This window comes from Colius striatus, chromosome 6, assembly GCF_028858725.1.
Source record: "Colius striatus isolate bColStr4 chromosome 6, bColStr4.1.hap1, whole genome shotgun sequence".
Classification (NCBI taxonomy): Eukaryota; Metazoa; Chordata; class Aves; order Coliiformes; family Coliidae; genus Colius; species Colius striatus.
The window spans coordinates 21,519,850-21,641,745 of record NC_084764.1 but is presented as its reverse complement, the minus strand read 5'-3'; the positions used below and the strand labels follow the sequence as shown (position 1 = coordinate 21,641,745).

Genomic DNA, 121,896 nt, shown 5'->3' with positions numbered 1-121,896 from the left:
TCCTGGGCTTCGCCGGCTGCCGGCCGGACGCCGCGGCCAGGCCGGAGCCGGGGGCCGGGGGCGCGGCGCGGCCGCGGGCCCGGGGGGCCGCGCCGTGGGCAGCTGGCACGGGGCACAGCCTGCCCCCGCCGGCCGGAGTCCCCCCGCCGGCGCGGCCCCTCGCCGCCGCCCTCCACGTGGATCGCGGCTCCGCGGCCGCCGTGGGGAGCCCGAGCGACGGCGAGGGCCGGAGGCAGCGTCCCGACGGCGAGCTGCTCGCGCCCCGCGGCCAGGCGGGTGATGCGGGGCTCGGCCCCGGCCCCGGCCGGAGGCGGCAGGGCAGCGGGCTGAAAGCTCGGGTAGTTCCTCGAGCAAAGGAGCCGAGCGGCAGAGGGAGGATGGCGGGGTAAGTGCTGCGGCCGGAGCGGGCCTTGCCGGGGGTGCGTGGCATGAGCCCCGGGGGTCTCACAGCGCGGGGGGGAGGCGGGCCCCGTGCTGCATCCCGGCGCATCCCTCCTGCACCCCCCGGGCGCGCCCGTGGGACGCCCCGCTGCCTGTGCCGGGGCAGTGCCCGGGGTGATGCGATTCGGGGCGTCCCGGGCTATGCTGCCCTGCGGCTGGCCTTGGCCGTGGCCCCGGGCCCCGGAGCAGAGCAGGAGCCCGCTCGGTGCTCGCACTCGTGCGGCGCGGCCGTCCCGCCCGTGGAGCTGCGCTGCTCTTGCCCACGGGATCCCGGCTGTGGGCATCTGAGCACCCACGTGTGTGGATGTGAGGCGGGCAGGCCCGACGTTGCCGACTGCCTGTGGCGTGAAGATGGGAACTGCTGGGTATGGTGCCCTTCTGCTGGCACACCGTGGGTCAGAGCTCTGGGTGGCATCACTGGAGGTGTTACTCTGCTGCTCCCTGGGGCTGCAGACAGCCCTGTCCGGATACTGTGGCTGAGCGGGGAGGCAGTGTGACTGTGGCATATGGGTGGTGGGAGAGGCTGGAGGGGCTCACTTGGCTCTGCAGGGCAGATCCTGGCTGCTGCTGCTCTTGCTGCAGGTACCCGGCCTCTTTGGCTCCTTCCTCCCATAATGGGCCCCTTGTCAGCACTCTGTGCCACAGCTTCCCATGGCTTCAGCTGGGGGAGGCTTCCTACTACTTGCCTGACAGGGCCGCTTCCAGCTCCAGTCTCTGGCTGCAGCCCTGAGGAGGCGGGGGGGAGATCATATGGCAAGGGCAGCTGCTTCGCTGCGAGGGAAGCCTGTGAGCGGGATTTCTGGTGCAGTGCTGACATATCCTTTGACCTGGGCCCCTTCCTCTGCAGTTCCCTCTCTGCTCCCCCGTGTCCCTCTAGAAGAACATCTCTCCCACCCGGGAAGGGCTACCGAAGCTATTGTGCAGGCAGTTTGACCAACTGATGTTGGCAGCATGTGTCCATTCTCCATGTGAACTCTACCAGGTTGATACTGAGGGCAGGCTCTGGGCTTACTGCACTCTGGTATGGGCAGAAATGCCATCTGCTAACATTGGTTGGGGAACTTCACTAGAATACCAAAGCAGTTTAAAAAACCCTGAGGTTTTTCTCTGCTGTATTTGACCTCTTGCAAAACTCCAAGACAAAGATGTCATTTTGTGTACTTCAACAAATGGACAGAAGCACTAAACTTGCTCTTTGATATATAAAGTACTTATCACTAACAGCTAGTCAATGACAGGTAGGTCCTGAGCAGGCTGTGGCTTACCCAGTCTATTAGCCTTGGTTTGTCAGGAGCCCAAAACAGAGAGCCTTGGCTAACTCCAGTCCCACTCAGTCAGGTTTGGGCTTTTTTGGGCTCAGAAGGATTTTACCCTTTCTGCAGTTGGAGTGTTGTCAGCATTGCTTTGGGATCACTTGGCAGTTCAGTTGGATTTGGGTCAACTGAGATGTAGCTTATTTCTTTTCAACGACTACGCTGCAGTCTTCACTCTACTGCATAGTCTCCACCAGTTTTTTCAGACTGCAGCTGCTTCTGGTGACAACAGCTGGCTATCGGAAGCTGGTGGACAGACCCAAGGCTTGTGCTATGTTCAGGAAAGTGCTGAACCTCTTTGCAAGTAGCTTGCTTTGATCTCTTAATCAAGGGTGTGTGTAAATGGGGATGGTTGGTCCAGGACTTACATACTGTTGACCCTTTATCAGGCTTCCTGGGGTATTGGAGAGTGCCATTGACTCCAAACTTGGAGGAAGGAAGAGCTGTGCCTTGGTGCTGTGATCCTCACCCAGGCTGTTCTGCACTCTCTGCCTCTGCTGTGCTCTGGAAGAGGAGGACTGGGGATGTGGGGCTTGCTCCAATCCCCGAGAACTCGAACTCTGGCAAGTGCATGTAGCAGCTTGTCATCAGTAGCTTTTCATGTCTTCTGGAGTCCAAATCGGCACTTTATAAACTTCTCTATGAAGCTCAGAGCTGATGAGAAAGCTCAGCTTGACATAATTGTCCGTGAGTAAGTGCATGGCGTTGCTGGTCCCGGAACGCTGCTGCCTCCAGCCAGTTGGTGAGACTCTGTCCTTCCACCTCATCCATCTTCTTACGCCCCTTGCTACACCAGACACATTTCCATCCAGGAAACTCAGGGCCCCTTAAATTTCATGTTTCATTTTTTTGCCAGGTGGGATATTTTCTGTTTTGCTATTTACACTGAACTCCTACCACTCTCTAGTATGAACACCTTCATTTTCCCTTATTCAGGTAGCTTTGCAGGCTGCGCTAAACACCAGCACTATTTATTTATACAGTTACTTCTGCTTAAAATTTGAACTCCTGCGTGGGTTGCCTTTCCTGATTCCCTAGTCAGAGTTCTCTGCCAGTAACTCAGGCAGCCTCGCACAGTCTTGTGGCTGAAAAATCTGTTTGTTAGCATGCTACCCTTTTCTGGAGACTTATTTTCTTGCTTTGATAGCAGCATGCCCAAGATTGAGTTTGTGTCTTGGAGATCGTTTGGATGTGTCTGCCACTGTGCTCACATCTGACCTTTTTGCAGGTGGGACCTGCTCACACCCTTCCTTCCATGAGCGTGTCCAGCTACAAGTCTTGTAAGGCTTGGGTTTTAGTGTTTTCTCCTGGAGGCTCGTTGTGAAGTGGCTTTTGACACCACAACAAATACCGCAGAAAATTGGTCTACTAACACTGAGTGAGGAAAACAATCCAACCCTGAAAGCATCTCTGCTTTGCTGTGCTCTGCTTAACCTGCCTGTTTACCAGCCCTCCTCAACTGGAAAGATTTTCCTCTCAGGTGCTGTGGGGTGGGGAGCTTCCAAACCCTGGGATGTCCTGATTTGAGCTGGCTAGTCCTGCTGGGAGGACACTGTAGGCATTTCCTTCCACTTGTGTGTTCCCCAGGATATGACCCTCGTTCCTCTGCCCTGTAGCTGGGAGGGTGGATCCCAGTGATGGTCCTTAGGTGATGCTCACAAAACAAGAGGAAGGTAATTAAAGTAATCTGGGGAAGACTCTACTTCTGGTACCTGCCTGGACAATTTTCAGGGTCATGTGAGACTCCCCAGGTAACAGGCTGGGAGTCTCACACCATCTCCTCGCTCCCACTTTGTGCTTTCTGCAGCCCAGTTCTTGTTAATTGCTGTTGTAGACACCATCTGTGGCTATACAGTCCTGCTCTACCCAAGCTTTGTGAGGTGTAGGTTCTCACTGCAGGGTGTGTATAGGACTGCTTAGGAGCAGAGGCAGTTAGTGCTGATGTGGACTTAGCAGAGGATGTTCAGTGAGTGGCTCATTGATGCCAGCAGCCTTTTGCTAATGTTCTTCATTGGGTCTAACTGCAAATATTTCATATGCAGTTGGATGAAGTTCACTCTCCTGCAGTAGAAAGGCAGACCTGATGATCTAATGGTCCCCCTGGCCTTCTGTGAGGATGCTGTAAATGACCTGAATGGAGTCAGCATATCTGGCAGCATGGAGTAGTGCATGAAGTTGAAAGACGATGCATAGATAGCTGTTAAAACAGATGTCAAAAAAACATGGCACTATTTGCATGCTTCAGAAACAGTATATGATCATCACAGGGGCTGTGCACATGCTGAAACTATGTGAAGCCATGATCTTACTACTGTTTTCTGGTTTTCCTTTCCCCTAGTGCTTGTTACAGTTGCTTGGCTCGTGTTTCTTGATCTTGCAGGCTTTTCCCATCCTGGGTGTCATTTATCATGGCAGGGGCCTCTGGCTGCTACAGCAAAGCAGGTGAGGAAGGACAGGGCTGCTGTATCTCCTCTCCCCAAGTTGTAGGTTGTGCCAGTGCATCCATTCAGGGCCATGAATGGTCTTTCTGGATATAGAGAGGCTTCATGGTGCTGGTTTTAGCTCTGTGAGGGGTATCGGGGAGATGTCTGTTCTAGCCAAGGAGCAGGCCGTGAGTAGTGCCTGACACCTCCTGTGCACCAAGCTCTCACAGCATGGTGGGGTCTGTACCCGGGCACAGATGTTGCCTGCTAGCTGCCAAGTGAGGAGTAAACTTGGCTTGCAGTTGCCTACTGCTGCCTGTGCTGTTTGGAGACCTCAGGCTATACCTGGCACTTGAGGCAGGGGCTGAGATGTGCATCCAGTGCCTCACTCTGCATTTTGCCAGAAAGGCAAACCCAAAGACCGAGTCTGCGCTAGTGAGATGCCTTAGGGCTTTCTCTGGCACTGTGGCTATTCAGCTACTTGAGCTATTCGGTATTCTCTTCAAAAAGGGGAAACTGTCTGTTTAAAGTGGTCTCTGTCTGCTCCAGTCTGAGCTGGGCTGAGAACTATTTTGGAAGGTGCTAAGTAGCCTGTGAGCCCGGTAGTTACAGTTACAGGTAGTTACAGGCGGTCGAGTTCCAGCACCTGGGAACCATTTGTTTCCTAGAAAAGATATGTGCTTGCTGACCTGGCCCTTAGGAAGGTAAATATGTTAACCTATTCCACTGGTAAGGAGATAGAGATGGGGAAGATAGACATTTTGCTCTAGGTTTCTTTTGGCATCAGTGGCAGGGCTGGCATTAGGGCATCCCTGTGCAGTGTGACCTAGTGTGGCAGCTTCAGGTTGGGAGACCTGTGTGAGGACACATACTCTGCTCAGCTCTGATCTGGGGCTGTGTTGAACATTTTTCCACCTGGAAGAGCTGCTGACCTCTCCACATGCACACCCATCCTCTGCACCTCAGCCTGCCCAGGGTGAGGGCAAGTCCTGCTTCCCTCTCCCTGCTGCCATGCTTCCAGTTTCAAAGTATGGGTAAGCAGAATGCAGCCTGGGTGCTCAGTCTGGTATTGCTGCCGGGTGCTTCAAAGTTATGAGTGTGGCTTTGGCTCACATCATTATTAGGTGTGCCAGGGGCTTGGTGCATCATGGCCCCCAGCAGGTCCCATTGCCAGGCAGCTCTGCCTGCTGCCTCGGAAGCCCCTGTCCCCTGTGTGATGGGGGGTGATCAGTGTGGACAGGTAGTTCCCCAACAGCTACCCCCCAGAATGCTGACACCAGATCTGAGGCAGCCTGACACTTGTTTTGCTCTCAGAAACAGTGCTGAATGGGGAGGCTCAGGGCTGCACATGCCCTGCAGATGACTCATGCCCGAGCTGCACCTTTACCCAAAGTGGCCCCAGGTGTTGGCAACAGCATGTGCAGCAGGACAAACGCAGCTGGGGGCTGCAACTGTTTGGGCACTGCCCCTCTAGGCACAGCTGGAAATGTGCCACACTAACCTGCTGGGATCCATTCTGGATTTTTTGTATGGCAGTCAAATCCAGATGATGTTGAAGCCATGCAAATGTCAGCGAAAGGTTTTAAGTAGAACCAGACGTGTTCGTGTGGCAAAGCCCCCACAGCTGTTTTCCCACTGCTGATGCTGGTACCTACCTGAGGCCCCATGCTCCCTGAGATCCCACTCATTGGGCTTTCAGCAGGAAACAGTTGTGGTCTTTCTGTCCCCTCCATTACTACCTACATGTTGCTCCTCCCAAGGACTCACTTCCAGTCCCGAAAGCCCTCTTTGCCTCCCATCTTTTCACCCAGGAGGTTACAGAAGGAAAGGACATTCCAATTCAGGTACTTCCTCTGCCCCTGCCTCCCAGGACCCCTCTGCCAGAGCGCATGCTGGGCTCTCCCTCAAAGAGCATCGTCCTGCTGCTAGCAGCTCCCTTCACCCCGGGCTTGGCAACGCATGGCTGGAGTTGGCAGTGACATAGAGTGACTACGTTAATCAGAGGTTTATGCTGAACCCAACAGGGTTTTCTTGCCTTCAGCCCATCTGTTTTAGTCCCATACTTTTCTTCCTAAAACTTCGGCTCTTGGTGTTGAGAAGCAGCTAGCAGTATTTGCCCTCCAGCATGCCTGGGACAGATGTAGGTAAGACTTGAACTTTAATCCCATGAAGAATGAATCATGTAATTCAAGGCCAAAACAGCTTCTCTGCAGAAGTCAAGTATTTTGCCTGCAAGTAACAACCCCTGATTATATGAGTAAGTTGAGGTGGGAAAGGGCAAGGGCTTTGCTCTTTGAACAGACTGACTGAAGATGACTTGCAAGGTGTGTTTCAGCCATGCTTAGGGAAGAATGGGAGCTATGACCACCTAAGCAAAGATGCTTATGCTACTGCTTGGAGTGGAATCCCTCAGCAGACCTTGATTGCCTGAAGACTTAAAAACCCATGTTTTTCTCTCTTTACTGATCAGGACATCTTTAAAAAGCTTAAGGCCTTTTATGAGCTCTTACGCTGTAAGTAGAGGAAAATTTGCTTTTCTTGAATACTTTCTGGGGATGTCTTAAAGAAGAGACTCATAGATCTTTTTGGATCAATAGGCAAGAAGCTAGAAACTGGAAACTCTAGCCTAGCGAGAACAGATGTGAGTGGATGCAAGAATTTCTTTGGCTTGTTCTGTTTGCAGGAAGTCACACCAAGGGAATTAAAGTGTTTTCTCTCTACGCAAATAAACCCAGGTTAATAAAATGCTGATCCTGAAGGGCTGGATAACACCCTTCAAATGATGTGGTGTCTGAGACCACTTCCCCTTCCCATGTGGGGTATCTCTACAGGCAGCTTCATTCATGAACACTGGAACAATCCTTGGCATACCTGCTAACCACCATCTTCAGCTCTCCTAAAACGTGAGCCCCACAGCTTGAGCTCTGGCACTTCTGGAGTCTCATCTCATGCCATGTGGGATGCAGGACTCATGAGGATGCCGGTTCAGAGGAGGATCATCTTCTGACCCTGCTGTGTTCATGTTAAAGTCAATCCAGAAGATAAATGTGCACGTTTCCGTGGTTCCTGTAAATTCTGCTGGCAGCTCTGACTGCCTCATCCAGCATTAGAAATAAACCATACTCCCCACTTTATTTCCAGAGGCTTTCCAGAGCTTTCAGGCTGCCTGTTGCTAACTTTTTATCTCTTGATGACTGCACTCTCCCTAGACACATAAAAGTTACATATTCCCCAGACTTTGCCTCTATGATGAGTAAATGCACTTGAACCTGCAACTGCAGCTTGTTATTCCTTCTCATTATAGATGTGTAAATATGAGACGTGACCAGGGCAAGCAGGATTAGCTGCCTGCCTGGGTGTTGCAGAGCACCTTTTGGAGGCACAGCACTGTTTCTGATAGCTGAGTGTTGGCAATGATCACTACCTGAAAACACATAGTAAGGGAGAGGAAGACGTCATTTGTGTGAAGGCAGTCAAAAAGTTGCTGCAGCAAAGTGCTGGAATTAACAACCATGGAAATGGTTTGAGCATGCTGGAATTAGTGTAGCGCTGTGTGTCAGGTAGACACAAACTGCACATCCGCTGGGGATGCTGCACCAGAGGTGGATAACAGATGTGCGACTGGGAGAGTGAGTTGGGAAGCGGCTGCTGGCAGCCTGGCCCTCCCAGGATGGGGTTGGGCAACTAACAGCCACCAACAGCAGCAGTTAGGTGGAGAATGAAGTGTTGTCTTGCTCTGAAGCAGCTTGGGACATTTGCGGAGGCGAGATGCTATGACCAAAGTTGGAGTCGGGCCAAATTTACACCCCAGTACCATCAAGTGCTGTGAGATCTTTAATAGTCACAGACTGCCAGCCTCCAAGTGCTCCCAGAAGGAAAATAGTTCCTCTGAGTGCTGTGCCAGGAACCCAGCATAATGCCAGTTCAAAAGGGAGATAGTCCCTGAGGGATGGCTCACGCTGCAGCATTCCCATAGTCTTTGGAGGTTTCTTTTCCAAGCGCTTAAACAACTCAGCCCTTGTCCCATTGGTTTTGATCTCAGCTGCTGGTCCATCTGGAAGGAAATATCACATGCTGCAGGAAATAATTTTACGAGTGACTCAGAGGTGCTGGCTGCAGAGAGACCTCAGCTTCCCCTTCTCCTAACTGCACTGCTTTGTCTCTGCTTAGGCCAAATGTCTGCGGCAGACAGTGTTGCCCAGGATGGACCACAGCTCCCGGCACAAACCACTGCATAAAGCGTGAGTATGACAGTCTCAGTTGATGTAAGTCTTACGGTGCACCACTAAAAAGTGCTTGAGTACTGCTGCAACCCCTCACATGTTCCCTGTGCCATGTTGGGGCAGAAGATGGAGTCCCTGGAGGCAGTGCTGCAGCCTGCCCGTGGGACTGCCAGGCCGTGGGTCAGTGCTCCCTGCCTGCTGGCAAAGTCTGAGCACACTGAGTAATTACGCCTTTACTTTATTATTGTTATCAGCATCCACCCCAAGCAGGGTCTTGTTGGAGCAGGGCATTGCAACGGCACATTTATAGACAAGTTTCAAGTCCTGGGCTGTCGTCATCCTGCTTGGTGTGAAAGGCAGGTCTGTGGAAGTCCCTGCAGGTGGGAACCAGCAGAGCGGGGCTGTGTGAGAGTCGCTGATGCTGACAGGGAAATCAGGGCTGTGAGTTATCTGAGTGCCTTTAAGGAAGGCAATTAATGGAGCTGGCACAACAGATGGGATGGGTGGGACCGGAGTGTGGTGGAGCACATGGGATGTGTAAAATGGCAAGGGGCTGCAGGGCACTTCTGCAGCATGAAACTGCCCAGCCAGGGCCCTCCTGCCTGCCCACAGAGTTATTAACAAGGGCTCTGCTTCTTCAGATGGCCCTGCTGTGGCCCCGGGGGCTGGGATCATTTTGGGCTCCCCAGCACAGCACACCAGAGACAGCTGTTCTGTCATCTCCACCCCCATTAGCTCAGCAAGCACAGCCCAGCCCCTGCCACCATCCCTGTCCTTAGACAAGGGGGTTACAGCACCCAGCCCACCTATGGTCCTTTCCTGTGCACTGCCTGCCCCACACACCTGCTCACTCCTGGGCAGCTCAGAGGGCAGAGAGCACACAGGCACCGGCAGGCTTTCTGCATGGGAGTGCCCTGCGCAGAATAGCCAAGAGCATCTGCCTTCTCTGGAGTGCCAGCAGCTGCCCAGATGTTTAGCAGGGAAAGAGGCTCAGCTTTGTTTGCGGCGGGACCTCGCAGCGCTTCGGCTGCGCTGCGGTAATTGCATTAGCGATCGCTGTTTGGGAGCGAGGGGCCAAGGGCTGACTCACCTCCCTTCTCCCTCTCCCCCCTGCCGACAGAAGCCAAACGGTAGAGAGCCTGCTGTGCTGCCAGACAGCGTCTGTAAACAGAGTACGGGGCCAGCCGTGGCAGCATCTTTCTCTCATTAGGGATTTTCGTAGGAGCAGGAGATCTGGGCTTGCAGCCAGTCAGGCTGTCTAGTGATTGCTCAGGTGCTGGGCCCTTGGTCCCAAGGATTCATTAAAAGGACACCATCAACATGATCAGGCCTGACGGTGTCCCTGAGACATGGGACTGTAAATCTCAGGCATGATCTAGGTGGAGACTGGTGATGTGTAAACATCGTTTCATTCCCAGCTAACTCCCTCGTTGGGCTTTTCTGCTGGAGCTCAAGCTGCTGGAGACGTTTGGGTGTTTCTAAGGCTGCCAAGGCAAGCTGACACAGATAGTTTCTGCACCATAATGCAATGGTCTTTCATATGAGGCACATCAGGGAAGTCAGTGGGGTAGAAATGCAGCAAGAGGAAGCCTCTTGATGGGATGAAGCAGAGAAGAAGTTGGCATTCAGGTCTTGGGCAGGACCTTGGTTTTCGTAGATATGAGCCTGAGTACAGGAGAGAGGTTAGGCCAAATCATTGCTATGTTCTACTTGAGAGGTCAGGCTAAATTGTTGCTGTGTTCTACTTCTTATTGCCTACCAAGCGTAGTGATTCTTTTCTTCTCCACCCATGCTTTTCCAGGGACTTGCCTCTTGCCTATGACTGAGCTCAAGCCATGGGCACGTGTCTTGAGCCTTTTGGTTTGTTCCAGCTTCAAGGACTGAAGTGCAGTGAGGACTTGGAGAGTTTTCAGAGAGTCAATGACTGAGGAGATGCAAGAGATACCTTGTTCTTCAGGACACCGGTGTTTTCTGGGAAAGTGGAAGTGAGCTAAAGGAGTTTAGGGGGAGGGTTTTGTCTGCTTGCAGTGGGCTTGGTTTCTACCCTCACGCTGCCAGGTCATCACACCAAACTGCCTACAGGGCATCCTGTGGAGCTCCAGAGGATGGGGCTTTAGGGATAAAGAACTACTTCTGAACTTGGGCCCGAGGAGTTCATTCAACCTCCTGCCTATTTAACTTCATCCTGAGGTGAGGCTGAAACCTTGAGGTTTTGGTTTTGGTGGAGTAGAAACCTGTACACACAAGGTAGCTAGAATCTCTGTTGCACTGCCTGTGTCTTGGAGGCCACAGGGGCTGCAGCGTGCACTTGTTTGTAACTTGACTACTGCCTATTAAACTCATCGTCCTTCCCCTCTGCTTAAGAGCCAGGGGATCCTCAGCCTCCCGACATTAGTTCATCAACCTCCACTTTCATCATCGTTATGCACTATGGTTCTTGCTGCTTCCCAAGATAGCAGCCTAGGCTAAGTTGGTAATGCACCATCAGCTTTTTTTTTTTTTTTCTCCTGACATGGATGTCTTAAAGTTTAAAAAGAAACATTTTAAATGAGCATGTTGGGAAGGGCTAAATAAATTAATGCACTTTCTAATCTCATACAGGTGATCTTGTGGTTAAGATACTGGATGAAGGCACAGGGATTCCAGGATGAGTCAGTTAGTTGGTGGCTCTGCTGTGGCCTCACAGTGTCTTCGGACAGTCCCATTAGTACCTGGGGCTTTTCTATGTCTGCAAAATGGAGATGACATTCACATGTTCTCTCCTTCTGTCTTTCTTCTGCATAGCAACTGTAGGAGTTTTTGAGCCCAGACTGTTTTTCGATTGAAGTTCTGTTTTCCCTCAGTTATTCCTGCATTGCTGTTGATCTAGGTGGATCTGCTTTAGCAGGCGGGTTGGACTAGATGATCTCTAAAGGTCCCTTCCAGCTCTACCATTCTGTGATTCTGTGTTCTCCCTGCTTGTCAGCCTGCACAGCTATCTCACATGTGTTAAATTGTCTGAGTGTGCTAATACAGTCAAAGCTCAAGTTTGAACTGAGATTACATATTGCTCTGCGTCAACAAGCAAACATTTCCATAAGAAAGTATACCAAATCACCCCAGTGGTACAAGTCCTTCAGCATCTTCCCAGTTTTCCTTTAGATGTCTAGCTGGATGGACAGGTTTCCTCACACGTAAATGGGACTGAGCAGAAGCTGCTTATAGTGAAGATTTCCACCACTTGTGTAGATCTAGAGCAGGTGCAGAGCAGCAGGGACACAGGCATTGAGTGTCACCTTGCAATGTTATTGCTCAATCCTGGGCCAGTGGGCCTGCAAAGCAATAGCAGGTTGGCCTTGGTGGCCTTCCGCTCCCACAGTCCTGCCCACCTGGCCTAGATGGGTGGCCAGAGTCATGCCACAGTCATCCCTGCAGTGTGACTTTGCAGGCAGGGCTTACCTCATGCACTGGACACTGAGCAGCACCAGACTTGACCTGTGAGGGCACTTCTAGATGCTCTTAACAAACTGGCATTGCTCCTAGTGATACTTCAGCAGTGCTCCAAATCATATCATATCATATCATATCATATCATATCATATCATATCATATCATTTTACTAAGGGTGTTGAGATGACTCTTTTTACTTTCCCAAAGGCCCCAGCTCCTGGAACAGGTTATCACATGAGACTCTGGTACAAAGAAATAAGTGTCTGTCAACAGAAACTGTTTATAGCCCACACAGCTGGGGAGAGACATCTCAGAGTAACCTCTGGGCTCAGAAACAGGAAAGCAAAGAGAAAGATTCCAAACATATATATATGTATATCTATAACTATCTTGTTTCTTCTATCAGTATTATGGTTTTAGGGGCCTGACTCATGATTTCACACACTTGGCCTTGGCAGTACTTCTGCTAAATTATTTGCTCTCCCTACATCGCGTGGCTGGACTGAGTGAAAACCAGTGACTTTTCTAAAGCTCTTTCAAGTTCTTCCTGAGTCTGCAAAGGCAACCAGGAAGGGGTTTAATCCTAGAGCTGGTATATTTCAGCTAGGGAATCTTCACACCTATCCTGCATGAAAGGACCAGAAGACTAATCTCATTCCCTCCTTCCTCTTCTGTATATCAGCTGCCTTAGAGGCTTTTTAGAGTTCCTGGTGACTTATGGTCACTTTCCTGCTGAAGGGCACAGCCTAATGTGCCTGTGCACATTATTAGTGGGAGAGGCTGTGAGAAGTGCTGTTCTTCAGTGTGTCAGCACGTGAAGCGGGTGTTTTCAATGGCAAGCTTCCTGGCCTGATGCCGTTTGTTAAAACAGGCATTTATTGGGAGATAACGGCACAGACTGGCAGCCTCTTTAAATCACAGCTGAGTTTTATATTATAAATTACATCAGCTTCTGGAATGCCAGACTTCCCAGAGACGGTTAATTCTTGCCTGACTAGGGCCCTGTCTCTGTTTCAGAGTCTACAGTGGTGGCTGATTTATTTTACTGGGGGATTTAATAAAAACCTCAGGCTTTAACCTATACAGACCTACATGACTTGAGTTCTCCTTTTCCTTGAGATCTCCCTCTCTTCTTGAGTGTTGACATTGTAGTAAAGCTCAAGTGAAGCATACCAGCCAACATGTCCCTGATCTAGCTAGGAAAAGCTGATGGCAGCCCAGTTGTGGCTTGAGGGAATGGTTGGAGGGGCAATATTGCCACTGTGAAAGGACCTCAGAGTCTGCACAAGCAATTCCCTTGCTTGGTGACAGTGGTGTGACACATGGATGGCACACAAAACTGGAACTCTCTGTATGTTTGCTGCGCAGAACCAGCGTTTCTTACAGGCATGCTCAGGGGGATGCTCTCAAGGGGATGGAGAGCACAGCCAGAGAGTAAGGGATGTGCTTGTGAAAGCCCAGCAGCTGAGTTTGAAGATGGGGGGGGTGTCAGGTGCTCTGCAGCCTCTCAGAAGCAGTCCTGGGGAAGGGGTCCTCAGCAGAAGTGGTGGCTGCATGTTGGAATCCATCTACAGTGTTCCCATGTGATTGGAGGTTAAGGTCTACCTTATGTTGTCCCACAAGGTGTCATTACTCTTTGGCTAGCTATCCTTTTCCTTCTTTGAAGGACAACACTGTTTACCAGTGTCTTTTCTTTGCTCAGAACAACAAGCTGGGTCCTACCCGAATGAGCTCTGGTCTCCTGGCTCTCACTGGCTGGGCTATAAACCCAATTTGGCATCTAGTGATTTGTGAAGTGTTAGAGTCCAGTGCATAATTAATAGCACTTTCCTCCCAGGGCACAAACTGAAGCTGATGTGCTGTAATTAGGAACACACACGGGCTCTGAGGGTAATTTGGGCATGAAGTTAATGAACTGTAAGTCCCAGGAGCTCTGGAGGAATTTGAGCACAGTGACTTCAAAATCAGCTGTGGAGGGAGAGCTAAAAAGCTCTTGAGGGGACAGGCATGGGGAGCCTGTGCAACTCAGACCCCAAAATGGACTAAGGGTAGCATGCAATTCTTTGCTTTGGGATTGAGGTCCTATCCCTGCCCAGTCCGCTATGGACAATGCTGGAGGATATCCACTCTCTGCAGACCATGCTGCTCATTTCTGGGCTTTCTGAAATGGGTATTGTTGGAGAAGAGCCCTGCAGAGATGAGTGGGGTGAAGTGAGAACAGAAACAAGTCTCTGATGGAGGCGACCTTGCGTAGGGACCCACAGCATCAGTAACACCAAGTCTTTGAAGATGATCTGCCTGCAGAGAAGAGGTGGCAAAGCCTTGATTGTGTCCACTAACAGCCTTTCTGTGTCTCCTCAGCTGTCTGTGACCCGCCGTGCCAGAACAAGGGCTCCTGCAACCGCCCCCAGGTCTGTACGTGTCGCTCAGGCTTCCAGGGCTCCCGGTGCGAAGAAGTGGTTCCGGAGCAGGAGTACCACCCGCCGTCTGCCGCCGCCTTCCAGCCCCCTGCGAGCTCCCTGCGGAGGAGGACCGGCACGGCAGGGCGGGACGTGTCCCCCCAAAGGGCTCAGGCTCCCGTCCCGCGGCACGGCCCGGCTGCGTAAGTCAAACCCAGCTCCCGGCAGGATGTTGTCCCGAGCACACGGGCACCCAACACCACGCTTGGAGGGGCTGCAGCCTCTGCTTCCTGGGGCCGGGCACCTCAGCTCCTGGCAGAGGCTCCTTCCTGGGCTGTGGGAGCTGACCTAAGCAGGTCAGGTCCTGCTGGCCCTCAAAGGGACTCAGATTGCCCCTGGCACGGTGTTGGGGTCCCCAGGCACACGCAGGAACGGTACAGGCTAGTGATGGGGAAGGAGGATGGAGAAGCTCAGCAGTTTGCCTTTGTCCAGCAGGTGAACAGCCTTTGAGGCCAACAGCAGGTTGGATAGAGGAGTGGGAGTTAAATCTCTTTCCCAAGAGAATGTGTTTAGAGCAATATGTCCAGGTAGTACCCACAGAAGAGTATGTGGATCTGAAGTGTGCTGTTAAGTGCTGATATGAGCAAAGTGCTGATATTCAGAGATGTTTTCTGGCAGGCTCGTTATTGAGCCATTTGTTCCATGTTTCTTGCTGTGCAGTGGGTCATTTTGATACCCATGCAAGGGCCTGCATTTTGGGTATGGAAGCAAAGATACAGCTGTTGGAGCTCACAGAGGTCCACGTGGGACAGACTCTGTGAGGAATGTATTAAACTCAGGATAATAACTGTGGTGCCTGGTCCTTTTGGGTGAGGAAGAGCTTATGGCTTCCATCCACCTGCCTCAAGTTGATGCTCAGTTGCTTTTGTACTTGGGCTGCAGCTCCCCAACACTGTGTTTTGTGATGTCCTGCTGGAGCTGTGAGTTTTGTGCTGAAGGAGGCAGTCAAGGCAAAATAGGTGCCTTTCCCTGATGAACATTGCTGCTGTGCTGGTGGAGTTGGAGAGGACGGAATGATGCCTGCTTCTATACCACAACTCACGTGTTTTGTTTTGTTTTTTTTTTTTTTTAAAAAAAAGGTCTCCACCCTCCTGTAAGTTCATGGACACAGGAGCAAAGTGTTGGGCTGCATCACCCCTACAGGCCCATGTGTTTCTTGCTGCTGCTCACTCAGAGTGACTGGCTTTGTTGGTAGCCACCACAGCAGAGAATTTGCACAGCAGAAATCACTCAGTCATAATCAAAAAGTCATTACAGCAAATTACAGATGCCTAACCAGGAGGTAATTTTAGTTTATCCTTTTCTTCTCTGAGCTGTTTTGACTTTTTCTGTCAGCTTCATGCCTGAAGAGAAGGCAATTCAGCCTCTGTTTTCTGCATTCCTGCAGGTTGTTTTTAACGTGCCTGTTGTACCTAAAGTAGCTGTTGCCTTTCTGTCTCTTCTGAAGCACAGGCAATGCATGGGATGGAGACATTTCTAGATGCTTACTCTCAGTCACCTACAATTTTGGAGGGGCTCAAATGACTGATGAGGAACTGACTGACACCACGTAGTTCACTGAAACTGGCATATCTTGGTGCCCAAATGAAAGACTATCCGATGGGAACCAAATTCAGGCAAGGCAGAGGTAATGCTGGCTGGGAGAGGCAGCCAAGCCACTGGCTTCGCAGCCCCGAGAGATGCTGAGTGCCCGGGCCAGCACACAGCCCTCGCATGTGCCTGCCGTCCTGGGCATTGCTGATGAGCTTCCCCACAGCAGTGACCTCCCACCCCTCTGTGCCAGCACTCTGCATGGAGGGACTGGAGGAGTTGGAGAGTGGTGCCCTTGGAGATACAGCACCTGTTGAAGGCTTTCCCAGTAAGGAACATGACCTCAGGCTCTGCACAGAGGACAGGGGGGCTGTGCAGGCACTGGCAGAGCATTCCTATTCCTGACAGCCAGACACAGCGTCTGGCAGTCACTGAGCTGGGATTGCTGAATGCCCAGCTGCCTGCTGTACCTTAAACCCTCTGGCGCTGCCCCAAGGAAATACGACTCCATCTGGGACCATGCTGTGCTTTTCCTCCTCCCCTCCCTATGGAGGCCATAGGCCCTTATCCCAGGCAAAACCATTTGGTGCTCGCTGTTTGCCATGGCCTCAGGCAGGACCCAGGGCATGTCCAGCACTGCCTGCCCTCTGGAGCCATCCTCAGGGCTTTGCTAGGCTGCTGTGCATGCAGCTGAGAGGGTGCTTAGCCGCAGGCTGCTGCTTTTCCTGCCTAGGGAATGTGTAGCAGCCTTGCTTTGCAGGCAGGTGTGGGGCTCCCTGCAGCCTGGCACTGCTCTGCATCAAAATGCCTCACTTCAACCCTGGGCATTTTCCCCTACGATTCAGCTGCTTGGGGTTTGTCCATGGACCGTATAATGTAGGGCACGCTACTGGCATGATCTAAAAGTCTTGCTGCTGTTAGACAGATTGTTTCCCAAATATTTTTGAGCCTGCCAACTTTTGGGCTAGCTGTGGAGCCTCTAAGAGTGAGCATCTGCAACTGAAGGCCCGCTCTTGCTGCCACTGCACCCAGCCGTGCGCTCCCGCCGCTTCCCTTGCACTGGCCTCTGAATGAGTTTGATCAGTTCAATAAACCAGTAAAAAAAGAACACAGCAAAATGAAGGATAATTTTCTACCACTTCAGTGGGCTAAATTTGCTTATTGAAAGATCACAAGGAACAAAAGTATTGAACAGAATTACAATGTTAGTAGTGAAGGGAAGGCAAAGGCTGGACTCCTCTTTTGGGGGAAGCCATTTATTAGGTTGGTCATTTGTCTCACAAAACCATGCTGTTAGACTTGTCTGAACTTGAGCCTCCTTCTTGCAGTTGTATCATCTATCTCTATGCTACCACTGAAGTACTTTCTGTGCTTCTGCATCAGGCGTTCTCCATGCAGCTGGACTGTAGCAGCAAAAGCAAGGAGCATATTGGCCTTCCTAGAGCTAGGTATATCTTGATCATAGTTGCAAGTATGAGGATTGGTTCTTAAACACTGCCAACTTGGGATCACACTCACTGGAATTCAGTTCACTGTCAAATCTGAGAAAAACAGCTTGGGATTTTCAGTCCTCTTGGGTAAGGATGGGTTGTGCTAGTGGGACACTGACTTTTCCTAGTCAGATTGTCATGATCCAACAGCAGCTGGCTTGCTTTTCTGATTTGGCCATAAGGAAGAGGTGGAAGAAGCTCTTGCATAGCTTGGTGAATGGAGGACACTGGTCATTCCAGGTCAGTGGTTGTGAGAAGACCATGAGATCCAGGTGAAACAAGGAGTCCTCAACCTCTCTGCACATTTGCATTGCTAACAGGGAGAAGTTGCACAAGAGTGGGAGCTTATAGACCTCAAAGCCTTATCTTGCTGTGCCAAGACAGGAAATCAGTCTTCACATGAGTGAATTTGCTTTCTCTTTTTGCTTGTGTGTATATTGGCTTCATCTGTGTTTGTATGAAGGTAGCAATCTGAAGATCTGAACTAGAACAGTGCTATATTAGATGCCATATAAACATGCAACAAAACCCATGAGTCCTCCTCAGGGACCTGCTGCCTAAGCAAAGATGGGGTTGCTTTTCGGTTCAATGTGTTCTGAAGCAAGTCTACAGAGAGTTAGGAGAGCAGCCTCTCTGGTTATTCCCCATTTGCCTGGATGGTGGGTCTGCTGTAAAATGATTTCTTATCCTCAACCATCTGGACTTGCTGCTTACGACGGGTACCCCTTCCCTCTGGAGGGTACCCTGATCTGGAGGTAGGAAGTCTTTGGGAGTCTGGAGGAGCCTATAAAGCCTCAGTGAAGAGCATGACCAGGCAGCTGCCTCTTTTCATGGCCCTCTTTCTGATACATATGCTCAGGCTCTCCAGAGCTTACTCCTGGAAGCAGAAGCAGTGGATGCGTTCTGTGGCTTCCCAGACAGGAGAGCCCTGGAAACAGAACTGCAACAGCAGGAGATAAGTCACTGTCAGTCTTCTGCCCTCAGCTTTGGTGAGAGATAGCAGCTCCTTGACCACCAGGATTGTCCTGGTCGTACACAACTGGATGTATTGGTCAGCTTGTATTTTCACCTGGCAGCTGTGAAGGTTAGCAAATGGACCTGTGGGCATGCCCAGTGTAGCTGTCTTGGATCCAATTGCGGCCATGCTGGCAGTCCTGGGAAGAGGTGGCCATGGGCATCAGGCTGAGCGCTGTGCAGAGCACAGGTGGTGGTGCTGCAGTGTTACATGTAGCCATCGGTGCCTCTGTTTGGAGATATAACAGACAGGAATCATGGCATCCATGGCTTGCCCACCTGGTGCACGTTCTCTCTTGTTCCTGGGACTAAAGTAGAAGACTTGCCCAGCTCTATCTGAGCTCAGCACTTGCCTAGGGGAAGGCATGGCTAGGAGAAGGGCAGCTCTGGGCTTCCTGTGCTGACACCAGAACTGGTGACACTCGGGCGTTCATCCTTTCAAATACAGGCTGAGCAGCGAGTACCATCCCCGAGCCCCTTCAGCAGGCCACTTCTCCATGGAGCTTTAGAGTCGGGTGTCTGAAGGAGCCTGTGGGGACTCGTTAGCTGCTGAAGCTGCCCAGAGGCCCCGTGCCGTGCTGCTTGCAACAGGGAGTGCTCTGGAGAGCACAATCCTGGGGGTGTTAGAGGCCCTCCCGGCATGGACTAGCTGCAAATCCTCCCTCTTCTTGATCTCAGCCTGAATCTCTGCCCGGAGAAGCAAAGCCCTGACGGATGATTGTGCGGGTGGGGCTACACCTCAGCCCAGAAGCCGAGCTAAATGGAAACAGCTTTGTTTTCCTAAGGCTGGAGTATCAGCAGAATTCCTGTTTATTTAGAAGGGAGTGGAAAAGGCTTCACCCTGATGGTTGGGATGGAGGGCCAGCTGCCTCTGACTCTGGGCAGCGGAGGAGGAGGGTCACGCTGCTGCCACCCGAGAAGGTCGCTCCTGTGAGAGTGCAGGGCTTAAATCTGTAACCAGCATCGAGCCAAGGGAGCCAAGCTGCCCAGGTGGGATGTGTGTGCTGGACCAGGGCTGCCTGGGAAGCAAGGCATCCTTTATCTTCACAGAAAACAAAAGATGACTGGGACCTGCAAAACATTTTCCCACCAACTCAGGCAAGGGAATGGGACATAGTTGTGGTATAGGTGCTGAGACACTAAGCTAAGCAGCTCAGCTCTCAAGGGCAGGGAGTTTCTTCTGAGAGGGCTCTGTTTAGGCAAGACAGTTGCTGGGAGTTGCCTGGTGTTTTCAGGATGGAAAAGGAAGAGGGCTGAGTTGCAACACGCTCATCCCACTGACTCCTGATCTCAGAGGCTCCTCTCCAGCACCCTGGAGGAGACATCTCCCTTCCTGATGAGAGGAAGGGCTATATGCAGCTCTTGAGGCATTGTGGCAAGTGCTCCTGGCCTGTGGACACTGGGAGCTTCATGTCAGTAGGGAGGCTCTGCCAAAATCTCTATTGTCTCTTCCAGAAGTGAAGGATGAGGACATCAGGGAGCAAGCAAAAGGCAGGATCTTGAATGTGCAACACAAGTTGCTGTATGGGGAAAGTGTATTTCTCCCCTTTTGAATATTGTCCGAAAACAGCTCTCATTCTGGTGGCAATCAAATGTCTATCATGGTCCCTTGCAGAGGAGAGTGGAGCCCCATGGGTGGATGTAAAGCTCTCCACCCTGGGATGACCACTCCAACATGACGTTGAGAACTGTGGCTTGGCAAAATCAGCTTGATTAGCTTATTGTCATTGAGGACTAGCAGGTGAAACTGAAGTCCATTGCCAGATCACTTGCTTTTTAAAGATGCTGCTCCAAATTGGGATAGATTTGTCCTAATTGTTAAAGCAGGATCTGGAGCCTCCTGTCTTGCCAGCTTTAAACTTTCCACATTTATGAAAAAAAGGGGAGCTTTTGTACTGCCTTACTTGGGTTGCTGCTGAGCATCCAGGACTGTCCATGATATGTATAGTACTAGGAGGAGATCTGTTCTGGCCACACACCTATTGACACACCTCCTGCTCTTCTGCTCACTGAGGGCTGTCACTGACTTTACATTTCAGAGGGTTACAATTTATTAAATCCAAATTGCAGAGAAAATAGGAGCTGACCCTGCCACCCTCCTGTGTAAGTGCATTCCCATGGTATGGGCTGTGGCAGGTTTCCTACTTTGCTTGGGATGGGACCAGCATGGGAGATCCATAGCATGTGATACTGAATTCCTGGGGTAAAACACTGGTGCCAGTCTTGCCTTCGGCCACTGAAGCATCTTTATGCTTATTACCCAAGCAGCATATTTTCCCAACGCAGCTAAGCCCCAGTTGCAGCTTTCTAAGGTGCTTCCCTTTGGCAATATATTTTTCACAAGGTGGCCAAATATTCACATTACTTGACCTAGGGCCAACTTTGAGTAGATATCTGAGACCTTGTTAAAAAAACGAAACTAAAAAGTCAGTGGCAGTCCATGTGAGAAAATGTGAAAAGAGATTCCACTCAGGGCAATGAGATCTCCATAAGCTCTGGATCTCATTCCCCTCTCCTGCTTTGACATAGTTGCAAGCCCTTGTCAAGCTGTCTGGGAAGCCTAAAGGAAAAAATCAATCTACCCAAGAGGAGCATAAATGTCATTTTTCTTATATAAAAATACTTCTATTTTTAAATTACATGACATACCTTCTCTAGCCTGGCACCACATACAGTTGCTCTGCTTTCTTGTATTTTAAAGCTGTCAGCACCATTCTGGTTTATGTGGTTTATGTATTTACTTTCTAGGGGGCTGCATATGCTTCAGAGCAGCAGGAGGACAGCCTGCTTTTCAGGCTCCTTTTAAACTCCAAATATGGTCTTTCCATTAGGGCTGCTTCTTCTGCACCTTCTTGAGAGCCATTCCTATAGCTTAATTTAACTTCTAGACTTTGGGAGAAAATGTTCAAATGCATTTTGTTTCAAACTGAAAGAAAAATGCTGCTCCTTTCAGCTTAGTCTAAGACTCCATGCAGGAGAGCAGGGTGCAGGACAAATGCATTGTACATGTGGTAGGTGAGGCTGTACAGAAAATCCGGTTTATAGCCTATTTTATATACTATACATATATCATTTGGGACATTTACGACAATACAATTTATATAGCAGTTATATAAAAAAAAGAAAGACGTTAGAAGAGTGCTAAGGACACAGGATCAAATGCTGTCGACTTTTTCCCTAATGCCTGAATTAAGATTGTTGTCCAGGTTGCTTTCAGGTCCCTCGTACATATGGATTATGCTTCAGTTTCTCATACCTGGCTATATGCTGCCTTATTTTGTTTAAGCTGGTACTTTAGCAAAACCAAAGCTGTTCTCTTTGGTTTCAAGTGTTTTCCATAAATCACCAAGTGCTGTCAGGACACAAGGAATGAATTGAAGCTGATTTGGTATGTGGAGCGGTTGAAATGAAGATGTAGCGGTCTCCATATAAAATATGCTCCTCTCCTTTCTTCAGAAGCATCTTGAGAAATGCTGCCCTGAGTAATTGGTGCTAGGTGATACTGGTTCTCAGCTCTCCACACCACCTCATTTTTCTCTCACTTGCATGGAGTCTCTCTTCAAGGATATGCAGAAACCAAACATATAAGGAGAGACTCCAGGCTGGAAAAATATTATATGTAGGGATATGCAGAAACTAAACACACGGGCAGAAATTAAAAAGAGATTCGGGCTGGAAAAACATTATATGTTACAGCTGAAGGAAAAAAAAATCCTCTATGGGAGGAAGAAACCTGGAAGAAGGAGAGGCTGAGACTTTACAGAATAGGAGTGAACAGCAAACTAGGCAGCAGAGAGTAACATGTGTGGCTGCATATGAGAAAATAGCGGTGCTTAGGACTTTGGAGGCAAAAGACCTGAGTCGCATGAGGATTTTTCCTGTGCACCCCGGGATCCTGCACTGAGTCAAGGTATTCTTTATTGCCAGAAAAGACCTTGACAAATTGGAAGGAATTCTGAGAACTGCAAAGGGAGGGAGGGAGCTGAAGGGAATGGTTAACAGACCCACATCTGCAAAACTGAGCCAAACGCTGGCCTTGGAGGATGGGGAGCATACTTGGAGGCTGAGGCTATCTGGAGGGGGCAGACATGGTGTATTAGGTTGCCTGTAGCCTTGGCAGGGTGGCCCTGCTAATTTTTCTGCTACGAGGCTTTCTACAACAGCAAGTTGCCAGACTCTTATAGGGCTGTAATGACAGGTTGATAACGATGCTGGAGCTTTGCCTTCCCCATTGCTTTGGAGCTGCACTGCTGAGGGGCTGGAGCCCGGGTGCTGCCGAGCCGGCGCAGCCGCTCTGCAGCCCTCTGGTCCCTTCCCACCAGGGCTGCCATGAAGCCTCTGCCTCCCCGCTGGGCCCTGCTCTGCATGCTGAGGCTGCGTGGGAGGGGTGTGAGAGCACACTCGTGGGCACAGTACCCCTGGAAGCACTGGCGTGCCACCAGGCATCATGCATATGTGGCCAGGAGCGCTCCTGCTCCCCAGCCAGGCTCTAGCCTTCTGGCTAGTGAGCAACTGGAGGGATGGAGCCAGAGCAGAGCAGAACAGAGTAAAAATCAGACGCTCGTTCCTCAGTCTCCATCAGAGCTGAGACTTTGAGAGTGGGCAGCGGTGTCACATCCTAACACAGCTCTCATGGCTTGAGTGCTGCAGGTAGGGGAACCCTCCGTGTGGCTGGGTGGGGATGGAGACATGTGAGGAGACCTAACTACCTGGGGCTAACAGATCCAAACCCAAAGTGTCCTGCTGTGTCTTCAACCATTATTTAATCTTAAAATATGCCTTAGATCCACAGTGTTCCCAGAATGAGTGAGAGACCTCCCGAAAACCTCCTGCTGTAGATGAAAAGCCCCCCCTTCTCCAGATGAGAGGACTGCACACATCTCCTCTCCATCCAGTTGCTCTCATGCCCTCTGTGAGCGTGTGCAGCCACAAGCTCTTCAACCCCTTGGACACCTGAAATGAGAGAGGCTTTGCCTGCCCTCTCCATGGCCTGTGTAAGCAGGGGGCAGGCAGTTGGCTCCCCCTGCTCTCCGAGGTGCATGTGGGCACAAGGATGAATAGGCTAAAGTGTTTCTTCAGGGCTTTGAAGTTGGCAGCCTGGTAGAGGGGGTGAGTGTTGCTAGTCAACAAAATTAAAGTGCTTGTTTTCTCCCTGCTGTATGGGGAAGACGGGCGACTCCCCGTCCCCAGCTTTCCTCTGGCTAATGCCTCTGCAGCAGATCTCTGTAGATGAGGACTGATTCCTCAGCTCCCAATTGTCGTGTCTTGTGGAAACAGAGGGCCCTTTGGAGTGGAGATTTTGGTGGGCATGTAGACACAAGGGCAGGTTGATATGTTGTTCTTTTGCCTCTGCCTTGAATACAGGTGCTGGCCCCGCCAGACAGGATCCTGCTGCTCTCTGCAGTGAGAGCACAGGAAGGAAGAGCGGGGGTTGGAGGTATTGCCATGGCTAGTACTGGTACCTGAACCCTCTGTGGGATGGTGATACTGTGCAGCAGACAGCCCAGCTCTCCAACTGGGCCAGCATCTTATGCCTGCTTTTGTAATGGTGCAAAAGCTATGGCTATAGGGCGATGTCTGCAGTAAGATGGTGTCACTGATGGAGACCTTCACGTGATGGCAGCTGTTAGGACACTTCTGGATGGGTCTTTTCTCACCAAGGTGTAAGAGCGGCTGTGCGACTGTATCTGGCAGCATTGCCATGCCCATTGATGGTGCTGCTGAGCACCAGCCCCTGCATGCAGCAGGGGAGCCAACTGCAGCAGCTTTCTCAAGTGCTTCAACCCAAAGGAGTGTGTGGCTGAGCTGGGGACAGGAGGTGTGCAGGGCTACCTGACAGGCCTGGTGGTGCTGCCAGCACCAGGGCAGCTCACCTGCCTGCCCCTTCCCTTCCTCCCAAGCCCTGCTCCAGTCTATGCAGTGTGCAAGGTTTGGCCCAGATGGGGCACTTGTAATCAAGTAGCTTGGCTTGGTTCCTCTGCTGGCTCCACTTGAAGCTCAGAGCAGTTTTCAGGCTGCATTTTGATTTTCTGGGAGGCATTGGCCTGCACTTCAGCTCTGGAGCTGGGCAGATTGTAAACAGCCCTTTGTCAAGCTTGGCATTTGTGGCTCTGGCCCTGTTGAGTATGAGCAGAAGTGTGCTCTGCTGCTCCTGATGCCAGCCCGGTGCCGCGTCCTTGCATAGGCCATGTTTCCGCAGCCCTGCTGGGACAGGCAGATGCCGTGCCCATGCTTGGAGAGCTGGACTTCTTCCAGGGAGTCAGTTGCTCACTCCCTGATACTCAAGAGCAAAGAGGGATGTGTGGCATATATAGCACAGGAAGGGTGTTTAATGTCAGTGCAGAGCTGTGTGGAGACATGTGAGCAGCCACTTTGGCTAAGGAGCAAAATAGACCCCGAGAGATGGGTTAAAAAGAACCTGTTAGCTGTCTATGTGTTTACAGAGGTTCGCTTATGTGGTTTCTCACAAATCCTGAGTAGATAAAAATAGAGTTCACAGCCCATCTCCTCCCTCTTTGATCTCATGCACTACACAGTGGGTTGGCAGCCAGCTTAGATGGCTCTGCAGCACCTGCACTGCCTTGCGGGCCGAAGGAGGGAGGATGGCAAGAGTGGTGGTGGTGGTGGAGGGACTAAGCTTGGCGAAAGGAGGCAGACACTTGGGGACTTTACTGTCCCCTGGCCTTGCACATGCAATGCTGCAGTTTGTAGGGAGAGATCCAGAGGAATCTCAGCCAACCACTGGCACGTATGTCAAGCAAAGCAGGGAGCTAGCGTTACCACTGCAAGATTGCACAGGAGACTGCCCAAAACAAAAGCCATGTGGGCTGTGTGCCAACTGCTTTCTAGGCATGGCGAGGGATAGTGGTGGCATCTGGATGCTGGACTGATGCAGGTCCTGGGCACGTGCCAGCAGCACTGAGTGTGCACGTGGGGCAGGGAGGCTGACACATGTTCCTGCCCATGCAGCCCTGCTTTGGCAGTACTGTCTGTGCCCAAGGCAAAGGCTGTTGTCAGTGGCACCTCTGCTCATAGGAGCTCTCAGGGCCTCACAATGGAGGGAGGATTTGGATGACTCTCTTCCTGCTTGCCTGTGGCAGTACGAGATCTCAGGTGAACATGCAAGGGCAGCTGAGGTCTGTTGTGTTAAGCAATAAAGTTGCCATTCACCTTGATGTCCCTAAGACAGTCCAAGTGTCTGTGTCTGGTGTCTCATCTGGCATGAGATCTGGCTGCAAGTGACTGGGAGTGAGGCATCCAAATGCTCATTCCTGAGGCCTTCATGGTACACAGACCCTGCTTGGCTCAGCCTGGGATGTCTCCTGCCTGGGAGAGGCTGATGGCTGCTTCTTGCTGGGCAGGAGAACTTCCCTTGACCTCCACCAAACCCTGGGGAGCAGGGGACTTTGGACTTGGGCATCTCCCTCACTTGCACAGATGATACCAGGCTGAAGGCAGCCCCAGCAGGGTCAATGACAAGCTTGAAGCAGGTAGGTTTCAGAGCTGTCTCTGCTGCTCATAAGAATAATAAACTGAGCCAGGATTTATGGACATAATGTGGGTGGGCTTGAAGTCAGGTGCCTTGTATGGTGTGGTTTCCCCCCGCCTCCCTGAGCCCTAACAGAGCTGTCTTCCTTGTCAGCATGTTTTTGAGCTAGTTGATAATAAGCTGAGTGCTCTCTAAGCAATGCCTCTCCTGTGCTTCGGGGCCTGCAGACTGAGCCCTGAATCCCATCTGCCTGCTGAGAGACCTGTTTGAAGTCCAAGAAAGGGGAAGTTTCTGGTCTGTGGTCAATTTGCTGCTTTCCAAGGCTGGCTGCTTCTCTCTCCCCCTGTAGTCACAGACGCGGGTGTTGAGGCTGCCCATTCTTCTGCGATGCTTTAGTGGAAAATCAGGAACTGCTGAGCATTACAAAGGGGGAAGTGAATCACTGATTTTGGTCCCTGTGGCCCCAAGCGGCGAGGGCATCCAGCCAAAGGGACAAGACAGACACCAAGTATATTGTTTGGCTTTTGAAAAGCAGGGGAGAACCCGCCTGTTGTCCTGGCGGGTTATCAGGGCTGAGCGTGACTCAGCCCCACTATGGCTGAGCTGGGGCGGCCGCGCCTGTGCTGCAGTGGCTGCCCGTGTGGGAGCCCGCTCCCAGCACACCGCCGTGCCAGGGGCTGGGGGCAGCGCCTGCTTGGGTTCAGACAGATGCAGCTTGTTGAGCTTGGGCCCTGGGATGGGGAGTTCTGGACCCTGGGAAGATGGTTTCTTCTCTAGAGGGATGCTTCTCTTCAGCTTTGTTTTGGCCAGTGCTGTCACACTCTGTTGTCACCCTCCTGGGAATTATACCTGAGGTCCTTCTGGTCTCCATCATCTCTCCCTGTGGCTCAGCAGGGATCAGGTTTGTTTCCAGCTGGAAGAGTGGCTTTCCAATCTCCATCTGGCCTGCCCTTGCCTTGTGTGGGGTTAGCACCCCTCCCTGCTGACCACATTGTCCAGAATTGACTCTTTCCACAGGGCCATCCACCCTGCTATGGTCAGTCAGGCTTTGGCTGGGGAGAGGGTGAGGCAGGCTGGATGAAAAAGCAGTAATACTCCTGTGGCACTTGGCTCTGCATTTCCTTTACATAAACAAAACCCACTGTTTCCCAGCTCACTAATGGTCTGGCCAAAGTCAACAGCGAGATGGGGAATGGCCGATAGAAGCTAAATCCAGGAAAGACTGAGGTGTTGCCACTGCGGAGAGGAAAGTGCTTTGAAGAGTGTGCCACCTTTGCCTCCAGCCCCAAGGAGGATGTCTGGCCTTAGGTCACTAAGAGAAGGTGCAGCTGTATACGCACCTGGGTTCCCTGTTACCCAGAGAACCATGTTTGTTAAAAGTGATCAGAGGTTAAAAAAAATGCTTTCTCTATACAGTGGGTTAGAAAAACAGTATTGTTTGGTCTTGGTTATTGTGATTCTGTATGCCTAGTCATGAAATGGCAGCGTATTTTAAAAAGCCATGGTTGGTTCAGAAAGCAGTGGCTCTCCTGCTCATCTGTGCTGGGAGTCTACGAGCATAGTCTTCAGCTCCCTGTCCTTAGCGGGATGAGAGATACCACTCACCTCATCTGGGCAGAGAACAGGCACCGTGCAGGCTCATTTGGGACTGGGCAGGAGAGACACTGGGGAATACAACATTTTTGTACCTTCTGTGACCTGCCATCTCTAAAGTAAAAATAGAGCAGAGTGTAAGCAGTGACAAAAGCAACTAAAAGCATTTATACATAGACAAAGGTGCAGTGACAGGTGTTCAAGTCCCTTGCTGGATGTCAAACACTTGTCTTTTGGATCCTACATGGATGCGTAGCTCTAGGGTGTAAGGGACTAGGTCTCTCTCAGTTCTCCTGACTTCTGGCATGTGTCCTCAGGAGTTTATGGGGAGTCCATGTCCTTGACCTGCACCTCAAAAGAAGGCAGCTGCAAGTGCTTGTCGGGTAGTTTTGAAGTGTTGCAGATGTGAGTCAGTCCGTCTGCACACCTCCCTCCCTTCTTGAATATTTTCTAATTTTGATTAGCACCTAATATAATAGGAGTGAAACTATTGAGCGCTCAGTCATCAGCCTGATAGAGATCATCAGGAGCACAGGCATCCACAGAATGTGCTCTCTGCACTTCCCCTCCTTGAGCGGTGTTTTCCGTGGCCTGCTGCTGCTGTCAGCTGGGCACTGCAGAGGCAGATGCCCTGGGACAGTCCAGAGGAGAGGTGTCCTCAGAGTCTGCACACTGCTGCTGCCCCACAGGCTATGCCTGACACAGTGAAAGCTGTCAGCAGCCCTGATGGATGAAGAGCAGGGAAACCAGCTGCTTGGCAGGAGATCGCCTGTAAAGGAAGAGACCCCTGCCTCTTTGCAGAGATCTGTGCTGGCTGTGTGCCTGGCTGGAAGCGTGGAAGTCAATAATACCATGCCCAGGGAGACTCTAAGACTGAATGAATGCGAAGCCCTGGGACTTTAAGTATCCCACAACATAGTGCTTGAGGTGTCAGTCGCCTCCTCCCTGAGCGGGTGGAGGCATGGACATTGGTAGCACAGGCTCCCCACTTTGCTGACCTGGAGCTGCCCTGTCTGTCATCCTTTCTGTTACCCCTGGGACAGCCACACCAGCAAGAGAACTCGTGCCAGTGCAGATTCCTCGGAGCTGGACAAGCTCTGTCCATATATTAAGATCCACCAAATGGTTAGGGTTTGCTAATGCCTTCTGGCCAGGGCATACTGACACGGTGAGCTCAAGTTCCTCTCCTGAGAGACCTTTCAGGCAAGCAGTCCTCATCTCCCTGGAACGGACTGTCTCTGAAGGTTTGGAGGTGAAGAGCTCTGTTTTGTATTCCCTGACTGTGAGCCAGGTGCTTGGCGTGACTTGGGGATACATTGGGACTGACAAACTGAGATGGAAAGATGCCCTTTGCCATGGATTTCTGTGGCCCAGGGTAGGATGGTGTTACTCAACTCAGGCCACAAATCCCAGAGCTCATCTGCCCAGAACAGAACCAAATAAATTAATTCAAAGCGAATCTGCCTCCTCCCCTACTGCGACACACACTGGAATGCTTTGCTAACAGGATCCCAGTAGGATGGTTTTTCCTCAAGTGTTGCAAGCCATGCAGTAATGTTCCTGCTCTGTTTTTCCTTTATGAAGTTGGCACTGCCCCTTGCAGTAAGCACATATGATCCACTTAATCCCCCTTTTTTTTTAACTGAAATGCTAATGATTGTTTTACTTTAAACCCCTCATATACTGGGATTTTTTGTTTGTTTGTTTCTTGGTTTGTTGTTTTTTCCCCTAAAAAATCTGATGATCCTGGGAATGACACAGGAATTGTCCCTAAAGCCAAGGGGGGAAGTTTCTTCAGATATGCAATAGGTAGCACCCAGCTAAGGCCTGCTATTTGCATGTAGCATAACTCGCTTTCTCAAGCATAGATATGATGTGGGTACTTTCAGTCACAAGAGCTGATTCTTTCCTGTCTTATGCCACCAATCACCTTCACCTAATGACTCTTCAGAACTCAAGGCTGAAGTTGCCCTCCAGTGACCAGCACCAGGAGAGTGAGCATTGCTGGGCTGGGGAACTCCCACTTCTGTTCCTTGGGATGCTTCCATCTGTGCAGTAAAAGACTTTGGAATCCCAGCCATGCTCACCATAGGACTATGCTCGGGGTTTCTCACCAGAGATCAGAGAACAAATGTGTTTGACTTCAGGGCTTGGTAGCTCTCACCTAGCCTCCCTGGATCTCCATACAGCATTTCCTTTGCACTAACAAAATCAGCAGTAGCACACCAGGTAACAAAGCAGTAGGTAACAGGCACCAAGAGTTCCTTCACTGGCAGCAGGACTGAATTAGTAGCTCAGAAATGTATGGGCAGGTCGTGCCTGGTCCCCATAGCCATCAGAGGTAGATGGTAGTCAGCAGAGTCTTAGGAGGGCTTCTGAAAGAGGCTGGTAGGGACTGAGGTAGGATAGAAATAAAGTTCACTTCTGCAGTTATGCCGCTTAGCCTTGCTAATTAGTGAAAAACAAGCACTGTTTTGCTGACCTCATCACAGTTTAGATCTTGATTTTAACAGGACAACAAGTATTTTTATTATCAGGTAATAATTTCATTATCCCTGTTGTGCTCTTTGACCCATCCCACTTGCTCTGTTTCCACCCTGATTGACCTATAGACAGACTCCACTCCAAACAGCATATGAACCTCCAAACAGCCTGAAGGGCTGAGTGTCTGCCCAGAAGCAAGGATTACCTGTGCTGCTGCTTCTCAGGGCTTTTGTTCATGCCTCCTGTCAGCAGCAAAGACACTGATTTTCAAGATTTTCCTGCCTTAGAAGCAATTAAGTAATAAGCATCCAGACTAGGGACTTCTGTCTCTGGGAATAAACCATTCATTCTTGGATTCCTACAGCTCAGGGCCAGAAATGAGCAATAGGTAATCTAATATCATCTCCAGGACAGCAAGGGTTCTTCATCTTTATTTAGTTATATTGCCCTGTTCTGGTGATATCTCACCTCCCAGCAGCACACTTTTCTCTCCTGAAGCGATGGTATCGGGAGTTGGGGAATCTGCTGCCGTGGTGTTTGTTGCAGAAGGAAAGCAGCTCTACTGGTACATGTGGGTGTGATTTCTAGTAAAGAGTCCTCTGGCTTTGGGTTGCAGATGTTGTGTCATGGTTTGCCTTTCTTAGGTAGATTACAAGGCTCTTCACACCTGGCGCTTTGTTCCCATGGAGAAACCCATGCCCTGTAATCAGAGCAACTCTTCATCTTCCTTTGACTAAACTGAGAGAGTGAATACTTTTTCTCACAGAAAGGCCTTTTCAACAGCCCTCAAATTATTTCTGTCATGGTTTTGTTTTTTTTTTTTTCTCATATCCTCTCCAGTCTTTCAACATCCCTTAGAAGATGTGACATACTTCACATCAGAGCTAGATGTGATGTTCTAGCATATATACACCTTGCTGTTATGAGGATGTGTAGAGAGGAAAAAATACCTCCCTTTTCCTGCAGTGTTTCACTGCCCTGATGTCAGGGCACTGAACTGCATTGAACTGTCAGTTCGTATTTAATTTCTTGTCATTACTCCTCAAATCTTTCCAGAATTGCCATTTTCCTGTATTGTCTCTCTCTATCTGCAGCTGCTGCCTGCTTTCCCCCTTCCTAGAAGTGTAATTCTACATTTGGCTCTGTTAAAATCCTCTATTGCTTGGCTGGATTTGCCATCCACAGCGATCCAAACTGCTCTGTGTGATTGCTCTGTTCTCATCACGATACACCACATTGCAAGTTTTTGTGTCAGCAGCACACATTATCAAAGTCGATTGTGTGTTTATTTTGAAATACAAATATTTATTTCCAGATGAAGTCCTTGAATCGTGCCAGGCCTCACACTGATCACCCTGGAACTCATCTAACTCCCTCCCCAGCGACAACTGCTCCGTGTGTTCTGTCACGCAGCCAGGTTGTTGCTCGCCTCACGTGTGCCCCACAGACCTGTTTGGTTTTTACCGGAGCATCACGGGCTCTCGGCCTGTCTCGGTGCATGGGTGCAGCTCTATCAGATTATGAAAATGTGCTCCTTTGACAAGAGTGGTTCTCTGCAGATCCTGTTGACTCACTTCAGTATTTCGTTTCTTTAGTTCCCAATTAATTGACCTGTGTGTCATCTTTTCCATTCTGTTGCTCGGGGCTGCTTTCAGGCTCACTGATAGTTACCTTGTGTATCATGCCTGACCTGTTTGAATACCAGCACAGCATTAGCTCCCTTTCCATCTCCCCGAATCTTACCGTCGTTCCAAGCTATCCAAGCCAGGAACGTTAGCGAGCCAGAGCTGATGTCAGCCAGCTCTTGTTGGATCATCCAGCCCTGTTGGTTTTAGAAATCCGTGTTCCCTGCAGATACTGTAACAGCTCCCTGTGCTGACTGTGACAGGGAAGACTGTAAAACCCCTAAAATGGGATGCATTTCTTTGGGCACTTTGAAGAGACAGAGCTAGTCTCTTTGCTCCAGCCAATTAGTCAGAGATGGAAGGGTTGGATAGGGTATGCAGAAGACCTGTTGGTACTTAAGTTCAGTTGCAGAGTAATCCAAGGCTGGGACTTGCAAAGAAACTCAAGGGACATGTAGGCAGCCAACCTGATTCAGCTAAAACAGGTGTGCTAAAGCCTTTTTCCTTGCAGGTGGTGCAGGCCAAAGTGAGGGGGACATTTGCTGGTAAGCACAGAGCACCCTCTTGGAGGCTTGATGCTGCCAGTCAGCAACAGATAATGGGAGCAAGTGCAGCAGAGCAAGATGCGCTGTTTTGCTCTGCCTACCAATCTTCATGGCTTCGTAAAGGAGCGTTAGACGTATGACCTTGTGAGTTGGATGGCTTCTCCATGCTTCTCCAGTTCCCAAAAGACACCAAAATTCATAAATTACTGTAGAAAGTCATATCTGCACTTACAAGCTTGAATTATTGGTCATTCTCTCTTGTCTGGGACTCCCTTGGGCCAAGTTTTGTTTATTTGCTTGGCCTGAGCTTCTCTTCTGACTGTCTGGCTGTTTTTTCAGTGTTCACTTGGGGCTGTGAAGGTAGATCCCGAGAAAGCTCCCACCATAAGAACAAGTGTATTTGGAGCTGCTTGTGCTTGCTGGGGGAGAGATGTGGTGAGGCAAGGAGCAGCCCTTGAGTGTGATGTGTAGGCAGAGGTTCTTCAAAGTGGCTGGGGTGTCCTTGTGGTGGGGAAGCCTGATGTGATGGTACAGGGAGGATGTCTTGGTGAGTACAGTGGCCTGCCAGCCTCAGGGCATGGGGCATGATCTCTAGAGTGCAATGGTGCCATCATGATGACTGAAAGCAGGAGAGGAGTGGGACACCCTGTTCAGGTAGGCAGAGTTCTGTGTCGGGGTGGTGATTGAGGCATCTTGGCAGTGAAGGCTGCCGCAGGGTATCCTGGCAGACAGACACTGTGGGTCAGCACAGTTACTCGTGAGGAGTATCAGTTCATTTTTTCTCTTCCACAGGACTCAGAGCAGAATTGGCTCTCCTGTTTTCCCCCAGCACACAGGGCCATCACGGACTGTACGGCGCTACCCAGCCAGCAATGGCCAACTCACCTCTAATGCACTGCCCAATGGGAATGGACATGAGCAGAGCAGCTCTGGGCCACACGCCGTTTCCCAGGAGCACACCTTGTCTGCTAGGGGTAAGGCCTCCAGGCCTCCTGTCACTCTTTGGGACTTCTTTTGGTATTGTGGGGAAGGGCAATGGTGTGACTGAGGATCCCCAGTCCTTGACTCCCAGGACTGTGCTGCTGTATGGGGTGGAAAGGGAAGGTCAGCATGTGCATTGCAGGGCTTGGCAAAGAAAGAGACCGGAGAGATCAGGGGAGCAAAATGCTGACAGCGGAGGAGAAAAGCCATGGAGATGTGACAGATGCCTCCCAAGGGTGTCAAACATCACCCAAGCACGCTGCCCTGAAGGAGGATTGCCTCAGTCTGTAGGAATGGTATCTCCCAGATTATTCCTCCATCTGAGCAGCCCTCGAGGTCAGATTGTGCAACCGGTGTCTAGTTGTTCTCTTTGGCTGCCCCCCTTGGTGCCTCCTGACATGAGCAGGGATTGGGCCAGGCTGCTGGGACATGCAGTTTCTGAACCTCAGCGCCTCCCCAGCTAGGACAGATGCAAGTTGTCTTCCACAGCTTGTCTCCACTTGAAGCTGTGATTCCCCAAGGAGGCACCATGTGGCATCTCAGCCCTTAGGAGAAGGGCTCTGAGCCTAAATGAAGCTGTAATCTAAAAGTGGGAATTGAAATGAGGAGACTGGGGATTGAGCACAGCAAGGGGACAGCCACAGTAACGGCTGTCTTTTGTGGGCAGGAATGGAGGGCTCTGGTGTTGAACCAGCTGGTTCATGGTTACACAATAGTTCTGCCTGTTGTCTGCTTTCCACTAGCTGCTGAGAGCTCTGGCTGTGATTTCCCTCATATCTCATGTGAAGGTGGTGAGGGACCAGGAGGGGACCACAGGTAACTGCAGGGAGGTCAGGGGACGCTTGTAAGGAGACGTTGGTTTTCCCAAGCCCTGGTGCTGCCTTTGATGGATACCGATGTGGCTGTTCACGTGAGAAGCCTTCCAGCGGTTCAAGGGCAGCCAGTCTCCTGGATACCGAGGTGACTGGAGAAGGGATGTTGTCTAAAGCAGAAAAAACACCCTTTACACTGGAGTTAGTGCATGTGTGTCCCTTCACAGGGAGTTACACCACTCCAACTGGGCAGTCAGAGCATTCTACTCGCTGTTTTTCATGTGTGGACAAATCCTTACGCTGCTGGAGCAGAGGATGGGCTAGACAGTCCTGAGGAGGGACACAGGCTTCTCCTTGCTCTGGGAAGGCTTTGGGGCTTGAGCTGCAAATTACCAGTCCCCTGACCTGGAGATGCTGTTTCCACTTAGCATTATCCTTTTCTTTCTTAGGGGCCAACTTGACAGAGAAGATTAGGAAGATAAAAATTGTCTTCACACCCACCATCTGCAAGCAGACATGCCAAAGTGGGCGCTGCTACAACAGCTGCGAGAAAGGAGACACCACCACTCTCTATAGCCAAGGGGGGCATGACCACGACCCCAAGTCTGGCTTCCGCATCTGTGAGCACCTTGAGGCCCCCAGCCCATCTTCTTGCCTGCTCCCCCACTCACCTCATTCTGCCTGTCCTGCCTTTACAGACAAAGTGCTTGGGCTGCTGTAGGGATGGGAGGAGATGGCCTCTCTCAGTGCCTTGGAAGGTGTCTCCTGAGGGTTTTGGGGCTTATTCTGTTTCTGGGGGAGGAAGGCAGACCTTGCCTCATTGCTCTCTTTCCTGGGCAAGCAGTTTCTGTTTCCATCCCACCCCAGGTAGAGGGGATGCATGCATTTGAGTCAGGCCTGCAGCCAACCCTCACCACCCTCTCCGTCTCAGAGCCAGCTCACTGCTTTTGTTGGCATACAGTCTTGGGGCTGACTTTCATCACCTAATTTCCTCCTGTTCTCTCCTTTCACTCACGTGGCAGTCAGGATTGCTGGCTGCAGGTTGCAAGCTGTTCTTGCAACAGGGCTGCTGAAACTTCTGCTCACCTTTCAGAACTTCTGGGATTGCTCATCAGGTCACTGGGATACCCATCTGTGGGTTGGACAAATCCTCGTGGAGCAGGACCTAGTGGGATCTCTAGGAAAGCCTCTGTAACTCAAATTCTTCTAACGCTGAGAAAGTGCAAAGTCTGTCTGTTGTGGACACTGACTAATACAGGGTTCATTGGAATTCCTGCCTAGATCCCATTCCAAAAACGTGTCTCCTGCCCCCAAAACTGGCTGCTGGGCTTGAGCAAATGAACTTGGAGCAGGGAGGGACCCGGCAAGCCATCCAGGGATGTGCAGCAGCAGCATCTCACTTCATACTGAAATGAGACAGGATAATGTGTCAGGGAATCCCTTGTCTTGCCCAAGTGTCACTTACACAGAGATACTCTGGATTGCTCCAAGTATCTGATGAAGCCAGAAAAGACACGACTTCAATTTCATCTGTGGATGCTTTTTCCAAGCCTGTGCAGATGAATTGCTCTCGATTCTTTTGTCCCACTCCACACTTTTCCCACTTGAGGTGCTGGCAGGGCCAGGGTTGGCCGGGAGACAGGCTCCAAGGACGTGGCTCTCTGCCCAGTCTCTCCTTTTGCCTCTCCCATCCGCACTGAGTTCCCTCCTGTGCTGGGAGTAAAGACCATGCCAAGTGGGGAGGGGGTGATACAGAAGAGAAATTGTGCTGACTTGGCTGAATGTGGCTGCTGTAGCTCCTGCCGCACTCTGAGGGATCCTGCTCTGCCAGCAACACCACCTTTGCCCTGGGGAGCTGCCCCACAGGGCTTGAGTGGCTGGCCCTGGCCCCAGACCACAAGGGAAGGCTCATCATCTTCAACCCACAACCTTAAGTCCTGAGCAGAGCTTGAGGAAGATGATGGTGCACAGCTGGGACCCCAGGCTGTCTCCAGGCTGCAAGCGCTGACCCCAGCCCAGTGCTGGGCTCAGTCCTTGGGCATCATGGGTCTAGTGCTGGCCCAGATCTGGCTGCCTGGACTCCTCCAGCCACCCCTTGGCTAGAAGCAGTGTCTCCTGCAGGTTTCCTGCTCAGCAGACCTCTCTTTGCCTTACAGACTTCTGCCAGATCCCCTGCCTGAACGGAGGGCGCTGCGTGGGCCGGGATGAGTGCTGGTGCCCCTCCAACTCCACGGGGAAGTTTTGCCATCTGCCATCTCCCTCTCTGGAAAAGAAGCAGGGGGGGAGAGTCCCAAAGACCCTGGCTGGCGGCTCCATGAAGCATTCCACCTACACCCTACCCTTGTCCAACCAGCTGGGTGAGCATGGCTGACAGCTTCAGACCCTGCATTTTCCTCCTGCTTGGGTGCTCCTCAGGTCTTCATTAACAGGCCCGAGGAGGCCACTACCTCCTTATGCTTGCTCTTTCAGGCCAGGTTGATAGAAAAGTGGTTCCCCTAATTTCTGGAGGGCTCAGATTGCTGGGGAGACTTTTTGGTAGATTTGCCCTGTTTTTGTGCCAAGGAAGTATTTTCTCTTAGATGCAATCTTCCTCTAGGCTTCCTGGCAGGGGTCAGTCTGCCTCTTCTCCCTTGTGACTTTGTTGATGACAGTATGCTCTTCGGGTGCCAAATTGTTGACAGATTGTCACAACTGTGACCTAAACTAATCTTCCAGCTTCACTAAACCCTTCCCTGGTGAATGTCCACATCAACCACCCTCCAGAAGCCACCGTGCAGATTCACCAAGTGGCCAGGGTGCGGGGTGACGCAGAAGTGTTGGAGGAGAACAGTGTGGAGGCAGTCCTGGTGCCTCAGCTGGCCACCATGCCCTGGTACAGCTATGCCCATGGGAACGGCAACAACATTGCCACAGAGAGTGGCCAGCAGCAGCAGCAGAGAACTCCAGGGCTGCTGGGGAAGTGCTTTCGGGAAGCTCTCCATGGGCAGGTAAGGGGTCACCCATCAAGTGTTGGAGTGTGTAGATAGGTTTCTTGTGCTGGAGTAGGGGTGTGTTGGCTTGTGGGGCAGGGAGAGTAGTGTTTCATTGCATGAAGTTGTTCAGCCTCAGTGTGGGCATCACCCAGGGGCCACGCACACAAGCAGCAATGGTTAGTATTTGAGAAGCAAACCTTTTGTTTTGGTCCAGTGGTGAGATCTTGTTTCTTTGCCCTGACCGGGCTGTGCCCTGGGGCAGTACAGCCCAGACTTGATGGCTTTCACACACAGTCTCATTTAAAAAGGGTGCCCTATTTATAGCAACATTTACAGCCACACTCTGTGATTATTGTAGGAAATGTATAAAACATAGGAAAATTCCTTTCCTTCTCAGACGATAAATGAAAGTCTGATTTCCATGGAACGACGCCTTCCTGGGCAGCTCGGCCGGGGCTTGGGAAGCAAGCGCACGTGAGGGCCTTTCTCACCCCGTCCCACAGTCATCGTAATTTCTTATTTTGTCTTTCCCCATATGTTTCTCTTGCGTCACTGGAAAAGCATTGGAGGCTTTTGGCACCCACAGGAACACCTGTGAGCTCCCCTGGAGCAGCTCACGCTCAGAGAAACTCCCCGGCTGGGCAGCCTGGGACTTGGCAGCCTGGGACTTGACCCTCTTCCCACTGCTCCCCAGCCCTTCCCGAGGGGCTGCTCCCACTTCCCATCCTGTCCTTCAGTCACTCCCACCCGTCTCAGCCGTTCCCTAGTGCAGGGAGAGATCAGACCCTGGGGCTGGAAAAGCCCTGCTCCTCCATGGGGATACAGCAGCTCTCTGATCCTGGGAGTGGATGATGACACACAGAGATGCTTGTGGATGCCTGGAGAGGTTATGGGTGATGCTCTTGGAGGGCAGAGGAGGGTGGCAGCTGGCAGCTGTCCTCACACTTCAGCCAGCCAGGGTAATGCCGTGCCCATGCTGAGTCCAGGAGAGGGCCAAGAGCCCAGTGGGGAGCACTGGCCTCTCCCCACTCAGCCGCAGCCATCGGTATGTGAGTGCTGGGCAGACGGCCACGCGCGCCTGGACGAGGGCCAGCTCCGGCCTGTGGGCCGCCGCGCTCCGCTCTAATGGGGAGCCTGTAATCCAAAGGGCCTTGCCGGGGGGGCCAGGAGGTGGGAAACAGAGACTCATTAAGCAGAGGAAAGTGCCTGACTGCAAACTCCCCGCCGAGCTGGAGGGGTGCACCCATTTCTCTGGCTAATCAGCCAGGCACGGGGCTGATCCCAGGGCTTTGCTGAGTGATGTCATCTCTGCTTCATCTCCCGCTCCGTTTGATGTCCCCTTCACCTCCAAGGGGTGCAGTCGAAGGAGTCTTGTGGTTTTCTGTCTGCACAACTGTTTACTGTCTTAAACTACAGCCCTGGTCCTGCCGTGTCCTGGTGAGGAGCAGTGCCAGGAGGTCTGTGCCAGCCTCTGACCCCAAACTGTTGTCCCCCATGTGGCCTCTGCCAGTTGGCTGTGCTGGACAGGGATGCATCCCACAGAAGCCTGATCTCCCAGTCCTCTCTCCACAGTGCACCAACCCGCTGCCAGGGCTGACCAAGCTGGAGGACTGCTGTGGCAGCGTGGGGCTCTTCTGGGGCGCAGACCGGTGCCTGGCCTGCCCGCTTCGCCCAGGTGAGTACTGCTGCTGCCCAGGACAGCATGAGGGACAGCCCGTACCCTCGGCATACAAGAGCACTCGGGCTGCCTCACACAGCCCAGGGGGCATGGGGCAGAGCTGTGGGGCCTTTGCCGTGTGGCTCTCCTTTGCCCAAGGTCCCTGGGATGGGTGACATGCCCAAAGCAGTGCCGGCTGCTGCCGCAAGCCCCTGCATTGGGTTTGAGTTTTGTCCTCAGGCTTGGTGCTTTCTCCCTAAACTGCCCCTGCCAAACCCTGGTTGGTGGTTCCTGCCATACTAGCCTCAGTCAGAGGCAAAGAGCAGCCATGGTTTTAGGAAGTGCAGTCCTAGATCAATGGAGGAGGCTGCAGACTCAGCCCTGTAGCGTTACGGGCTTGCTCTGGGCCCAACATGGGCTTGGCAGGGGCTCTGGAAATAACGCTACATCAAACAATTGGCAGGAGTGCACCCGAGATCTGTTCCAGGGGCACGGGCGTCCAGCTCTGTTTCTGCTGCGCTTGGGAGCTGGACAGACTGATCTCATCTAGTGGGAAATGAGGATTCTGCAGCTGCTTCACTCAGAGTGCTCCATGATGGGCACGGGCATGTGTGCCGTAGCCCCGGCCTGTGCTGGAGTGATGAAGCCATGCTGGGGGGATGCAGCCCTGAGAGCACAATGGCTCTGGCACCTGGTGCTGACCGGGTCTGGTGCAGGGCAAGGTGCGCATATCCAAAGCAATGAGGACAGGGAGCTACTCACCTCTGTGCTGCCTGCCTGGCTACTCTCATCACTGCCTAACTGTCATTCACATGCTTGCCTTGAACTGAAAGACTAAAGTATGCAGACCTCATGGTTTGGGAGATTTTGATCCCTGAGGAGAGCAGAGGTGTCCAAGGTGGCAGGTTTTGTGCAACTGAGTGTGATGTTAGTGCCTTCTAGCTCTGCTTAGAGGCTGTCCCTGTTTGCATCTCCTTGTCTTCCTCCAACTTGTTTCCTACCCAGCAAAGGGTAGGGCCGACTGGAGCCAAATTCCTCACAATCACAGACGAGGTTGTCAGCATCCTGGAACCCAGTGCAGATCTTGGGAGCTCTGGTTGCTGCCGTCTTCCCACTCTGCATGACTGTGCTGTGGCCTCAGGCCCCACTGTGATTGCCTGCCCTCACCAGTGTGCCAGCCCCAAGGGAGCCTTGGGCACATGCAGGATGGGGATGGCCAAGAGGTCTCCAGGTTCAGCACAAAGAAATGCCCCACACAGGCCTCAGCCTCTTTCCTCTTTGTCTCCCACCTTCATGTCTCCAGTCACAGCTTTCTCCCCTCCATCCCTCAGCAGTCTCCCTGTTTCTCACCCTGTCTCTCTGTGATCCCCACATTAGGGGGGCAGGGGGGGCACCTAACACTTCAATTAGGCTGCAGATGACTGCAAAATCTCTGCACCTCCTTTCTCTTTCACCATGCCAGGATGCTACATATCACTCAGCAGGCAGAGAGACAGCAGTGATTTGCTCTGCTGGACTTAGATCTTTGGACTTCAAAATGTGTCACTAATCACTGGTTCCCAAGATATGAAAACAGGCACAAATACCCCCATGTGCTCCTTGCAGTCAGCCAGACAGTAGAACAGATACACTTAAGAAATGCCACCTGCCTTGCTAGGAGTTCCTGCTTCCACAGTTCAGTGTATACCCGTGTCCCAGCAGGAGCTAAAACTTGAGGTTGCCATGGCTGGTTTCTATGAGTGGACAGACACTTGCCTGCCTTTCTTTCAGATTAATTCCACGGGGATATGAAAAACGTATCCCTGTGGGTCTTCCACCTTCCTGTGCCACACAAAAATCCCATCCTCGGTCCCTCTGCCTTTGGGTGATAAATTTTCCCCCTTGGAGACCAAATGGTGCTTGTTCATTTTGGCAGACATTCAGGCTAGTTAAAGAGACCGTTTACATCCTCTTTAATTCTATGCTAGTACCAGCCTCCTTTGGCTACCCCTGATTGACTGCTCTGTAAGCAGCCCCACATGCAGGAGACCACAACCAGCGCAAGTGAAGGGTGATGTAAGGCAGACATGCAGTTCAGGCAGCCTAAGAGAGCCCGGCTGTTGTGGACTGAGAAGCCCAGGTGGCTGGCATGTTTTTCACTGTCATGCTGTCTTCATACAGCAGTGAAACAGTCCTTTCTCTGTGATCGTACTGCTCTAACAGAGCCATCAACACAATGTGGCCTCTCAATTTCTTGTGCTCCTACATCCACACCTCTCCAGTGTGAAGGCATCGCTCTGCATTGTTCCTGCCTGTAAGCCACATCCCACACTCACATTCCTTTAGTCTCTTGGTCTTGCTGGCATGTGTTGTGCTCACTCAAAGTCAGTGGGCTGTAGTTCAGTGACTTGGTGTCTCGTGCACAGAGATAACATGTGCAGTGGATGTTTCCAGCTTTCTTCTTGGCACTGTGGTCTTTGGAGAGAACTTCTCGTTGCACTCCTATGTCCCGGGTAGGCGTGCACCAGAGCAGACTTGACAGCGCTGGGAATTTCATTTCAGCAACCAGAGACAGAAATGGCAGAAGCTAGTTCAGTGTAAACACTTACAAATGTACAGAAGTGCAGCCAGGCAAGAGCTAGACAAATGGAGAACTTGTTTGGATTGACTGTCTGCCCGAGACGCTGATTGTTAGTAGAGTCTGGATACATCCGGATGTCTCTGTCGACTGCAGCTTTCATGTTTGGTGCGTATTTGTGTGCGGGAAGACATCAGAGAGGAAGAAGAAGAATCAGAGGCAGGCATCTGTCCAAGTGAACCTGCCGTGACCAGTCTCCACTATTTTTTGTGCTCAGCAACAGAAAAGCCAAGGTACTCGAATGCTTGATCTGTGCCCTAAGGACACCATGTTAAAAGCCAAGTTCAGAATTAAGGTAGGGGTGGGGCTGACCTGGCAAGGACTCTCTGTAGCAGGTGCTACATTAGTCTCAGAGATTTCCCTGGGCTCTGCTCAGGCTTTTGGCTGCCTGGTTTGCTGCTGGGAGGGTATCTGTTTTTAGGCCCAGGGATGGTTATTCAAGCAGGCTATAGTAGAAGTCGCTTCAAGTTTGCTGTTGCTGTTATGTAAGGGAGAGCTGAAGATGGGACCCCCAGAGTATGTCAGAGACAGCCCTGGGAGGAGAGTGAGAGCTGAGAACTTGCTCCTTGAGTTGTGGGGACAAAGGCTGTCACTCAGCTGAAGATGAGCCAGATGGAGACATCCAGTGACCCTCTAGAGTCTTTAGTACTCAGAGGTGGCACACAGTGAAAGGCTGGAACAGAGAGGCAGGAGCATATGGGAGCTGGAAAGTAAAACCTGGAAAAGTTGGAAAAGGGCATCAGAGGCTGAGGAAGCAGCTGAAGCAGAGACACTTGGATGTGGCTGGGAGGAAGCTTAAAGACCAGAAGGATGTTTGAGCAGTGCTGGTGAGGAAGCTGTACTGAAGCAAAGTTCTGTCCATGGCAAGCTCAGGGCGTGGTGCTAGTGGCAGGCACACTGCTGGCCAGAGCTGCTCCTGCTTGCCTGCCAGCCTGTGTACCATTTGGGGATATATAGTGGTCTGTGGAGAGAGTACACTGGAACAAGGTCAGAGATGATCCATGGAAACTAAAACCCAAACTGCAGGTTAACACAGACCCCAGGGTGGGTATGGATTCGGACGCTGATTTCCCTAAAGCCTTAGCCTTCCTCAGGCATGTGGGGATAAAGGAAGCTGGTAGCAGGTAGTTCCACCCAGAGAGAATCAGCCCTCCACTTCCTGCCTGGCCCTTGACACCACACACCTTTGTGACCAGCAGTGCTCCAGGAGAAGCCGATACCAGTGGTAGACATCATCTCCAGTACTGCCCAGGAGCTACAAGTCTCACCTTTCTGTGTGGGTTTGGGAGATTTTCTGGGTGCAGTAGTAAACCTGTGTCTTCCAGGTCCTGGTTTTCTAGTGGCCCATGTCCCTTATTTCAGGCTGCGGTCAGCCTGAGCATGGAATGAGCTGCACACCCACTGGCTGCACTCACTGCAGATCTTCCTGAGCTGTTTTCTCTCCCCTTGCCTGTGGGTTTTAACTGCATTAAGAAACAAGACTTTGAAGACTATTGTTTTGTTTTTATTCCCACTCCTCGTGTTTTTTCAAGTTTTTTGTCCTAGAGAAAAGTCTGAATTTCACTGGAAAGTTGGATCTTGTAATGTCTGGCTTGGCGTCCGCAGCACTCCCCCAAACAGACCTCCCACCGCGAGAGGGGTGGCAGCTCACCCATGGAGCCGTCCTTGTCCTGGCCAGGGGCGCCGAGAGAGGGAGCGAGTGAGTGGCTCCGCAGTCCCATGCTCCCCATGCTCTGCCTGCAGGCACTCACACACACAAGGCCAGCCTCTGCAGTCAGCCCCTTGGGCAGCTCTCGTTGCCGTCGGACTGGGGAGGGTACAGGAAAATCCCTGGAAATATGGGGGCTAACGAGGGGGCTGGATTCTGCCACCGCTACACTGTGTGCCTCAGGGATTCTGTCCAGGACACTAAAGGAGGGCTGGAGGTGGGGAAAGCAGCTGAAACCTCTGCAAGGTTGTGGCAGTACCGCAGAGAGCAAATGCTTTGCCTGGGGAAGTGCAGCATTTTCAGGGCTGCCTTGTGCTGCAGAGTGCTTGTTTTGCCCATCATTCTTGTGCGGCATTGTGGTCGCAGCACACGGCAGCACGGGTTTGCAATAGTGGGTTTTTTTTATAGGTAGAGAGGTATCTTGTCCCAGCTGGAAGCCACTATGGGAGCAGAATGGAGTGCTCTTTGTTGAAACAACCCCAAAGGCCAACAGTAGTTACCAGAATCTTTTTTTTTTCCCTTCAAACATCTTTTTCACCTTGCAGCTCTTTGTTGACCATGAGTAGCATAGAGGGCTGAGTCTCGTATCACACACCAGCACTGGTGGAGCCTACCTACCACAGACCACCCGGAGGGGAGGAGAGCAGTCATGACAGATCTGGACTGTGTCCTTTCCCTCTTGCCCATTCTGCCTGGGAACTCAGTTTATCTCCGCATCCACAGACACAGCCCTGCCTACTTCTCAGTCTGGCGCCTCAATGTGTTTTCTCTCTGGAGGCTGCTGTGGGGTCCAAGCTGCTCTGCTTGTCTGCCAGTGAGTTCAGCAGCTCAATTCCTTTCTGCAGTGGAGGCTGATCTTCTCTGCTTCACACTAAATCAGACTGAGGTTTAGCTGGGTCCACCACCCCACTTCTCCAGATGCTACAAGACCTTTCACTGTGGCTCCTTTCGTCTCCTATGTGCTAGAAAACCCAGGGCAAGCAGCGGCACCACAGATATCCCCCTGTCTGCATGCTCTGTGGCACAGTGGGCACAGAGAGATGCCCAGGGTCCAGCCGAGGCAAGAGGAGTTCTGTGGAGCTGATCCAGGGTCTCCAGAAATGTCTGTGAGTCCTGAAAGTGGCAAAGGAGTGCAGCAAGGCAAAGTTTCTCAGAGAGATAATGCCTTTTGTATGACAAATGGAAAGAGTTGAAAGAAATAGGCTAGCTTTCAGCAGCCAAGCCTTTCTTTACTTCTCATATGACCACAGGCTTGTCTCTTCCCCTTTTAACAGAATGATATTGGCTGGTTTAACACAATGTATTATCTCACCCTACAAACCTTGCCAGCCTCAAGTCCTTGTGGCTACCACCACAAGAAATGGTTTCTTTCCACTTCACCATCAGCCTGAGCTTCTTCATCCCATCTTCAGACAGTGTTTGGGGAGCCAGGGCCCTTGGGTAAAGCCTGTTCTCCTGAGAAGTGACAGAAAACTAGCCTAGCTGCCTAAAGATTGTCCTGCTAAGCTGCAAAATGCCTCTGCTCAACTTTTGTGCATTCGTTTCTTCTCTTCTTCTGCCCTGATCAAGTATTGTTCTGGCTGGGGATAAAGGTGCCTGTGAGAGTCCTGGGTTGTGGCTGCTTCACACTCACCTGCTTTCTGGGTCTGGGAGCATGTTACGCACAGATCTCTTTGTGCTAGTCTGGCCCAGCTGGGGATGCCCAGTGCTGCAGAGCTGCAGATTCTGAAGCAGAGCTGGAAGCAGTGAAGGAGGGAGCTGAGGGGCAGTCCTAGCGTGCAGGTCTTCCTGACATCGCATCTGTGCAGTGCTGCGGGACTGAAGTGCCCAGGAGGCAGTGCTCTGAAATCAGGAGCCAGAGCTCTCGACTTTCAGCAAGCCTGAAATCCCTCTGCCTGACAAATGCAGCTCAGCTGATCTGTCCCCAGCCTCAGGCTTTGGGAGAACCCCTTCCTCAAGAGAGTGTAGATAGATAGGCATAGGAGGCCAGGACTCCTCTGGCTGTGGATACTGACAGATTTCTGCCCTTTCCGATCATCAGATCAGCTTTTTCCCTTTGCCAGGTTCCAGAGGAACCCAGTCTCCCACTCCTACCAGCTACATGGGAGAGGCATGGATGCTTATCTGCTTTGCAGGAAACTCAGGTGTCCTGGGTTGTTTTTTTCAGAGGTTTTTGGCTGTCTCTGCTGTATTTCAGCAGCGTCAGAGCTCATGGAAGGAAATAATCCTTTGCTCAAGGAATTGAGTACAAAGCTCAGAGTTAATAGCTCACATCCTACTGCAGCCTCATGCTGTCCTGGCAGATCCTGGCAGAAAGACAGCAGCCTCCATCCAGTACTTTAGAAACTGTCTTGGTTCCTTTTGGTACAGAGAGCTCTGCTCACATTCCATTACAGTTGTTCTCTCCAGGGAGTCCAGGTTTCTTTGGGAAATTAAGACATTTGTCCACAGTCTCTCTAGTGCTTTGTGGCAGTAACGAGTTGCAGGTTTCTGCACACTGCAGTCATGCAAGTGCTGAGATGGCACGAGACCTGCGCGCCCACCCCTCATCACGGGTATTTGCTGCCTTGCCCTCTCCCCAGCAGCATCTGGTGGAAGGATGCTGCAGGATCTGTTTCTCTGCAGAGGCTGTTCAGAGAAGGAGCCGGGCTTTGCCACATGTCCTAGCTGATCTCTGGTGTGTTTGGCTCCGTCACAGGGCTCGTGCAGAATGGTCCTGCTTCATTTGAGCAGCTGTTATCACATCGTGCTGAGGCTGACAGATGCTTCCAAGCACAGTTAATGCCTGTCGGCAGCCTCAAGCCCACAAGCTGCTTTGGAAGGACCTGGAGCACTGAGCCTGGAGCTCGTGGGACAGGAATAATGTTTTTGCCTTCCCAAAAGGCTGGAAAGGTACCTAGTGATTCCCAGTATCACCAGCAGCCCCTTCGCCTCTAACATCCAGATATTTGTAAAGCACCTCCTGCTCACAGTTCATAGCTGAGCTGTTGAAAGGGGTGAATAGATTTTTTGTTCCACTTAATATATCTGGGGAAAGCAGGCTTTCTATTTTCCTCCGTGGTGCAGGCTGGTGGATGACCAGCCTTTATCCTATAAAGCTGATCCCTCACTTTCACCTTTTGAGAAGTGGCTTTAAACTGCATTATAGGGTACAAAGTGTCCAGGGCAAAGAGCTATGGACATGCTTGTTCTCTGCTCTCAGCACGTTGTTTGTGTTCTTAGCCTTTGCAGGCTCTTTCCAACCATCCTGCCCCGAGGATGGTCTCAATTTGTCCCTGGTTCTCGAAAGCTGCAGTGTGTTAGGAGTCTGGCAGATCCTCGATATGACTATTGCCATGGAGGACTTTCCACATCTGATGCCAGTGTGTGAGTTACTGATGCCAGGCAGGAAGAACTGAGGTGGTGCGAATACAGCTGGACAGTCACTTTGCTGTTCCATGCACTTCTTGTTTTGAAATGTACAGTCCAGAAAACTAAAAAGAAACCCCACCCTGGGAAAATCCCATCCTCAGGCAAAGCACCCTTCTTCCTACCCCACCCCATGCTTACTCACTTCCCAACCCGTCACCTCCTGCATTCCTTTCCCTTGCTCCAAAATGTAGTGCCTAAATTTTATCTCCTTGGAATTTATGGGCCATATTTTACTTGCCTTTAAAAAAATTGGAGATATTGCATTGGGCAAGTTATAGGCTATTTTGAAACCCACAAAGCTATTTTAAACAGCAATTTGAAATTTTCTTTGTTGAGAGTGATCAAGGCAGGAAATCACAGGTAGTGAAAAAAGGGAGAGGGAATGTAATAAACAAGCCCTGGGCTGCTATTGCAGCATCTTGTCAAGGAGCTCTGTCATTCTTTTCACTCTCATCCCTTTTGTTGTGTGCCACTTGGCTATCCAGCCTGGCTTGGGAGGAACTGAGGTGACACAATGGTAGATATGAAGCACAGGCAGCACCTCTGGGTCAACAGGTTGGCACCTGCCAAACAGCAGAAGATTCTGCTTGGGAAATGTGGCTGCTCCCACCTTTGCCACTGCCCTGGGAGTCATCAGAGGCCCATCCTAAGGTAGGCTCAGAGAAGGGCAGAGAAAAGGTAAGACGTTGGTAGCTGGTGCTACTGCTGACATCCCACACTGTTTGCTTTCTTCCCAGCACACCCTGTGATTGAGAATGGGCAGGTGGAGTGTCCGCAAGGATACAAGAGGCTGAACCACAGCCACTGCCAAGGTAAGGGTGCTGCTTTCATATCTCTCTGTCCTACCTGCAACCACTGTCAGAGTTGTAGTTATCTACACACGTAAAATACCGTTATCTAACTCCCTCATTCAGATCTGCAAAGAACGTGACTTAGCAAAATCTCTGTGCTTTCATCAAGAATGATAGAAAACCAGGTAACACTGGGCTGCATGACTCAGCTGATAACCTTAGTCAGTACATAGTTGGGCCAGCATGAGAAAACTCACCTTTTAAGTCCTACTGACCCAGTAAGAACCTGTGTTGCTGCTCTGCTAAGTATGAGTCTAAAAACACTTCTTTAGCCTGAAGCAACATAAATTCTGTTGCCTGAAAACATTTGGAAAGGCAGTCAGCTTGTCCAGTTGTTCACTTACAAGAGGGAGAGTGCCATAGAAGCAATCCCTCATGTTCCAAGGGCAGTGTGTGCTCGTGCTGCCAGGCTGCCCTGTGCTGCTGGGTTCTGCCCATTGCCCACACCCATGGGCCCTTGGCCTCATGAGAGGGAGCTGCCATCTCCCTGCTTTTCTTTCCAATTCATGTTTATTTGGCATATCTTGGACCCACAGTGCTTGTGTTTTTCTGTGCTCTGACTGAAGTGGAATTTTATGGTGTCTCTCTCATGATTAATGATAAGCTGAGGGTATCATCTCGAAGATGCAGCGGGTAGCCTGGGCCTCAGCAGTGCAAACCCAGGGCTGGCAATCCAGTGACTCATGTGTTGTAGCTGGGACTTTCCACCGTGCTTACTTAATTAATGATTCAACCTCCCCACATTGTCCTGGGGGAGAACTTTCAACAACGTAACGGCTTCAGTTCTCCTCAGTTTTCAGATCTCATCTTTTTGTGAGGCCGCAGACAGTGCTATGGGTATGAGGAGCTACCCCGAGACATGGAATAGGAGTCAGAGGAACAGAGCAGCTGGAGGGACTCATGTCAGCACACAGAAACCCACAGCACCTGCTCTGGGTTTGCATCCCTTCTGAAGCAGGGAGAGGCTTGGAGGAGCAGAGGGAGATGGCAACTTGGAGTTGGCTAGGAAGATGTTTTTTCACAGGAAAAATCATGATCCATACATTTGTGCCTCTGTGTGCTCCTTTGTAACCTGGGCTGGAGAAGTACTGTTCTGCAAACACTCTACTGCCTCGAGGTGCTTTTCCAGTCTCTGCTGTTGCTGTGGGACATGTGTCAGGAAGCCCCAAACCTCACTTCAGGGTCCAGAGTGAGTAATTTGGCTGTTAGACTCTAGGAGAGGCTACAAGGAACCTTCTCTTGCCAGCCCAGGTAAGAGCAGAGCCAAGGGACTGCATGAGGGCTGGTGCTTCCTGAGACCATTGGCTGTTGGAGAGGAGCTGAGCTGGGAAAAAGCTGAGCTCTGGCTTTGCATGCTGTCATTAAAGCGTAGATGGCTGGAGAAGGTCCCTGGCAGAAGCCCATTTTGTTCTGTATAGACAGGGTTGTCTCTGGTGCCTTCCAGAAGAGGAACAAATGGCTCATCTCTGCAAGATCTCCTTTCCTTTCCTTGCTGCATTCCCTAACAAGACTGCAATGAATCTGAGTTGAGGGTGCCTGGCAGACCTGGCCGGGGAGCCTCCTGGTGCTGCTGCGACCAGCAGGAAGGATGGCACTGGAAGGGATACTGTGGTTGCTATGCATGAGGCAAAGATTATCTTGGAGACTCAGTGGTAGGGAGGTGCCTTGCACAGGACACACACCAGCACCTTGGTGTCCATTTTATACTTGGTATCTCTTGCTGACTCGGCTGCTTTCTTCTCATCCAGCACCAGGGTAAATCAGCCTACACCTTTCCACCACGGACTGCCCAGCCCAGCGTGTCTGTTTCTGAGGAGCACCAGCAGGCTTGTGCAGGGTGGGAAGAGGCAGCTGAGACAGCGTATGGATCTCAGTCTGTGGTCCCTGAGGCCTCTCATGAATGAGCCTCATCCCTGGCACGTTGCAGGTGGTGGGAGTGTGTGGCCCTGAGCCTGCCTGCCTGCCTGCCTCTGTTCCTGGGGGTGGATTCCCACTGTGGCTGGCTCCTCTCCCGCCAGTGGAACAGAAGTTTAAATTAAGGTCATAAAGCCCAGCTCGTGATGCTTGTTTTGTGCTCTCCGGTCCTTTTCAATCCCTTTGCCTTTGTGGAGGCCAAATAGTTTGTCCAGTTGCTGTGTTGGAGCGACATGGCATTCTGACCGTGCTGGTAGTGACAGGGATGAACCCTGAGGCTCCCCTGGAGAGCTCAAACCTCTTCTCTGACTGGGGTTTCCAGCACATTTGGGGTCTGGCTACTGGTTGTTCTCATGAACTCTGTCCTGTGCTTGGTACGGAGGAAAAAACCTTTACATTGTGCAGCCAAATCCTGCTCCTTCCCAGCCAGCTGCACATCCCCATAGCATTGGTATTTCCAATTGGCTGAACACCATGGCCTGGTCTGGATGGCCCCTGTGTGTATCAACCATGTGTGGAGCAGCCAGTGGGGTGAATGGGGGTATTTAAGAGGACAGGACTGGGAGAACCTCTCAGGGCATTAAGTCTGAGCTCCAGCTGCCATAGCTGGCTGTGTGACTCCCCTGCTTCCACCAAGCAGAGAGGCTTCAGCTCTGAGCAATAAGGTAGTACCAGGAAAGTCATTCTTGTGCCTAGCTGCTCCTCCAGTATCTTCATTCCTCGAAGTGTCCCAGCAGCCCCTCTACACACCTTACACCTTGAGACAGTCTCTGGAGCACCACTGGCATCACTTGAGCCTTATACGCTGGCATTGGGATGGCGTTGTCTTTGGAAAGTGTTTGGCATGATGCTGCCTAGAATCACGTTGGCATTTCTTGGTCTTAATATCTCAGAGCTGTCCTGTGAGGAGCAAGTGTGCCCAGGTCCTTCTCACTGCCTGTTCCTACCTCTTAGCTTGTAGCATGTTTCTGTGATTGGTCCCAGGGTGGTGCTGAGGTTCATCCTACTCCGGCCACTCCATGCTCCTACCCAGCTCTTCCTGCACTGCCTGTGCCTCCTGGCACAGCACATTTCATCAGCATGCTGACTTTTCTGGGCCAAGCTCTTTAGTGAAGATACAAAGCTACATCAATCCATGAGGAAGGCTTTCTCTTTACTCTCCACCATGAAAGCTGCCCTCAGCTTCCCCTTACACAACTTTTGCCAATCCCTTTCTTTTCCAGCTTAGCTCAGACATTCCTGTTTGGTGCTGTAGGAAAGGCTTTGCCTCAGGCTGAATTAGTGAGCCTGATGGTATTTCCCTACGATAAGCCCAGGTCCTCTTCTGAAGACTGCATGTGATGTGTGCTGAGTCAGGACCAGAAGCAGAGCCTGAGACAGCTTGAGCGACTTCTGGCTTGCTCAACTTGTTCCTAGAAGACAGCACAATCCAGGCCTGGCCCACCATCCCTTGGCCCCTGGAGGGGATCAGTCACTGCCCTCCCTGCGTGCTGGCACTGAGGTTCTCAGCAGGGATCCTCCATGGATGATGGCTCCGTATGAGCAGGGCCAGAGATCAGGTGATGTCGCCAGTCCAGGCTTGCAAACAAAAGCCGTGGTGGCCTTAAGAGTGACCCTGTCGGGGTGGCTCACTGTAGGGGCCACACATGTTTCCCAGGAGGACCCTGAAGCAGAGCAGTCCTTGCAGCCGCAGTGAGCAAGCTCTGTGCCACAGCTGTGGGACTGCTGTGGTTGTGGGAGGCCCCACTGTGCTGCTTGGAGACCAGCACAGCGGAGACCCCCTCAGTCCATGGCACCTGAATGGGAGGCACTGGGTAGGGGGTTCAGCTTCACCCTCAGCTTCCTCACGTCTCACCAGGCTTTCTCCTATCCACAGACATCAACGAGTGCTTGATTCAGGGCCTGTGCAAAGATGCTGAGTGTGTGAACACCCGCGGCAGCTTCCGCTGCACCTGCAAGCCTGGCACCATGCTGGACCCTTCTCGTAGCCATTGCATCTGTAAGTGCTCCAGGGAACCCTTCAGTTTGGGAAGGGGCCTGAGTGGAGGCTGCACTGTGCTTCACGTCTCTTGCAAGTGTGGCTGAGTTACACTGTCCTGCATTTATGTGCAGGATGGGTCCCCTTCCTGCATTGTTCTTCCCCACAGGCATCTCATGGCCCCTGTGGTGTGGCAGCACAGGACACAGCCTCCTGGGCTGAGAGAGCTCCCACAGGATCTGGATCTGCTTGGGGCTGGGACTGCTGGGGGGTGGCCCTGACGGCTGAAGGCCAGGGGTTGTTCTGGAGAGAGGATGGAGCAGCCCCTGGGACAGGCTGGGAGGCACAGGCAGAGAAAGGCCTGAAGGGGAGAGGCCGAGTGTTATCCGTTCTGTCTCTGGAGAGCGTTGAGTGGCCGTGCGGCACTGACCCTGCCCTTGTGTTGCAGCGGACAAAGCGGTGTCGATGGAGCAGGGGCTGTGCTACCGCTCGGCGGCTGGAGGCGTCTGCTCCTTGCCCCTCTCCCACCACATCACCCAGCAGATCTGCTGCTGCAGCCGCGTCGGCAAGGCCTGGGGCAGCGCCTGCCAGGAGTGCCCCGTGCCCGGCTCAGGTGAGACAGGCCCACCTCTGCTTCGTCCGCTCTGCTCACACAGGGGCTGGCGCGCAGGTGGCTGCAGGACCTGTGCTGGCCTGTTTGATGGTGCGGCAGCCCAGGCAGCAGACCTGGGCAATACAGGGGAAACAGAGGAGTCTCTGATGGGAAACCGCTCTGCACCAAGGGGAGAGCACAGCCATGTCTCTGCCTGGCTTTGCTCCGCAGCCCTTTTGTCTCTTTTACGTCTTCTGCTGGCATTAAAGCCAGATGAGAAGGAGTTTGGCTTGTCTCAACATGAGGTAGGGTAGAGGGGAAAGGACTGAAATCCTCAGGGCTGGGAGAAAGTCTTCAGGTGGTTTGTGCAGAGCATCTTGATTGATCTCTAAAGCACTCAGTGTCGAGGCGCCAGGCATTTGCTTTCATCTGCCCCCTTGCTCAGCTTGGGCCTTCCAGTGACATGATCCTTTCCTAGCAGTGCTGACCCTGGAGAGGGGGTTAGGTTTTGCTGTTTGGGAGTACTAGCCAGTGCCTATTAGAAACCCACTCTGCCCTGTGAGCAGATTCCTTCTGCTTAAAGCATCCACCCACTACAGCCCAGCTGTGTTTCTATAAGGATTTAACCCTTAGAAATCTCCAGAAAAGTATAGGGTGTGAGAAACTGATACCTGCATCCACATACATTCCTCTCCACCTTTGCTCCTTTCTACCAGTTGTTCCACCATCATTTCTGGGTGCAGTAAGCCAGATGATCCCTACACCAACCTCTTCCTTCCAACCTCTGTCCTCTAAAGCTTTGATTTGATTTTCCCTCACAGAAGCCTTCAAGGAGATTTGTCCAGCAGGACACGGCTACACCTACTCCAGTTCTGATATCCGCCTGTCGATGAGGAAGGCAGAAGCAGAAGAGTTGCCCTTCAGCCTGGAAGAACAAGGGGAGAGCAGTGACTGGGCAGCAAGGAGACAGCAACTGCAGAACAGCCTGCGTGGGAGCATCCTGGAGGCATTCCCCCACCCTGGCACCTTGGCAGGAGAGGGTAGTGTGGGGCCTACTGCTTAAAGCTGCTCCATCTGGGCCCCTAGCAAGGGCGGGCAATTTCTTAGGTCCTGCCATGCCCCTATGGATGGGTTTCTAGCTGATAAGGGCTATCTGCATCATGTGCAAGGTGTACTTCTGCTCTATTCATGTTGCTGGGGCATGAGACACCATGTCTTCAAGCCTTTGGAGAGGAGATTGAGTGTTTCAGGCTCCTGCAACTGCCTCTGTCATTGGTGCTCTGCAGCCAGGCTGCCTCCAGCAAGACTGTAGGGTCTGCATGGCAGCCCTGGCACCCCAGACCTTGGGCTGTCCAGCCCAGCCAGAAGGCAGCGTGACCCACTGCCCGTGTCAGCATAACTGCTTGTGCCAGTGCCTGCAAGAGAGGAAGCTCCTGGGGCCTTGACAGTGGTGAGAGAGGAGTCCCTGTGTGTTGGCTTTGGGAACCGGCTCTTGCGGAGGACCGTGGGGGACGAAGTGTTAGAGATGGAGTGAAGTTAAGGCAGACAGGGTTTGAGGTGATGCCTGAGTGCTTTCTCTCTGCTCACCATGCACTGTTTTACTCTGCAGGTGAAGTTTCTCCTGCTGTGCAGGTGAGTAAGGTTTGTCTTGCTTTGTCTGGGTGCATTCATGGTACCATGGTAGCTTGATGGACCGGGAAGGGGGTGTCATGCAGATGGGTGACAAGGAGGTGTGAAATGTGGTCAGAGAGAGCTCTAAGGAGAGCAAGTAGCTGCTGCCAGAGGGAGCAGCATAGGACTGGCAAATCCTGTCATCCTGGCTGAGTTGCTGTAGCTGAAGGCACTGTGCCATGTGCCCACTCAGCCCTTGCTAAGAAGCCATTAGCTCAGACCAAGAGGAACTGAGGGTTCTGCTGCTCTAGTTCACGTTCAGCATTGACTGCAGCTGTTGTTTGCTGGGGCTGGGGGAGCAGCCCAGGCTGAGACCAGAGCTGGCTTAGATGTGGGCACTCACTCCCTGTTGCCAGCCTGGCCTGGCTCTGATGGGCTGCAAGGTTGCTGCTGCAGTCAGCTTGGGGAGTGTTTCTCTCACACTGATGGGAGTCTGGTGGGAGTCTCCCACACTGGCTGTTTGAATTCACCCTGGCTGATGGGAGCACTCTGGGGACTGATTCTCTGACAGGCTTTCATGGGGCTGGGTTTCTTTATTATGAGTCACACTTGAACAGTGTGTGTCCCTCGGCCCCTGATGTCAGTAGAGGTTGGGCCCTGTCTTTCCTGAGCATTTCTGTACTTCCTTGCTATAGCAGTCCAGCCCTCTGAATGTACTTGCAACCCCTCTGAGGGAAGAGACTGCACTGGCATTGTCACTGCTTCATAGACATGAAGTGGCTTGCCCAAGGACATGTGAGAAATCTTAAGACAGGGCAGAAATTTGAACTAAAGCTTCCAGATTTGAAGTGGAGCTGCTCTGGGACTTAGCTACTCAGCCACCTGCTTCCTTCTTCCATTATGGAAAGATTCTCAGAGCAGAGGCCTGGGTTGTGCTCCAGCATCTGCTGTGGTATTCATGGTTTTGCCAGAAGGTGATGCTGAGAAAGAGCATCTAGCACCAAGCATCCTTCCAGCAGGCAGCACTCTTGAGGCAGCTCAAAGCAGTGGCTGTCCTCAGCCCCACAGAGCTGCCGCTGACAGCAACAGCATTTCCCCCACCCAGACGGTGCCCTAGGTCTCACCTGCACAGCGTGCTGGTGTGACCCCTCTGTGGGCAGCACACCGGGCACAGCAAGGAGCCGTGTTTTGCTCTTGTTCAGCACAAGAGTGGCCCTGCCAGCTGCAACCAGCCACGGCAGCTTCTCCTACCAGGACAGTGTCTTGGGGAGCAAGAGGCCTGAGGAGGTGGGCGGGAAAATGTGTGTGGGATGCTGCACCCCAGCTGCATGCATGCAGATAGAGGCAGTGCTCCATTTCTGTCCCTCAGGGCGCTGCTGCCGCCGCAGACCCAGCCACACACAGAGGTGAGCGCCGGGCTGGCGGGAGGGCAGGGCATGGGGCACTGAGGTCAGGGCACGGGGCACTGAGGGCAGGGCATGGGGCACTGAGGGCAGGAGCACAGGGCACTGAGGACAGTGCACTGAGCACAGGGCACGGGGCACTGAGGCAGGGCACGGGGCACTGAGGGCAGGGCATGGGGAGGGGATGAAGCTGCCTCCTCCTCATGCAACCAGCAGCACTGGCAGGACAGGCTCCTGGTTGCACTGGCTGCGGGGCTCCTGTCACGCTGGGCTGGCCCCTATGGGGCTGCAGACATGTGGGGAGCTGGTGGGTCTCCAGCCAGGGTGGAGGAGGCTGTGGTAGGTAACCAGAGGATGTGGTTGCTGCAGCCACCCTGCAGCCTCTTTCCGTCTGCTCTCTCAGGGCTTGTGGTCACGGGGACACCCGGCACGGGTAAACTGTGGGCAGGCACTTCTGCCTGGGATTGGGGGATGGACCTCACCTTTCTTCTTAGCAGAGGAAGAGGAGTCCTGGCGTGAGCCTCCCCAACCTGGCCCTACCACCACCTGGGATGCTGCTGCTCCACCACAGATGCCAGCACAAGGCTCAGGTATGTGTCCACTGCTTTCTGGGATTTCCTTCCTCTCTCTGCTTGGCACTATGGGGAAATTAAGCCCTAAGCTCTGCTCAGGGGCCATCTGCTTTCCCCAGCTGGCTCCTCATCCCATATATCCCCCCTTGACCTCCCAAAGAAAAGCCCTGCCCGGGCAGCCTGGGATGTTGGTGCCAGCCAGGGAAAGCTGCCCAGCCACAAGGAGGCACAGGGGTGATCCCACATGGGGAGCAAAGTGTTGCAGTCCTGGCCCCTTCCCCGCCTGCAGCTCAGTGCGGGTGCAGCAGTAGATCACGCGCCCGGGCTGGTGGCTTTGGCCCCGTTCCCCACGGCATGAGCTGACTCATGGCGAAGGGGGAGCACAAGGGGAAGCATGTGGCTCCCGGGCCGCTTGTTTACTGCGCTGGAAACAAGGGAGCTGTTGTTCCAGCGTTGCTTAAGTGTCTGGGAGCTCAGCCCCTGCCCTCTGCCTGGGCTGGAGCACCTTGGGGAGCGGGGCTGGCTGAGGCACCTTGCTGAGGAATGCAGCTTCCTCAATAGCCTTTTGTCTGGGCTTGGGCTGGCCCTCGGGGCTGGTTCCATGCTGAGGGGCACGCGGTGCCCTACTTCCCCCGCACTGCTGCTTGCACCCTACCTGGGAAGAGCCCTGCTGTCACCCCAGATGCAGCCCCCTCACGGGTGCCAGGCACTGCTGCCAGGCCCAGGGCTGGCAGACTTCCTCACCACCCTTATGGGGGGCTGGGGTACAGGTGAGCAGAGCAGGCGACTGAGGCATCCCAGCTGGGCTCAGGCTGCAGGAGTTGGCAGGGTCCGCCACATCCTCCCTGCAGCCCTCCAGTTGCAAGGTGCAGAGGAGCAGGCTCAGCATTGCACAAAGCAGACACTAGACTCCGTGCACCCTTTCAGTGCTGCCCCCAACCCCATGCTCTCTCCTCCCAGAGGTGAGCAGCTGTGCCTCTTCACCTCTCTCCTGTGGAGCTGGCTCTTGTGTGCTCACCCCGGAGGGATACAGCTGCTTGTGCCACCCTGGCTACACACTGGACCCCAGCCACCTCCGCTGCATTGGTAGGTTGGCACCTCCTCTGCGTGCCAGGCCTCAGCCTACCGTTTGGTCCTTCACACTCCTGGGGGAAAGTTTTCTGGCAGCTCTACTGAGCCCCTGCCCAGCACTGAGCTGGCAGGGGGCTGTGGGTGGTGACTGCCTGTCTTCCTTCCTTTCCTGTGCACAGATGAAGATGAGTGCCTGAAAGATCCTTGTGCTGGCAAAGGTCGCTGCATCAACAACGTGGGCTCCTATTTCTGCCTCTGCCACTCTGGGTACACCCTGGCTGTCTCAGAGGGCAAGCAGACCTGTGAGGGTAGGTGATGCCTGCCAGGCATAGGGCTCCCACTTACCCCAGGGTCCCTCCAGTCTCCCACCTTTGCTGTCTGTCATGCCTGTGCACACCCCCTTGCACACTCCTGCATACACACATGCACACCTGCACACCCCCTGCCTGCAGACCTGCCCCTGGGCAGCCTGACCCAAGGTGATCAGCCTCTCCTGCTTGCTCAGGGGCTCAGCCTTGCTCTTGATGATCTGGGCAGGAGGCTGTGATGCCAGCCCTGATTACCGCTTCATGCCAGCAGGGTGCTGGGACAGGTGGGGGATGAAGGAGAGCTCCGGCACAGAGTCTGCTGTGGGGAGAGCAGCTCTTCTCCTGCCCTGAGCCTTCCCCATGCTGGAGTGGGACTGCTTCAGGACTGTCTCCCTGTCTGTTGCCAGATCAAGATGAGTGTGGGCAGCTCTCTACCTGCCGAGGACAGCGATGCATCAACACTCCTGGCTCCTACCTCTGCGAGTGCAAGGAGGGCTTTGCCATGGGGCCCAGGGGACAGTGCGAAGGTGAGGCTTGCTGCTCCCTGCTCCCCTGCCCCTCCAGCCCACCACAGGCAGGGCTGAGCACCTTTCCTCACTGCTCTGGGTTTGTTCCTGGAAGGGAGGGGAGGACCCCGCCGTGTTTGTCTGCTCCATTCATTCCCTGAGGGCTGCCTGTGCTCTCTATCTGCAGGAGGGGATAGGCTTTCCTGGGCGGAGAGAGGAGAGTTCTCTCCAAGTCCTTTCCGACCTCTCCAGGGAGATCTCCCACAACCAGACAATGACAGACAGCTTGCCATTTTGATAGGAGATGCCCGTCCATTTTCTTGCCACCTTTACTCTGTCATCAGACCCTTGTGCTGGCAAATGGACTCCAGAGAGAGCAGGCTGCAGAGATCAGCCCACCTGTCCCCACAGCATCCCACTTACATGGCACAACTTGGGCCCTTCAAAGCATTCGACTTTGTTACTATGTGATATGCCTGATCAAAGATCCCCTTTTCTCAATAGCTCAACAGAGAGTGGGGGACTATTTTTGGAGGTAGTGCAGGAAACGGGGAGTACACAGAATGCTGCTGCCCCCACACAGCCTCCAGAAAGCACTTGCCTTAAGGACTTCCTGAGCTGGAGGCTGCATCCTAATCATAGTTATGAAAGTCCCTGGTGAAACAGATGTTCTCTGATCCTTTTCTCTTCCCGTGCACATTCCTGGCCTTGGCAACATCCTGTGGCAGTGAGTCTCACTGCTGGATTGTGTCAGCCCTCAGGTGTGGGTGTAGGATCCTGAGTGATAAGTGAGACTATAAGTATTACACAAGCCCTGGCAAACGCATCTCACCTCCTCTTGGGCATCACTGTCCTGTGGAGGGGAATTCTGAGGATCCAGCTGGAGGGGGCATCCTGGAGAAGGTTTTGCTGGTTCTCTTTGGGAGCCTGAGCCTTAAAGGAGTGCATTTCTTGGCAGATGTCAACGAGTGTGTGGATCCCAGCCCCTGCCACAGTGGGAAGTGTGTCAATACTCTGGGATCCTACAAGTGTGTCAGCTGTGGGCATGGCTACCGGGCCAGGAACGGGAGGTGTATCGGTGAGAAGCTCGCGCTGTCCCTGGGCAGCACCCTGGCCCCACACAGCAGTGCTCCCTGCAAGCTTCAGCAGGAGCAGGGGCACAGGCAGCACCCTCTCCCTGGGGCAGCCAGCCTGCCCAGCAGGGCACGGCACCCTCAAGGTAGCAGGGCCGGCCCTGGACACCCTCCCACGCTGTGTTGTCCTCGCTGTGTCATGCAGACGTGGACGAGTGCCTCGTCGAGGGGACATGTGCTCATGGACAGTGTGTCAACCTAGAGGGCTCCTTCCGCTGTGCCTGCTCCCGGGGCTACGAGGTGGCACCCGATGGGAAGAGCTGCCAAGGTACTGGGGAGCCGTGGGTCCAGACCTTCCGACATGTCATGCACCCAGCCCATAAGGTTCTCTGGGCTCTTCCTGAGCCTTCAGCTCTGCTCAAGTCCTGGCCACCATGTTGACTGTTTCTCTCACCCTTTACACCCTTCACACTCACCCCTCTCTCCCTTGTGTGCTCTCACAGACATCGATGAATGCAGGGCCCAAGCTGCCTGTCCGTCCAGCCTCTGCCTCAACACCGAGGGCTCCTACTCCTGTGTGGCTTGTGACGCTGGCTACACTATCTCCAGAGATGGCAGCAAGTGTGAAGGTAGCCCTTTCCCAGGGACACAAGAGTGGGTGCTGGAGGGAATGAGAGAAGACACATTGCCATAGCTGGGTTATTGGTGGGGCCTGGGCACTTCTTTAGCCTCAGGATGCTTCTCCAATTCTTTCACTTTCTGATCAGCAGAGTGTGGGGCGCTGCGAGCAGGTGTCACATAGAGCTGCAGGAAGGGGACTGGGGGGAAGGACTCAGTCATAAGACTCCTGGACTAATGATAACCTGAGGGATGCTAACAGAGGAGTACAGGAGGCCTGGAAACATGGGCAAAGAGGAGTTGTATGTGGTTCAGTTCAGAACTGTGTATCTGGATGCAGTGCTCCAAATATTATCCCCTCAACAGAGCGAGAGAGCTTGGATCCACAGCCAGTGGAGAGACTGTAGGCTCCCAGGTTCCATTTTTTTCCTGCCCCTAATGAAACTTGGACATATTTACAAATGAAAACTTAGTTCCAGGGCTCTGCTATGCTACGTATGAGTGGCAGAGAGTTACCACCAGCATCACTCTGTGTTTGTTGCATTGCTGAGACAGGAGCATGCTCTGTCCGAGCCTTGCAGCCAGACTGCCCTGGCCCACGCAGGGAAACTCCCTCCCTAGTCTCTTGATGCAGATTGCCTCTTTGGGGCAAGGGAAGGGAGAGGGCAGAGCTGGCAAAGGTATTTGTTTCAAGACTGGCCATGTGCTGTGAATTTCTCTCTGGAGCTCTGCAGCCTGCACATAGCTGGCAAACAGAAAATCCTGCCTTTGACCCTCAGAAGACCCCCTGCACAGGGGCCTCCAATGGGGGAGGAGAGGGAGGCTTTCCTCCCTTTATTCTCTGTTTTGACATCTAGGAAAGACAATGTGAAATGAGCTTATTTTCCATCTGATTTCTGTGTGCAATGGAAGAATCATAGTTTGATCCATCTGCCCTCTCCCTTTCCCAGGGCTCCACGTGAGCCCCTTCTCAGCCACTTTGCCCGAGCTGTGTCACGAGGGCCCCTTATCAGGGTTCCATTCTGTTTGGGTCATGCTGACCTGATGGCAGGATGGCATGTTCTTCCCTGTCCTGTCTGCTGGCCTTGTCTGTGAATCTGGGTTTTGTATTTGAAAAACAATAAGGGTTTTGTGATAGTTTGATGATAATCAATGTAGGCTGCAGTTCATCTCCAGAACGATTTGAGAATATTGCTACTTGCAGCCCTCTGAGACTGAGCTGCCCTGAAAGACAGGCAGGGATGCTCATGTCTGCCTGAGGTGTGCTCAGTGCTCTGCAAAGGGAAAGAGAAGGTCTCTGCCCTACCCTTACCAGCTGTCAGTCTCAGGGCTTTAGCTCCTGGAGGGAGAGAAGAATAGAACAGAATCTTCTCCACTAGAATGTGTTCTCCTACCTGCACACCAGCCCATGCTTCTGATTGGCAGCATCCCCCAGTGCTTCCCCCTACCTCGGGCCTGCAGGCAATGGCACACGGCTGGCATCTGTCAGCCCTCCGTTAGAGGGAAGGTATCCTTCTCTCCTCTGCTGTGAGCAAAGTCCTCAGAGTGCAGGCTCTGGCCAAAGCCTGAGGGAGCTGAGTGAGAGAGGGTTAGTGGGGAGGTGTGCAGCTGGAGAAGGCAAGTCTGGCAGGTAGGAAAGCAGAGCCACTGCTGGGATCCAATTTATCTGGGTCCCTGTATTGGACCAGAGTGCAGGGTCTGAGCTGACTCCTCACACCTCAGTAACCAGGAGTCTCTCTCTGCCCTTGTCTAACTGTGACAGGATGGTCTGGGAGGGCAGACTAATAGCTGGGTGATGGCATCTGTGGGTGGGAATCTTCTCCATGGCAAGAGCTAGGGTCTAACTCTGTGCTGTGCCCTTCTGCTTGGCAGATATGGACGAGTGTGAGGACCCTGCTGTTCAGTGCCTGCGGGGAGAGTGCAGGAACACCCCAGGCTCCTACAAGTGCCAGTGCCAGGCTGGCTTCGAGCTCATCAATGGCACTGTGTGTGAAGGTATGAACCCCTCATGCAGCCCTCTGGGTCCCATGTCCCCTATGGATCCCCCTTTTGTCTTGGCAGGGGGAAGCCAGCGCCAAGGCGTGTGACACCACCCTGGCATGGCACGTGCGTAAGGTTGTAGCCAAGGGCAGGGTCACCATGGGCAGGGAAGATCTCTGTCTCTGTGGCAAGAAACTAGGGGTCAGGAGCTCTGTGAGGGCTGCCTGTAAGAGCCTGGGGAAAGGGAATCCGTGTGGCTCTGGTGAAGGCTGGCCCCCAGGGCTGGGTGTGTGGCCTTGACTCTGCTCCCTCTGCAGACGTTAATGAGTGCCTGAGCAGTGAGATCTGCAGCCCCAATGGCGAGTGTCTCAACAGCCACGGGTCCTACTTCTGCATTTGTGCTGCTGGCTTCTCAAACGCGGCTGGTGGGGTCAGCTGCCAAGGTGAGCTGGAAGATGGCAGGGACATTCCTTGAATCCTGCTGTCTGCCCCCTCTCTTGCTTGAGATCCAGGCTGATGACTTTGGTCTGATTTTGTAGATGTGGATGAGTGCACAGACAAGTCCCGGTGCTCTCAAGGCCAGTGCCTAAACACAGAAGGCTCCTACAGATGTCTGTGTGAAAATGGGTTCAAACACTCCCAGGAGACTGATGACTGCGTGGGTGAGAGCTCATTGTGGGGGAGATCAGCCCCCTGGGATTTGAGGTGTGGATGCATGCAGTGTGTGGGGGGGGGGATAGTTCTGCTCCCACCACCCAGAGGTGCTGGCGACTTGTAAGGAGGACTAGCAGTGACTCAGGGCCTCTGGCTAACTGAACTTGGCCCAGGTACTGCAGTGAGCAGCAGACTTCCCATCTGACCTTCCTCATCCCCTTGCCCTCCTCCCTGCAGACGTGGATGAGTGTAAAGAATATGGGGATGCCATCTGTGGCACGTGGCGGTGCCAGAACAGCCTGGGCTCCTACCGCTGTATCATGGGCTGCCAGCCTGGCTTCCACTGGACCCCCTTGGGCGACTGCATCGGTGAGTACAGCCCTGGGTGTCCCCGTCCCTCCTTCTGGTAGGGACACAGTGGCTGTGGGACATCGCTTCCAGGCATGGAGCGGGGGAGAAGGAGGAGGAGGAAACGTGTGGCTGGTGGAGAGGCAGATAATGCTGAGGGCTTGTTTTCTTGGCTGAGCTGCCTGCTTCTGTCTAGACTTCGCTCTTCCTGGCATCTGGAACAGTGTGTGCATTGTGCTGTTTTCCGCTCGAGGAGAGAGAGTCCTGGGCAGGTTACAGCCATTTCAGGCTTGGGTCTGGACCACAGCTCCCTCTTAGCTGTGTGTGCTTGCTGGGGCTGCTTTCTGTGTCAGTCACCTGCCTGTCACATAGGCACAGTGTGCACAGTCACACTGTGTGCTAAGCTGGGGAGTCTGGGTTTGGAGTTCAGGCTCCAGCAAAGAGCAAAATGGTTTCTGCAGTTTTTGAGGCTTCCCCAACAGCTCAGGGAAGGCTGCAGCAAGGAGGAGCTGTTGTCAGGCACTGGGCTCCAGGCTGCAGTGGGACTCAGCATGTGGAACTGCTCCTGGCCTTGCAAGTGGCAGGCTGTGGGCACACAGATGCTCTGCCTGCTCCAGGGAAACGTCTCCTGTGCAGGGAGGAGGGGAGTGGGATACAGACAGCTGTAGGCAGAAGACACAGTTGTGACTATCCAACCGCACCAGGCTGGGGCAAGGCAGAGATTACTCCCTGACACTATAGCAATTGGAAAGCGACTGAGTCGAGAAGAATGGGACAGGAGGGTATCATCCTACATGTGTCTGCACTTGCCCCACACACTTCAGTTGCGCCCTTGTATCTCCTGCCAGTGTGAGTCTGTAGGCTTTGCCTTGTATTCCTCTGCAGGGACCTGTGCTACTCTCGGTTGCCCCTGCCGGCCACCTCCCATGTTTCCCATCCATTCCCCATTCCCATTATGCTCCTGCCACTCCATCCATGTGGCCTCTTTACAGCTCTGGCTGTGGCAGGAAGCTTCTCTCAACGTGCATACTCACAGCAGGGGAGTGAGTGGGACACCCAGATCCAGTCCCTCACATCAAGGGAATGCCTTCCCCATCCCCAGTTCCTGGGGACAGAGCAGAAGGGCCTGGGCTTTTGGGTCCACCGGGAGGGGTGGTGCTGGGGCAATCCCTGCTCCCTGCTGTGCTGCAGACATAGACGAGTGTGCCAACGAGACGCTGTGCGGGAGCCACGGCTTCTGTGAGAACTCGGACGGCTCCTTCCGCTGCCTGTGTGACCGTGGCTATGAGAGCTCGCCCTCTGGGCACTACTGCGTTGGTGAGTTCCCCTCATCACCCTGGCACTCCGTGACAGGAAGCTGTTGGTGGATGCCAGGTTGGCATCACCGCCCTGTGCCGTCTCTCCCGGAGCACAGACGGGAACTGCAGCTGTGCATGGGGAGTCCCAGGCACAGACGTGGCAGCTCATGGAAGCAAAACCCCTTCCCTTAGCACAGCAGGGCTTTGGGACTGCCAAGGAGCAGGGCTCTGAAAAGAGTGAGCGGCTCTCAGTGAACACTGAGCCCTACTCTGTGCTGATGGAAAGGAGGTCCTTGGGGGCTGGAGGCACTGAAGAGGCTAGAGGGTACTTTAATGTGTGCCTAGAGAGGAAAGGAAAAGCATTTTTGCCATGAGGATAGGCCAGCAGTGGAACAGATGCCCAAGATGGCTGTGCAGTTGCCGTCCTTGGAGGTTTTAAAGACCCAGCAAGACAAAGCAGACTGATGGGATCCCATAACTGACCCTGCTTTGAGGAGGGGATTGGACTCCAGACCTCCAGCAGTCCTTTCAAACCTGATGATCCCATGACTCCCTGCAAGCTAGGGTTCAGGCTCCTTGAGTCCACTGAGAGCAGGGCAGGAAGCTCTTGCCAGACTTGTGTTGGAGCACGGGGCAAACATTGCTCCCAGCTGGTCCCTAGCAGCTGCTGTCTCCCTGCCAAAGGGTGAGCTGTGTTGCAGGCTGGGCACAGGCTGCCCGTGCTGGGGCAGAGCTCCCGCTGCCCCCGCTGCCCCTCGCTTTTCAGATGTGAACGAGTGCGAGCTGATGGTCGCCGTCTGTGGGACAGCGCTTTGCGAAAACGTGGAGGGATCCTTCCTGTGCCTCTGCCCTAGCGACCACGAGGAGTACAACACAGAGGCAGGGCAGTGCCAGCCCCGGGCAGCTGTGGGTGAGTAGGCAGCCTGGACGGAAGCATGGGCGGCAGCTAGAGCAGGTGTGGTAGCCCTGGCTGGGTGAGATAAAGCTTCCACAGGGGTCACTTCTGGGGCCAGTCTTGTTCATCTTCATCAAGGACCTGGATGAGGGGGACAGAGTGTACCCTCAGCAAGTTGGCCGGTGACACCAAACTGGGAGGACTGGCTGATTCCCCAGAAGGCTGTGTTGCCATTCAGTGGGATCTTGACCGACTTGAACCTTATGAGGTTCAACAAGGACAAGTGCAGAGTCCTGCATCTCAGAAGGAACAACCCCATGCACCAGTACAGGCTAGGGGTTGAACTGCTGGAGAGCAGCTCTGCAGAGAGAGACCCAGGAGTGCTGGTTGATAAACTAACCATGAGCCAGCAATGTGCCCTCATGGCCAAGAAGGCCAATGGCATCCTGGGGTGCATCAAGAAGAGTGTGGCCAGCAGGTCGAGGGAGGTTCTGCTCCCCCTCTACTCTGCCCTGGTGAGGCCTCACCTGTGTCCAGTTCTGGGCTCCCCAGCTCAAGAGGGACAGAACTTCTGGAGAGAGTCCAGTGCAGGGCACCAAGATGATCAGGGGACTGGGGCATCTTCATTATGATGAAAGGCTGTGGGAACTGGGGCTGTTTAGTCTGGATAAAAGGAAACTGAGGGGAGACCTTATCAATACTTAAAAATACCTAAAAGGTGGATGTCAGGAGAATAGGGTGACACTTTTTTCTGTTATCTCCAGTGACAGGACAAGGAGATGTACACAAGCAGGAACACAAAAAACTCCACTTAAACATAAGGAAAAACTTCTTCCCCATGAGGGTGAGGGAGCCCTGGCACAGGCTGCCCAGGGAGGCTGTGGAGTCTCCCTCTCTGGATGTTTTCATAACCCATCCTGTGCAACCTGATTAAGCTGAACTTGATGTAGAAGGAGCTTGGACTGGATAATCTCTAGTAGTTCCAACCCCTACCATTCTATGAATCTATGAAAGCTGAAGGGCTGCCAGGGCTGTACAAGCCCATGTAGACATGGGCAAGCTTTTGTCTGGGGAAGACTGAAGAGCCTGAAAGTGCGGACCTGGGAAGGCTATGTTGCCAGTCATGGGTGTGCTCTGGGACCTCCTAGGTGCGGGAGGCTGTGTTGGCGCACCAAGGACCCCATCCCATCCCTGCTCTGCTGTCTTCTAGAGGGACCTGAGACACAGGCAGCCCACCCCTCTGACAGCACAGAGCGCAAGCAGTGCTACTACCACATCAGTGACGTCCGCCTGTGCGACAGTGTCCTGGCCAAGAACATCACCAGGGAGGAGTGCTGCTGCACTGTGGGGGCAGCCTGGGGTGACAACTGTGAGACTTACCCCTGCCCCATGCCAGGCACAGGTAGGACCCTGGCCCCACCACACCAGGTGAAGTCAGTGCTTTGCCTTCCAGCTCCACCTGGATTACACTAATGAGCTATTTATTTTCTTCCCATCTGCCCTTGGCACCTGCCTCCTGGCCAGTGGAGTACCAAGAGATCTGCCCTCTCGGGAAGGGCTATGTTCCCCGCGAAGATCTGCTCTCAGGAAAAGTTTCTTTCACAGGTACTGGCACCATTTCCTCTCATTTTCCTGGGGAAAAGAGGGAGGGCACTGTGCAAAGCTCTGCATGGAGATGCATCTACAGAAATACCTCTCCAGGGCTGCGGTGTGGGGTGCTAACATCCTGCTGCTGATTGCTGGCATCACTGAGCTGGAAGTGCCCCTTCCTCCAGTCCTACCTCACTGCTGGCAGTGATTCTCGGTGCAAATATCTCATGCCCATTTTGAATCAGGGATGATGTCCAGTAAGACATAACCCTTCCAGTTGCTGATGAGATCTCCCAGTGGCCAGCCAACTCACTCAGTCTTTGGCGCTTCACCTCCAGGGGATTTTGCTGTCAACTTTCCAGAAACACACATAAATTTCTTACTTGTGAAAATACCCTGTTCCACTCCGTCCCGCTTCCTGCTCTGCCTGTGGATGCTTCCCCCTTGGCTCCCAGATGTGGAGCCAGTGGCAGAGATGGGGGACTTACTTGGTGACCTGCCAGGCCAAGGTGCCGTGCTGTCTTTCTGCACCCAGCCCCCTTGCTTCCATGGCTCTGTTGTCTGAGATGCTCTGTCCCTTCCCTCCCTCTTTCTCTCAGACATGGACGAGTGTGAGACATTTGGCTCTGAGTTCTGCCGCAATGGACAGTGTTTGAACACGGTGCCAGGCTACAAGTGCTTCTGTCGGACAGGCTACTTCTATGACTCCAGCAGGCTCGAGTGTGTTGGTAAGATGGTCTCAAAGAGCATTGGGCAACCCACTGCACATGGAGGGACAGCCATGCTGCTGCATCCAGAGCTGTCCCTGCTGCGTGCGCCGCAGGGCCAGGTCTGGGTGAAACACTTCCCGGGACCGTCCTGGGCAGTGGGACAGGAGGTGGCAGGAGCCCCAGAGCTGCCTGTGTGGGCAGGGAAAGGTTTGCATTGCTGAGGCGGCCAGCCCGAAACAGTACTCTGTCTGTGTGCACAGACCAGGATGAGTGTCAGAACGAAGTGTACTGCATCAACGGCGAGTGTCTCAACACAGATGGCTCCTACCACTGCTTCTGCAGCCTCCCTCTTGTGCTGGATGCTACGGGCAACCGCTGTGTGAACCTTTCCAGTAGAGCAGGTGAGCCCAAGCCCTGCACCCCCTGGCCTGAGCCCCACACCCCCCGGCCCGTGCCACGGCCCCTGGGAGGGAGTGGCAGGGGGAAGTTTGGTGCCAGGTCGGGCTGTGCCAGCACCAGCACAGTGTGCAGCCAGGGCAGGGCCTCAAGGCCTGTGCCACATGACCTTCTCTCTGAGGACAAGCTGAGGTGGCATTCTGCTGGGTGATTTTCATGGCATCCTTTGCTTGTGTCACTCACAGACGCCTTGGAGGAATACGAGATCCACCTGGACGTCTGCTGGCAGACCGTTGCTGACTACATCTGCCAAGACCTGCTGCATGGCGAGCAGACCACGTACACCGAGTGCTGCTGCCGGCTTGGTGAAGCCTGGGGCCAGAACTGCGCGCTCTGCCCACACAGGGCCTCTGGTGAGCAGGGTGGCACAGGCAAGCAGCCCCAGCAGGGGAGGGCATGGGCTGGGCTGCCATCCATCATGTCATGCAGGGTTGGTGGTGCAGAAGGCTCTGCATCGCTGAAGCCAGCTCAAGGAGTAGCTGAACCCCACTTCTCTGGGGCTGAGCTGCACCAGTGGCCACAATGTACCTGAAACTGATTTGCAATGAGTCCAGGGTGCTTGAGGGAGGAGTTGCTCTGTGCATCCCACTGCTCCTGCTTAGCCTGGGAGAGGTGAGGCCATTGTGGCCCAGGATGGGAACTGAGGTTCTTGCTGCTCAAGGTCTTTCTGGCTCCAGAGAGGAGCTGGTCTTCTTGAAGACAGTGTCCTGCCAGCATGCCACAGAGCTGCAACTTTGGAGCCCATTGAACACAGGCCTGGGTCTCCTGACCCAGAGTAGCCTCTCTGGCCATAGCAGACCTGTTCTGTTGAGCGAGGCTTCTGACGCTTCCTTTTCTCTCACCACTTGCAGCTGATTATGCTTTCTTGTGTAACGGCGCCAGTGAAGACGCTGAGAGAGGGTCTGAGCTCCGAGAAAGAGCTAGGTATGAGTATGCACCAGGCATGGAAGACCCCCACTATGGCCTTTCCAGCCCCGACATTGTCCCCTACTACAACTACCTGGAGTCTGAATATGGAACCCCGGATGCTGGTTTCTCTCGGAGGGAACCCAGCAGTGAGTTTCATGGCAGCCCTCTCCACCACAGCCCAGGGCGGCCCGCACCTCGCTACCTACCCAGCCAAACTGGTGAGTACTGGGAGACACAGAGGTGCCTTTCCCTCAGCCTGTGTTCATGAAGTCTGCTTGGCAGCTCTCACCCCAGCCAGGGTGCCCCGGCTTGGAGCAAGCTCTACTCCTAGCTGCCCTGAGTGGCATCACCCTGATGTCTGCTGCGTGGCTGGGTGTGGAGGGGTGACTCTCTCTGACACCACCTTGCCACCTTCCAGGCCCCTACGAGGGCTTTGAGGGACTGCAGGCCGAGGAGTGTGGGATCCTCAACGGCTGTGAGAATGGGCGCTGCGTGCGTGTCCGGGAGGGCTACACCTGCGACTGCTTTGATGGCTTCCAGCTGGACATGACCCGCATGGCCTGCGTGGGTAAGTGGGGCTGGGGCCGGGGCCGAGGGGTGTCAGCAGCCCAGGCCCTGCATCCCGGGCCCCGCATTCCACGGCGCTGCCGCTCTCTGGCGGCGCGGGCCGGCACAGCTGCTGTAGCGGCCCCTGCTCTCCTCAGGGCTTCCCTCACAATAGGCCTGGGACGGCCTTCCTGGAGGTTCTGCTGACCGCCTTCTGCTGGCACCACGGGGAGCAGCTGATGGCTCCCTTCTTCGGATAACACTCCTGTACATCACCAGCCGCTGTTACTCTATCCCAAATTAATCTGCTCTGCATTCACTGCTGCCCAGCTGAAACCCCTCACTTTCCACCCTGCCCTATGAGATGTGGTCTCTAGAGCTTCTCTCTGCATTTTCTCTACATCCCTATGCCATGTCTCCATCTTTTTCACAGAGAGGCTCCTCAAGCCAGGTGAGCCCCAGGAACTCCACAGAACAGATGAAGACTCCCTTTTTCCTTAGGCACTGCACATACTCCATCTCCTAGCATCCTGAGTGCACAACACGGTCATGCAGCTTCTTCACCCCGAGCCCGTGGTCTCTGTCTCCCCAAATGCTGCTGGGCAGAATGGCTGCCTCAGCTGTTACTCACCCTTCGGCGTTTTTGCTCTCTCTTTTCCTCTCTTTGGCCACAGGGCTTTGCATTTGCCTTCAGTGAATTTTGGTTGATTTTTAGACTGTGTGATCAAGGAGTCTGAACCCTGCAAAGTGCTTGCAGCCTGGTGTCACAAACATACATTGTATAAACATAGGGATTCTTCCTTGTCTGCCTTGATGACAGCATTTGCATGGAGCAGGGGACAGGACAGAGCCCTGCAGGCTATGATTTAAATGGCTTTTATTGTAACAGACAGGTATTGTTAATTATCTTTGAAGTGCAGCTTTGCAGCCCATTGTGCAATTGCCCCTGTTTCATCTAGACCATATTTTCTCAGTCTGTTTGAGTGTGTCATGTGAGAGCGTGTTGAAATACTCACCCTGGCCAAGGCACATCATATCCACTGCTTCTCTCTTATCTGACAGACCAGTTATCCAGTCAGGGAAGGGTACCAGATTGGCTTAACGTAATCAGACCTTAACAGATCTGCACCAGTTCCTTAATGACCCTGAAAACCTTTGGAGGGTTATAACGTAACCACTCACAAACCTGGTCTGTTTGAAGGAATTGGGGTGAGCAGTCTGTAGTTCTGGATTCTCCCTTTTCTGTTTTTGGCAATAGTTATGGATTTACCCTTCTTCAAGTCTCTGCAACCTCTGTTATTCTCCATCTTGGAACTGCTAATTTTTCAGGGACTGCAGTAGCGTTAAGCATGTGAAGATGAGTTGCAGCAGGCTTTTAGCAACGTGGATGTAACTGCTGTATCTCTCTGATTGTCAAACCTCTCCATCACAGTATGGTCTTTTCCTCCCTGTGTTCCCGTGCCCTTGTTTAAACACTTCAAATGTGGTCTGAGCCCCGTCTGGTCACCCCGAGTCACCATGAGTATTTTTATGGTGGCTGGAACAAAGCCTGTGATAGCTGCTCCAGCCAGCCTGGCCGGCTTTTGTTTCCACCAGCGATAAGGACCAGACCGACATTCCCCATTGTTTCCTGCTCACATATTTATGGAGCCTTTGCTTGTTGCTTTTTGTGTCCTGGACTAACATTCATTTTATACTAGGCCTGTCTCATTTTTGATCTCTTCAGTTTTCCCACATGCTGCTTCATCATCCCCGTGGTTTTACTTTCAGGCTTTTAGAGTACTGCTGCAGTGCTTCCCCTACTGCCTTCCTTCCTATCCCTGTAGCCTGCCCTCACCCCATGAGATGGGCTGCCTGCCCCCATGCCTGCCTGCATGAGCAGGCTCCAGGGCTTGGAGCACACCGCTGACACTACCTCTTGCCTTTCAGGTAGCCTTCTTCTCCTCTTCTTTGGTAGTCCACAGCCAGACCTTCTCTTCCCTCTTCTACCTTTCCCTGGAGCCAGGCCATCTCCCCTCACTTCCCAGACTGCAGAGCACATCTCCCTTCATGTGCTGCCTAACACCTCCTTGGGCTTCCAAGCACGCTCATTCTGTCCACGGTGATCTTCTGGTCCCGAGGTTAAGCCCAAGTCCACAGTGCCCATTCAGCCATTGCTTCGGCTGTGTACAGTCTGGCTTGTTCTTCAAGTTCTCTCATCTCACATTTCCCCTCTTATTCTTCCCCCTGTGACTGCTGTGCTTCCTCTTATTTCCCCTGGAGGTTTTGCTTCCAGTCTCCTGCCCTGGGGTTGCACTTCCCTTTCTTTGCCAGGTGGCCCCCTCCACCTGTGCTAGGGCTAACCTGAGGTCCCTGGGGTGGCAGAGCTTTTCAGTCCTCCTGGTGTCCATCGATCAGTGCCAGGGCCTTCACTCTCCTGTGAGTGGGCAGCTGAACTCATCAGCTGCTCCCCGCTCCTGCTCCATGCCAATCTCTGAGGGGTGAGGCTGGAGTTTGTGGTCAGAGTGCTCAGACCTGCCTTTGCAGGTGAGGATTTGGGCTCCAGAGGTCCTGTGGGTGCAAAAAAGGGCTCTGGGGTGCCTAAGGATGCTGAGCTGAGTTGGTGGCCCATCACAAGTTGGGGCAGCTCAGGCAGTGTCCAGGCAAGTGCATTCAGAAGAAGAGACACATTGCAGCAGTGCAGCCGTTGTAAGGCTCATGTGCATACTGTAGCCCAGTGGCAAACTGAGTGAGGCCTTTGGCACAGTTTGCAGGTTGATAAAAGAAGCCCTTGTTCTGCAGTGCAAGATCCCTTTGTGTTCTGGTTCTAGAGGTTATAATCAGCCTCTCAGGGCCACCATCATCTTTGGCCTTGTTGGATCAGGAAAAGATGTCTTCCAAGGCTGGAGGTGGCCTTTCTCCCAGATCTTATGCTAGCACAGCTTCTTAGCAGGAAGCTGCTAACATGGGGGTATCACCAGCTGCAAAGCATGGAGGTTCCTTATCTAGTGTGCATTGCTGGGGGAGGGGGTATCACCTCCTATGCTGGTGGATGCCAAATGCTGGAGATGTCACCCTTGGGGACTGAAGGGACTCTGCTGGGATGTGCTGAGGGGTGTAGAAGGCCAATGAGTTCACAGGGTAGGGGCATGAGGCACAGGGAGACATTAGCTGTGAGATGGGAATGCTCACTGTGCCCCCTGCTCACACCCATCCTTCTCCTTCTTGCAGACATCAACGAGTGTGAGGAGGTGGGCAACCCTGAGCCGCTGTGCCAGGGCGGCACCTGTGAGAACACGGAGGGCTCGTACCGCTGCCACTGCTGGCCTGGCTACGTGGCCCTGGCCCAGCCCCACCACTGCGTGCCCCAGACAGCCCAGAGCCCGGCGGTGGCGTAGCCCCAGGGGAGTGGGGTGAGGGTGCTCCCTCAGGCACGTGGCTCTGGCACACAGGGCCTGGGAGCACAGGGAAAGGTTCCCCCGGGGCTGGGGGTGCTTCGAGGCTCTTTGCTCCTTCCCCCCCCCGAAGCGCATCACTTCCCGCCAGGTCTCTCTCCAGACCAGGGCTGAGCTTGCAGCCTCTGGATGCCATCCGCCCTGCCAGCCCCTGCTCCCGCTGCAGCAGAGCCCAGCCCGGCCCCTCCTCATGTCACCGCATGCAGTGGAGGCTCACAGGACACCTTCCTTGCCACACAGCCCTGGCCTCCCCCCAGCCCTGCCCAGAAATGGGGGTAATCTCCCCCCACTGCTGCACTGACCCAGTGACAGGCCTCACCCACACCGTGGGTGCTGGCCCTGCTCCTTGCAAAGCTTTGAAGGGGAGAGGTGTCACCCCCAGCTTTCTAAAGCTGCTGCCTAACCTTTGGGCATGGGGGAGAAGGCCGAGGGGCTCCAGGGCCAGCTCTCCCTGCAGCCAGCCCAGGCACACCCCTTAGCCCCGCACTCTGCCTTTGTGCCCCACGCTGGCTGGGTAGGGAGAGAGAGGGGAGCAGGTCCAGCTTCCTTTCTGTAAAGTTGTTGGTGACTTTTTTTTAACCAAGTCTGCTGGAAACTCTTCTCATGTTGTTAAATAAAACATTTATTTTGGGCCCCTGTGGCTCAAGACACTGGGGCTGGTCAGAACTGTACTTGTCTTGCCTCTGCCAAGAAGTACCAGAATCACATCCTCCCTGTAGGCCCAGCCTGGCAAGGCCTCCACTCTCTCATAAGCCAATTCTTGCCCATCTGACACTGGCAGCCAGCCTCCTCCTTCTCTTGAGCCAGAGCAGACCCTTGCCAGGCCCAATACTTGCTTATCTGCACAGGCTTGTGCCAGCTGCAGAATCCAGCTCCAGCCCCCGCAGCAGCCAGAGCTGCTCACGCTCTGCCTCCTTCCCCCACGAGGGGGCCTGCAGCCAAGGCAAGAGGATGTGAAAGCGTGCAGGTTTCTGCAGTCACCAAGTGCCCTTAGGCAAGTCTAGTAGCTGCTTTTCCAGTCCCAGAGCCCTCACTAGAAAGGCCTTTACTTGTGCTGCAGCAAGCAAGGCCATATCCTACACCACCACCCCCTCAGGTAACTTTTGCACAATGTCAGGCCAGCACAGGACCAGCAAGGCAGCAGCATAGCCAGACACTGTCAGCTGAACTCGGCAGCCAGTAGCAGAGATGCCTGGCTGCTTGCACGATACTCACTCAGGCCAGCATACCTCCTCCATCCATGCCTTCAGCTGAGAAAGACCAGTCCCTAGTGGGGACTAGCTGCCCAGCCATTCTGCTTTTCCTTCTACTCCTCTCCACTCACAGAAGACAAAACAGATTTTGTCTAGCCTTTATTAAAGAAAAGTTATAAAAAGATGTTCAGGAGCTCCCAGCAGCTCTGAGTTAGTAGTAGTGCAAACCATTGCGTAGAGAAAGAATCATCCCTGCAGAGACATCAAATGCCATTTGGCTTTGCATCCACAAAAAGGAAGTTTTACCAGCTGCAGTCCTGCCAGCTCGAGCAGGGGCCGAGGACAGAGCAGGCTGCCAGCTCAAGGAAAGTCTCCTCTCCTTCCCTCTCCTCCAGCTGTGTGGATGGCAAATGCAGGTCCCAGGGGCATCCTGGTCATGACAGAGAAGGAGAAGGGCTGGAGGGTGGATGCAGCTGGCAATTTTAGAAGAGGCACTGAAGGGTTACCAGGTAGCAGCTCAGACGCTAGCCAGGTTCATCGCTGAGAAATTCTTTGAGAGGACAGACAGCTCCATTTCAAACAACTAAACAGCAGAGCAGCTGGAGGATGATGCTCAGTCACTCCTGCAGCAGACACCGTTCCCCCATGAGCTGCTGTGAGAACACCCCAAGGGGCTCTAAAAAGTAGGAGCCCTCTGCCTGCAGCTGACTTTGCAGGAACACAGTACTGGCTGCTCAGAGGCTGCAGAGCTGTGAAGGAAGCAGGAAGAAATGCTTAATGTATAAAATAATTTGGCCTGTGTTGTCTTCTGTTTTTCCCCTCCCCAAGCCCTACTGCTGGCAGGGCCCCTCAGCTGGTGATCTGCACTGGTATCTTCCAGCAGAACAACATCTGGTCCTGGTCATCCACCAGCTCCCACTTCACAACCAGTTTAATCTGAAAGAGGAGAGAAGAGAGGAGGGAAATGAGTGCTCAGGAAACCATAAGGCAAGGACATGACCTCCATAAGGAGGTCTGGAGAGCTCTACGCAAAAATGACCAAGCTGGAACATTAGCCCCAGTGCTGCATGTGGGCTGCACTCATGCAGTGACTCCTGAAGTATCTTACACAGATGGAGGGCTCAGCTGTGTGACACAGGAGACCTCCACACACCACACTCACATCCCCACTCTCTAAGCAGACTGAAAACATGCGGCAGCCTCCCAGCCGGGCTGCACCCCTGTTTGGGAGCATGTGGCTGAGTGCATTGGGCTCTGCAGGGAGGCATAGCACCCCTCCACAGGGTCTGTCCCAAACTGGGAACTTGAAACAAGAGTCATGCTCACAGCAGAAGTGCCACCAGATAGTCTGAGTAGTTTTCTAAGCTCTTCCCCTCCACCACAGCACAAGATGTCCTTTCTTAAAGGCAGGTGGTGGGACTGCCCCAGGAAGGGTAGTAGCTCTGAGGAGCAGCCCAGCTGCTTGCTCACTTACACTCGGGTACTCGCTCTTCACAGGGAGTTTATTCAGGTAGCTGTAGGAACGGCCCTTCTGAATGGGGCACTGGATCCCGGACTTGCATCCATCGGGCTCAGGAATGGGAAAAGGTACATCCACGTGCAGCATCTCACCATACACCCTCGCTTGGCTGCTCTGGCTCTCGATCTCTGTGCAACACAGAAAAGTGTTAAGTGTAGCACCAGAGCAGGGAACACATTTCTATCTTACACCCTCCCCTTCACGTACCCTGGAAGCTGCAAGGACACAACTAAGGAACGCTTCTTCCTCCTCAGCCCCTTCTTCCCACCCAGACCCCCTACCCACCACCCCCACTCCTCTCCACACAGAGGAGACCACCTTCCCCCCACCCACCCGCCGGCACCCCAGCTTACTGCTGGAAAAGGTGACGTTGATGCTGTAGGATGTCCCTTTGTGGAGCTGGCAGGGCTGCGTGGGGCAGGGGCTCACATTCACCTCCTGGATACTGCCGTCTTTGGAACCTGCAAGGAAGAGCTAGGCTTACCGGGCCACCTGCGCCCGCTGCCCGCCCCGCCGCCTCGAGGCGCGCCGAGCAGAGGCCCAGGCGGCTCGCTCACTCACCGCAGTCCACGAAGCGGAGGGGTTCGGCCAGGGCAGCGGCGGCCAGCGCCAGGAGCACGAGCGGGGCGAGCGAAGACGATCCCATGGCGGTGGCGACTGCGGGAACAGCGGCGGCGGCTCCTCCGCGGCGTCACATGAGCGCGCGGCCCCGCCCGCCGGCCCGTGGGGCGGGGCTCGGCCGGCGCTGCCCCCGCCGCGCGGGGCCGGCGCGGGGGCGCCGCAGGGCAGCGGCGCGGCCGCCGGGACCCCTCCGGCCCGAGGGACAGACCGACAGACACACGCCCGCTGCGAGGCTGTGGCGGGGACACGCTCGCCTGCAGGCAGTGCTAGGGCTGGGAAGTGCATTCACTGCCTGTCGTGTACGGGGCAAACCCCAGTCAGGAAACTATGACCGTAGACCCGCCGGTGGCCTCAGCCGGTACTTGTTACGTACCTTCACGTTGTGCATGCCGAAAGCCATCGGTGTAACCCAAGTGTCGAGAGTTACCCCTGCTTATTAATAGGCGTGGCTGCTGCCTTGCACAGCACATGCAAGTCAGCCCCGATTCTCAAACGTGTGAAACGCCAGAGACTTCCAAGGCTGTGCTGCGGATTCCGAGACAAACCTGAAGAGGTTTAGAGCTACAAAGATGATCAGGAGACTGGAACATCCCTCTTAACATGGAAATGCCAAGAGACTGGAGGCTGTCTAGCCTGGGGAAGAGAAGACTGAGGGGAGACTTTATTAATGCTTATAAATGCGTAAAGGGCAGGTGTGGAGAGGATGGGGCCAGTCTTTTTTCTGTAGTGTCTACAGAACAAGGGGTAATGGGCGCAAGCCGGAACACGGGAAGTTCTGCTTGGACGTGAGGAAAAACTTCTTTCCTGTGAGAATGATGGAGCGCTGGCACAGGCTGCCTAGGGAGGGTGTGGATTCTCATTCTCTGGAAACCTTCAAAACCCTCCTGAACGTGTTCCCATGTGACCTAATCTGGGTGAACTTGCTTTAGCAGGGGATTGAACTAGATGATCTCTGCAAGTCCCTTCCAACCCCAACCATTCTGTGATTCTGAGGTTTAAGATGCTTCAGAAAGAGTTTGACCCAAGCTAAAGTCTACAGCTTTTCAGTAATTTCACATGATAGCATGTGTTATCCTTAATGAGGTCACGTCAGAAACACAATGGACAGAAAGGCAAGTGAGCGCTGACTTGGTAGGAATGCAGCAGAGCTGACACAGCGTTCCGCCTTCTGACCTCTGTCCCAGTCCGGTGTCTGCCTGCTCATCTTCAGCTGTGCTGCCAAGTGACTTAGAAATGAAACCCCCATGCTTTGCTCAGGCTTTCCACAAAGGATGTCACACCAGAAGCCCAAAAGTGTTAGCAGGGCTGAGCACACTTGCCCCTGTACCTCTCTGCTGAGCAGTTTGGCTCTTCAGAAGAGAGATCCCTTTCCTCAGAAAGGGGAGTAAAGCTTTAAAATATTTCTAAGATACTGAATAGGCATTTAGTTTGCAGAAGCCCCAAGCAAGCAGGTCAGGGTGCTTACAGCAGCCCTAGCAAGAAAAAACAACCAAACCTCAAAAGACTCTGCCGAGACTGAGCCATATATTTCAGCCTACCTACACTTCAGCCTAGTACATTTCCTAACCGACCTAGATAAAGTCTTTTCCTTGTGCATGGGAACCCATGCCCTTAGATAGGCAGCTGTGTTTACCATCTGTAAGACTTGAAGGACGAGGAGAAGGAAAGCCTATCTGACTGCTGGGAGCAGCAGTACTGTGGGGTCAGAGCAACACCATAAACTACCACCACACATTCGCAGGATAAGTAGTGTCATGTTTAGGAGCAAATTCCACAAAGCATTAAACTGGAATGCCTCCCTGTGAAATGGCTCACCAGACACCTTTGCTTCGCATATGTAGTGCCTACATACATGTAAGTCTAAACATTTCAAAGGCTTTGAACTAAAAATCATTTAATCTAGGATCAGAATTAACACATCTCTTCTACCCACCCCACCCATCCCCCTGAGAACTGGATTAATAAAAAGCCTAGTAAGTGTAAGTTTGTAAAACTACAGCCAAGGCCTTTACGCAAGAAAGAAGTAAAAACCTTCTGCTCAAGGTTTTCAGCTGGTGTCACACAGTCCCTTCATTCCAGTTTTGCAATAACAGCACTAAAGCTTAGGTTTCCCAGGGTACCGCTCACATCATAGGCCAAACAGACCTTGCTTTTAGGCACACGTCCCTTTTAATATCTGACACAAGAGATGGGCCTTCAGGTCACCTTGGAGCCCAACGTTTCACCAAAATACTTGAGACAGACTCAGTTAAACTTTAGGCTGGGCTCATTATTTTGCAGCCAGGGCTCCTTGCAGATTACCAACAACACCAGGAGTTTATGCTGAAGTGCAGAAACACCAAGAGAACAGGCTATGAAAACCAAATTATTTCCAGCAAGAACTGATACTCAAGTTCTTCATTTCTGTCATCCAACCAACTCTATTACATGACTAAAAAGTCTAAGGTTCTGCTTTATGAGCTACCTATGCCCGATGAATGCAAATCCCTCTGCATTGCACTTGCAGCTCAGTAAACAGATGCACCTGCAGGCACTACAGCTGCAGCAGCCAGTACAGAAGTTGTGTTCTCAAGAAAATCCACATACAGGCACTAATCAATTTTACTGTTCTTTCAGACAGAACCTGTTCCTTTTGCTGCAAATCATCAGAATTCACTTCAAAATGCATTGTAAGTGTTCAGCGCCACACCAGAGGTTTTATTGTCTCCCATGTCTGAAACACTGAAACAAGCTCGGTTTTCCACCAAAACAGATACAAGATGATTTACACATACACATTGCAGGGCAGAATAGAGCAAAATAGCTAGAGAATTCAACTCACACACAAATCTGTTCAATACAGTGTGCTTAAAGACAGAGAAAGAAACTCCTCAAACCCAGATGCCACTGACCAGAATGAGAAGGGGAAAACTAAACACAATCAAACCTAAAATCGGCTTACATCAAGCTATCAAGAGCAAGATCACTGATAAAATCACAGCCTAGGAAGGAAGAAAACCTAGACTGTAAGTCCGGGAGAGAGGAAAACACCACCATAGCACACAACTGTCAGAAGGAAAAACTGGCCAGCAATGAGAAAGAGGTGAAAAGAAGTAGCTGCTCTCCTTGCTGCTAAAAAAAATTGTCACCAGCACCTGAGTCACTCCTCAGAATGGTGGATTATTAATTAGATTAAATTAACCCATTGTGAGGCCAGCTAGTCTGTTTCTCATTCTTTCAGTCTGCAGTAACCATCTGAGCAACACTGCAAAGTGCCTTGAAGGTGCTTGTCACACTTCTGACAACACTGGTAAAAAAAAAAGTGCAATTAGAAAGTAAGAGTGTCGATTTTTGGGGTGTTTGTCATGGTTTTGCCCAGCCAGCAATGAAGCACCATGACAGTCTCTTGCTCAATGCCCCCCATCCACCCCCACCCTCATTAGGATGGTGGAAGCCCCAGTGAGATGGGAACCATTACCAGAAACAGCTTCATGTCAAACCATGACAGTGTTCACAGTGAACGCAATCACAACATGGGGAAAAGGGTCATATGCAGGAGAGAGAAGGAAAGCTGGTGTAATGTGGAAAGTAGGCATAATCCTTCATCTTTTCTCCCAGGGATTCTTAATCCCCTTTTCCAAAGTCATCTGCTTTTGGCACACCACGTTGATAATAACTGGAGAAACACCCTAGTCTGGTTTTTTTTAAGCATTGATTGTTCCAATGTGCCTGATGAGGCTTCAGCAATGTTGCAGGTACCTGCATTAACACCAGCCCCCCTGGGACCCTGCCTCTGATACTTTCTTGGCCTTACCCTAACATAGGTAGAGTTAACCCAAGAGCAAGCCAAAGTAAGCAGCTCAAACCAGTCTTTATTTACATATGCTGGGCAGGACAGATAAGCAAAAACATGTGGTTTCAAAAGCATTGCCTTGCTTGGAGCAGGACAGTGAGAAAGCAAACCGTCACAGGATCCCAAGGTCCCCTGACGTTAAATCACCCCATCGTGCTGGGATGACTGGTTTTCCTCCTACATCCCAGTGTGTGACTCTCCAGAAACCTGGCCGGGGGTGAGAAACAAGATTCCCGCCTCCGAAGCACGTGAGGAAGAAAGGGCATTTTAATTGCTGGCGCATCCCTGAGCGACCAGCCAGACTGCTGTCACATGTCAGGGGATCTGCAGAGAGTGACACCGCCGTGGAAACTACCTTGGGCGGCTGCAGGGGAGGCCGCCGGGCTGCCCGGCGCGGTGGGGCCGCGCTCCTGTCCCAGCGGGAGGGGAGGGCAGCGAGGAGCGGAGCGGAGGGATGCTGGGGGGTGCGGGAGGCCGAGCACACGTTTCCAGCGCCGGGGCCATAAGCACCCACCCGAAGGACAACCGGCCCCCACACGGGTTTCTGAGCCGAGCCTCCGCCTGGTAAAGAACAAACCAGAAAAGCCGTGATCGGGAAAAAAACCCTGAAACCTTTAGCCCAAGCCATGATTGGGGAAAAAAACCCCTGAAACCCTTCAGCCCAGCCCCGCGTCTGCTCCTCAGCTTGCGACGGCACCTCGATCCCTCTCAGGGTCTGCGGGCTCCGCTCAGGACACACAGCGCTCACAGCTCAACCGGCGCAAGCACGCGTCGTGATTGGTTTTACTGCCCCGCACTGCTTGACCTCTGTTTATTTCGGTCCGTGCGCACGGCCGCTTGCGACAGCAGACGGCTCAAGGCCGCAGCCGCAGCGGCGGTGGCGGCTCCGCGGGCCGGGCCGGGCGCGGCGTCCCCGGCAACCGCCGCCGGCCCGGCACTTCCGCCTCGCCGGGCGGCACGGCGGCCGTAAGCGGAAGCGGCGGGGGCGGCAGCCAATGGGTGCGCGGGGGCGGCAGCCAATGGGTGCGCGGGGGCGGGCCGCCGCGGCGCCGGCGGGGGCAGGATGGCGGCGCCGCGAGTGCTGAGGTGCTGGTGGCGGCTGACGCCGGGCCGCCGGATCAGGTACCGCTCCGCGGCAGCGGTGACCCGCGCGTTCCCGGGGCGTCTCGGGGGACACTGAGAGGCCCTGCTTGGGCGGGAGGAGGGGGGCGGGAGGCCGTGCTGGCGGCCCGCGGAGGTGTGGCGAGGCCCCCTCTGAAGCTGCCCCTTTCCTCCCCACGGTCTGAGGCAGCTGCTGTCCCGCTCCGCTCTGCCGAGGCCTAGCGCTGCCGAGGCTCTCGCCGGCTCCTGCCGTTGTAATTGGCCGACGGCTTCGGTGGGCATCGTCCTTCTCCCAGCCGGGCCCGACGGAGAGTCAGCCCAGCGAAGGACAGGTCTTCCTGAGCGAGAGCTGCGTAAAGGTAGGGACCCTGGGACACAGCTCGAGTGTCTCTGGGGGTGATTTCCAAACTGCCTGGCCTGCCCTGGGCGTGCACGGGAGATGTTTTGGTGTTTGGCAGCATGTTCAGCAGATCTTTTAGTCCTGTTCCTTTTCTTCTTTGCAGAGGCTGCTGGAGATCACAGAAGGCTCAGAGTTTCTCAGGCTGCAGGTGGAAGGAGGTGGCTGCTCTGGATTCCAGTACAAGTTTTCCTTGGACACAGTTATCAATCCTGATGACAGGCAAGGTCAAAAGGGTGTAGTGGTGGTCTGGTGTGAGTTTTCTTTGAAAAGGTGACAGGAAGGGTGTATGTGACATGATAGTTCCCAACACTAAAGGGAGGAAGCCTGTGAGATAAGTGCTCAGGCTGTGCTTCTCTGTTGCAGAGAAGTTAATGGTTGCAGCACAGCTAATGGTTAAATATGCTACTTCTCTGCAGGGTGTTTGAACAAGGTGGTGCCCGTGTGGTCGTGGATGTGGACAGCCTGGCCTTCGTGAAAGGCTCCATGGTGGACTTTAGCCAAGAGCTGATTCGCAGCTCCTTCCAGGTGGTGAGCAACCCCCAGGCAGAGAAGGGTTGCTCATGTGGGACTTCCTTCTCTGTCAAGTTCTGATTGGACTTCCCATGGGTGGTGGACACTGTCTGCAGATACTTTCTGACAGCCTTCAGAGGATTTTTTGCTCATTCTTTTCCCAGCTGCTCCCTCTCGTCTCCATTAACCTGTAACACAGCAGTTACTCCTGACTCCAGCTGTGTGTGTCTCTGCACTGAGCCCATCTCCAAGACTTGTTGGCCTTCTCTTAAACATGAAGTAGCCAAGAGCACACACACGGGAGCATCTTCAGCGCCTTGTAAGCCACCTGCCAGGTGGTGCTGACTTGCCTGCCCAGTCTTGGATGTGAAACCACTTCACTGCTTGTCTCTGGCTGTATATATGTGTGTTTATCATTCTTAGTGAAAAAAAAAGTCCTTGAGATGGATTGGTATTGCTTATGCATTCCCATGTGGGTAGAATCTGAGTTCTTTCAGGCTACTGTTGCTTATCCCTTGTTTTCCAGCTGGGTAGGACTTGGAGTCTCTCTGCCATGCACTTCTCAGTGTGCCTGTCTCTCCAGTCCTCAACTCACTGGAGGCCTTTCCAGATACTTTGCTATTCTCTTAACCAGAAGCCTTCTCTTGGTCCCAGAAATGTGTAGGGGTTTTGCTGTCAGGCCCTGGGATGAAAGTTTTTACTCATTCAGAGTAAGTGAAGCTAAAAAATTAAGTTGGGAAGAATTAATAGCTAATTTATTAAAAAAACCCCAAGTTATATATATAAATAAAACATACAGCTCTCCACTCCCAAGTACTATTTTAGGCTTTTTCTAAACTTGACTAGGAATTTTGTGTCATGCAAACTCTCGGGTTTCATAGTGTATCTGCTGCCTTCCCTTGGCAACAGGAAGGGAAGCTCAGGTGGCAGAGCAGAATCAGGAGTACTGCTTAAGGCTCTTCAGTCCTTTTGACTGAGTTATCTGAAAATCTTTTCAGTAACTTGCTTCACTGTTTAATGTCTATCTAACTTGTACCTGGTTTGATGAAAGAGTGAAATATCTCCTTTCCTTTCTGTAACTCTCATGGAATGGGAAATCTGGAAGTTTCCTGAATAACTTCCTTTTGATTAGTTGCTTTCTGTAGCTTTTTATCTGCCACTAGATGTCTTTTAAATCAAAGTGATTCACCTGCTTCTGGGCAAAAGGAAAGATGGGGAAGCTATTTTTGTTCCCTCGTGTTTTAACTGATCATAACCAAATTGTCTTAAGACATGAGTCTTTCGTGTGAGTGTGGGAGCACGAGCACTGCAAGACTTTGGTCTCAAGGAGACGCTTGTGGCAAACTATGAGCTTTTCAAGGCTCCCTGCCATAGGCATTTTTGTTGTGAAGCATCCCAAACGCCTGTCTAAACTAATCAGCTGTGCACCTGCACAGCATTGATTTGCCTGTTGATTTCTAGTGCTCAGAGAGTTGATAGCATGCTAGTTTTAGTTTCATCCATAGATGTTACAGGAGTTCGTGTGTGATCTGCTGTGGTTTGTCATATGGATGGGATTTGGAGCAGCAACTCTTTTGGTTCAGCTGTTGTTATTTCCATTTCCTGCAGTCAACAAGGTCCACCTAGTTACGGTGCTGCCGGGGGGGAGCAGGATGGAGCAGTTCATTTTGCACAAGAGAGTAAAAGGAGGGAATTAAAAGACTTGTCTAAACCCCTGCAGGATGGTTTGGCCCTACTCTTACGTTCCCAGATCTTGAATGTGATGTCGGGTAGAACTGCCTTTGAAAGTGTGAGATCTAAAAGTTTGCATAGGTAGAAGACATTAGATGAACTCAATTTCTTTCAGCTGGCATAACCAAGCAATGAAGCCTGGCAGGAGGAATTGCTTTCTGAACCACAAAGTACAGATTTGCCCATGATCCATTTCACACAGTCTCACCTTGGCTAAATCTCTTTTGACGTCTTTTATGGGGAATAACAGAAGGTCAGCAGTAGTGCTGGGGAGCTCCCGAGGCGTCTGTCCCTACTCTGAGGCCTGCCTTTGTCCCAGGGAAGCACACAGCCTCCAGATGGGATTACTGCTTTTACTGAATGTAAACGTGCCGTGTCCGCCTGAGCTAGCCAGGGCCCACCTGCCTTCCCTTGCTCTGCCCGGATGAAGTAAAGCAAGGCAGCGCCGTGCCTGTGGAGTGCCGCCCCTCGCTCCCCAGCACCGCGCGGGAGATGAGGACACGCGCTCTGCCTGCCGCTCTGGCAGTACTGCTCTAACCGCACTAGGTGGACCCCTTACTCCTTGGGAGCTGCTGCGCTGGACATCCAAGGCGTTTCAGCTTCCATCAGGGGTGAGGTTGGATCTGCTCTGTGAAGGACCTTGGCAAGAGCAAAAGTTTCTTTGCTGCTGCCTGTTTTGGAGGCAGGCTGGAGCTGAGTTGGTCTGGTATTGGCAGCAGCGTGGTCTCTAGATCAGAGAAGCTGCTAGGAGCTGGAGAGGTTCCAGCTGCACCACATGCTGCTCTTGGCCTCCTACTCCTGCTTCCTGGGAGCAGCTGGAATCTGCTGTCCCAAGCTACTGGCCTTCCAGTTCCTAGCAGGGGATGGGTGCAAAGGGCTGTCTGTCACCTCCAGAGTGCTCCTGACTATACATTTTAAAAGCTTGTCACTTCATCAGAAGTGGAAATCTGCTGTCCGTGTTAGGAAGTCGCCAAAAGGGAGTGTGTTAGCACAGAGGGGTGAAAGTCCCCTTGGTGAATTTTATCTCTGTAATCTGAAAGGGCCAGATCCTGGCATCTGTGGTAGGGAGAAAAGAATCCTGTCAAGGATTGTACACTGAACAGTCTTAGGGGGCAAAGATGGCACCTTGCTCTAGGCTATGGGGCAAGACCAGCGGCACCAAGAGAAGGGTGTGGAGGATTGGAGAGGGGATTTGGCTCTGCCTGGGCTGCAAGGAGCTTCCAAGGTGTGCCTGTGAGGGGTCTGTGGGGTGAGGGTAGGTGGGAGCCTTTGTACTGAGCTCCTGAGAAAAAGGAGTACAGAGCTGGAGGTGCCGCCTTCGCTTAATGGCACATGAGAAACTGCAGTGGAAAATCTTTCTCTGCTCCCACATGAAGAAGGAGGATTCTCTCAGTTCACCCACCTGACAAGGAATGAATGATCAAGAAGGATATTTATGGAAAGATCTGTTAAGATGAAACTTAAGGGGAAAGGGCATCATTGCCAATGTCCCTTACAGACAGGTAGAAGAGGATGGAATAGAAATCCTCACCTTGGTGAGTGCTCGTTGGAGCTCTGCAGGGACTGGTTAGTAGAAGACAAGCACATCCTCTGCCTGGGACTCAGTTCTTCACATTTGGGTATCTACCATTGCCCATCAGCTGTGAGTCTGCGTCCTGGTGTGGAGCCAGGCAGTGGTAGAGAAATGGGTGATTTTTGTCATGCCCCTTTTCTTGTGGTTTAGGGGTATGCATGGGAGTGCTGTGCTCACCCAGCTGGGCTTTGTGGCACCACCTGTGGTGAGCTGGGAAGACAGCTAGGGGTGAGAAGCCAGTATCCCTCAGGTGCCTCCTTCCTTCTGCCGTAGGGCTTGCCTGAAGCCAGCACCTGCAGAGAAATCACCGAGTGGTGGAGGAGGCAGTCACAGGGAGGCAGAAGTGCACAAAAGAAAGCTTCTCTTGTCTGTATCCTACACTGTGAAGGCAAACACTTTTGTATCAAGGCTGTCTTAAACCTTGCAAGCATTTCAAACCTCTGACAGCAGGAAGGAAAAAACCCAGTGGTATAAACCTGCTGTTCACACTGTTAGCTGGGACTGGCCAGAGGAGTTCACTGAATTCAGAGCAGGCATGCTGTATTTCCAGGATGAGCTGCTGCAACACGTGCTTGAGGACTGAAGCACACACTGTGCCAGCAAGCGCAGCAGTCAGGTCATCGGCAGAGGGTATCATAGGATGTGCACCACTTTGGTGCTTTATTCTCCTTGCCTGTTCTCTTGCCTGTGGGGCAAAGCTCTCACCCAGCGTTCACCCTGCTTCTCTGGAATGGGCTGTAGCTGCTGGGGAGATGGGCAGCAGGGGGAGGGATAACCTTGGCCTAATGATGTGTTTGGTACCACTCTCATCCAGCCTGGAGAGTGAGCCACGATTCATGGAGACAGCACTGGCGAGAGTAACCTGCAGCAACCTCTACTGTATCAAATGCTTATCCCCATTTGAATCCCCAAACCAAATGTTAGGGGCTCGATGTAGGATGTAGGTGCAGTTTGGCTCTTGCTGGGTTCTGAGGAATGTTTGCTCTGTGTGGTTTCCAGGTTTAGGCTGCAGTTGGCTTGGATTTGTGCAGATGCCCGCCCAGGACACTGTAGCTGGTGGGTTTAGCACCCAGGCATGGACGGGCAGGCAGTGGTGAGGCAGCCCAGGCTGCTGCTGACAGCAAGCTGGGCTGTTACTACCAGCTGTGATTCCTGGCCCCGCGGGAGCCCTGTGCACGGTGCTTCCTGCCTCTGGCCTACCCGCCGCTTGCACAGCTCTTAATATTTCCTGCTTGAGCAATAAGAGTTTATGGCCCTAGTCTTTGTGGTTGATTAGAGCCCAAGTTTGTGCCCCTGTTTTAATCAGTGCTCATTTACCTTTGGCATCCTTCAGAGGAACAGAATGGTATGTCTTTCAGTTGCCATGGAAACAGTGAGACTAAATGCACATTTCCATGGCAACCTGCCATTATCTTCAGCTCTATCTGTGGGTCTCATTTTCTGACCATGGGGGTGGGGATGGTGAAAATGGAACTTCATCTCTTAAAAATTAAAACAAAAAAGAAAAGGAAAAGAGAGATGCTACCACCACCAGCAGCACCATCATCACCACCCCTGCTCCTCCTCTGGCTCGGGCTTGGGGCTGAGAGAGGCCTATGACTGCTGCTGCCATCCTGTGTGTATGGGCTCCGAGGGATTGTCTTCAGTTTCTTTTCTCCTTTACCCTTCTAAAAATAGAGACGTTCAGAACAATTTGATGATAATGTTCCAGCACTTCTCTGAGCTCTTTGTTTCGTCAACTAACGCTCCTAGAAAAGGCCCTTGAAGTTAATTGAAGTTTCCAACAGATTCCAAAGGTCAATGTGTCTCAGCTCCTTTTGGTCTGCAGGGCCCCAGGTTAATTATGGGGTCGAAGACTCCAAGGAGTAGCCTTTGTCTGCTGAGACTGGAGGCATCTGGGCACATCACGTTAACCTCAGGAGTGAGGGACCTTCTTGCAAGGAGGGCAGCACAGACTGCTCCAGGAGGTCATGCCCATCAGAGAGTCAGAGATCAAAGGTGATGCTTATCTGTTTGCAGGGGATGCAGGGCAGAAAAAACAGGTATTTGCTGTATGATGGGCCTTGCAGCCCCTCAGCCAGAAGTGCCCTTGGCCGCTGCTGACATGTCTGCCTCCCATAGCCACTGAATCAAAAAAAATGACAGAATCTGCTGTACTTTGAGCAATTGCACACAGCTGTTCCTTAAGCCTGTGTTCATTATTCTTGTTCTAGCTGGCTTGACCTTTAGCTAATTCCTCTTATTCATGGTCTGATCTTGGTTACTGAGGGGAAAAAGCTTGTGTCTTGCACTGTTCTAGCCTGATGCAATAGAATTATTCATGGAGAGGGTGTGGTAGAGCTCTCCTTCCACATCCGCTCTGCTAGCCTTCCGCAGGTGCTGAAGCAAAGGATGATAAAGCTCTGTCTGCTCAGGAGTTAGCATGAAAGCAGATGTGGTCAGCCAGGTGAGGTAGGTGTTGCTCAAGCTTTCCTTGCTGTAGTCTGCCACAGCACTGATTGTGCATGACAAGGAGCTGTCACAGTCAGCCTGGGTTCTCTTGTGTCATCAAGGGGAGAACAAAGACTATAGAGCCTGGTACATTGCTGAGCTTGCAGCATTTCACCCTGGAAGAGTGACTGCCTAGACACATTGCTAGAGTTTGGTTGGGGGCTATTTCTGGGAAGACACTGGGAACAGTCTCTGAGATGTGAGGACCTCCTGAGTTGAGGTGCTGAGCACAGGAATAAACTCTGCATGGTTTGCCTGGGCAGAAGTTTGCTGGAGGATGTGCTGCTGGTGCTGGACTGGGCTGGCTTGGCTCAGGGAGGTACCATGACAGAGGGTAGGGAGGAAGGTTCGCTGTAGGTTCTCTGGGTGCCAGGCAGTGGCTGCCCTTTGGCTGCCATGGGGAGCTGACCTGCTGCATGGTGGCCTGCTGGCAGGGCCAGCCTGGGCTACCCCTGCTGACATGGCAGGCTGGAGCCCAGGGCTGGAACCCTAAGGAGCTTTGCCTTTGGACTCAGTTGCAGCCCTACTGCCATGACTTGGGAGGCTTTGGGCTCTTCCCCTCATACCCATGGCAGCTGAGCCGGCACAAACTGAGGGAACAACACAGCCCCTCATGCAGGGTCTCTGCAGCGTGCAGGGCCCACTCCCCACACAGAGCCTGCTCCCCACACCAGCATCCCACGCTGTGTCCAGGAGAGGGGGACTGTGCTCTGGCCCTCATGTGTGGCTCCCCGCACCTGCCTGCCTGCCCACGCTTGCCTGCCACAAACTTCAGACCTGCAAGATTCAAGTTAAATATAGAAACATCTCAGGGAAGGGCTAATAGCATTTGGAAAAGAGAATTCAGTAGCTACCTTTGGTAACAAAGGCAGAAATAATGGGGCCATGCTATTGTTAACAGAACTTTGTCTACCAGTGCCTGCAAAAGCTTAGTGGGGAGAAGGGAAGCAGTGGGTCTGTGTGGCAGATCCCTTGGCCTCTTAATGAAATGCTTCCCTCTGCTACCACTGTCCTGTGTTCCCAGATAACAAGCACAGGCCAGAAATAGGACTGCTGTTGTGAAAGAAGTTACTTAATCCTCTTCCAGCTAAGCAAAAATGTACCAGTGAAGAGCCAATTCACAGAGCAGAGCTGAATTACACAGGAGAAAATTGTGCCTGCAAATCAAAGGGAGCTGCAGCACTATGAGAGAGTGAAGACAAAACAGGTTGGTACGGGAGAATAGCCCAGGGATATGCTCAGGGGTGGAAGGCAACAGGAGGGATTTGTAGAGCCTCTCCCAGCTCCGCTGCAGCAGCACAGGTTTGTGGACAGATATGGCTGTCACAAGGTGGGAGGGTGCTAAATCTGTCCAGATGTCCTAAGAGGCAGAAGGACCTGGTAAGACCCAGGAACCTCTGAGAAGACAAGAATTGGTGAAGAAATGGGGTGTAGTTCTACATGAAAAGGGGCTGGAGGAATAAAGAGCAGGCAGGTTACCCAAGGGGAAGCAGGGGCTGAGACGAGCCCGTGCCTGTGCTTGCTGGGTAGGTGGCCCCAGAGATGCAGCCATGGCAGTGCCACATTTGTGAAGCCGCTGAGCCGCTCTGCTTTGCTCTGGCTGCGCTCGGGAAGGCAACAGCCTGTGGGATGCACCCTCAGCAAAGTGCCAAAGTTTCAGAGATGAAGGCCAAACCTGCCAGAGAACAGGAAAATTACCTGCTTTTCAAAGACTGCACCTGCTGGCCTGGAGGAGAGGCAACAGATCTGAAAAGCCAGGGTGCACAAAGAGCCTTGGTAATGTGTTACATGGTAGGAGCATGGGCTAGTTCTCCAAATAAGGAAAGGCTCATGTTGTAAGGAGTTGAATAGGCTTCTGCTCCATGAGGTTGCCCTCTTCTACAATAAGCTGGGCATTGGGAGTTGATGTCCTCTCCATCCATGCTGGATGTGATAATTTTACAGGGCAAATGAGACCACTGGAAGGGCTTCCCCGAAAATGGGGCTTGGTGGGGAAAAAGAGGTCCTAGGCCCTCTGAGGCTGATCCAAGCACCAAGTTGTTCAGCGGGACAGCTTATTGAGAGAGTTGTTTGTTTCAAGACAAAATGAGGGCACACCTTGCACAGTGTACACCATGCTGGGCACAGAGAGGTCTCACTGCTGGAATTCCTCGCCTAATGCTTAGATGTGAAGGGCTTGGTACACATGACCCTGCAAGACCAGGAGAGCCTGATCATATCCTCCCAGGGATACTGATTTGTCTGGCTTCCTTTGGAGTATGTGCTCCCTTAGCCCCCTCTCCATCTGCTCATGTTTTCCAGGTGCATTTGATTTATACCTACTCATTCTCTTCTTCACAGAAATGAGTTTTGGTACGTGTCAGTTGTGTGAGAGAAAAATTGATAGAGCGAGCTGCAGAGCAAAGCAGCTGGGATCTTTCTTAGGAGAGCTGCAGTCGTTAATTATAGGACTCTAAACCCCAGCTTAGGCAAGAAGCATTTTCTACATCTCCCTCCTTTCTTTTGTACCTCCCTGCGCAGGTTGTCACATCAAAGCCAGGATTTGGGGATGAGTCAAAACAACACCCACCTTTCTGAATAAAAATGGGATGCCAAGTGCCAGGGAGCAGCTCTTTTCTGGCTCCCTCCTCTCCCAAACTAGCATGAGGGGCACTGCACCTCTCCCTGACGAGGGCTGCAGACAGCACTTATCTGTCCCTTGGGCCTGCTCCTGCTTCTTCCCTGCCTCAGGCAGCATGGTGAGTCAGCTGCTGGGTACCAAAGCTTCTCAGCCCTGATCTGAGCAGCAGCGTCCTCTCCTTGGCTCAAGGCTCTGCAGCCAGGCTGGTACCTTGGGGTGCCAGGTTCCCTAGGGGTCCATTTTGTTAGCCAAGTCACTGAAGAGCTGGATATTTTCGTCCCCAGCAGCTTCACATGTGCATCCCAGGCAGAACCAGCAGCACTGGAAAGGGTTTTTTCTGCATGAATTTACCCCAGGTAAAAGAGAGTGGGGGGGAAAAGAGGGAAGAACCAACCTCATCATCCTCAAAAGCTTCATACTCCCTATGCACGTGCCGAGCTGATATGTTTCTGGTTGATAATCCCAGTACAGGCTGTGCTCTTGCCCTGTTTCAGAGACTGCCTACACAGATAACTTCGTCTTAGCATCACCAGCTTGCTCACAGCCTTTGCTGGTGTCACCTCATGATCTGTAACACTGAGATAAGAGCACTTGCTGCAGCAGGCTTCTGCCTGCATTCACAGCTAAGAAGAGAGAGGGCTACAGACATACTCAGGGTAGATAAAGCCGATTTGGTCACTGCACAGAAGACAGTTTTGTGTTTTCCTCAAAGCCTCGCAGGCCTGCCAGGAGATGTGTGTGCCTAGCCAAGGGAGGCATTGTCACCAGAAGCAGATTTTCGTGCCCCAGATGGATGCTCATGGCCTTTTGCTGGGTCTTGGGCAGGGAGAGAAAGGAAGAGGGGCGCTGGCTCGCTAATTAAGAGACTTTCTCTCTCTGCTGCCTTTCTGCAGCTCAGAGGGGGAGGCAGGAACTGTGCCTGATGAGAGTCTCTTGTGTGTGCTGGGACCTCTCTTAAAAGCTGCTAAACATTAAAAAAAAAGAAAGAAAAAAAATTCCACAAGCGCTTTGATAGTCCTCACAAGAAAGTGAAACAGAAGAGCCTTTGAGCTGCACTTGTAAGAAAAACCTCTGTACATTGCTCGGGGAAGAAAGGCTGGTGGAGCTGAAATCTGGCAACAGTCCCCAGCTGGCAGGGAGATGTTTCTGTGCTGCAAGCTCCTGTCATGGCTGATGCAGAGAGAGGGAAAGCGCCGGATCCTCTGTAGGCACCTTGAACCCACCGGGGCGGCAGTGGCATGGGGAGGATGAGCCAGCTTGTCTTCTGCTTCCATGCTGGGGCATGGCCCCGGGCTCTCCTGGCAGAGGCACCCAACCTCACCACATCACAGCCCCTCTGGGCCCCCGCCTGCTGTGGGAGCCCCCCGGCCTGGCAGCCTCCCCCTGCTCTGCACCCCCCACGTTTCCATAGCAATCGCTGGTGTCAGCTGCGTGGGGGAGCCGATGGAGGCAAATGAAGGTTTGTCCCCACCCTGGGCCAGCCGTGAGGTGGGAGGAGAAGACAAGCATCCTGATGCTTCTGCTGGAGGCTGCCCCAGTTTGCCCCTGGCCAGGCCAGGGCTTGAGGGTGCAGTAGGAGCGTGTAGCCTGCAGGGGCTCTGCAGGTTTGGGGGGGGACTGTGTGCACCCCAGAGTCATCCTCACACAATCCCTGCCCTGCCCATACCAAACAGATGCCACCCCTGATTTTGTGTTCTCTCCTCCTGCATCATGTCTCTTCCACAGCCTGCTCCATTTTCCCTCCCTTGTTTCATTGTCAATCAATGAAGCCAGAAATCAATCTTTGGCTTTAATGGAAAACACACGGTGGTGGCAGGAGAGTCACAGGAAGCTTTGAAAGCAGTGTTTTATTCCTAGGATGAGGGAATGGGGCACTGGAGTAAAACTCCAGGGGAGGACAGGTGGGCCAAGTGATGGAGGGGAGTACTGGTACACAAAGCAGTGCCTCAGCAAGGAGAGGAGAGGCTCAAAAGAGTTCCCTGCACCCTCAGCACCAAGGGGAGAATGAATTTAACCATCTGCTAACCACTCCCCTCACTCCACACACAGACAGGAGAAAGGGGAGACCTGTCTATTCAGTTTGGTGGGCCCTTTCAGAAAATAAAATAAAAATGGCAATTCAAGCCCCAATTGTTTAGCATTTAAAAAACCCCACAAACCAAACCACATTTTAAAAGCTGGGTCAGCTATGAGATAGAGCTGTCACATTGAAAGACAGCCAAACTGCTTCATTTGGAAAATGTCTAAACAAAATGTTTTGACATTTTCAAGAAAAAATTATCCCATACATTTTCAGACAAAACTTGCTAACAAATGTGACTGAAAAGTTTGGTGTCCTGACAGCTGCGTTTTGAAACAAGCTCGGGATGTGCCAAAAATGTTTCATATGCTCCTGGGCACAACCCAGGCAGCCAAAGCACATTGGAGCTGGGCAGAGCCTGGACAGCTGACTGGGGGTGCTCAGTGCAGGCTGGGCAGGTCCTGCTTGTGTCAGAGTGGCTCCTCACGGCTGGTCTTGCCTCAGCCTGGATCCTGCCAGCACCTCTCTGCCCAAGGGGGAAAGCACGGCACAGGTGTCCACAGGCTAATGTGCCTTTGGCTCAAGCCACGGCTCTGCCACAGGGACGAGAACAGGGGCCCTGACCAATTTTGGTGTATGATAGTGGAGAGAGGAGCTAGACATAAGCCAGAGCCACCTCTCAGTGGCTCGTGAGATGCGGGGAAGAGAAACACGGAGGTTTTTGGCATCATCATATTAGCCAACAGGGATCCTTGCAGAGCCCGAATGCCCCATTTCCTGATGGGAGAGAGACAAGAAGGCATGGGCACAGAACACAGTGGCCCTGCATGCTTTTCAGCATGCTTTTTAGCAGCAAGATTGGATGTCAAGAGGAGATTGTCATTTACAAGGCGGCATGGCATTGTACACTGAGCCCTCCAGTCTCACATGGCACCTCCGTGCCGGGCAGCAGCTGCACGACAGCTCTGGACCACACACCTTCCTCCCCAGTTCCCATCCCATGCCCTCAGCAGGTTATAGAGGCTATGGACACATGTGAGGAGGTTGCACAACCGCCCACATCAGGCAGGGCTGGGCTCTCTGGGCTTGTTTTGAGTTCACGAAAGCAGACCTTTGCAAGACACACCCTTGAGGCAGGCGGGTGACCAAAGCCAGTACCAAGCAGGACCTCCTGAGCCATTTCATGGCTTAAATAGTTTAATGCTTGCTGATCTCAAGAGTCTGTTCTGGCATACCAGGAGACCTTGAGAGTCTCTAACCTATTTCATAGAATCATGGAATGGTAGGGTTGGAAGGGACCTTTAGAGGTCACCTAGACCAGCCCCCCTGCTACAGCAAGTCCACCTAGCTCAGGCCACACAGGAGCTTGTCTAGGTGGGTTTTGAAGGCTTCCAGAGAAGGAGACTCCACACCCTCCTTGTTTCCATGAATTCAGCATTTTTCCATCTTCACCACATGTGCTGCCGCAGCCTGGAGGAGGGAAGGAGACATTTGGTGGAGGAAGTGTGTGGAAAATGCTTCTGCAAAGGTAGGAGAGAAAAAAGCAAGCAGCAGATGTGGACCAAGCTAGCTGCCAATCCCCAGAGGGACCAGAGCACTGCTGAAAGTGTCTCCTCTGAAGCAGTTCACTCCTGGGAATGCCTTGGTTGCTGCAACAGGTTGACACCAGCGCTCCCAAACCAGTGGCTGCCAGAAGGCAATGGGAGGATGACATGTGCCCTGAGGACCTCTCAGCCCTGAGAGCTGCCAGGGAAAGCAGGCTTCAGGGTTAACATTCTTCCCTTCTGTGGTGGCTGAAACATCCCCTGGGGGCTTGGCTGCTCCCAACTAAGCAGCAGTAAGAGACAGAGATAAAGCTTCATTAGGAGGCACAGGTCTTTCTGTAGTTGTTTCTGCTTTAGTGAAAATAGCTCAAGAAATAAAGCTGGCTCTTGCCCACAGCCTGGGCCCAGGTCCCTTGCCATAGCCAGGGACCATGGATCAGTCAGAGGTGGCTGCTGTGGCAGCTGTGTAAGCTGGAGCAGAGGGATGGAGAGGCAGAACAGCTGCTGGCCTGGCTCCCAGTGCCGCTTTCTCCAAAGCTTGTCGGAAGAAAATGCTGTTTGTTCTGACATTTAGAATAGATTAAAAATCGTTACAGGCTCTTCTGGAACATTTTAGAAGGTGAAGCTATTGATTTAAAAACTCAGCATCAGTTTTGTAAGAGAGGTGAATTCTCCCTGGGTTCCTCCCTTGAGCAACAATGCCTCGTCCTGGCTGATGGCAGCAAGAAGTTTATCGCCACGCTGCCCTCCATCCTTGGCTCATCCCTAAGCCTTGTGCAAGGTCGTGTGAGGGGATGCTCCCTAAAAGTCTCTCAGTATGCAGAGGATGCTTAACATCTTCCATTTTGTGCATCCATTAGGAACTGGTCTGTTCTTAGGTATTTCATGTGCCTAGAAGCAGCACCACGTGAACCTGCTGCTCTTTGCCACCTGCTGCTGGCCCCATTGCAGGTGCTTCTGGTTCCCAAGGATGTGCCACCTTCGCCAACCACTTCCCTTTCCTTCGTGTGGGTTGCCATGATGCAGCACTGCCAATGCCCCCTCGTCACACAGTCCCAGCTTATGCCCTGACAAGCTGGAAATTATTTTCTTTTGAAAGTATTGAAAACCATATGAAGATGCATGAAAAGCATTTGTTTGCAGCTCATGGAAATGTGCCTGTAAGTGCTGGATCTCAAGGACTTCCCGTGTGACCTACTCTAGGTGGTCCTGCTCTGCCAGGGAGGTTGGACTAGATGATCTTTTGAGGTGGCTTCCAACCCTTAAGATTCTGTGATTCTGTGATTCCTAAGCTGCAATGGCTTAGGAATGAAGTTGTGAGGGCTGATGGCACCATCTGTGTGCAAGGTGTTCATGCCATCACAGAACTAGCAGCCTGATCCTCAGTGCCCCACATGTCTCCCCTTCCACTGTCCCCTGGCTTTTTGCACATTGAGGATCCTGTGTTCAAGGAGAAACTTCACATTCACTGTCATTTATAGCTCCTCCTGACTTTGCTGCCTCAGCCCGAGTCCATTTCCCTCAGCATAGTGCAGCATCCCACTCTGGCTCATCATGTTGATGGCAATTAATAACTTTGCTGGTTTCAGCATTAGCACAGGCTCCTCTTAATGCCATTTCTTCATACCTCCATGCTCATCTGCTCCAGCTTTGGTGGCAGAGTTGGAGAGCTGCCCAAATACTCGCCACTTGAGCTTTGCCCTGTTGGCTGCCAGGACTGCTTGGCAGTCTTTCTTTCCTCAACAGCCTCTTTACTCTCTTTGTGAGATGAGGGACATCCAGCCTACCTTAGTGAGTTTATAGACTCACTGGGTACTTTCACTGCTGAGGATAGAGAAGCTCAAGCACATGTGTCCCTGCCGTGATGGGCATTGTGTCCCAGCTCATCTCCAAGAGCTGACTGTGCTGTGACACAGCCTGTTGGGCTTAGCCCAGTGTCAGCAAGACAGCCAGAAAGCAGGGGTCCTGAGGAACTTAGGTGATACCTCTAATGAAGATGAGGCACCAAAGACTTCATAGCTGTGCTACACTTGACACAGGGTGACAGCCAAGATGTTGCCACTTTAAACAGACCCGTGTGCCACGATGGCTTCAGTTTTGCTTTGATTTTCTTTATCAGTCTGGGTGTCTTGCACTTGTGATGAAGGAACACAGTCGATGAGGTACAGGGTGCTCAGGATCCCCTTGGTCTCCAGGTGCTGAGCAGGAGGATGAGACTGTCACAGTACCCTGAGCCCCCATGCTGTGCTTCCAGTCAGATGCCAGCCAGCTGTGCTGCTTGGGCACTGCTCAGGGCTCTCTGGGGTCACGATGCCTCCCTGGCCAAGCTCTTCAGAGCATTGCTATGCTGGAAAGAGGCAGGTCCTCCCTGTGGTGACACTAATGCAGTGAACCAGAGCAGTACTTAGCCCCTCAAACTTCTTCCCCTGTCAGCAGAAGTGGAAATGAAATTGCCTCTGCTGCTGGCTCTGCAGAGAGCTCATATCTCTTGGCCCGTAGTCAGGGCAGATATGAAATTTCTTATCTGTTCAGTAAAATGGCACTGCACTTCAGTCCATCCAATTATTTTTTCTAATAAGTGTGAGTAAGGGGGCTGGCAGGGTCAGCTGTGGGAACTCGTACAGTCAGCAGTGTGCTGGCAGGGGGTGCCCTGCCCCAGCAGGCGCCTCAGCCCAGCACCTGCCACAGGACCAGCCAAGAATATGCCAAAGCACGTGTTCTCCTGGCTGGAGGGACCCTGAAAAGGGCTTGGGGTATGATGCTGTGGGGTCAGGCTGACAGACAGGACCTTTGCAGCTTGCACTCCCCAAGGCCATGTCCAGGAATCCCCACAACAGGGCTGCAGAGCCAGGGCTTACTTCGCTGGGGCACTGTAGGCTGCGAGTGCTCTGCTCTGTGCTCACAAAGCAGAGATAACAGAATATCCAGCAAATATCAGTCTGTCTTCAAGGCCAGCAATGCTGTTCTTGAAATTCCATCCAGAGGACACTCGTCCACTGCCAACGTGGGAGGCTGTGTGCAGCCCCAGAGGACCACCTCCAGCAAGCACTCAGATGAGACTATGGGAGCCAACCCAACAGAGACAGCAAAAGCCAATGGCAATGAAGCAGCTTTCCTATCCTGGGTCAAAATTGAGCCCTGTCCAACAGCATCTGATGCCTGGGGTCATCAATCTCCAGTGTTTCCCCATTCTGAGCAAGGCAACTACCAACTTCTCCTCTTCCTGCTCCTTAGAAATCAGCAACCGAGTGTCTAAGTGTGAGGGAGGATCAGAAAAGCTGGCCTGGACACATGTGTCATTCATGTGTGGGCATCTGGAAGCTCCAGACAAGGATGGATGCACAGAGGTAAGGGAGGTGACAGAGGAGGAGGAAGAAAGATGGAATCAGAAGCTATGAGAAGGGACACAGGAGAGAAAAGAGGAATGAGCCGAAGGAAGCGTTCTTGAAGAAGAGACAGGGAAAGGTAGCAAAAGAGAGATAGAAACGAGACAGAATCATCCCAGAAGAATCCTCTGTGTGCTGCCCTGCTTGCAGTCAGGCTGAGGAGCAGCCCTGGCATGATGGGGTGAGAGAAAGAGCCCCTGCTAGTTCTGCTGCCCTTCCCAAGCCACTGGGCTCTGTGCCGCCTTCACCGCAGCCATGCTGTTTCCAGAGAACGTGAGCAGCCAAAGCACAGGGAACATAGAAGTCAAGCCTCAGCTTCACGAGACAGCAGCTATTTTTTCCCCCAGCCTTTCAATAATGACAATAAAAAGTGCAAAATAATTCAATGTGATGTAGCAGTTAACGTGCATACAGTCACCAGTTAATTAGGAAACCATGTTCAGGCAGAAATCTGCAAGCTTCTGTGGTAGCAGGGGAAGAAAGAGAAGCCCATTCATTTAGGATAGAAAAGATTGATCTCTAATTTATAGGAACAGTGACTGACTGTTTCTTTCCTTAACCTTCTGAACTCCTGACTTTGAGCGAAAGATTGAATCTTTCCTTTCCAGCTGAGGTTATGTGGAAGGTTTGGGAGGAAACCCAGACTCTCTGCTCTCTGAAATAAGGCAGGAGGGTAGGAACTCTGCCCACATCAGTGGACTTTGAGCTGGCCGCAGCCAGAAAACCTCAGTTTACTACCCCTTGCACTCAGGGACCAGGAGAGTAAGCACTAGCAGAGCACCTTGGAAAGGCAGCCCTGTTCCTGGGAAAAGCCAAGTTGGGTGATACAGACTTGCTCTGCAGTGATACTGGTTCCCACATTTTCTGAACGTGTTTCTGTCTTTAAATGATAGCTGCAAAATGCATCTGCTCCTCATTCCTCTGACTGAGCAGTGGGGAAATGAATACAATACAAGTGCAGTTGTGTGGAGTGGTTCTCCACTGACCTCTCAGAGTTCTGCTGATGGTAGGCTTTGAGTCTGGCCAGGATTAATTTAGTTTCCTTCCCTACTAAAGAGGCAGGCTGCTGCTCACCCCCTGCCCGCCCACGGCGGAGCTGAGCTTATTCTGTGTCTTGCCTAACGCTGCTGACACTGCCTGGATGGAAACAACGGCCTGAAGAAAATTGAATTTTGGGGAATAGGTTAACTCCTGATTTTCTGTGATGAAATTTCAGCCAGTGGTACTCATTCAGACCCAGCCATGCATCATCCCTTGTCCTTTAATACCTCTGGGCCCTTCACCAGAGCACTTCACAGGGATGAAGGATTCTCTAGGAGAAAGGAATAAGGTGCTAAAACCTGTCTTTAATATCTGGCCATGGCTATCCACAAGATGGACCTCACCATTTTTTTCCTTTATTTTTTTTTCATTGCTTTGTGACACATTATTAGAGCAAATCCACCCCTGAACAAAAGGGAGCGATTCGATACCTTGAAACCTTAGGCCAGTTACCTTGGTGGAAGAGCACTTTAAATACTAAGGGAAATACAGTGTGCACTGGCTTCATTTCAGACAAAACCTCCATATACATTGTCAAAAGTAAGCAAATAGCTATGAACTAGTTTAGCCCATGGAAGGCAGATGTAAAGCGATGGTGACAGTTCACTTCCCTGAGACACCAGCCCCTATCAAGAGCTAACACACGCATGCTTCCAAAGCGGCTCCTTTTCACACACAGCACTTGCTGGTAGAGGTCCTCCTGACATGACATTTCTAACAATTGCATTTTAGACCAGCTCAGCTGAAGAGCCCACAAGGGAGGCATTGCTCTGGACTTTGCTCTAAATAATGCATGTGGGCTGCCTCGCAAAATAACTGCAGGTGCCCTCCCGTGGGCCAGCCTGCTGGCAACTGCCTGTGCCACAGCCCCTGCCTGCTGATGGCAGGGGCAGCCTCGGCCAAAGGAGGAGTGTCAGGGAAGTGGTATGCTGAAAATTGCGCTCCTGGAGTTTAAAAAAGGTTTAATGAGAAAGCATTTGCACTAACCATGTGGGTTTTTTTCAAAGGGGAAGTGACCTCTGGCCAGTTGCCACTCCCAGGTGCTCCACACCAAGTCCTGTCCTGCCGTGCTTAGAGGATACTCAAGCCTAAGACATGTTCTTCCAAAAAGCAGGGTGCAGATATGGTGGACAGCCACACCACACCACACCAACTATCATTATACCTCACCAAGCACAAAAGTCTTTGTGGAGGGGCCAGGGCTTCCTTGGTCTCAGAGGCTGCTCATTCTCCATCAGCAATGCTGTGCAGCTTCAACCTGCATCCTGTCTTGGGCAGGGCCTTGGGGGATGATTCTCCCCAGGCCTCCCAGTGCCCATAGCCGTGAGCAGGAGCTGCACCCTTCCTGCTGTTTACAGACAAACAGGGGTTTGGGGAAATGCTAACTGCTTGGCTTGTCACTTTGACAGCAATGTTTTCTTGATGGTCTGTCAACTGCTGATAGCAGCAACGTCCTGACACTTAGGAGCATGAGTCCCAGCATAATAAATCCCACTCTCTTGTCTAAGGTTGAGTGGTGGAGGGAGACAAAATTATGTCATTGCTGCTGCAGATTTGTCAGTGAAGTCATGGGTGCGTGCGGCAGAAAGCTGCTGGCTTGTGAAGGCCCTAATCCCACAGCTTTGATGGGCCTCACAAACACATCATGGGTTGCTGGGCTGGGGCAGCGAGGTGTGCAAATCTCTGACAGCAAAAAGCAGAGAGGAAACAACAAACACCAGTGTCCCCTAATGGGAGCACAGAGGAAGGACTGCTTCTTTGGTTACCACGATGGCTGGTCAAGAAGCACCAGGTTTGGTGCAAACCATGCACCAGCAAGCAGCTCCTGGTAGTGGTTTAGCACGCCCCAAGGAAATGGTGTCAGGAAAGGATGGCTCCTGCGCTGGGTAGGAGAGGCAGAATGAGAAAAGCAGGTGAAGAAAACTCCCCCCTGCCTCCTGCACTGCAGAGATCAGAGTCAGTGGAGAAAACAGCAACCTGGTCATATACATTTTCACAGTACTAGGGGCTTCCCAAAGATTCAGAAGAGTAATGGCTTTGATTAGAAATGGCTTTCAGAGTACTTTGTGTCCTTCATGATGAACCCTTTTACCTATTAATGCTGTTTCACCAGTGTACAAGGGAAATTTGTGAGTGAGAAGGTGGCCAAGGACATGGAACTCAATTTTCTGCAAAGGGCCGAGGATGTGTTTGCAGGGCTGAAATACAATTAGTCCAACTATCCCTAGAGCTCCATCACCACTCCTAATCAAGTCATCTGTTGCTGCTGCAGAATCCAGATGTAAAAAAATCCCTGGGCTAGCATATTCCACCTTAACCCAGCTGCAGCTTCAGGCACAACTCTTTCTACTACACTGGCCACCCCAGGGTGCCAAGGGTCAAATACATTGTTTTGTATGACAGGCGTACCTTTTTCTACTTGACAAGGCATGTTTCAGAGGAAATCCAGAGGCTGCACTGTTTCTAATGGTCTATATAGACTTTGAATTGTGTGGGCTCTGATCTATAATAAGGGCTCTGAATCAGAGAGCTATTCCTGCTGTGTGTGTAGGCTATTTCTGCTCCTTTATCATTGTTTCCTGTGTCCCATCACGTCCATCAATGAGTTAACATTTGAGTTTGTTTTGATAATCAGAAAACAACTGGGAATAAACACAGCATCCCAGGAAGAGAAGAAGGCTGAATAGCTAGAGATTTGGGTGGGCAACTGGAGGGAGAAGGGGTTAGGTAATAGCTCCATACACTCTGCATGCTTGCACCGATAAAAAAAACCCAAAAGAGACAGTGTAAGAGCTGTAGAAATTTTGGAGAGACTGTAAATCCAGGAGAATAACCTCTTTTTTTATATATTGGTGCTCTCTATTTCACTGCAAGTGGCCAGGATATGTGCATCACAGAGCTGAGCTAAGCCTAGAAAGGAGAGCCCAGGGAGCCAGCAATGTGAATATGTGCTGTGGTGATATTGTCCTTGATGCATAAAGCTTTGAGCGAGAGGATGGACAGGAGCAAACATGTTAATAAACCTCTAGAGCCTATGAGACATAAAATAAGGGTCCGGACAGCCTGGGTGCAGTCAAACCCCATATGAAAAAGTGTAGCTTTTGAATTCACAAGCACAAGTATCATCTTCTTGTAGAGGATTTGATCCATATGAATGAAGGCCCTGAGCCTCCAAACAGCAGAGTTTGCTCTCATTGCAGAAGTGCAAGGCTGTTTGGAATGCATTCTTCTTTCACAGGGATTCCTGACATACTAAAAAAAAAAGAAATTAAAAAAAAAATATCTTGGAAGTTTTCCAGTATTTAATTCCTCCCTATGAAGATCATGACAAGGCTGATCAAAACTATACTGCATGGTAGAGCCAGCACTGACCTGCTTTTAATTGGTTCCTCTGGAGAAGATGCTGAATTGCTCATTCCACTACTGGAGATGGCCGGAGATGTTGGTTCTAGGTGTCCATCCTTGAGAGGGTCCCCACACCCTTGGGCTACTGCCGTGAAGATGACCCACTGTATGCATGTCACACCACATTCTCGCAGAGAGCTCTGTGTGCTCTCTGGAGCTGAAGAAAACAGAGGCCTGGCCTACGTGCCAGAGCCAACATGACAGCCACGGCTGGCTTTGTGGGTCTCACACACGGGGGCTGGATGCCCGGTGGCATTACAGGAGGAGAGGCATTGAAACAAGGAGCGTGTGGTGGCCTCCTGGACCAGCTGAAGAAGCCTCCTTTCCATCCACTGAAGGCACTTGCCAGTAGGTACATCTGACTCAGCCAAAACAAGCCCATGGGTGATGGCAGAGCTCAGTGTGTAGTACCCAACTTGGAAACTGTTACGAAGACAAATGGTGTGTGTCACATCAAATCAGCACCTTAGCAGCTAGCAGCAGCTTAGCAGAAAGATTTGTTCAAACAATGAAGGGAGCCCTGTGTTCTTCAGAAGGAAGAGCATCTGTTTGTGAATGCTTGACTAATTCCTCATTATCTTATTGAAACAGCTTATACCACTGGAAAAGCATCTCCAGCAAGGCTGATGTTCAGCCAACAGTTGGCTACCCGCTTTGATTTACTGAGATCATCAAGAATGACACATGTGATGTGGGAACATGCAGGGGTATTTCAAGAGGAGAGACAGACAAAAAACATTTGAAGAGGGGAGACAAGTGAAAATCATTCCTTTAAAGCAAGGACAAACAGAATGAGCAACAGCAGGGCTGGTGGCTCTGTGGGGCCTGACCTGAGCTCTGAAGAGGGTGAGATGCTGGGCTGGGTTTGCCCAGGGCCTGCTTGGATCAACTTCCATAAACATATCTGCTCCCTGGGGCCTGAGTCAGGTAAAGGTGGGAATGTCTGCATGGAAATATATGGGATATGCCTGTATCTCATGGCTTTTGCCATGCCATGGTTGTGTTCATCACTGTGTCCTTCTGGTCCATTGGCTTCCCTGCTAAAGGGCTGCTTCCCTCAGCTGTCCCCAGCACGCTGGATGCTGCAGCTGAGGTCCAGCCTTGCTCCTGGTGAGTCAAAGGTTTCTTGATGCTCCTATCAGGAGAGTCAAGCTCAACTATGGTTGGTGCCTGAGGCCAGTCCCCTTCAGTGATGTTTTCCTTCAAAGTGCAAAGGGAGGGCACTCTGCGTATGTCTCTTTTGCTCATCACAGAGCCCAGTGATTTGTTTCAGCTTCTCCGTCTGTGTCACAGAGATAAAGTGATTTGCCTATCGCTGCAGAGCGCTTGGTGATGGCTGGGTTGAAAGCACTCTGAGAGCCAGGCCTCACCTTGCTCCAGCTCTAACATCAGGGCTCCCCGAAGGAGCTCAGATGGTGGAGCTGGCCCTTTCTGCCATCTTTCATCACTGTTGCATCTGCTGGCGCAGCGCAGATGCTCCCTGGGCAGGCTGAAGCTCTGCTGCTCTGGCTACGGGAGAGCTGGAAAAATGAAATATGCCTGGGGTGTGAGGGAAGGAGGCAAGGGGCAGGGAAGGAGGCAAGGGGCAGGGAAGGAGCCGGTGCCTGCCATTTCCACATCTCAGGTCTTTCATCATCATTACGGTTGCAAATGACAGCGTACAATTTGCCAAAAGATAGAAGTAGGGAGGAAGCAGAGGGGAGAGGCTGGAAGAAGAAAGAAAGAAGAGGTAGAGAGCAAGAAGTAAGAGAAATACGGGTACAGTTTAGCAAAATAAAACACCAGGCACAAGGCAGAATGGTGCCAGACTTTGGAAACAACAGAGAGACGAGGGAGGGATGGAGAGAAACAGTTTCTGGCAGAGCAATAGGGGAGACAGGAGACTGGTTTTCCAAGAATTAGCTGGAAGAGGTGGAAGCTGGCTGCTTTCCTGGTGCTCAGGAGTACTGATGGATTATTGATCGAGGGAAACCAATGTATTTCATCCAGCAATATTTCACGGCTGGGAAAGGCAGCTGATGTTTGGGTGGAGAGGGAGCGGGGGCTGTTGGCAGCCTGCCTTCTGGCTTCAGGCAGCAGTGGCACTTGCAGGGTTAAATCTGAGTGAATGCATAATGCAGAGAGAGAGAGAGAGAGCGGGGATTTAGGAGTCATATGGCCTAATGGGACAGCTTTCAGGAATAAAAATACAGGAGTTAGCAGGTGCAGAGGAACACGAGGGACCAACAAAAATCATTTGTCTAACAAGCAGGAGAGCAGGGCTTCTCACAGAGGCCAAGCAACCCCCTAAAGCTGCAGCCAGTGAAAAATGCACTGATGCTGATTTGATGAAGAAATAGTTTTTTATTGATATAAGCTTCATGAAAATGTATACCAAATCACAGCAGCTGCAAATACAGGAGGAGAATCTAAGGCGCCTGCACTGAAATTGAAGTGACAGACCCAAAGCACTTTGGTTCACACTTGAGGGTCAGAAAATATTCTGGTAGCTGGGGTTCAGCTCCCCAGTTGAGGCAATTCTTTAGCATTTTAGCCAAGTGCCTGTAATCCCATGACCTCACCACTGCTCTCAGCCTGCAGCAGCACCCAGCTCACCTGCTGCTCCATGGTGTGGGCCTCACAGAATTCACCTGGCCAGATTTTCCATTTCATTTGTCTCTCTTCCAGCCTTCAAATTTTCTCCTTTCAGCAACCTGCAGGTTTTATCCTAGCTGCTCATATCAGGGCTGCAAGCACTGGCTTTCCTTGCCAGCAGCCTGCTCGCTGCTAGAAGGGCTGCATCTCCAGGCAGGTAACTTCAAACCCTTGGGCAACTTCTCAGGGTGTTCTCTCAATGGCTCAAAACACCATCAGGTGTGAGCAGGAAGGAGAGAGGGTGAAATAAAAGCATTATGTGGACACTTTGCAGCAGCTATAGCTTCATGCTGCCTCCTTCACCTGCCGCAGCACTGGGAGCCTTTGAAAGGCAAGGAGCTACAGGACTGAAGCCATGGGGAGCTGGAAGGTGTCCCATCAGCTCCACTGCTCCTCACACTCCCTAGAGTTCATATTCCCAGTGAACTCCATCATCAGGTTGTCCATCTCCTCAGACCTGGCCTTAAATTGGTGGCATTCCTCAGCCTCTGCAGTGAGGTACTTTTCCTGACTGTGATCCTTCACGCTGGCTTTTTATACAACTCTTAATGAATTTCAGGGTTTTCCCCTTGTAGAGCCTGGATTAAACAGAATTTTAATGCATGTTAAGAGTAATACCTTTAATTGAAAGATAGCCTCAGTCTGAGGTGAAATCTTGGCTCTGCAGGAGCCAGTGAGAAGCTTGCCAATAACTTGCTTCAGCCAGGATTCTACCCATTAGCGTTCAAGGCAATTTCAGAGCTCTAATTTTTTCACAGGTTTAAAGAGAAAGTGCCACCCAGCTCCCTCTAATGAGCAAATTAAAGGCAGTTGGTGCAGAGCAGGGGGGAAAAAATAGGGTGATGAGGAGAGTGCTAAAAACCTACAGTACCGGCGGGGTGACATTCTTCCCGTGATGCTCCTCTCCTTGCAACTCAAGCTTGAAGGTGGTGTGAGCACCTATGTTCAGCCTCCATCCCTCGCCCTGCACATCCAGCCCGTGTCCAAGATTTACCAACCTGTTGTGCCTGGCTTCCCTAGGGTCTGGCTTGCTTGACTTCATGGGACGACCCTAGCTCTAACCTAAGTGCTGGTCAAAGTCATGTTTTGACAGCCCCTGCTCTGCAGCCCCCACCCATACTCCTATAGCTCTGCCTCCTGCAGCCAATGCCCAACAACAGCACCTGCTTGTCACCATAATATGACATCAATGGCTTTCTCTCTGTCTTCTTCAATCAGATAATAAACCTTATATCTTCACCTCTCTAACTTTATCGGTCCTCTCTTTTCTATTCAGCATCTGATTGCCCTTCCTGATCTCCTGACCACTGTAACTCCAAGCTCTCCTGAGGACGCTTCTCCCGTGTCTGGCTTTGTGCCATTATGTGCAGATACGCACCTCACCTTTCCCTCTTTAAAGCCCGTGCAATACCTGCTGCCAGCGTATTGCCTGTCACTGGCATCTCTGTGTGTTAGAAAATGGCATTTACTAACCACATTGCAGACAGGTGAGAAACAAAGATAATACCAACGGTGGAGCATCTTCCAGGCCCACACCTTCCTGCTCTATAGTAGCACTGCTGAAGGAACAGAGTAGGCTAAGGTGAGCACAGAGGTTTGACAAGAAGGTGGAAAGCAGGACTTTAGGACATCCACAATAAACACTGGTGAAGGCTTTAAGGACTAGTGAGGCCAAATCAGTAAATCCAGTACTTTAAAGGCAGCAGAAGTGAAGACAATATGATCAATGTAGCTCCAGCCAGCAAGCCAGCATGCTGCTGCTTCCAGAGCAACCTGCGAGGAGCAGTGCAGAAACCCTGTGGAGAGGGAATTAGAATAATTGAACAAAATGGCCATGGGGGTGTTTACTGCTCTGGCAAGGTCATCAGGGGGTGCAGGAAAGCAAGGTAAAGCCTGTACAAATTACACAAGCAGGGGAAAATAAATAGAATGCTTTTTGGTATCCCTCCTTCCCTGGTGGGCAGAGCTGCTGCAGGACCCCCATGCCTGGAAAGCACGCTGGTGTGGTGTGTAGTGCAGGGGAGTGGTACTTGGCATGAAGAGCCCAGACAGAGCAATTCTGCACAGTTGCCATATTGGGCTGGAGCAGAAGCTTTTAAAATTACAGGAAGCTGGAACACAAAAACTTCCATTTAAACATAAGAAAGAACTATTTCACTGTGAGGGTGAGGGAGCAGTGGAACAGGCTGCCCAGAGGGGTTGTGGAGTCTCCTTCCTTGGAGGTCTTCAAGACCCACCTGGACATGTTCCTATGCGACCTGATCTAGGTGGACCTGCTGCTACAGGGGGTTTGGACTAGATGATCTCTAAAGGTCCCTTCCAACCCCTACCATTCTATGATTCTGTGATTCTATGACCTTCAGACAGCTGAGAGATGCTGCAGTTTGGAACAATGTCCAGCCACGTGTCCTGGATGTGCAAGTGGCCCTGTCTGGGACATCTCAGTCCAGAAGATATGTGGCCATTTTGGTATTCAAGCCTTACCTGGTCAGGCCCAGAGCTGTGGTCCTAAGGCCACAATGCTGCACATGTGGGTCCCTCCCAGGCAGTGCAGGGAGGTTGAGGAGGGCAGGCAGGCAAGCTTCTTCAGGACAGCCATAACGTTATTTGTGCTGATAAGTTTGACATACTGTGTTAGAAACACATTAATGGCTTTTGGAGAGGCAGAGGGGCTCGTAAAAAATTTTTATTCTGATATTTTACAAATGTGCTTTTGAGTTTGCATCTTTAACTGCCTCACAGATAACAGTATCTTCAGCCAATTGTTTATGACACAATCCCTCCAAACTATTACCATTTATGTCATAACCTGGCACACTCAACACTTGAAATATTTCCCCGTGTATAAATGATCTCTAGTCTGAGGTTGAGGCGGTTAGTGGTACAGCTAAATCTGTAGCCCTGAGAAGGACCCAAATAAAAACCAAGCAGCTGCACAGACTTCATGCACAGTTGACTGTTACAGCCAAGCATCCACAAGAAACCAAGTACATTAGCTACTTCTCCTTAGATTAAAGCTTCTCCACCATGGCCTCCCTGCTTGTGAAAGTACCTCGGAGCTAGTTTGAGTCAGTGTGGTACTCAAATTGCTGCAGATGCTGTTCTTGTCACAGGTCCTGCTTGGGGGTTGTCCTGGGGTTAGAGAGGCAAAGCTGAACAGGCAATTTATGTGACTGCTGTTTCCCTCTGAACCCCACTGATATTGTATTTTTGTCTCTATCTCCAGGCAATCTCACCTCCCAAGGCTTGTAAAACACTTCCTCCTATTAATCCAGCCCCTACAAAGGATTTCAGTAGCTGATGTGAATGATTATCGGCATGCTATGGATTTCAGATGGTGTGCATCAATGCCACCCAGGATGGCGCTTGCTCCTCAGCAGGATGACCACTGTCCTTGTCCTGCTGCAATGATTGAGAAGGAGCTTCAATTATAAGCACTTATTTTTGGTAGTTCATCACCACCCTCTGAGATGCATTTTCTCTTGCTTTGTCAGCTCATGGGTGGTATATTTTGTAAAGTTTTATGAAAATTTGTTTGCCTGGTCTGTTTTACTCAGGCAGGATGGGGGTAAAGTGGTTTTAGTGTCACAGCTATTTTTCAGAATGGTTTTTTCTCTTCCTGCAGTCTGATATGGTGACTTCAGCATATCCCTCAGCTACTCTGCACATACTCAGGTCCAAAGTTGTCATAGAATCATAGGATTGTTTAGGTGGGACCAGATCTTTAAGTTCATTGAGCCCCACCACTAGCCTAACACTGCCAAGTCCACCAATAAACCATGTCCCCAAGTGCCACATCTACATGTATTTTGAGTACCTCCAGGGATGGTAACACCACCATCTCACTAGGTAGCCTGTTCCAGTGCTTGACATCCCTTTCAATGAAGACATTTTTCCTTATATCTAATCTAAATCTCCCCTGGTGCAACTTTTCCTCTTGTTTTATTACTTGTAGCTTGGGAGAAGAGACTGACCCCACCTCTCCACAACGTCCTTTCAGGTAGCTGTAGAGAGTGATCATGTCTTCCCTCAAGCCTCCTTTTCTCCAGGCTAACCAACCCCAGCTTCCTCAGCCACTCCTCATAAAACTTGTGCTCCAGACCCTTCACCAGCTTCGTTGCCCATCTCTGGACACACTTCAGCACCTCAGTGTCCTTCCTGTAGTGAGTGGCCCAGAACTAGACACAGTATTTAAGGTGTGGCCTCACCAGCGCTAAGTACAGGGAGACAATCACTTCCCTGGTCCTGCTGGCCACTCTATTTCTGATACAAGCCAGGATGCCTTTGTCTTTCTTGGGCACTCCGGCACACTGTTGGATCATTCTCAGGCAGCTGTCATTATGCTGGAAAACAACTTGGTTACAAAGAGTGGTTTTATGATGGTGCTAGCTTTAGCAGGGCCCAGAGCCTGGAGAAGCCATTGTCTTGAGAATATGAGACTCCACAAATGTCTGTAGGAAGTCATTCTTTCTACAAGCATGTCTGCTGCTGCTCCACACCAGGGATTCCCACCTATCTCACATACCAGACTCTCCAAAGCCTTATCACAAGGCAAGTCTAAACATGGGGGTGTTTCCCATCCATGCAGAAGTGTTTGCACAGCCTCCTGTATTATCCAGACTACGATCTTCTGCAGGATGCATCAGTCACTTTAGGGACTGCTCATTGCAATCCCCCACAGAGAGCTCCAGCCCTGAATGGGTATGTTGGTTCTACCAGCACTGAAACAGGGCAACATGGATCTCAAAGCCCATGGTGGTCTTCTGGGAGGCAGAGTTATGCTACCACCAAAGCACAGCTGTGGCGTAGGAGCCTGAAATCACCCCCGGCAACTCACCACATCCTTGGGTCATTTCCCAGAGCTATGCCTCTCCCATTTTTCCCTGTGGGGGTCTTCTCTCCTTCATCTCCTATTTCCTGGCAATTTCCTCCCACCATTCATCTTTTTTTTTTCTCCAGTATGAGTATTTTGTCATTGGAACAGAGGCAATAGTCCATGAGCACGGCCTCAAGTGGGTTCAACACACTCCAGCCTGCACACAGCAGGCTAAAAGCAAACTCTAAAATAATCTGACTGAGTTCAAGGTGCAGCAGCAAGGTTTCGATGCCGGAGGAAGCTGGCCAGGTGCAATGGTCTGAGCCCACAAAAGCTGCAGCTGCTGCTCTCAAAAAATTGAAGCTGTCCTCAATTAGTTGCCACTAATTCTTTCCCTGACTCCCCCAGCATGTCTCCCTCCCTGACTCATCCATCTTTGTACTGTATCTCTTGCTCATTATTACCCCTCTTCTGTCACCCCAAAGCCCTCCAGCTTCCAGAGTGCTGTTTCACAGGGGAGGGATCAGTGCTAGCTCCGGTTTTCGGCAAGCACAAGCAAACCAAGAGGCTTGGTATAACATGAGCTGGTCTGGGTGATGCTGATTGAGTGGCTCAGGCTGCAGGAGCTGGTGTCTGTGGCTGGCTAGCAAGGATTTACACCAAGAGTTCTTAGGATAATGCTGAGGGGGGCATAGGGTTATTGAAAAGGAATATGAGAGCTTTCTGTGGAGAGGCAAAAATGGAAACTGTGACCTTGTCTGAAGATCAGAAATGGGCTGCAGAGCCCTGTTTGACATTAATGAGCTGAGAGCAGAAGAAAGGCCTCTCTGGAAGTGCCTGCCCTTAATTTATCCATTTTCTTCCTATTAAAACCATGGCACTCCCTGGGGATGGCACCTCCAAAGCCTATCTCATTTTGTCATTTGAATGAAGCATTTGATCTGAGAATTATCATTATTTAATATCTGACAGCTGATAATGCCTTTGGTACTCAGCCAGAGCATATGGGCCAGACAGGTCCCCAGCCCAAGGCTTTAGGACCACGATTCCAGCTTCCAGTTAGTCACAGGACACCAGAATGCTGCTCTTAATGAAAAGCGATGTGACGCATATGTGGTATGAGTCATTATAATGTTAACTACTGTTACTTCAAGCCCAGACATCACCAGGATCGCTTTCCTCCCCAAAGATGATTCATGTGCCTCATGTATGACAGTTCAGCCATTTTTTTTTTGCTTATTCAAGTGAATTTCAATATTTTCAAGTGTTCAGGAGGCAAAGCCCTTCTGTTCCTGTTTGTAGAGCTGAATTCCCTTTAAATGTTCACAATCGGTTTCCCAGAAGCTTGAAACCAGGGTGGAGGTAAAAAGGAGAAGTTCCAAGACCTGGAGGTTTGTGTACATGGGGGTTTGCAATGGGAGCCTTCCCCAGCACAAGATCTGCTCCCCACTCCAGCCATGAAGTGGAGGTTTCCCCATGCACCCAGCTGCCCGCCAGCCAAGCAGAAGCCCTTGGGGGATGTTGGATGGCCTGCAGGAGGCTGCAGGATCCCACAGTCAGGGGTACAGCCTACAGCTGACCTTCCTCTGAGCCAGCAAGTGACTGAGCACAAATGGGGAAGGTCCCTGGGGTGCTCACACAGCTATGCCTTGGTATTTTCTTCCTAACCCTGCCGCCTGCCTTTCATCTCGGGTTTTGGCAACCTTGTAAAGCTTCATTTCCAGAGACTTTTCCTCTTTTAAATAGCCGAGTGAGGAGGTCCCTGGGGTGAATCTGCCAGTGCTTTATTGAGCAATTAGTCAGTGGAGAGCCTGCTTTCAAGCAGGCAGCTGCCACTGCAGGTAGTTGCTGTCTTTGCTGGGGTTGGACTTAAACCCTCCGCAGGCCTGGCTGGGCCCAGAGGCAGACGGGGAGCCCTCACCATGGGAGCTACCCACGGCCTCACCTGCACAGGCTGGGACACGGCCCCACTCAACACAGCCTTTGTGGGCAGAGCAGGACAACTCTGAAAAACAGGAGAGAACAGGAAAAAGAAATAGATGAACTTCTGAGGAAGTGAAGCATCGCAGATCAGGCTTTTGTGGGATTACAGGATTAAATCTTGTTGACTCAAAGCCAGCTGTGTAACATAAGGAGTCTCTGTCATCTCCCCTCAGAAACGTGGTTCAATCCTGCTATTTTCTTCTTGCCCTCCAAGGCCCCAGGGACTAGTGGCTGCAGTCTGCACCAGCAGCAGAACCAGCCCAGGTAGCAGGAGGGCTGAATCATGCCCATCAGCCGTTGACTTCACTTCCATCAGAGCTGGGCAAGGTTTGCTAGGCAGGCACATGTCACAGACTTTTATTCTTGGGAAGAATTAAGTCAGAGGGAAGTCTTCAGTTTCTGCCCTAAATTCAACTAGTAGGATGTAGAAGTGAATAGTCAAGTCTCAGACACTCTGCCCTGTCCCAAGCACATTTACATGTTTTACAGCTGAAGCTCACTGAGGTTTTTGATACAAGCTACAATGGGAGTACAGGTTTGGGGCTGCATGGTTTTTTTCCCTTGAGTTTCTTCATAACTTGGAATTTCACCTTCAACAGCAATCTCATCTCTGCTGTTTGGTAACACCACAAAAACACTACACGGCTGCAGAATCATTGGACATATGGCTGGAAGGACCATACTGAGGTCATCCATGGAAGACACAGGCAGTCCCACCAGCTCAGCTTTGTGTTTTTAAGAGACTGTTAACTTTCATGACCAGATTTACCACAAGGCTCTGTCTGCAGGCGAAAGCAGCGAAAGCATATGGACCAGCTATTCTGGGTGTAGAGCTGCTTAGCTCTGCCAGAGCGATGCAAAGCAGCTAGACAGCACACAGGGTTCCCTTCCCTATCCCACTCATCCTCCAGATGTCTGCTATTTGCCTGAACACATCGCTTGCATGATGTGAGTGCACCCATACACACTCCCTCCTTCTCCCTCCTTGCTCTTATTCACATCCTTGTACATCCCACACTTCACCCTCACTCTCCCAGCCTACACCTCAACTGGCTCTGGTCCAGCAGCATCAGCTCTGAAAGGACATTTGGAATTCAAGGAGCTCTCATGTGGACTTGTCCTTCTCCATAAAGACCTCCATGTCCTGTTGTCCCACTTGGAATGTGTGTCCAAGCGACTGTCCAGGAGGAGAGTTTCCTACACTGTGAGGAGCTGGAGATACTATCCCATAATTTAGGCATCAACAAGCACCTCTAGCAGAACAGAGGAAAAGGTCCCGCTGAACAACTTTCACGGTGTGTCAATTGAGAGCTGAATTACCAGAGTTCAGGTGCTCTGAATAGCTTTCCAAGGGCACCTGCTTTTCCCATCCATCATCTGCCAAAGTAAAGTGCTTGGCACTGGGCAGCCACCCCATTGCTGCTGCAGCCCCATTGACAAGGGGGAGGAAGACTAGCCCTGCTTTGACATGGCTACACCAGGTACTGGCAGGGCCATGGGCCATGAGGGGCAATGGGAGGAGCCAGTGACTGACCCAAGGATTTTTCTGCACTGAAGCGTTTTAGTCTTCAGCCTCCTCAGAAACTGATGCTTACTCAGAGGTAGAAAAATGACACTAATCCCTGAAGGATGCTATTCAGGTACATCAGAGACACGGGCTCTTCAGGCGCTTTACTACATGGAAAGTTGGAGACATCTGTTATCAGGTGCTAATCATATCAGCAGTGTGACAAAATCTGGTGTTGGGTGCTGTGTTTCATAAAGGACCTGCAGCTTATGCCTTCACTTTTACAGAAGACTTTAATTTTTTTAGCTGTGTTTTTTCACAATAAATGATCTGAATCTGTCCTCTAATTGAAAAACCTCAACTTATTTGTAACAGCTGAGTCACTACCAACACAGTACTGTAATATTTTTGTTATTTTCTGTAGCCCTCTATGAAAGCAATCCGGCAGCATTTTGGGAGTTTTTTCCTCACCACTGTACATTAACCAGATGGTTTTCACTCTATTGTCCACAGATACACCCACATCTTTTTTTTTTTTCCCTTCCTACTTCCAGTTAATTTAGAAATCACTAGTGATTATGAAGCATTGAAGTCATTCCTTCCAATATGCTTTACCTTTTCCTTGTCCACGCTTAATTTCTTTTCCCATCAGGCTGCCCACTTAATTAGCTTTGGCTGATCCCTCTGAAGCTTCTCTCTCATCTCTAGATTTCACTAATCTGATAATTTTTAATAGCTGCAAATATAACTTTAATCTGTTCAGTGCTCCTCCTAGTCACAACAAATCATAAACAGGTACTTCTATTCACCCCACCTATTTGGCCAGTGCAAGGGGCATCGAGTGCCTCCAGTGAGTGTGTCCTGCCTGATGTCCTCTGGTCCTGCTGATGCAACTGCCTGAACGGCAACATCCAGTCGGCCCAAGCGCGATTTGTTTTCCTTTCATCGTAGCTCTGCAGCTGAGTCCTCACCTTTGCAGAGGATTTCCAGTTATTGAGGGGTTTAGTAGTTTCTGTCCCTTTCTGGCGCGAAATCTTTCCTCTCAGCTCTCTGCCTGCAACTGTTTGGCAGGAGTTCAGGCTTTCAGTCTTGAGTGATCTGGGGTTTTTTCGGCTGTCAATAAAGTAACATTACCAAATTTGTCGTGGAGTTTTTATCTGTTGCTATGTCTGTAGCTAGATGAAGCATGTGAAGCTTGGGACATATTGGCAGAGAGGTTTTAATGTTTGATAGAATATAATAAAAAAAACCCAAAACACCTTCCTGTGTGAGGCAGCCCCAAAACATGAGCATAGCCTTTTCCTCACATATTTTTTATCTATGGCAACATTTTTTCTAACAATTTTTTGAAGAGGGGCATTATTTAGCTGGTATAACAAGTCCAGTGTGATAGTGCATCAGCTAATATTTAATGGAATGACATCTCATTTCCTTCTGCTGGATGGGGTCTTGCCAGAGGTCTCCCTTGCAGCTGAGAGCAAAAGGCCATTTCGATATCCGATTGCCTTTAATTCATTCCAATAGATGCATAAATGTGACAAGAAGTTTCAGTGGAGCAGGAGACTCTGGCATTTTGCTGCACTCCTTTCAGAGTCTGTCCCTTTTCCTTCTCTTGGGCAGGAAAGCTTCCGACTGGCAGTTCATCCTCAGTGCCCTGGAGGTGGTTCACCTCTGACTGACTGTTCTAGGTCACACAGCCCTTTTGCCTTCTGTTGCCTGCCAGGGACACAATGCCCCTCTCTAACCCGGACTTAGTAGCCAAGGTTATAAAAGCAGAGCCCTAAACCATCACTAAGGCTGGTTTTCACCACATCTCCATCAGCTCTAGCATATAATATCTTTGCACGCATACATTTTGCTCAGAGATGCCTGAGGTTGGAGAGACTTTGATTTGGGATTCTAATGTCGCCTTATCATCGTTAATGCAGGAGAAACAGTGCTACAGCTCTGCTCCTAAGCAGTGTATCTGTAAAAGTTGGAGAGGGCTAATCCCCTGCCCTACCGAGCACCGCAGTGCCTGTGTGTTAATCCAGCCATGTGTGCAGTCCCAGTGAAGGACAAATTGGCCACCCTGGGCTGATGGAAGTAGCCAGCGGGGCCTGTGCAGGGGCAGCTGTGGCAGAGTTGACTGTACACACCCTGGGGCAGTGCTGCCTCCACCAGCCACCCTGCCCGCTCACCCACTCGCCTTCTGCTGGGCTCCTTGGCAACTTGGCATGGCGTAAAGCCAAGGCAGCTCTCTACATCTTGGCAAACCATCCAGCAACTGAGTGTTTCTTTCATGGTCCTCTGTGGCATGAAAAGAAGGGGTTTTGAGCCCATGTCTTGCCTCCCTTCACCTCCAGAGCCTCTCCAGCTTTGCCAAATGGCTGTCCAAGTGTGACTAGGCCCTCTTTATTTGCCTTTAATTAGTTCACACTGGCTGGACAGGGCTGCACGGGGCCTGATAACTGAGGCAAACAACAGGACCGGGAAAGTGGGCAGCCAGCAGTGGGCTGTGCTCCAGCTGGCTGTGTCTCCAGGCCTCCCAGGGACACAAGCTGGACCCTTACAGGGACTTTCACCTCGGGAAGGCGCTTGCCACCAAACCTCCCTGTTCCCAGCCATGCAATGTCAAGTCTCACTGCCTTCCCTGCTTCCTCACAGGGCTTCAGCTCACTCTGTGCCCACGCAGGACTGGGGACCTGGGCACTTCTTACAAACACCTCAATGTCCTGGGGTGTGCATGGCTGGGGCTTTGCTTCACATCTGCCAGGAGTTCAGCTGAGTTGAAGTTGCTGGAGATGAAGGGGCCACTACAAGTCATCTCTATCCATTTTCCCCCAAGGCAGAGTGTCACGTGCTGAAGCCTTTTCCAAAGGATGCCTCTAACCTGGACTGACAGACCATGGATGATGGAGATGCCAAACCTCCTTTGCTACGTCCCAAGTGCTTTCCTTTCTGTCCCATTCCCTAAGGACACGGGGACAGACTCTTCCCTTCTCAGACCCCCTCAAGCTATGCTGGTTGGGTCTGGCCAACAAGGACAACTTTTTCTTTCTGGGGATTGCTCTGTTCACAGCAGCAGCTCTGTGCTCCAGCTGACATCCTGGAAGATAGCCTCCCAGCCGAGGCCTCCAGCCTGGGGCTGGCATTTTGGGCATGCATCCTTCCCAGACCTGCTGAGAAATGCCAAGATCAGGACAGGGGGATGACGCCCAGGGAGAGAAGGCTGGTCACCTGCCACTGCTTCTTTGTGAACTGCAGGTGCTTTGGTCCTGTCATTAGCCCACATAACCCGGTCCATTTGGTTTTGCAAAAGGATCTCGCTGCTACCGGAAAGATGTTCACCTCTCTGTGAGCCAGAGCACAGGGGAGGCTGCCCTGACATCTCCTTCCCTAGTCAGAGTCTCTCTGGGAAAGGGACCTCAGAATCTGCCTGCCCTGGCACACAACCTGTTGCCTGTTGGTTTGGTACCTGGAAGAACCTGAGAGGTGTTAGCGGCAAGCCTGGACCCCCAGAAAGGCGCGTTGTGCTGAGAAGCCACAATGTGGTCCTAAGGAGTCACTGCCGTGTAGTGTGGGCCATGGGCATGGACGGCTGTGAATTACACCTGGGTCTGCCCAACACAGACCGCTCTTGGTGCAGCAGCACTGGGGATGGGCGAAGGCAGGCAGTGCTCTGCCCACACCCGAGCAGGTTCCCCCGGCTGGACCAGACTTTGGCCACCTGTGTGTCTCCTGCAGTCATCCCGGTGCCGGGGGCTCCTGAGCCGGGACAGCGGCTGTGAAGGCACTCAGGGAGGTTAGGAGCAAGCAGGGAGCTGCTAGAGCACGGGGCAGCAGTTCGGGCTCCCCAGCACATTACCTGGGCTGGGGCGGGAGCGGGGGGTGCTGCAGGAAGGGTGGGATGTGGGGGCTGCGGTGTTGACTCCTGCTGTGCTGGTGCAAACCGGATTAACTCCACTAACCGGAGTGATGTCCAGGTGCGTGTGAGGCAAAACAACATCCCACCCGGGTTCTTAGGGAGCAAGGCAGAAAAATACTTGGCTGAGTCAGCAAGCGAGCTGCTTGCCTCCGGGCTGCAGCCCCCAGGCCGGGCTGCCTGACCCCTCAGCACCGGCTCCGGCGGCGAGAAATCTCGTTTCTCCTTTTCCTTTAAACTCTGCTTGCTGGCACTCGGTCTTTCCCTCGCTGGGGGAGTGGGAAGGGCTGTGCCCTGGGAAATGCAGCGAGCAGAAGAGAGAGGAGAGAGTTTCTGCCTTGTTATCTAAACCAGCAGGCGAAGAAATCCCGTCGGGAGCGAAGGAACGGTGGCGATGCGCAGCCCTCGTTAGCGAGCCTCGGGAGCCGGCGGCCAGAGCCAGCGCCAGCGAGCCCGCGGGCGAGCGCGGCGTCTCCGGAGGCGAAGCGCGGTTCCGCTGCAGCTGGAGGCTCCGCCGCCGCCGCACTCCCCGGCACCGGCGGGGGCTCCGCCGCGCCGCTCCCCGCCGCTCCTGCCTGCCCGCGGCCGGGCCCGCAGCAGGGCCGCCGGTCGCCCACCCGGGGCCACAGGCCGCGGCGTCCCCGCAGCCCAGCCGCCGCCGACATGCCCGCCGCCGCCGCTCCGCTCCGGCCGCCGCCGCTCCAACTTGGCGAGTGAGCCCTTCTCGGCACGCCGGTAAGAACCCGCGCACCGCTCTCGGGTGGGGGCATCCCCGCGGGGGCTTTCCCGGGGCGGCGGGGCGGGGAGGGCGCCGAGGCCGGGCGCTTGTCCCCAGCTGTTCCCCCGGGGTGGCGGCAGGTCCCCAGGGAAAGCCAGCCCGCCGCCGCCAAGCTCGCGTTGGCCCCCGGAGGGGTCAGAAGGCGTGTGCCGGGCTATAAAGGTGAGAGGCTGCAACCTGGAGAAACCAGGTCAAAATCACCCGATCACAGGCTCTGGGGTGGGCAAAATGTAAGGATTTCTGCAAAAGTTTCCGAGGCCAGATATGTCAGAGCAACTGCAATGGCACCGTGGACCCAGCCAGCCATCGGGGCTGCCTCCCCGCCAGGCAGCCCAGCCGCCGGCTGAAGTTTAGGGGGTTGTTTTCCTTCTGCTGAAGAGCTTCAGCGGCCGTCGGGAGCCACCCCGCAACCGGCCTCCCCGACTGCACGGCCCTGGCACGCACCTGGGCAGGGGAACCGTCCGGGGATCTCGGCCAAGAGGGCCGTTGTCAGTGTCACGATCTGTGCCAAGGAAACGACTGCCCTGAGCGGCACCGTCTCCCCATAGCCCTGCGTTCACCCGCCGGGCTTGTGCCTGGGGGCAGGGACGCGCGTTCAGGAGTTGCGAAGGGAAGCGTTTCCACCCTCTGCCCAGCACCTGTTTATAATTCCTTCTCCGAAGCTGCTGCGGGTTTCACACAAGCCACACTGCTCTCCCCAAACCCACTTTACTGGGCCACCTGCTTTGCTTTAGAGAAAAAAATGAATTCTCTCTTCTTGGGCTTGAGATCTGCCACCAGTAGAAACCTTTTTCCCAGGAGGAAGGTAGTGCTATGTAAACACCAGGGAAAGCCAGAGGAGCGGGGTCTGAGCCTGCCTGCAACGCGCAAGAGGAAAAAAAAGCCTTGGTCTCTGGCGAATAATAGCTGGTTACTTTGTAGGCTGTCAGGAAAAGGAATTACCCAAGCCAAAATGTAGTGACTGCATTTCTCTGGGAAAAGTTTCTCGTGTCATGAAAATGGCTGGCAGAGCTAAAGCTTTGAGGAGCTGAATCTGCTTCACTTTGACGCCCTGAACCACCATCAGAGGCAGGTAATAAACACCGTTATTAAAGAATGAGTAATTTGCTGCAGCTCTGGCACGGTGAATTGGTACAGCAGATTCCTGCTTTTGTGTGGAACCCAACCCCTCCCTGCCCTCAGCCCAGCCTGCCAATGTTATCATCACTTACAGTGAGGTGACCAAGTGCTCCACAAAACCTTGCCCATTAAAATGTGCCTCTGCCACCTGCAAGTTTGGCGGAGCAAGTTCCCAAAGGGCCAGTCCCATTCAGCCCAATAGCTTGTGGGCCGTAGAGAATGGCCCCCCAGCACCAGCGTGAGCATTCAGGCCCTCATGGTTTGGCTGCTTCCTTTACGGCCCCTCTGCGTGGGATGGGATGCACTCGCAGCTTCCCAGGAGTATCCTTGACCTCAGTGGGCAACCCAAAGCTCTACCCTTTCTGCCCCCTGCTCTTCCTGCTGAGTACCCCTGGTGCCATCCCCTCCCCATCAGCATTAGAACCCAGACATTGGTATACCATGCCCCTTCCCCAAGTCTCTGTTACCCCTTCATGGGCCTCCCTCCCATTTCATCTGTGCTTCAAATTGTTTTCAAGCTCCAGTGCAGGCATGGTCATGGAGTCAGGCAGATTTTGCCTCTTCTCTGCCTATTTTCCAAAGCCAGGCACCTCTTGCAGGACATGGCTCTACTGCTGCTTTCAGGGGGTAATTTAAGGCAAGGTCTTCATCCGTTACTTCTCCATCTGTAGGATCAGAGATGGATAAAACGGATGACCTTTCTGGCTGAAGGTCCAAGCCACGGCATTAGAAAGATTAAAAACAAAACAAAACCACATTATAGGTTTCTTCCAAATTGTCTGTTGTTGCTTCTCTACCAAGTGACCAGAGTCAGTTGCAGGATTTGTCCCCAAGCTCCATGTCTGGAAACGCAACTGTTGGCTTGAAAAATTGTCCCAGGACATGTATGCACTGGCCCAGAGATGTGATGCCCTGTGTGGAAGCCACACTGGTGCTTCTCCTGAGCTGGGAAGAGGTTTCTCCACAATCCTCCTGGCTCACCAGGGCCTCCAAAGTGGCAGGGCAGGGCAGCCAGCGGGTGCTGGGGCTGGGCCCCACACAGCAGGGACACAGTGGGATAGGAGCACTGTGAGCGGCATGTCCTCGTTGGGCTGTGTGGGACCACCAGCGCTGCTCACCCAGAGCAAGACTCTGGACAGGGGCAAAGCAGCAGCCTAAGCCCTGTCCCAGGAAGGGCTGAGCCAAGTCCAGTGGTGACATGAGCAGGGAAGAGAAAGGAGGCAGAAGGAAAGGAAAAGCATCCATAGAGCAAAGGCAGGAGTAGCCCAGAGGGCCCCTCAGGAAAGGAATGGTCAGGATTTGACAGGGCCGTGGAAAATAAAATGTTACATTGCTTTGTAGCACCTCTTCCCATACCAAACAGAAGATAATTTAGCATCATCCTCTGCGTGCTCCTGGCCCCCTGGGATTGTAAGTTGTCCAGGGACAGCTGCCGCTCTCACCGTATTCCTGAAAACAGAATGAACCTCTCTTATAGCTGCCACCTAAGTGAACTGACCCTCCTTAAACAGAGGGCACATCTCCACCCAAAGATTCCATTTCTTTGGCAATAACAAATATGAAAGAGAAGCTCAGAATTTGGTTTGGATTGCACCTATTGACCTAGGTAACAATTTAACACCTTGAAGTTTGTCTGAATCTGCAAATGTTGGCCAGAGTGGGGAGAGAGGGATCTACTTATTTGCTGGACCAGGAGACAAGCTTCGTGCTGATAAATACAGGCTGTATTTGAAAACTTGGGGTCTGGAAAACTAACCTAGCAAGGTGTCATCTCCACAGCTTAGGTTCATTTTTAAAGAGATAGTAGAGCATTGACAAATGAATTAAATGTCTGAACTGTGAATCCCCATGAGAATTAGGCCACAGTAAGCAAAGTGGAAACAGCCCTGAGCTGAAAGCAGGCAGGCGGTGGATAAAATAAACAGGAGGGTGGGGGAAGGAGGGTGCAGGCATGCACTAGCCTTCAGGGAGGTTATGAATCATTTGAGTACGGATATGTTTTAAACAGAGACAAGTGAGCAGTCCTTAACAGCTGCTTTACATTTCCAGCTTCGATTGATAGGAGGGGGATTTGCAGAGAGACGTAAGGATGGAGTTAGGTGTTGCTGTTAAGCTGCTCTATCTGGCGCAAAGGATATGGGTGAAATAGGGCAAGCTCACAGATTAGCATGGAGCAATCCGCTGTGTTCAGTTCAATACTGGGTATAAATAGCAATGGAGAAAACCTAATGTGAAGTTGAGGACTGTAACCATTAGCATAGGAAAATCAGCCATGAGCAAAATTACGATCTGCAAGCACAAGCTTCTGTGCCTCTTCCAGCAGCACTGAGAACGTCCTGGTGATAAATGCACCTTGGGGGACCTCTGTGAGTTCTGCTGTGGGATGCTTGGTGTCCCTTTGGGCACCCCAGGCAGGAAATCTGATCTTGGTGAGGGATGGGGCTGCCTCTGTGCTGGAAGCATTCATGCTTCATGGAGCCCTGGGATCAGCGAGTTTGGTTCCCAGTAGCTCTACAGACATGGACTTTTCTAAGTAGGGTTTCCACATTAAGGTGCCAGTGCCCATCTCTCCAGAGAGCAGCCCTAGGGTATTTCCTTACAGTGGTGCTGAGCTGAGGAAGAGGAGGTTGAAGCCTGGACACAGTCTAAGTTCACATTTCTCCAGGCTAGCAATTTGGATGCTTCAGCAGGTAGGGGAATTCACTCGCACCTGACCCTGGACTGGTATTTTGTGGCTGAGATGAGCAATCAGAACCTGACAGCCTCCCAAGCTGTCCTTGCTGGCTGATGCCTCAGAGGGCTGGAGACACAGCAATAGCTACAACAGCGTCTCTAGGTGGGAGTCATCGTCCTGACCTCTACTGCCTCGGAGCAGCTCTGCTGGGTTCCCCAAACAGGGTTGTAAAGAAGCCTCCCATGAGAGCTATCTGTCAGTTTTGGTTGGCATCACGTGCCCCTCAAAGCCCCTCACTGGGGCTTGTTGAGGGTACTGCAGGGCTGAGGGTTATTTAGGTGCAAGTCCATCGGGAGCACCCTGAGGCTGGGAGGACTGCCGCAGCCTGGCTGTTGGCACCTCCAGGACCAGTCCATCCCTCGTCCTCTCCTGGCCCACTTCCTCAGCACAGTGCTGCCAGCCAGGCCGCCTGCTCTGCTCCACCTCAGCGGGCTTCCCCACAGCCACCCCGCTGCGCCTCAGCACTGCGGCAGCCCTCAGGAGCAGCCCTGCCTCGCGTCCCCCTGCCCTTCCTGCTCTCGTGGCCCCAGGAGACCCGCAGCTGGGACAGCCTGCCGAAACTTCTCACAGCCATCTTATTTACTTGTTTGCTCTCCAGCTAAAAAAGGGATGCTCAAAGAGCCCAAACCTGCTAATTATACACCTAGCCACCCACGGGACCATGTGCTTTATTACCATCACCCTCCCTGCTTCCTCCATCCGGCCCTGCCACCTCGGTGAGCCCCTTCCCGCTCTCCCTCGCGTGGGGGGCATGGACGGGTGCACCCCGCCGGGGCACGTCTCGCCGCCGCATCCGTGCCCCCCGGCTCCCAGCCCAGGCAGGCGCTGGGCTCACAGCAGCGAGTCCCACACCAGCCCTGGGGTGTCGAGGCGGCGTAGCCGGGTCCGGCCTCAGCGTACTGGGTCCGGGAGAAGCGTCCGCGGAGAGCAGCGGGGCCCGGGGCGGGCGGTCCCGGCGCTGCGCGGGGCGGAGCGGAGCGCCTGGGACATCTAGCGGCCACCGTTCCAAGTGCCGGGCTGGCGACCGGGCTGGGGAGCGCTGGGGGAGCGAGCCCGCCAGCGGCTCACCAGCCCCGCAGCCCCCGGTGGCACGGCGGCTGGCGCAGCCCCCTCAGTCACGTCTGACTCGCAGCGTTTGGAGGCGATGGCGATCACGCTGCTGCCCGGCTGATGCTGACGGGCTCCGTGTCCGGCTTGCCGGCACCGGGGCTGGGGACGGGTCGGTGGGGGAGCCCGCAGCCCTGCAGAGCCCACCCAGAAGCAGCCCGGCTCTGCCCTGCCAGCCCTGGGGACGGATTTGCTCTTTCTTACCAGTAGGAGTGAAGCCTTAGCTCCGAGCACAGCTGGGTTGAAACACTGCTGCAGAGAAACGTTTTTATCAGGGAGAATAAAGACTCGATTTCCACCTGGAAATTGCCCAATTTGACTTGCGAACCTTGAAAAGCAGCCCATCGCATCCCAATTCTCAGAGCAATTTAGTCTCAGTTGGAGCCAGGAGCCCATTGCCGAGGCACTGGCTGTCTACCTGTCGGGAGATCAGAACAAGCACTTTATTCACTCCTTTCTGGTTCTATCAAACCAGCTACATCAAAGTTGTGAATTAGGTGCTCTACATCACAAACACCTGAACTGCCCTCCATGTCCACAGCCTCTCTGTCACCTTCTTTCTTCCCTCCTGGTCCTCATCAGCCCTTTGCCCTCCAGCAGCTCCACAGTCCTTTTCTTCTCCCTCCTGGGAGAAGCCCAGCAATCTGCCTGGCTCAGACATCACCCTGTTTCCCCTGCGCCTTGTCTCTTGCCCACCATTTCCCTTTGCACTGCTGCTCCTACCGTGCTCCTTTGCTTCTCTGGGTGCCACCTCTGCCAGCACCATTGGGACCGTCATGCCCCACCGCCCTTCAC

At 52.4% G+C, this 121,896-nt stretch overlaps 3 protein-coding genes across 4 annotated transcripts; 2 read left to right on the top strand and 1 right to left on the bottom strand.

Moving 5' to 3' along the window:
* Window positions 1–303: 303 nt before the first annotated feature.
* Window positions 304–72,339, top strand: LTBP2 (latent transforming growth factor beta binding protein 2). Of its 2 annotated transcripts, XM_061997660.1 has the most exons (35): window positions 304–385; window positions 8,348–8,418; window positions 14,191–14,431; window positions 32,851–33,032; window positions 34,301–34,471; window positions 36,008–36,208; window positions 36,567–36,838; window positions 38,396–38,498; window positions 46,954–47,028; window positions 50,858–50,980; window positions 51,408–51,572; window positions 52,373–52,591; window positions 53,161–53,183; window positions 54,532–54,568; window positions 55,063–55,155; window positions 56,098–56,223; window positions 56,388–56,516; window positions 56,924–57,043; window positions 57,981–58,100; window positions 58,301–58,423; window positions 58,599–58,724; window positions 60,586–60,708; window positions 61,011–61,136; window positions 61,233–61,355; window positions 61,585–61,716; window positions 62,887–63,012; window positions 63,760–63,903; window positions 65,099–65,290; window positions 65,413–65,493; window positions 66,078–66,206; window positions 66,449–66,589; window positions 66,830–66,997; window positions 67,496–67,771; window positions 67,972–68,121; window positions 71,310–72,339. In XM_061997660.1, exons 1-35 carry the CDS (start codon window positions 378–380, stop codon window positions 71,474–71,476), a joined length of 4,806 nt encoding a protein of 1,601 aa, XP_061853644.1. In that variant the 5' UTR covers window positions 304–377; the 3' UTR covers window positions 71,477–72,339. The 2 variants fall into 2 exon arrangements, with proteins under 2 accessions (XP_061853644.1, XP_061853645.1); XM_061997661.1 differs by lacking the exon at window positions 56,098–56,223 and having other exon boundaries at window positions 55,060–55,155; window positions 71,310–72,338.
* Window positions 72,340–72,872: 533 nt separating this feature from the next.
* Window positions 72,873–74,949, bottom strand: NPC2 (NPC intracellular cholesterol transporter 2). The gene is made up of 4 exons (XM_061998149.1): window positions 74,807–74,949; window positions 74,599–74,706; window positions 74,201–74,373; window positions 72,873–73,662 (listed from the first exon to the last, which is right to left on the bottom strand). Exons 1-4 carry the CDS (start codon window positions 74,889–74,891, stop codon window positions 73,576–73,578), a joined length of 453 nt encoding a protein of 150 aa, XP_061854133.1. The 5' UTR covers window positions 74,892–74,949; the 3' UTR covers window positions 72,873–73,575.
* Window positions 74,950–79,740: 4,791 nt separating this feature from the next.
* ISCA2 (iron-sulfur cluster assembly 2) lies at window positions 79,741–91,437 on the top strand. Its single transcript, XM_061998360.1, has 4 exons — window positions 79,741–79,820; window positions 79,990–80,158; window positions 80,303–80,418; window positions 80,616–91,437. Exons 1-4 carry the CDS (start codon window positions 79,762–79,764, stop codon window positions 80,788–80,790), a joined length of 519 nt encoding a protein of 172 aa, XP_061854344.1. The 5' UTR covers window positions 79,741–79,761; the 3' UTR covers window positions 80,791–91,437.
* Window positions 91,438–121,896: the final 30,459 nt, after the last annotated feature.

What these genes read in the sequence shown, in the direction of transcription:
- LTBP2 (XM_061997660.1), top strand. An exon ending in GAACCACAGCCACTGCCAAG is followed by an intron (nt 47,029 to 50,857) that starts GTAAGGGTGCTG and finishes TCCTATCCACAG; the next exon opens with ACATCAACGAGTGCTTGATT. An exon ending in GACCCGCATGGCCTGCGTGG is followed by an intron (nt 68,122 to 71,309) that starts GTAAGTGGGGCT and finishes TCCTTCTTGCAG; the next exon opens with ACATCAACGAGTGTGAGGAG.
- NPC2 (XM_061998149.1), bottom strand. Translation starts at nt 74,891, where the DNA reads ATGGGATCGTCTTCGCTCGCCCCGCTCGTGCTCCTGGCGCTGGCCGCC. An exon ending in CCTCCGCTTCGTGGACTGCG is followed by an intron (nt 74,707 to 74,806) that starts GTGAGTGAGCGA and finishes TCTTCCTTGCAG; the next exon opens with GTTCCAAAGACGGCAGTATC. An exon ending in CAACGTCACCTTTTCCAGCA is followed by an intron (nt 74,374 to 74,598) that starts GTAAGCTGGGGT and finishes TGTGTTGCACAG; the next exon opens with AGATCGAGAGCCAGAGCAGC.
- ISCA2 (XM_061998360.1), top strand. Translation starts at nt 79,762, where the DNA reads ATGGCGGCGCCGCGAGTGCTGAGGTGCTGGTGGCGGCTGACGCCGGGC. An exon ending in ACGCCGGGCCGCCGGATCAG is followed by an intron (nt 79,821 to 79,989) that starts GTACCGCTCCGC and finishes GGTCTGAGGCAG; the next exon opens with CTGCTGTCCCGCTCCGCTCT. An exon ending in GTTATCAATCCTGATGACAG is followed by an intron (nt 80,419 to 80,615) that starts GCAAGGTCAAAA and finishes ACTTCTCTGCAG; the next exon opens with GGTGTTTGAACAAGGTGGTG.